The 121,366-nt window shown below is 38.5% G+C and overlaps 13 protein-coding genes, 1 non-coding gene and 2 pseudogenes across 19 annotated transcripts in view; 8 read left to right on the forward strand and 8 right to left on the reverse strand.

Moving 5' to 3' along the window:
• Positions 1–337, forward strand: part of LOC137720103 (protein SUPPRESSOR OF PHYA-105 1-like) — a 5,506-nt gene extending 5,169 nt beyond the window's left edge. For both annotated transcript variants that reach the window (XM_068459115.1, XM_068459116.1), the window contains exon 9: positions 1–337. This exon is cut by the window's left edge and continues 486 nt beyond it. The gene's annotated coding sequence lies outside the window, so the exon portion shown is untranslated.
• Positions 338–789: 452 nt separating this feature from the next.
• On the reverse strand, positions 790–3,185 carry LOC137719666 (uncharacterized). The gene is made up of 2 exons (XM_068458706.1): positions 1,280–3,185; positions 790–1,082 (listed from the first exon to the last, which is right to left on the reverse strand). Exons 1-2 carry the CDS (start codon positions 3,183–3,185, stop codon positions 931–933), a joined length of 2,058 nt encoding a protein of 685 aa, XP_068314807.1. The 3' UTR covers positions 790–930.
• A 16,471-nt stretch (positions 3,186–19,656) lies between these two features.
• Positions 19,657–23,989, forward strand: LOC137720234 (tubulin gamma-1 chain). The gene is made up of 12 exons (XM_068459274.1): positions 19,657–19,863; positions 20,448–20,648; positions 20,757–20,868; positions 21,248–21,648; positions 21,873–21,926; positions 22,008–22,112; positions 22,420–22,494; positions 22,593–22,637; positions 22,785–22,913; positions 23,173–23,277; positions 23,360–23,437; positions 23,625–23,989. The coding sequence occupies exons 1-11, from the start codon at positions 19,735–19,737 to the stop codon at positions 23,426–23,428; spliced, it is 1,425 nt and encodes a 474-aa protein (XP_068315375.1). The 5' UTR covers positions 19,657–19,734; the 3' UTR covers positions 23,429–23,437; positions 23,625–23,989.
• An 8,583-nt stretch (positions 23,990–32,572) lies between these two features.
• Positions 32,573–33,431, forward strand: LOC137719401 (arabinogalactan protein 16-like). The gene is made up of 2 exons (XM_068458441.1): positions 32,573–32,885; positions 33,130–33,431. Exons 1-2 carry the CDS (start codon positions 32,705–32,707, stop codon positions 33,234–33,236), a joined length of 288 nt encoding a protein of 95 aa, XP_068314542.1. The 5' UTR covers positions 32,573–32,704; the 3' UTR covers positions 33,237–33,431.
• Positions 33,432–35,688: 2,257 nt separating this feature from the next.
• On the forward strand, positions 35,689–38,117 carry LOC137721055 (putative transcription elongation factor SPT5 homolog 1). Its single transcript, XM_068460177.1, has one exon. The coding sequence runs from the start codon at positions 35,933–35,935 to the stop codon at positions 37,940–37,942; it is 2,010 nt and encodes a 669-aa protein (XP_068316278.1). The 5' UTR covers positions 35,689–35,932; the 3' UTR covers positions 37,943–38,117.
• A 392-nt stretch (positions 38,118–38,509) lies between these two features.
• LOC137721237 (mitochondrial carrier protein MTM1-like) lies at positions 38,510–42,237 on the reverse strand. 3 transcript variants are annotated; one of them, XM_068460337.1, is made up of 10 exons: positions 41,835–42,237; positions 41,428–41,502; positions 41,135–41,260; positions 40,629–40,688; positions 40,336–40,506; positions 39,937–40,036; positions 39,687–39,778; positions 39,423–39,572; positions 39,189–39,247; positions 38,511–39,072 (listed from the first exon to the last, which is right to left on the reverse strand). In XM_068460337.1, the coding sequence occupies exons 1-10, from the start codon at positions 42,063–42,065 to the stop codon at positions 38,937–38,939; spliced, it is 1,200 nt and encodes a 399-aa protein (XP_068316438.1). In that variant the 5' UTR covers positions 42,066–42,237; the 3' UTR covers positions 38,511–38,936. The 3 variants fall into 3 exon arrangements, with proteins under 3 accessions (XP_068316440.1, XP_068316438.1, XP_068316439.1); XM_068460338.1 differs by having other exon boundaries at positions 38,941–39,072; positions 39,189–39,261; XM_068460339.1 differs by lacking the exon at positions 41,835–42,237 and having other exon boundaries at positions 38,510–39,072; positions 40,629–40,704.
• A 1,495-nt stretch (positions 42,238–43,732) lies between these two features.
• Positions 43,733–45,272, forward strand: LOC137719789 (F-box protein At4g22280-like; annotated as a pseudogene).
• Positions 45,273–52,951: 7,679 nt separating this feature from the next.
• Positions 52,952–54,497, reverse strand: LOC137719419 (ethylene-responsive transcription factor CRF4-like). The gene has a single exon (XM_068458460.1). The coding sequence runs from the start codon at positions 54,030–54,032 to the stop codon at positions 53,184–53,186; it is 849 nt and encodes a 282-aa protein (XP_068314561.1). The 5' UTR covers positions 54,033–54,497; the 3' UTR covers positions 52,952–53,183.
• Positions 54,498–67,415: 12,918 nt separating this feature from the next.
• On the reverse strand, positions 67,416–70,379 carry LOC137720955 (ubiquitin-conjugating enzyme E2-17 kDa). The gene is made up of 4 exons (XM_068460081.1): positions 70,202–70,379; positions 69,232–69,359; positions 68,149–68,253; positions 67,416–67,759 (listed from the first exon to the last, which is right to left on the reverse strand). Exons 1-4 carry the CDS (start codon positions 70,269–70,271, stop codon positions 67,616–67,618), a joined length of 447 nt encoding a protein of 148 aa, XP_068316182.1. The 5' UTR covers positions 70,272–70,379; the 3' UTR covers positions 67,416–67,615.
• Positions 70,380–77,481: 7,102 nt separating this feature from the next.
• LOC137720485 (NDR1/HIN1-like protein 6) lies at positions 77,482–79,553 on the reverse strand. Its single transcript, XM_068459561.1, has 2 exons — positions 78,416–79,553; positions 77,482–77,599 (listed from the first exon to the last, which is right to left on the reverse strand). Exons 1-2 carry the CDS (start codon positions 79,153–79,155, stop codon positions 77,584–77,586), a joined length of 756 nt encoding a protein of 251 aa, XP_068315662.1. The 5' UTR covers positions 79,156–79,553; the 3' UTR covers positions 77,482–77,583.
• Positions 79,554–82,194: 2,641 nt separating this feature from the next.
• TRNAM-CAU (transfer RNA methionine (anticodon CAU)) lies at positions 82,195–82,266 on the forward strand. Its single transcript has one exon. It is a non-coding gene; the product is annotated as a tRNA-Met (tRNA).
• An 89-nt stretch (positions 82,267–82,355) lies between these two features.
• On the reverse strand, positions 82,356–85,863 carry LOC137720484 (putative glucose-6-phosphate 1-epimerase). Its single transcript, XM_068459560.1, has 8 exons — positions 84,933–85,863; positions 84,666–84,740; positions 84,187–84,243; positions 83,930–84,093; positions 83,635–83,769; positions 83,418–83,520; positions 83,005–83,104; positions 82,356–82,778 (listed from the first exon to the last, which is right to left on the reverse strand). Exons 1-8 carry the CDS (start codon positions 85,059–85,061, stop codon positions 82,585–82,587), a joined length of 957 nt encoding a protein of 318 aa, XP_068315661.1. The 5' UTR covers positions 85,062–85,863; the 3' UTR covers positions 82,356–82,584.
• Positions 85,864–87,339: 1,476 nt separating this feature from the next.
• LOC137720309 (common plant regulatory factor 1) lies at positions 87,340–92,536 on the reverse strand. Of its 3 annotated transcripts, none has more exons than XM_068459362.1 (13): positions 92,273–92,536; positions 90,696–90,837; positions 90,542–90,604; positions 90,347–90,442; positions 90,156–90,233; positions 89,691–89,726; positions 89,440–89,600; positions 89,182–89,230; positions 89,010–89,058; positions 88,436–88,677; positions 88,245–88,322; positions 88,025–88,150; positions 87,340–87,920 (listed from the first exon to the last, which is right to left on the reverse strand). In XM_068459362.1, the coding sequence occupies exons 2-13, from the start codon at positions 90,756–90,758 to the stop codon at positions 87,690–87,692; spliced, it is 1,272 nt and encodes a 423-aa protein (XP_068315463.1). In that variant the 5' UTR covers positions 90,759–90,837; positions 92,273–92,536; the 3' UTR covers positions 87,340–87,689. The 3 variants fall into 3 exon arrangements, with proteins under 3 accessions (XP_068315463.1, XP_068315461.1, XP_068315462.1); XM_068459360.1 differs by having other exon boundaries at positions 90,696–90,846; XM_068459361.1 differs by lacking the exon at positions 92,273–92,536 and adding an exon at positions 91,281–92,201 and having other exon boundaries at positions 90,696–90,846.
• An 8,588-nt stretch (positions 92,537–101,124) lies between these two features.
• Positions 101,125–103,220, forward strand: LOC137719790 (GDSL esterase/lipase At4g01130-like; annotated as a pseudogene).
• A 1,004-nt stretch (positions 103,221–104,224) lies between these two features.
• LOC137719791 (uncharacterized) lies at positions 104,225–105,130 on the reverse strand. The gene has a single exon (XM_068458810.1). The coding sequence runs from the start codon at positions 105,128–105,130 to the stop codon at positions 104,225–104,227; it is 906 nt and encodes a 301-aa protein (XP_068314911.1).
• Positions 105,131–108,326: 3,196 nt separating this feature from the next.
• Positions 108,327–110,451, forward strand: LOC137719792 (uncharacterized). Its single transcript, XM_068458811.1, has 2 exons — positions 108,327–108,404; positions 109,042–110,451. The coding sequence occupies exons 1-2, from the start codon at positions 108,327–108,329 to the stop codon at positions 110,449–110,451; spliced, it is 1,488 nt and encodes a 495-aa protein (XP_068314912.1).
• The last annotated feature ends 10,915 nt before the right edge of the window (positions 110,452–121,366 follow it).

Genomic DNA, 121,366 nt, shown 5'->3' on the forward strand with positions numbered 1-121,366 from the left:
CAGACATTCATGTAATCACGGGTACAGCAGCGATGTTTGAGCTGGTCTGCCTCCAAAACTGGAGGTTACTGAAGATCATTGTATATTAACTAAAAGGTTCCTCTGATTTCCCGGAGCGTTACCTGGAGTAGTTAATTATGAAAGTGGACAGAAGTTAGCAAGGGTAGATGAGCGGCGTTATCAAAGAATTTCTCAAGTTATATAGAACCTAATCAACCTGTTAAAGAAATTATTAAATGTACAGATATCAGTCTAAATGCTTGGAACTCTAAATTTTAATAGAAACTGTGCCTCTTCTAAATGCTTTGCAAAGATATATACAATCTCTTTTTTCGCCCCCAGCTGAAATGATTTCTGATTGTCTTTTGGTCTTGCTGTTAAGCGGCAATATCTTGTCAGATATCATCACTGTTGAAGTCTCGCCTGCACTGTGCTCGACGGATGCCCTGAATAGATCATTCCTTTACAGAGTGCAAACCTTCAAGCTACCATGATTGGAAGGGTCTGCCACATTTTATATGTAATGTACTAAAGGTAAGCTCTATATGACTCGAACTCGTAAGTTTGTACCCGACTCTTTGTAAAGATATCGCGAAGGATCTCTGAGTTTCTGCCCATTCATGGTGTATGTATATCTTGTTCTGACTGTGAAATGAAATCCCAATGCTCTTGCAAATCTTGCCCTTTACTTTCAGGACGTAAACAATTTCTTCTTCCTCCGTCTCTCTCCTGGTATAGAGTTCTTTCTGTACATTTGAGTTTTCGTCAGCAGAGATATTTGTTTTCTTGAGCACATTTTACTTCTCGGAGCAAGCTAAACTGTTCCTATCTTGAACAGTGCTTCTCTTATGTTCGTCTGAGAAATCCACAAACTGAAAATTAGATGGAAGCTTTGATAAATTGTTGACACAATGTGTGACATATCAAGGTCTAGGAGAGTTCAGAATCTGAGACATGTCCCGATTTAGTTCTCCGTATTCTTGGACTCATTTCCATCAGCTGGCTTTCTGAACCTAATCTCAGACTAACACTGCGGCCACAAGGGGTCATCTGTGGAGGTCTGGACCTTCCTCTTGGTGTTCCTGTGTAACCGAAAGAAAGATCGCATCAGTTCACATGTGCGTATTAGAATTAATCCTGTTTTCTTATTGACCATAGCATGTCTGTATGCTACACTACTCTCCTTCTCTTATTTTTTCATGATTGTGAATAAGTTGTAGGTGTTTAATTTGTGTCTTAAAAATAACCAGGAACAAATGAGTTGTGTGGTTAGGGCAACCTGATAGTCTGTTGGCTTTCACATCTGATGATTTCTTCAAGAATGGAAGTTTCTTTTTCACGCTATCAGGCGAAGAGAAACTCTTCCTTTCAGGTGTTGATGGGAACGAATCATCTGCAGGGACCACAATTTCATCCCCACAGATTGAAGCTCCGTCACTTCCCGATTCTGAAGTATCCTTCAGGCTTGAAGACGTTCTTTCTCTCTCTGCAATCCTATAAACGAACATTTGGAATGGGATTTGTGATATTGGTGATGGTTCAGAAGTACCCCAAGAAGGAATCTTTTTCAGAAGCCCTGACTCAATCTCACAGTAATCTACCATAGGAACCGGTGGGTCTAGCTGGCTGTTGTAATCAGGATTCATTGCAAGGAACCGTTTGATATAGCGAAGAATCCTGCAAATGGACGAGAAGCTTGGCCGTTGGTATGGATCACTATGCCAACATTTCTTTGTGAGGTTGGTCACATATCTAAGAGAGTAGAATGGGAACAGTGGCCTCTCCCCCGCCCTTATGTTTCGGCTCATCTTGTCCCCTTGGAGATGACTGTCCTCAAAGGGCACTTTCCCTGTCAGAAGCTCAAAGCAAACCATCCCAAAGCTATACACATCGGACTTTTCTGAGTACTTTTTCTCAGTACTTTTTCCTTGTTCTTGCTCTTCCAGAACTTCCGGCGCATACCAGATTAAAGGTAGGCTACCATTCTGATTTGAAGTGTTTTTCTGTGTGGGGCTTTTGACAGAAGTTAAACCGAACCCTGAAACCTTGGCTTGTAAGTAACCTTCTGTGGGGATGCCTCGTGTTTTGACAAGTATATTACTAGGATTTAAATCTCCGTGGTAGATTTTCTTCGAGTGGAGATATTCCATTCCTCTTGCAATTTGAAGCATCAGATCAATAGCAACAGGAAGAGAAAATGGAAGACGTTTTCGCGGGCCACAAATCTCTTTGATGTAGCTGCAGAGGTCTTTACTCATGAGTTCCATAATGAGAAAACACTCTTTCTTTTCCTCATCCGTAAACCCACAAAGGAAGTGCACTATGTTCGGGTGGGAAAGCGATGACAACGAAGAAATCTCTGGCAACAAGGTTTCTACTTCTCCAATTACATGTCTTGAGGCAAAGCTTTCACCCAACCATAGGATCTCCTTATACTGACTTCCACCCCCAAGTCGCCGCCTCACCTGGTAGTCCTTAGACCCTACCAGGATTGAACTAGGTAAGAGCTTCCCATTCAAATTCTGTGTCTCTGATCCGTCTATGCTTTTGAAAAGGAGATCTATGAGGCGTTTCCCGTACTTTGTTGAACCCGAAAGTTTCTTTTCGCGGATTTTATGCTGAAGAGTCCATCTATCTTCTTTGCTTGCTGATTCAAACCTATTGCAGAAGTCTTGAGTAATCAAATACTGCCTCCCAAACCTCCACTTGAAAAGTTTCCAATCTCTGTAGTCTTCTTTGTACTTATCCGCAAACACGGTTTTCTTCCTCTGTATCTCATCCTGATCCCAACCTGAAACTTCTCCAGCAATGTCAATCGCTTCAATGACGATTGGCATGCAGGCAAGTAGGTTATGGATGTGAAACTCAACGCAATCGGAGTTCTGATAGAGAGTGATGGCCTTAGCCCACCAATCCTTGGTTTCCAAGCATTGTCGAATGTAAGCTTCTGCTTCTTTGAATATCCTGTGGAGCTCCCTCAGCGGCTGCTCGAGAACCCTCCATTTCATGTGCTTCTCATCAAACCGAAGATTATGTTTCATCTCCTCCGCAATTGATTCGTACGCTGAGCTGAAGATATCGAGCAGCAGAAGGCACTGCCGCTGATTGATTTGGATGTTGTCTTGGAACACCATTAAGGCCTTTAAACTTCCCAAATCCTCCCCGATCTTTCGAAATTGCTCCATTTCACGATTCGACTGCGAAGATCCTGAAATGGAACCAAACGTATTAAACAAAAAGAAGCAAAAAGAAAACAATGATAATGGTCGAGGTATTATATGACTAACCAGGGAAAAATGGTTCGATCGAATAGGATATGTCAACCACCAAACATGCAAAATGTTTTTTCTTGCACCGCAAGGAACCCCGAAAAATTTTGCTTCTTCAAGAACAACAATGCGAAGAAGGACATCGAAGACGATGAGGGTTTCTGCCAAATCTTGTCGATGAAACAGCAGAGACAAACATACTCATCTAGGTTTTCTCAGCAACCAATCGAATCGAAAGCCGGATTATCCAACTTGAATTATTCTTCCAGCCAAATCCGGCTGATAGTTAAAAGAGAGTACCCAGTACGTGGAATACAGTTAAAATAACTCAAAAAAAGGGGTAAGAAAAATTGTACTCCAGAGCGAAAAGTCGAATCGAGCCTAGCAGATCAGTAAGAAAACAATGAGATTTTCCTGGAAAATTTTGGATTTGGTTAGAACGTGAAGAATTTTGGGAATGTTAAGTGTTGTTTGTGTGCGGTTGTCCTTCCAAGATTTCCCGCCAGCTTCGATGTCTCCGTTTCTCAATTTAGAAAGTGTGTTAACCGTTCTAACTGAATTTCTTTTTAAATATAATAAAATAAATAACGTTAATGTATACTGAATTTAGAGAGTTATTAAGTTCGTTCTAATACAATTATAACTATCAAACCAGACCTTATAAGACGTGATACGTGACCCAAGAAAACTCCAAAACAAAAATACCAAAATAGCATTTCATAATAATAAAGCAATTAAATTCGTAACTAGTTTACTTTTCCAATCGTTTCTAGCCACATGACTGAGTAAATCAGTGGTGAATGACGAAACAAACACAAACAGGAAGGACAATGCATGCACCGTGCGAAAATCATTTCCCAATCTTAAAACCACTTGCTTTGGATTTTTGAAGAGTGAACCTAGTGCTGTCCCTCTTGTTCGGAGGGGATTTGAACCGTGCAAGCCATGGTGGTGTTGAGTTTAGGAGTCTAATGGCTTTTGGTTTCATGGTGTAAAATATGATAACCTATTTTAAAGACATCTTTTACTCTGTTATCCGTTTGTGTTTTTTCCATCCATAAATTTCTTCTTTTTTTTTTCCTAATTGGCTAGTGATGAACTTTTTTTATATTCTTTGCTTTGAATCTCATTAATGACGAGTTAGATACTTCCTCATCTCTAAATGTAAACATATGGTTGTATCTAAAAAGAATATCATACTTATTTGTAGATTGGTTGCTGTCTTCCGTTTTGGTTCATTAAATAAAAAAAATATAAGGTAAATTACATAAAACTACCTCAACTATTGGGCCAGTCATAATAAGTTCATACCCCTTCTTTAAAACATTTCAATGTCATACCTCATCTTATGAATTTATTACAATTTCATACATTCCGTCAGTTTGTCTGTCAATTCTTCCATTAAATAGTGACGCGGCTTGAAATGTGACCCATTCTCTGTTAAAAAATTAATTAAATATTAAAAACTAAAAAATTAAAATCTTTTTTTTTTGCATGGGGGACCCACCACTTATCCTCCTCACCCTTTCTTCCCCATCTAGCCGTGTCCCCCCAACCTCCCTTTAATGCTAAAACCAGAACCCTTTACCGCCCTCTCTTCCTCCATCTCCACCTCCCTCTTATGGCGCTCCTCCCCCTCCCCCCCCCCCTCCTCCTACACACCCATCACCCTCACCAAATTAATCCATGTAACCAATTTAAAACAAAATACCCTAATTCCACCCAAATTCTAACCCTAAATTTCGAATTCGCCTATTTCGGAGAAAGCTTCAGGCTTTGATCAAGGGTTTGTGGGTTTTCGCTTAGGGGACGGGAGACAACTATGCTTGGGTTCTGGGGTCGAAGGAGAGCGGGTTCGATCGAGTTTTTCTGGGTTTTGGTTTGGGGTTTGGAAGAGGAGGCGGGGAGCGACATTGACGTGCCACAAGGGGCCGGGGGGGGGGGGGGGTGGTGGATGACCGTGGAATCAGCGAAATCGATCACCTGCAAAAAAAAATTTGGGTTTTTTTGTTTCAAAGTTTGTTTGTTTCTGGGGAGGGAAGAGAAGAGTGGGGGAGTGGGATGAGTTGCCGGGGAGGGTGGGGGGGGGGGGGGATGTTGGCATGGGTGGGATCTGGGTTTGGGGTGGTTCTAGGTTTGGGGTGGTTCTGGTTTTGGGTTGGGGACGGGAGCGGGGGAAGAAGGGTGAGGGGGATAAGGGGTGGGTCCCCCATGCAAAAAAAAATTTATTAAATGATTTTTTTTTTGTTTTTAATATTTAATTAATTTTTTAATAGAGAGTATGCCCCGTCTCAAGCCACGTCACTATTTAACGGAAGAATTGACAAACAAATTGACGGAATGTATGAAATTGTAACAAATTTGTCAGATGATGTATGACATTGAAATGTTTTAAAGATGGGGTATGAAATGTGATTGGCCCAATAATTGAGATAGTTTTATGTAATTTACCCAAAAATCTATTACAATTAATATTTAAATTTGACAAATTGTGGAGCATTAATCTTTCATGCCAATTTAATGATAATTTTTGTCAAAATTAAGCATGTAAAAACGCACATGAGACCTTTTTAAGGAGTAAATTGGAGAAGTGCTCATATGTCCCTTTTAATAACATGTGTGTCACGTGCTTAATTTTGACGGACATTCTCACAATATTTACCTCAATGACTAAAGCTCCATATTTTATCATATTTTAGATATTAATTTTAGACATAAACTTTAGTTCAGAGACCAAAATTACAATTTGACTATAATTTAACAACCAATTCCCTGTTTGACTCTTATGTTGCTTCACCTACATGCTACAACATATGGCGTGCCTTCTTCATAACACCATATTACGTATTCACTTGTTGCAAGACATATATGTGATATGTGACACAATATTTATGATTTCATGTGCGGAAAACCTATATGGGTAATGTGGTTGGTGTTGACTTGTTTGAGGCCAATGGTTGTGTGGTGGTCATCACTTTGATCATGTGGTAGAAAAGGTTGTGTTACTAGCTCGATAATATCAAGATTTGAATATTAATGGGCAGGATAAGCGTTTAATTTAATTTTATGGTTTTTGTTTAATACAATTGATATTGTACGCCAATCTTTACTAAAGAGATGACGACGGTTTAAACCTCATAACGTAGTGAGTTAAAAAGAAAGATCCTAACCATTAAAATAAATTCACCACGTGCTTCACCAAGTTTGTAACACCAATGCAATCCAATCCTACCTCCTAAAACTATCTAATTCCAATGATCAAACATGACCGTAGTGTAAATAGTAATTCGAGAACGGACTGGTACCACCGACATGAATGATGTGAGGGTGAAGGCACCATCTGTGGCCTATATCTCTTGCTTATTCCACTTGTCTATGCTTCATGAATGGAGTTAGCTACTTTTGTATACAAATTGTATGTTTGCATTTATGTATTGAATGCTCTCTTACATTCGATCACTCAATCGAAGGGAGAAAGATTTCTATTATACGGGTATATCGCTATCATGATATTTTATGTTAAAAAAATAAGACTATCTTGTTGGAGAATAGGATCCCACATCAATCATATGACAAAAATAATCAATTTATGAGAGTTTTTACCTTTAATATCACATAAGTCTTTTATGATAAAACTCAACACCTAGTAATACTAATAGGTAATTAAGTTAGGACAATATCAATGACGACGTTGATAGTAAATCTGCATGAGCCTGCAATGTTTATCACATCTACAAATTTTTGTCTACACATCATTAAATAGTTGATACCACACGAGAAATATGTATTTTTATTGTGTAAGTTGTTCATAATTTATTGGCAGATATCTAGCCATACATGTCTCAAACTCCACACGCTGATCGAATGTGTGGACATTGGAGTCGGAAAATAACTAATGAAACACATCAATGCTTTGCATTGAATGTGCACAACCCTAGTGGCACTGAATCATTGCAGTTATGGTTAGCATTCATTTCAACCACCACTAGTTTCTAACAATTCCAATGCTCAAATTTCAGATTTTCCTTTATGGTACATATCATTAAATATTTCGAAAATCAATGGTTTAAATCTTGTATAAAATTCGTATTATTAAATGGGACATACATTGTAATCAGACCCCTTAAATATGTTACATGTATAAATAACTTTCCGAATAATTGCATAATTGCAGATTATAGTAGACCATCGTTCTAATGGAGAACATTTCTGAATAATTGCAGATTCATAATGACGCACTGGAAGGCCCAACTCCACGAGATATATGGAGAGCACAAGTAGATTGGAAATTATTTTGTTTGTTTGGTAGGAGAATTTATTACACCATAAAAATCATTCCATGATTGAAGTCAATACCAGCTACGATCAGTTGTTAGATTGCTTGGATGAAATTTGTAAAATTTAACTAACCACTGAAAAAGTAAAATTCTCACAACCTACTTTCTAAAGGTCACAAAGTTAAGATTGTAGACATTGAAATTTCAGTAAAACAAATGCTCACCAATGCATTAAAGTTTTGACGTGTCAAGGCATATATGGCATACGCCACGTGTTGTACAAATTGTACACGTGGCGTGTGACTCAACAAAATAGGAAGAAATACCCTTGAAGGACTAAACAAGTTTTTCTTCTCATTTTGGGCAATGACAAGGCAAGTACATTTCAATCCATTGAGGATCAAAACAAGTTTTTCTTCTCATGTTGGGCAATGACAAGGCAAGCACACTTCAATCCATTACGGATCAAAGCAAGTTCTTCTCATTTTGGGCAATGACAAAGCATACACATTTCAAGTTTAAAATAGTGTTAAGTGGGAAATTAGGCCATAAGTTAGACCACTTCAAGTTTAAAATGGTATTAAGTGGGAAATTAGGCCATAAGTTACACCACTTCAATTTCAATATTGCATTAAGTGGGAAATTAGGCCATAAGTTACACCACTTCAATTTCAATATTGCATTAAGTGGGAAAATTAGGCAATGGTGCTTGGAAAGGAAAAAAATATTTTGTGGTGGTGATTCATTCTCAAAGCCTATAAATAGGCTTCTCCATCAAGGTATCAAGCATCAAGGAATTCACAAATACATTTCTCTACTCCCAAATTGGAAGAGAATTCCCCAAATCCTTGAAGCTTTGAAACTCCAAAGCTCTCAAGCATCCAAATTCCCAAGAATTCCGAAGGATCAAGAAAGCTCTCTTCATTCTTCATTAAATCCTCTTTCAAGATCAAGCCCCGACGGCCCTTGAAGAAAGTGTTCATCGTTCATCCTAAGATCAAGCCCCAACGGCCCCTTGGATCAACAGCACAAACAAATCCACACATCCAATCGTTCTTCAAGATTAAGCCCAAAAGCCCTTGAAGATCCGCTCATTCATCAACCTTCAAGATCAAGCCCAAAAGCCCTTGAAGAACTTCCACACAACCATTATTCAAGATCAAGCCCCGACGGCCCTTGAAGAAAGTGTTCATCGTTCATCCTAAGATCAAGCCCCAACGGCCCCTTGGATCAACAGCACAAACAAATCCACACATCTAATCGTTCTTCAAGACTAAGCCCAAAAGCCCTTGAAGATCCGCTCATCCATCAACCTTCAAGATCAAGCCCAAAAGCCCTTGAAGAAATCCACACAACCATTATTCAAGATCAAGCCCCGACGGCCCTTGAAGAAAGTGTTCAACCGTTCATCAATTGTTCATCCTTAGATCAAGCCCCGACGGCCCTTTGGATCAACAACTCATCCACAAACCTACACCCTACGAAGATAGAATCAGAGGACCAAATTAGAGAGAGATCGTAACCCCAAAATCATAAACACAAAAAATATTATTTTGTACACGTTATTCTGGTTTCTTGTTTCAAGGAATCTTTCGTGTTCACAAATTTGGCACGCCCGGTGGGATCATCTCTACCTCTCATCTCTGTCTCCGTTCAAGATATTCAAGCACAATCCATGGCTTCAAACAAAGAACAAGTCATGACTATCGGCACTACCTCCATTGAAAGACAGCTGGTTCAGATGAAGGAAACAATTGCAAGGCTGATAAAGACTGCAGAGGAGAAAAACTTGCAAACCGCCGGACTCATCAACCGTCTGGAGGCACAGCATGGCGTCAAAGTGAAACCAAGCTCTCTTCCAACTAAGAAGACCGAAGAAGGCTTTAACCCAAATGCCTACGAACTCATGTCAAAGGCTAGGCATGACTTTGCTTCCTCTTCAAATCTTGGAAAGAAGGTTTCAAACACCGTCAACGACAAAGATCGTGACCTCACCAAAACTCAAAAGAAGTTGAAGGAGCAGGGTTACGGAGTTGACAACAACCAAAGCACACCTCCAAAATCAATGGCATCAAGCAAGGGACAAGCCGTTCTTGCAACCACCAAGGGAAGAAGCATAAACACTTCCGCCACAAATGGAGCATCCATTGGTGCCACAACCACTCCTCAACATGCTGCTGCAAAGTTGATACCGCCAAGCAAGCAAGAGCAGCACCAAAGGCGCGAGTTGGTCATCAACCTAACCATGCTGGCGGCACCAAAACATGCTATTGAGGCGCACAAGATGACACCCGAAAACGGCCAATGGGGTTCTTCATCAGCACTATGGATGTCTGAAGGAAAGTCGTGTCTATTGGTTGCACAAGTCATGACCATCGGCGTCACCTCTGTTGAAGAACAACTGGCTCAAATGAGCGAAGCAATTGCAAAGCTTACACAGACTGTGGAAGAGAAGGATTTGCAGATCGCCGCACTCATCAACCAACTAGATGCGCAGCTCGACATGAAAGTCGACCCAAATGTTGGTCCATTAAAGAAAGAAGTCGACGAAGAAGAGGAGCCTCCAGTGGAGAAAGTCGAAGAGAAGCTGAAGCTAGACCAAGCAACGGCGTTCATGGAATCTCTCTCTATCCAGCAGCTACAGGAGATGATCGCAAGCACTGTCAAGACACAGTACGAAGGAAGCTCGCATGACTTCGTACTGTACTCAAAGCCTTACTCCAAGAAGATTGATGCTTTGAAGATGCCAAGGGGTTATCAGCCCCCAAAATTCATGCAGTTCGATGGAAAAGGCAACCCGAAGCAACATGTCGCCCATTTCATTGAAACTTGCAACAATGCTGGGACAGAGGGAGACTACCTTGTCAAACAGTTCGTACGTTCGCTGAAAAGTAACGCTTTTGACTGGTACACCGACCTCGAACCCGAGTCTATCAACAGTTGGGACCAGCTAGAAAGGGAATTCCTCAACCGTTTCTACAGCACTCGTCGTACTGTAAGCATGCTAGAGCTGACCAGTACGAAACAGTGGAGAGATGAACCTGTCATCAACTACATAAATAGATGGCGCTCCTTAAGTCTGGATTGTAAAGATCGGCTTTCTGAAACCTCTGCCATTGAGATGTGCGTTCAAGGCATGCAGTGGGGACTACACTACATCCTTCAAGGCATCAAACCACGAACATTTGAGGAGTTAGCCACCCGCGCCCATGATATGGAGTTAAGCATCACCCGTCATGGGAAGAAAGAACAGATCGCTGACTACAAGAATGACAAAGTTTTGGGGCCAAAGGTGGATAAGGCTGCGTGGAAACCCACCAAGGAAGCAATGACGGTCAACACAACTCCAGTCAAAACCCATACACGAGGCAAGGCGATTCAAACCGAAGCTTTTCGTGATCAAGAGATACGTAGACACACTTTGAAGGAGCTTGAGGAGAAGACTTATCCATTCCCCGACTCTGACGTGGTTGCCATGTTGAAAGACTTGCTTGACAAAAAGGTGATCGACCTACCTGAGTGCAAACGGCCGGAAGAGATGAACCGTACTGACAGTCCAAGGTACTGTAAATTCCACCGCTTCATTGGTCATCCGACGGAAAAGTGCTTTGTGCTAAAAGATCTCATCATGAAGTTAGCTCAGAAAGGGATCATCGAGCTAGATCTTAATGATGTGGTGAAGTCAAACCATACCACCGTCACTTCTGGCTCTTTGAACTCAAAATCTTCACCTCAACCGCTGGGGGCATGCTCCAAAACCATGTCAGTCACGTCAAGTGAAGTTGAAGGATGGACTTATGTCACTCCAAAGAAAATGCACAAGAAACATAGGTCTCCTCCACAAGTTCACCAATCGGAAAGGGGGCAAAGCAGCTACCGTCAACCTTCAAAGCTACATGAAAGTGTTGAGGATGAGGAAGTTATGACACAAAGATCGTCCGTTGCCATCACAATGCGCGATTTCTTCCCCAAAGACTTCTTCAATCACTCGGTCAAGACTCCTTGCTATGAAGATTGCAAGGAATGCCTCTCTAAGATCGTTTGACAAATTCAAACACGCTCCTCGTTCGCACGAGCATAAAAAGCGACAACCAACGCTCCTCGTTCGCACGAGCATAAAAGGCGACAACCAATGCTCCTCGTTCGCACGAGCCTAAAAGGCGACAACCAAAAGCTCCTTGTCTGCACGAGTTGAAACTGCAAACGACACCACAAGCTCCTCGTTCGCACGAGCCTAAAAGGTGACACCAAAACGCTCATTGCCTGCACGAGCTGAAACTGCAAACGGCACCAAAACGCTCATTGCCTGCACGAGCTGAAACTGCAAACGGCACCAAACGCTCCTGGCCCGCAAGAGCATAAACTGTGTACGGCAAAATCATCAAAAAAAAAAAAAAAAAAAAAAATCATCACTCATTTTGAACTACGTCATGACTTGATCCCTCCTCAACCAAGGGTACGTAGGCAACTTGAAACTTCAAAACTTCAAGTACAGTCACATCATCAAAAAAAAAAAAAAAAAAAAAAAAAAAAAAAAAAAAAAAGGAAATAACACATCTTGGTGATGTATATGTTTTATCTGTATTTAGCACAATACACTAAATAAGTAAAGCATGTTCATTGATCTCCGAGAAATTACAAGTGCGTACAAAAAAAAAAAACAAAAAAAAAACAAAAGAAAAAAAAAAAAGAAAAAAAAAAAAAAAAAGAAAAAAAAAAGAAAGAGAGATGGAGCTTTCATAAAGGTTGTTCACGTGAAGCCCCACTACTTGGGAAAACTACAGAAGCGGGAGGCATCAAAGAAGAGGCCTCAATACTTGGTGGAACGCTAGATGAGCCAGGAAAAATGTGCCTCTGGAAGAAAGCAGCAAGTCTTTGACGGTCACTTTGAATTCGACCACTGGATTCTTGCAGCTCATCAAACTTCCTCTTCATGCCTGTCGAATAGTTATTTGCAAGCACATGCAAACTTCTATTCTCGTGCTTAAGCTGTTTGATCTCTTGCTTAAGAGTTTCCACCTCCGCCATCAATGATTCCACTTGGCGGGATCGAGCAAGTAGGCGTTGGCCCATGTTGGACACAGAGCCTGCGCACTGAACACTGAGAGTTAGGGACTCTTGAACGGCCAACTCATCGGACCGTTCTGAAAGCAGCCTGCTATCTTTTGGAGTGAGGAAGTTCCTAGCTACTATCGTAGTTGTTGTTGCGTCCTTCATCACAGAATCTTCACCTGTCAAAGGGCCATTAGAAGATAAGAAAGAAGGGCACCATACATTTACCTGACGCGGCGCACTCGGATCACTGCTGAGACTTAAATCTAAGCAAATGTTAGACGGGTTAGCCATTGTCAAAAGGTTAAAAGAGAAAGGTGGATGGAGTAAAATCAGAAAGGGCCGAAGACGATTTTCACAAACTGGCGATCTTCAAAGTGTGCATGTTGGAGGTGATCGATACCTCTATAAAAAGCCAAGGCTACACGACCACCGATTCAAAAAATCGGATTTTCCTGCGTGAAGTTCGGCGACGCTTTCGCGGCTTTTCAGATAACGCGTTCAACTTTGTCAAAAGATCTCTGACAAAGTTGAAAACACGTGAAGGTTATCATCCCAACTACGCGCCTTTGCCAACAAGCGTGGTGACAGAGCCGCACCCGTGACTACTTTTTCGAAGAGGCGCTCGCTCAGAAATCGAAGAGACGCCTGTTAAAAAATCGAAGAGACGTTTGTCGACAAGGGTAAAAGAACATAACCACTACTTGCTATTGGGAAATCCCTATATATGTCGACCTTCATCTTTTATGGCAAGGCAGACCTGCAAAAAAAAAAAATGCCCAACTCTTCCTCACCTCTGAGGGCGCACTCCCAGCAAAGCCTTTCGAAATACTCAATTTTTTCTTCTTCCCCAAAGAAGATACCAGATGCCTGGAGTACAGATGACCCAGGAGGAAACGGTAGATTGAAGCATGTGGAGACAAGCACAACAAATACATGTGCTGATCCATTCGCCGCTTCTTCAAAAGCAAAGGTATCTCATATCATCAAGGTCAAAAGCAAAAGTATCTCATATCATGCCTTCTCCATGTCCTTTCCTTTGTCCTTGTTCTTACTCGCATGGCAAAGTGAAGAAGCAATCAGCCGGCACTTGGAGTCAGTCTTCCGATCTGGAACCAACTGCCTGGAATCTATTCCCTGGTTGCTTACCTAGCGTTGCTCTCGAGTAGTCATCTTCAACGGTTGATACACTTCCAGAAAAGGGACCACTTCTGCAAAGGGGAGCAAGTAAGGCAAGTGAAAATGATACATTAAAGCATGTGGAGACAAGCAACAACTGCATATGCTGAGCTATCCTCTAAACCTCTTCAATACGAATTGGAGAGATTGAACAAAGAAACAGAAAAAAAAGGAGTAAAGCTCAGACCTTCGGGGGAGACCAAAAATATCCTGCTGCCCAGTTCAAGAGTAGCACAAAGGAAAATCAACGATTGGAGGAAACCAGAAAATCTTCCAGTCTAACTCAAGATCAAGCCTCGATGGCCCTTGAAGAAATTTCCTGCTGCCCAATTCAAGAGTAGCACAAAGGAAAATCAACGATTGGAGGAAACCAGAAAATCTTCCAGTCGAACTCAAGATCAAGCCTCGATGGCCCTTGAAGAAATTTCCTGCTGCCCAGTTCAAGAGTAGCACAAAGGAAAATCAACGATTGGAGGAAACCAGAAAATCTTCCAGTCGAACTCAAGATCAAGCCTCGATGGCCCTTGAAGAAATTTCCTGCTGCCCAGTTCAAGAGTAGCACAAAGGAAAATCAACGATTGGAGGAAACCAGAAAATCTTCCAGTCGAACTCAAGATCAAGCCTCGATGGCCCTTGAAGAAATTTCCAGCCCAGTTCAAGACTAAGCTTGTGGAAAATCAACGATTGAAGGAAACCAGAAAATCTTCCAGTCAAACTCAAGATCAAGCCTCAATGGCCCTTGAAGAAATTTCCAGCCCAATTCAAGATCAAGCCTCGACGGCCCTTGGGTTGACATCTACATTAAGGGACTTCAAAACGCATCTTCTACACGTGACAAGCACATGTATACGACGCGCCTTGAAGTGGGGGCATTTGTAGACATCGAAATTTCAGTAAAACAAATGCTCACCAATGCATTAAAGTTTTGATGTGTCAAGGCATACATGGCATACGCCACGTGTTGTACAAATTGTACACGTGGCGTGTGACTCAACAAAATAGGAAGAAATACCCTTGAAGGACTAAACAAGTTTTTCTTCTCATTTTGGGCAATGACAAGGCAAGTACATTTCAATCCATTGAGGATCAAAACAAGTTTTTCTTCTCATGTTGGGCAATGACAAGGCAAGCACACTTCAATCCATTACGGATCAAAGCAAGTTCTTCTCATTTTGGGCAATGACAAAGCATACACATTTCAAGTTTAAAATGGTGTTAAGTGGGAAATTAGGCCATAAGTTAGACCACTTCAAGTTTAAAATGGTATTAAGTGGGAAATTAGGCCATAAGTTACACCACTTCAATTTCAATATTGCATTAAGTGGGAAATTAGGCCATAAGTTACACCACTTCAATTTCAATATTGCATTAAGTGGGAAAATTAGGCAATGGTGCTTGGAAAGGAAAAAAATATTTTGTGGTGGTGATTCATTCTCAAAGCCTATAAATAGGCTTCTCCATCAAGGTATCAAGCATCAAGGAATTCACAAATACATTTCTCTACTCCCAAATTGGAAGAGAATTCCCCAAATCCTTGAAGCTTTGAAACTCCAAAGCTCTCAAGCATCCAAATTCCCAAGAATTCCGAAGGATCAAGAAAGCTCTCTTCATTCTTCATTAAATCCTCTTTCAAGATCAAGCCCCGACGGCCCTTGAAGAAAGTGTTCATCGTTCATCCTAAGATCAAGCCCCAACGGCCCCTTGGATCAACAGCACAAACAAATCCACACATCCAATCGTTCTTCAAGATTAAGCCCAAAAGCCCTTGAAGATCCGCTCATTCATCAACCTTCAAGATCAAGCCCAAAAGCCCTTGAAGAACTTCCACACAACCATTATTCAAGATCAAGCCCCGACGGCCCTTGAAGAAAGTGTTCATCGTTCATCCTAAGATCAAGCCCCAACGGCCCCTTGGATCAACAGCACAAACAAATCCACACATCCAATCGTTCTTCAAGACTAAGCCCAAAAGCCCTTGAAGATCCGCTCATCCATCAACCTTCAAGATCAAGCCCAAAAGCCCTTGAAGAAATCCACACAACCATTATTCAAGATCAAGCCCCGACGGCCCTTGAAGAAAGTGTTCAACCGTTCATCAATTGTTCATCCTTAGATCAAGCCCCGACGGCCCTTTGGATCAACAACTCATCCACAAACCTACACCCTACGAAGATAGAATCAGAGGACCAAATTAGAGAGAGATCGTAACCCCAAAATCATAAACACAAAAAATATTATTTTGTACACGTTATTCTGGTTTCTTGTTTCAAGGAATCTTTCGTGTTCACAAAGATGAATTTCGGGTATTTGAAGGTTCAAACTTAGAACGTGAGTTGAGTTTACAACTTATTATCAGTGAGCTACTTCTCTTATCAAAATTCAAAAGATGTTAAAGTTTGAACCTCTCAAACTTAGGTTAAGTCTTTCATAGTCCAGGCTACCCAGTAGTTCGGCTTTATATCTATTAGATCGAGAAGTAAGGAAAAATAGTATCTCTTTAATTCAATCTTGATTGTTTATTTCTCATACTACTTAGGGCTGGTTTGGTATTGTTGTGCTTTGAAAAAAAGTTGATTCTGCTGTGCTATGAGAATAAGCGACTGTGAAATAAAGCATACCAGCTTTTTTCAGAATCACCTCAGTATCAAACCAGGTCTTAGTAGTCTGGACCATTAAAAAAACATTGCTCAAACTTACAACATCAGTTGAGTTTACAACTTGAAGGCAATGTACTTCATAAACTTAATTTGAACCTTTAATTATCATTTTGAAAGTTCTACTTAGACACGGTATGATTTAATCATTGATGAGTGGAAAGAAGGGTGCAGGTAAAGGCAGTTTTTCCACTCTGTGGGCTGTGGAAAACGCAAAGTTACTCAAAACTTAGAATTCTTGGTGGAAAAAATAAACATCCTAGAAAACGTAATGCATTTGGAGTTTTCTTGGAGAATACAAAAGCGATTAAGTGGAAAATAATTTCTTACCCTATCAAATAATGTTCTCCGAATAAAAAATTCCTCGATGTTTCCTTTTTCTTATGGCACTTGTCTATATTTCCTTTTCCTTATGGCACTTGTCTATATCTTATGTCTCTTTCCCAAAATAAACAATTACCAAATACCTTGTGAGGGGTGACACCTCTCCCACTATTCCTTCCCAATCTTGGTTTTAACTGTCCAACATTTGTATTGGAACCTTGTTTTCTCAGTAATATTGTACTATATATTTCACAGCCTCGACAGTGCTTTGCTTCGTACATACACAGCAAACAATATTATTCCTTTCTCTGGTTTTCACATCAGAATCTCTATAAATAGCTACCACCTCCTCAAGTCCCACAACCCTAACTAACCACGAAACGAAACACAGACGCAAGCAAGCTAACCCTAGCCATGAGTGGAGGAGGCCTGGAATCGGTGGCTAGGGCGCGATCAACGACGGGTGGTGCAGCCAACGGACAACACAAGGGAGAGCACTGCGGATACTTTCAGATGCCTCTGCACTATCCGCGGTACACTAAGTCCGACTATGAGACCATGCCGGAGTGGAAGCTTGACTGCTTGCTTCGAGAGTATGGTCTGCCGATCACTGGGGATGTTCAACAGAAGAGGCAGTTTTCCATAGGAGCGTTCCTGTGGCCTAACTAGATATATATGTACGTTTTATAGTAACAGTAGTATGGGAAATCAATAATGCTAATTATGCTGTGTTTTATGTGTGTTTAATTTTGTTAATTATGTTGGTCCCTATTGCCTTTAGTTATGTGCTGAATGTAAAGGTGAAGGTGTAGTTGTACTTTAATAATTAATCTAGTTAATCTGCGTGATGTTTATTTGCTTGATTCCTTGGTCTGGGTATTTTTGTTTGAGCTATGATATGTAGATTATCATGTTTAACTGAATCTTCAATTTGCAGCAGTATCAATTTACAGCAGTACTAGAGACTTTTTCAACATTAGGTTTCCAGTTTCTGAAGGTAAACTAAACACTATGTGTTAAAGAAATAAAAAACAAAAGAAAGTGAGTTCTGGCTCTTTTAAATATAAGGGCTTATGGAAAAAAGTGGCTTAAATTAGAGTCATGTTGAAGGAAACCCTACTGTCGAGACCTTTTGGTAACTTGCCAGGTGGTTAAATTGGGATAAGTATCGACATATATAAGTTTGGTTTGTTTGAATTTGGACAATTTGCTTCCAAACAAATGATAAGACTAACCAACACAAGCGTGCCACAGATATCTTTCACGACTCTTTACAAAATTGATCTAAAAAGTTTGTGTTTTTTTGCTCAGAGTGTTGTTAAGTTACTATATCATCCCAAAATTAAGCATTCTGCAGAACCACAGAGGTTAACAAATTGGTTTATCACAGATGACGAAACTATATAAGACTATCTCCATTATTAAGCGACTAAAATTTCAACAAATATCTCAACTCTTTTAAACCACAAACCTCATAAAGTGTATATTTTAACTCCAGATATTATATATTTGTTTACTGACATATTTAAATTCTAATTAAAGAATAGCCTTTACCTCTATGAGATATGCATGTTTTGAACTGAAGTAATGATAGGTTGTGTCACGTGTGATTTGGGGGTGATCTTAACATGATTATCACGTGATGAATGTTAAAGAAAGAAAGATAAAGATATATATATATATATATATATATATATCATCGGTTGTATGTAAGAATTTCTCGTGATTTGGAGATAAGGTTTTTCTAAGCATTGTTAGCATCAAATACTTACTTGTTTAGTTGTCAAACAATGATGTAGCAACACCTCGTACTTGTCAATCTACGAAATGAATTAAAAGCATATAGGATTAGTGAATTAGTGGGATCGAAATAATGGTTCTATCCGTTGGAATTGGATCATCTCCGAGGCAATGCCTCGGGATCCTACTGACCAGACAACATAGGTCGTTGGATTTTGATCCAACAGCTACAATATAACTTTTAGAGAGACCCCCCTATTTGTAGCTATTGGATAAAAATCCAACAGCCTATGTTGTCCGGTCAATAGGATCATGAGGCATTGCCTCGGAGAGGATCCAATTCCCTATCCCTTAACCTTAAGCAAATGAAATGCAAAAAGTCAAAACTTGTTGAGTGGTATTAAGCAGAAAAAGTAAGACGAACACTTAAGCTTGAACGCACAGGAACCTACTATATCTTTTGACACAAAGCCCAAAATAAGTGGGCTCATTGCTGATCAGTATCACTGAATTCGATTAGAATTTTATGCCATGCGCATTGTGAATTGCGCGCGTCGCTACATACAACCTATAAATAGTGTGCATATTGGACCTTGATAAAAATTTTGTTGGGAATTTCAACCCGATTGAAGGGAAAAAGAGTGTCCCACACAACAATGTAACCTATCCTCAGCTAAACAATAAAGAAATTACATTCCTTCCTTAACTGAAACATCTTGGAGTAAATTCGAAGGCTCCTCAAACCACATAAACTCTTGAGAACTCCCAATACCCATACGAGCAAGGCGGTGAGCTGTAGAATTACCCTCCCGCTGCATATGGGTAAACCTCAAGTAAGCCATCCCTCTGAGGAAGAAACTAACATCGTTTATTACAAGACCCAAGGATGAGCAATCTTCCCCTTGATCCTTCATTGCCGTGAGCACCAAACTAGAGTCTCTTTCAAAAATAACCTTCCAGCCGAGAAGACAATTATTTTTAACCAATAATATAAGTTAGAAGTCATAAAGTTCAAATTTCGTCAATTACGATTTTTGAATATATAAATAAAAGTAAATAAAAACTTTGGGCTGTTGTACAGGTTATTTTGGGAATTTCAGTTGACCAAAAAACTTGCTACCTGCAACAAAATAAAATTAAAAATGAATTAGCAACAAAAGGCGCGTTGGACCTTGAAGTAGCGATCAGTTGATAACACTCACTTGAGAAACCCTAGTTTTTCCGAGAAAGTGAGGGAAAATGCCTCGAGAGATCATCACGTTGCAGGTGGGACAATGCGGGAACCAGATCGGAATGGAGTTCTGGAAGCAGCTCTGCCTCGAGCACGGAATCAGCAAGGAAGGCATTCTCGAGGACTTTGCCACTCAGGTCCCTCCTCCCACTCCCACTCACTTTCTGACTCTCTACTCTCTTTTCCTCTCTGCGTCTTAACTGCTTGTTTGGTTTCCGAGAAAATACTGCCCTGGCAAAGAAAGAAATGGAATTTTGAGTTGAGAATTTGTTTAATTTCGCCTTAATTGTGTGGGTTTGAATGTGTGCAAGCTCTCAAGGAATTGCTGAGAAAATTATGGTGGAGGGAAAAAAATCAAGTTTCTAATTGTTTAGGACAATTGAAACTCAATTAGGGCGTAAATAATGTTTTCAGAGGTACCGTAAAATGAATGAAGAATCACTATGAAGAATTTCAGTTTAATAGAGATTATATGGTGACGGTATATTGTCCTGACTAAGTCATTGATTTCGATCACTTCGATAATGTAGATTAAGAATTGGTGGGAAATTAATGGTCTTCTTGTCAATTTGGGTAGCAATGAGGAATTATGCATTGGCTATGTGAATTGTGATGGTATAGGCAGTAGGCACTATAGCAACCTTATCAACCGCTAGTCAGAAAAGTCTTGCTCTTGATAAAGATGTCTGTGATTATATTTTGAAAATTTGAAATGCAACAGGGAGGCGACCGGAAAGATGTGTTTTTCTACCAAGCTGATGATCAGCATTATATACCACGAGCTTTGTTGATCGATCTGGAGCCCAGAGTGATTAATGGGATTCAAAACAGCGAATATCGAAATCTCTACAATCATGAAAACATCTTTGTTTCAGATCATGGTGGCGGTGCAGGAAATAATTGGGCCAGTGGATACGATCAGGTTTGTGTGGAAGTTACTTTTGAGTTCCTGTAATGTAATTTCATGGTAACGAAGCTTTATGCTTCAATTGCATATAAATGCACTGAAATTGTTGTGAATACTGATCAGGGGAAGGGTGTTGAAGAGGCTATAATGGACATGATTGATAGAGAAGCGGATGGGAGTGATAGTCTTGAAGGATTTGTTCTATGCCATTCAATTGCTGGAGGAACAGGCTCAGGTTTCTTTGCATTTTTTTTATATCGTACCCGATGTTTTTTTTCGTTTCATGGTTTAATTAACACTTTTTCCCAAATTGGTTCCTACTTAGAGCATTGCTGGGTCAATTATATTAATTATAACATTTGATTGTCCTGCCTTTTTCAAACAAGATATAAAATTTAGGCTGGCGATACATAGCATCCCCTTCACTTAGGAGTGTGAAGAACTATTAATGTAATTAGTTGCTACCCTCAGTATCTCCATGTCCATTGGGGCAACATCTTGCTTCAATGACTCTGGTGTACTTTGCAGTATAATGCTATGGTTTTCTTATTCGCGACTGCTTAAGTACTTTACTTCTTGGGCAATTCTTTATTCCACTAAAATATACGATGCAGGTATGGGTTCCTATCTGTTGGAGACATTGAATGATAGATACAGCAAAAAACTGGTGCAGACATACAGTGTCTTTCCTAACCAGATGGAAACAAGTGATGTGGTGGTCCAGCCGTATAACTCACTTTTGACGCTTAAGCGACTAACGCTTAATGCAGACTGTGTTGTGGTCCTTGACAACACTGCATTGAACAGAATTGCTGTTGAGCGCCTTCATCTAACAAATCCCACCTTTGCCCAAACAAATTCTTTGGTTTCTACTGTAATGTCTGCCAGTACAACCACTCTGAGATATCCAGGGTACATGAACAATGACTTGGTTGGTCTGCTTGCATCGTTAATTCCAACACCAAGATGCCATTTTCTAATGACAGGATATACACCGCTCACAGTTGAGCGCCAGGTAATCAATCGCACCAGCTAGTTTTTCCTACATATATGTCTTTGTGTGTATTTATAGATACATCCAAGAACTTATGTATGTTGGGGCACATGCTTGGGCAAGTTTCTAAATAGAGGGGGAATTGATAGAGAGAAACGTGGGAGATGATCTGGCATCTCATGCTGTCACGAACTTTAAATTTTCATTTTATGCTTCTAAACTAGAAGGATATCTCCTCTTCACAGGCTAATGTGATTCGCAAAACCACCGTACTTGATGTTATGAGAAGACTTCTGCAGGTTAGAATGTTGTCTTTCCTTTGTTTTTCTTTTCCAAAAAAGCAGAAGTAACAATTCTCTGACATTGGTCTCATTTTGCAGACGAAAAATATCATGGTTTCCTCGTATGCTCGAACAAAAGAAGCCAGTCAAGCAAAATACATTTCAATATTAAACATCATCCAAGGAGAAGTGGACCCTACTCAGGTTGTTAAATAGCTATATTAATAGAGCAACATGAAGGGCAATCTTACAGTTCTATATTGATGAAAATAAGCAATACTTATATCATTATCATATTTTACATTCAGAAAGTTGAAATGGAATTGTTGTAAAATGATTATCCTATATATCTGCTTAGTTTTGGCCTATTCTCTTAATACTGTAGTGTTGTCTTGGATTTTTTTGGAAATGAATTCTTTCTGAGTATTGGATGTTCAACACATTGGTCCCTCCTCTAATGTTTTCTTTTGTTTTCAAAGTGGTTTATTTGTTCCTTTTTCTCTGTAATCAGGTTCATGAAAGTTTGCAGAGGATACGTGAAAGAAAGCTTGTTAACTTTATTGAATGGGGACCCGCAAGCATTCAGGTGTTTTTATGCAGTAAAATAAAGTAAATATGAGATGAATCCAATTATTTCAGAACTGTCTGGATATTTAATCTTTCACTTTCTTCTTTTCTGTGTAGGTTGCTTTGTCTAGAAAATCTCCATATGTGCAGACTGCCCATAGGGTGGGGATCTAATTCTTATCATAGCTTCTCTCCATTGTCTGATTTTTATGTTGATCTGATCGACAATTTTGGATTTGGACTCATATGTTTTTATTTAAAGTATGACCTAATTTTGATAATGGTTCTTTGTATGTTTCTTCTTTTTAGGTCAGTGGTCTTATGCTGGCCAGCCATACTAGTATTCGCCACCTCTTCAGTAAGTGTTTGAGCCAGTACTCATTGTTACGGAAGAAGCAAGCCTTTCTTGACAACTATCGGAAGTTCCCAATGTTTGCTGTAAGTTGCCAGCCCAGCAACTGTCATTATTACTTCAGATACGGTTTGCATATTGATCTGCTTCAGCAATATTGTCATGTGCATACTCCATGTAGTTAACTAATTAGCAAAGAAGCATGCCTTTCGTGTTTTTGCCTTCATTTTTTTTTTTAATTTGTTGGCATCATCGGTGATGAATGGAAAACCTTTTCTGGTGTTCCCACTTTATAGATGTCCGTAATTTTGTGTCTGATATAACTATGACATGAAACATGGACAGGAGAATGACCTTTCGGAGTTTGACGAATCAAGAGAAATATTGGAGAGTTTGGTTGATGAATATAAGGCCTGTGAGTCCCCGGATTACATCAAATGGGGAATGGAGGTAATTATCAGGATTTACAAACTTTACCTCGCATTTGCTTTTTATTTTTTAATTTAACCCCCAAATGATTTTCTTCTTCCAGGATCCAGACCAAGTTCTTACAGGAGAAGGTAATGCATCAGGAACAGTCGACCCAAAATTGGCAGTATGAACAAATCAGGTAAGCTACAACTAACATCTCCTGCGACTAAATTCATCTGATGATTTGAGAACACTATCACGTGTGATCTTTCCGATTATTGAGTTTCGAGTCTCTCATTTATTCACCACATATCTGTCTTTTACTTTCCTTTCAAATGAACTAAAAGCTGCCTTTAATGTTCGCTTTTCTTCGTCTGATTACACAGGATTGAAACTGAATGTCGCAAGTTAAGCTACATTTGGAGGGGAGCATTGTGGAATATGAATTACGTTTTGTGTTCGGAGTGAATTGGTTTATAAGATTATAATGTATTATTTTTTGTGGGTGTTTCGTTTTGCTTGGCGTACCCGGAAATGTTGGAAATCCAGGTCACCAATTTGAAGCTGTATCACTAGATTCATCTCCCCCATGATTTTCTACCGTTATCAAGCCGAAAGCACTGTTTGGTGAGTGTAGCTCCATTTACCATTCTATGTACCCTTCCAAGTGGAGAAAATTTGTCATATTACTGATCGTACATGATTACTAGTTTGTCGGTCTTATTTGGTGATTTGAGTGATTGAGTTACGTGATAAGAGAGATACATCATAGTGTATACGCTTCAGTTGTGAGTCTTGGGTTAATTACGATTCGAAATTTTTATCACAAATAGTCATTTATGGTTTGAAAATGACAAATGTCAAAAAAGTCAAAACCCACATCAGCCGTAACAGTAAAAAAGACGGGTGTCTGAAGAATGCAAGCAAACTGACAGTTTTCTTACGAAGTTGGATGTCAAGGACACATTGATGAGTAGAATAATTGATACAAGTTTGCATTGATGAGTTTTGAAACGTAAAAATCAAACTCATGAGTTTGAAACATAAATGACCATACTAATGAGTTGACAAAACATAAAGGACAACTTCTGATAAAAACCCTTACAATTAAAGGAAAATTAATGAAAAGGGTTTGAAAATTTTTAGTTTTAATGATAACGACAAAATAAAGGATAAAATGAATAGTACCAATATTGACTTTTTAGTGTAAAAATGTGGTTTTTCGTTAAAGTGAACAGTATCGTAGATTTTTCGTTAAAACTCCCTACAATTAACTAGTTTTCTAGAAGGTTAAACTTTGTGAGATGATGATGTTTTTGTGTTTTTTTTTTTTTTTTTTCCTTTATAAAATTTTGATGTATTTTATTAGGTCAGATTGTAAGGATTATTACTTAAATCAACATAAAGATAACACATATTGTGCCGTTGACGTACTAAAAAACAAGAAAATAAATTATTATTACCAATACCAACTAACATAAGCAATACTAGGAAACTCAGCATTAGCCCTAGAAAGGCAAGACTCCTCAAGATCAAAAGTAAAATCATTATTAAAACTATAGGTTTCGGCCCAGAAGACAAACATACTCGAAGAGCAAACATAAAATGTTTTTCACACGATGCTACAACCATTAGGGTTATCATCATCGAACATAGAACTAAAATGTTGTCGTTGTTGTAGGATTTGAGGGTGATCAAATCTATCATCTATTTAGGGATGGGCAATGGTTATAGTGGACGGGTAACCGTGGTTATTTATCCATAACATTTTATGTTCATACCCGTATAACAGTTTATCCGTTGGGTAATTGATAAACGGTTATACCCATACCTATAACTGTTTATAAACGGTTAACCATATTCATAACCGTGTACCCATTTAATCATAACCGTTTACCCGTTTTTGAATCTGTTTATCTTTTTTTACCCTCTTACCCATTTTTTTACCCGTCTACATTTTTTTTTTAACAATTTAAAAATTACAAAAGAAAAATTTGTCATAATTTTCGTATTTTGACAATTAAACATAGTTATAGGTACATTTTAATATGCATTTTCCTATTTTAATAATTTAAGTTATCATACAATTCCAATAATTGAAATAATAGTTTACGAGCGATACTTTTCTGCTACAACCAAGCAAGTCTTTAATTATAATAGCGAAGAAGGAGACATGTCCCCGTTTCTAAACATAGTTTTATGCAATAAGTAATTGATCCTAATCCCCCAATATATATATATATATATATATATATATATATATATATGTATGTATATATATATATGCAGAACCCTAGCTATTTTGTATCTTCAACAGATGCAAACGTAAGAAAAGAAGAAAAACATAAAAGAACTAAAGCCAGCACAAAAGAAACATACCTGAAGTCATAATTATCTTTTTCCCTGGGAGACAGATTGAAGGTTGGGCGGCCGTTAATCACTTTGGAGGAGCTAATTATAGCAAGAATATTTATATACACAACTTCTCGCATGTCAATGTTTGTAAAGGATTAATTACGGAAATTTGTTAATTTAATAGATGAGCGGCGGAGATGAGAGAGAGGGCAGCGAAGAAGAAGAAGAGATGAGAGGGGGACGGGGCGTTTGAGACTCAGAGAGATTGAAAATTTAGGATGTTTAATTTTACATATATTAAATTAAATGGGTAGATGGATACCCGTTATAACCACGGGTAATACCCATAACTGATGGATACTTGTTATAACTGAGGGTAATACCCATAACCGTCCATTTAAATTTCACGGATAAACGGTTATGCCTATAATGTCATATCCCGGCCCGAGGCGGATCACTTCCGAGGCCCGCTCCACCACCGTAGCACGATATTGTCCGTTTTGGGCTTACCATTCCCTCACGGTTTTGTTTTTGGGAACTCACGAGCAACTTCCAAGTGGGTCACCCATCATGGGATTGCTCTAGCCATCTTCTCGCTTAATTTCGGAGTTCCTACGGAATCCGAAGCCAGTGAGCTCCCAAAAGGCTTCGTGCTAGGTAGAGATGGGAATATACATATAAGGATAACTCCCATGGGCGATGTGAGATGTAACAATCCACCCCCCTTAGGGGCCCGACGTCCTCGTCGGCACACACGCGGCCAGGGTTAGGCTCTGATACCATATTGTTATATCCCGGCCCGGGACGGATCACTTCCTGGGCCCGCTCCACCACCATAGCACGATATTGTCCGCTTTGGGCTTACCATTCCTTCACGGTTTTGTTTTTGGGAACTCACGAGCAACTTCCCAGTGGGTCACCTATCATGGGATTGCTCTAGCCCCCTTCTCGCTTAACTTCGAAGTTCCTACGGAACCCGAAGCCAGTGAGCTCCCAAAAGGCCTCGTGCTAGGTAGAGATGAGAATATACATATAAGGATCACTCTCCTGGACGATGTGGGATGTAACACATAATCGTTTGTTCGTCTAAACGGTTACCCATAACCGTAACCGTGAACTTTAAATAGGTGGGTAACCGCGGTTACCCAAACTCATGGATATTTTGCCCATCGCTACATCTATTGGATGACCATAGATCATCTGACCCATTGGATGACCACCCATTTGACCCACCAAGTGACCTTTGTAATACCCTGAAAATTTAAATATATGAATATGTGAAAAAAATCGAAAATAAATAGATTTATGGTTATGAAAAATTTAATTGAGGAATTTTAAATTTTGTTACCGGATATTATTATAATTTACGTATTGGTATTATTGAGATTTTATATTATTTTTCGAAAATTTATATTAATTTATTTGAATTGAGTTTTAAATTAAACGAGTTACGAAGTTTGATGTTTGGAAATTAATACTCTAAAATCCGTAGACACTTCGAGGTCACAATTTATATGTTTAAATAGAACTCGATCTCACGAACGCGTAGGCCTAAACCGTTCGTGAAACAAAATTATAACGAAGAAGTTATTAATGTTGAAAGTCAGGGATATTTTTGTAAAGGATGTGCCACTTGTGTGGCTGTGATGGAGAGGAAATGAGAGAAAATGAGGGGGGGTGGACCAATCAAAAGGGGAGAAAAGGAGAGGGGGAGAAAAGGAGAGGGACCAATCATAGGGAGAGAAAATGAGGGAAAGGAAAGAAAGAGAAAATGAGGGGGGGAACTAGGTCTCTTGACTCGTGCGACTTGACCAGCGGAGGCCATGAATTCCGGCGGTTTCCCGATCAATCTCCGGCGATTTGAAGCCTCTCACCACTTGGAAAACATTTCCTATTCTTCCTTCTACTAATTTCATCCAAAAATTGATGGAATTGGCTTGGGTACAGGAAAAACCGCATCGATGGGTGGGATGGTTCCACGAAGGCGATCCACCATTTCTGAAAGTAGTACATCCAACCACCACCACCAATAGGCTCCCCCTTACCTCAAGAATAAAGCCCAAACAAGTTTGGGGGTGGCGGAGCATCAGAGGTGACGGATCGAAGTTGCCAAATTCTAGGGTTTTTGGGGGGTTAGAGGAAAATTGGAGCTTTTCCAAGCCAAATTGGCCTTAGTCATAGGTATAAAATTTGCTCCACTCATTGAGATCTACATTTTTGTAAAATTTGGTGATTTTTGGAGATAGCCAACCGCCACCTGTGGCAGCATGTGGCTAGTGAGCCGATGTCATCTTTTTAAGCTAATTTCGATATTATGAATCCATATTTGATATGCATTTGGTGCGATTCCTTTGTTTGAACCTAGTTAGTGATTGTTAATCACTTGAATGTTTTCAGAAATGAGTTATAAAGTGGAAAGATGAACTACGAAAGGCTTGATCCCACTCAAGGGTATGTAGGCAGTCTAACAGTATTAGATGTAGCCTTAAATGGTCGAGATAAGCTTTTGTTGAGAAATTGAAAAAGGAAAGAAATTTGGTGACTAATTTGAGGTTTCACCTTATTTTTGGTAAATGAATGTTGTTTAAAGTTTTTGTGAGGGATTAAGAAATCGAAGTAAAGAATGGTGATTAATGGTAGTTTAAATAAACAAGAGTTTAGTTTGGGCCTATCACCGATATTATTTTCCTAAATAAATATTTCGGGGTGGGGCGTTACAAATGGTTTTAGGGCAAATGATCATACCCTACAATGTGAGAAATTATTGAATTTGTGGATGTGAATTATGAATTTCCTTGATATTGCATTATTTCATAAGTTCTATGAATAATGAGGAATTTATATGGAAAGTATATAATGTGAATTACAATGAATTGAATTGAATGATAGTAGGAAAATGTTAAAATATTGTATTCATGTTATAGCTTTGAAGATGAGCACTTGATTAAGTCTCGGATTAATCTTGAATTGAGGTTATATTATGATATGCATTATGGAAATGTTGAATGTTAAAATAATTGTGAAATTGTGAAAAGTAGGTGGAAAATTTGCCTCTAAGGGGTTGAGCCATATTACTGGCTTGGCGGCGGACAGGGGTAAAAAGAAGCTACAGTGCTCACATGCAATAAAGATTCAGCGTCTTCCAAAAAATGCCCTAAAGAAAACGATATTTATGTAGGGCTCGAGTAACGATGATGTAATTTGGAGTAAACCATTCTCAAGATAAAAATTTGAAGACCTCCTGCTGACCTCAACGCCAAGCCTTGTTTGATCGCTCAAAGGATCATTATAATTTATACACATTCTTCTCAGTTTTGACCATCGGATCGAGTTAGTTGAAGAAAATAAAATGACAGATAAAAAGGGTATGGAAAGTAAAAATGGGTGTGTAGATAGTACCACCGTAAAATAAATTATAAATTTAAGTCTCGCTATATAAGAATTCAAAAAGAAAAATACGGTGTTGTTAAAATATTAGGGGGGCGTTATTGAAACTTTGTAAAAAGTTATTTTGCACTTTTTTATAGTCATATGTATTTAGAGTGCATAATGACTTTATAGAATGCCAATGATAACTCCAAAAAAGAAAAAAAAATATTAGGCTGGCATTATTGACACACCAAAAAAAATCATTTTGCACTCCACTTAAGTGTTTTTTCTTCTTCTTATATTTGTATTGTGACATCCCACATCGTCCAGGGGAGTGATCCTTAAATGTATATTCACATCCCTACCTAGCACGAGGCCTTTTGGGAGCTCACTGGCTTCGGGTTCCGTAGGAACTCCGAAGTTAAGTGAGAAGGGGGCTTGAGCAATCCCATGATGGGTGACCCACTGGGAAGTTGCTCGTGAGTTCCCAAAAACAAAACTGTGAGGGAATGGTAAGCCCAAAGCGGACAATATCGTGCTACGGTGATGGAGCGGGCCCGGGAAATGGTCCCGCCCGGGCCGAGATGTGACAATTTGGTATCAGAGCTTAACCCTGGTCGCGTGTGTGCCGACGAGGACGTCGGGCCCCTAAGGGGGGTGGATTGTGACATCCCACATCGCCCAGGGGAGTGATCCTTAAATGTATATTCTCATCCCTACCTAGCACGAGGCCTTTTGGGAGCTCACTGGCTTCGGGTTCCGTAGGAACTCCGAAGTTAAGCGAGAAGGGGGCTTGAGCAATCCCATGATGGGTAACCCACTGGGAAGTTGCTCGTGAGTTCCCAAAAACAAAACCGTGAGGGAATGGTAAGCCCAAAGCGGACAATATCGTACTACGGTGGTGGAGCGGGCCCGGGAAGTGGTCCCGCCCGGGCCGAGATGTGACAATTTGGTATCAGAGCTTAACCCTGGTCGCGTGTGTGCCGACGAGGACGTCGGGCCCCTAAGGGGGGTGGATTGTGACATCCCACATCGCCCAGGGGAGTGATCCTTAAATGTATATTCTCATCCCTACCTAGCACGAGGCCTTTTGGGAGCTCACTGGCTTCGGGTTCCGTAGGAACTCCGAAGTTAAGCGAGAAGGGGGCTTGAGCAATCCCATGATGGGTGACCCACTGGGAAGTTGCTCGTGAGTTCCCAAAAACAAAACCGTGAGGGAATGGTAAGCCCAAAGCGGACAATATCGTACTACGGTGGTGGAGCGGGCCCGGGAAGTGGTCCCGCCCGGGCCGAGATGTGACAATTTGGTATCAGAGCTTAACCCTGGTCGCTTGTGTGCTGACGAGGACGTCGGGCCCCTAAGGGGGGTGGATTGTGACATCCCACATCGCCCAAGGGAGTGATCCTTAAATGTATATTCTCATCCCTACCTAGCACGAGGCCTTTTGGGAGCTCACTGGCTTGAGCAATCCCATGATGGGTGACCCACTGGGAAGTTGCTCGTGAGTTCCCAAAAACAAAACTGTGAGGGAATGGTAAGCCCAAAGCGGACAATATCGTGCTACGGTGGTGGAGCGGGCCCGGGAAGTGGTCCCGCCCGGGCCGGGATGTGACATGTATATATTTTGAGCATTGTTCTAAAAGGCGGTCACCTAGTTGCTAGGCAACTGGCAACCATCATGATTAATTCTTAAGCCTTTAAAATATCGGGTAGGACGTCTAAGCATGCCTAGGAGGGGTTAAGCGGGACTAGGCGGGCTAAGTGACTGTTTAGGTTTTTATTCAATGACTCAAGGTCATGACTCACTCTCTCAGACATAAAAAGGAAACTCAAATTCTCTCTACGACTATGTGTGTTCCACTCTACCAATATCCATTCAAGATATCCATGTTTTCAACAAATTGTAATACTTTATAATTTTTATGTTTCATAATATAAGTATTTTTTTTAAAGGTATCAGTAGACACTTATTTATATGTTATATAAATTTAATAACAAAAACTAAAAAATACACGGGTCCCGCCTAGGCGCTAGGCTCATACCCGACCCCGACTACTACTTAACCTAAAAATCCCTGCATAGGCGCTAGGCGGCTAGTGACTGTCTTAATTAATGCCTAGGCGTTTGAAAATTAAGAAAGAGTGCATAAACCTGCTGAGGTGCCCGCCTAGGCACCCACCTAGGCACTTACTTAGACAGAAAATAGATAACTTTCATTTTGAATTTTATTTTTTTAATAGATTGTAAGAGACTTGTTGAATACTTAAATGAACAACACACCTTATAAGCTTGTTCCCAATGTTTTCATTATGTTCCAGTACTTCATAATATATATGTCATTCTATTTTGTAGTTTATCATCAAAATAAATAAATAAATATATATATATATATATATATATATATATATATTAAGTATAAACAAACACGTATTTATATAAAATATAATAGATTTACTTAAATTCACCTAGACGTCCACCTAGGCCCTGCCTAGACGCTAGTCTCCAGTTCGTGGTCTGACTAACGCCTACTGTCTTTTAGAATCTTGACAACTCTTAAATAGTAACATGATCTTAGCTGGTCTCACCTCTCTCTTTCTCTCGAAATTAACCAGAGAAATTATTTGAATTTTGAATTTGAATACCATCCAATTGCATAGAGATGATAGATAAAACAATATAATTCGTCAATAACATAATGAAAACAAAGCTAAAAGCTGTTCTACTACCAACCATTGATTGGTCCGTTGTTGACAGAAACACTAATCACCAGCTTAAAAGGAAAAATAATCATTAAAAAAAAATTATTTAATAATTTGCACACTTGATTTATTTAATACCAAATCAACTGTCACGTAGAATAACGGATCATTTTCCTGGGATCATGAGAATTCCGTAATCGTGAGCGTTCATCGTATATCATACGGTTAATTTTCGTTAGGTATTATTTATATTTAATTTTAAATTTAAAATGATTTCTGACCATACGATATAAGATGAACGATTACGATCATAAGATCTTCAGAAAAAAAATCCGACAAGGATCCTTTTCCGAATAATATAATGTAAACTCCTTTTCATTGACAATTGTCAATACCAGATTCTCCAGGTAATATAATTTTCATTTTCGTAAGATGATCTATTCAGTTCTTCATTCTCCAGAAGAGAGAACGCATGAACAAAGATGTCCTTCCATACGGATCTTCGAAGCGTAAATTCAATATTATTTGCCTCGCTTCCACCATGTTTAAAATATAAATAAAATAATAATATCATTAGACAGTGAGACGAACACGCACGAAAAATTACTCCAAGCTCACATAGTCCTCACCTCTCACACAATTATAGCCGTTTATCCCGTTGTAGGCCCCGCCCGAATTGTAGAATCCGAGACTTGTTTGAATAATATTAATTTCCACCCAAAAACACATGGCCACGTCACCAAATTGACAGTAAAAAGGACAAAAGCAAAAAATATAATAAAAAATAAATGAAAAAGGCCATTACGATACAGGGAGGCCTGCCTTATTCTTCTCTCGCTGGCCTTTCCTCACCGGTCACCACTCTCAACCCAACCCTTTATATAACAACCCTAAACTCTCTCCTTCTCTCTCTCCTCCCTCACATTCTCTCTCTTTCTCTCTCTAAGTTTTGAGTTTTGCTCATTTTTGTCTGTTTTTTTTTCATTCAAATTCTTTGCTTTAAGATTTATTTTTTGTTTAGAGTTTTAATAGGGAAGGAAAAATGGCTCTTTGCTTTGGATTTTCTAAAGCATTTTTTAGAGTTGTTCTAGTCTCTGCAATTGTCTTGTTCGCCCTTCTATCCCCATCTGCTGCTGCCACGCCCAAGCCCTCCGCTGCTGCTGCAACTCCTTCCTCCGCCCCTTCTCCCGCCGCCGCCCCTGCCCCTGGCCCTTCCAGTGATGGTATTTTCCAATTTTTGTTTTCTTAATTCTCATTGTATATTTCTTTGTTTATAATTAGATCTGAATGCCTTTTGTTGATTTTTGTTTTCGAAAATTTTCTCTCTTTTTTTGGCACTTCAGTTTTGTTTTCCTTTTTTGGTTGAGCAACGAGCATTGGGCTTTTTATTTGGGGTAAATTGCACTAAGGATTAAGTTTTTTAAAAATAATGTGATTTTTTTATAATTTTAGTTGTAAATTTGGCAGGAACTTCAATAGACCAAGGGATTGCATATGTGCTGATGCTAGTGGCTCTGGTGCTGACATATCTCATTCATCCTCTGGACGCATCGTCATCCTACAATTTCTTTTGAGTTGGATTCTTTTTAGGTGAATTAGTTAAAAAAAAATATGAGAAAAAATTGGTGGTGATTTTTTCCTTTTGTCCTCTATGATTTATTTGACTCTGTGATTGTTTGTGCATATTTAGAGAAATTGATGAGCGGTAATATTTGAGGTTGATTTAGCTTCTGTTGTATAATTGTTGTCAAATTGTTGTTCCTTTCTTCGTTTCTGTTCCATTCCTTTCTCTTACTACGTTCCCATGGACGCAAACACGTTATGTGACCCGACACACCTGAAATGTGTTACAAACTCATCTTCTCGTTTACTTGCTCGCATACCTTTACGTTTTTCATGCGCGACTAAGATTAAAAGTCGAGAAAATACAAGAAGAGGATCTAGATCCCAACAAGAAACATGTAGTTGTGATACGCTTGAGCCTTGTCAATATCTGATAAACTTGAGTCTTGAGGTACAGAAAGAGAAACAAATACATAAGATGGGGACATTGTCTAGTATATATGCTCTGGGAACTAGCTGACGAGCGTCCATTCCGACCGTCCCTTTTTCAAAATCTTATAGCTCTAATCACATGAATAGGATACCAATTTCCGGTATGCAATAATAACAAGGCTATAAAAACAGGCAGAATAATATGATGTATAAAGAAATAAACCAAACTAGGTTATAGGTGGTTAAGTTGAGACAATATCGGTGATGTTAATGGTGGTCCATGCTTGACCTATAAAATTTATCAGAGCAAGAGTGAAAAAGAAGCCGGTGGCAGTGACGAGCCCCTTCCAGCCTCCAACTCCGAGAGCACAGTTATTGCAGGCAGTCCTTACCGCTGCAATTCTGTGATCAGGTTCATCCTCTTCTTCTTCTTCTTTATCTGAAAAAGATAGAAGAAATAACAGAAAATTTAGAAATGAGAAGGGATCGACCTGGAAGTGTTTGAATGTACCATAACTTACCAATGGCGACAACATGATATAGTCGAATTCATTGCAGTATAAAACAACAAGCATGCCCTGTATAAAACAGAAAGTGAACTTCAAGGCTTTGACACAACGGGTCGCTCGATCGTACTCGTTAAATAGTTATATTAATGTTTATTTCATTTATTTTTAATGTTTATGAAGTCGCGTCAAACATAAGCTCGAGCTCATTTAAAAGATACTTGTAATACCATAGTATTTGGCTTGTCTCATTGAGCCACAAAAAAACAAAAAAAAAATTAAATAAATAAAAAGAATCACTTGGCCAAAACAAAATTTTAATTGAAAATAAATAAGAAACAAAAATAAATAAATTGCTGGACACAAAAAAGAAAAAGAATAAAGTATTTTTTTCGAATCTTATAAAATAAAGGACGAGGATCCTCTCCGCATCCTCTTTGTGGGGATTAAGAGATCAATCAATCGTGTCATTTTATTGTAAATCGTGCAATCAGTTTTCGTTAAGTATTATTTATATTCAATTTTAAATTCAAAATTCAAAATAATTTCTAACCGCATGATGTACGATGAACGAACTCGATTGATTGATTATCCAGATCCCCACAAAGAGGATCCTATTCCTAAAATGAAATCACCAAAAAGCAATACAGACGCATTTCGAAAAACGATCAAATCGTACACTTATGAACTGCTAGGAGAACAAAATATTCCTTGCAGACAAGAGATTTTTCAGTGTAATTGGCATACGAGGTGGTACATCACGTGTCACTATATAAATGGTGGGATATGTATGTTAAAAAGTTAATAACTTAAAAAATAAAAGTTCCCACCACTTACATAAAAATATATGGTGTACCACTCATGTTCCCGTCACAATAAAAAATTTCTCCTTGAAGACGCTACTTCAAGATACTTTAGGTCTAGTTCTAACCGAATTAGATACGGGGGACATGAAGGCATCATTTTTATCCCTCATTGTGGTCCAACGATCAACACTTACATTAGGGTAGTTCTATCCACCCACCAATTTTTATTTTCCACATACCTCTTTCATTTTTTCGATCGTTGGATCAAGTTAAATAGAAAAGATTAAAAATAAAAAATTAATAAGGATGTATGAATATCACTATCCTTCTATTATCCTATGATATTTTAATAAAACAAAATTCCAACTATCCTTCCATTATCCTATGATATTTTAATAAAACAATATTCCAACAAAAACAACTTAACAATTTTTCTTATTAGAATCCAATAAAAAGTTAAAAAAAAAAAAAAGAAAGATGCCAAATAAGAATAAAGAATCACTTTATTTTTGCCAAAAAAACATAAAAGTCCTTAGTATATTAACCGCCTAATGAGAATAAAGAGGGGGAAAAAAAATTTATTGGGCTCTAATTAAATAAAGAGCCTGTTTAGCATATTCTTACAACCGTTTGGGGCCCACAAACAAAAACATAAAATTCGCACGTACAAGTAAGCTTAATTAGCGAAACCCTAACTCATTCGGTGGTATCACATTCACGTAGACTCTCCCGCACCCTGCTGAAATCGATGGCGCGTAGAACAGAGGCGGCGACGGCGGCGATGAGAAGCAAACAATGGAAGAGGAAGAGGAAGAGGAAGAGGGAGCGGATGTCTACGATAAGGTACCCTGTACCCTCGCGCCTCTATATATACGACGCATAAGGCGTGGGGTTTCTTGAGGAATAGCCAAATCACACAAACCCTACGAAGAGCCGAGACGTACGAAACCCTAGACGAAGGCAATGAAGCGCCGCGGAAGAGAAAACTCGTTATACGAACAGGAAGAATATCCAGAAGAGGCCCTTTTTTACGACGAAGACGGAGAAGAGAAGGAGGAGGAGCGACAAGGAGGAGGCTCTGATAGTAAAAGGAGGAGATCGGATCGCAGAGAAGATTTCGCATCGAAGTTTTTGGATATTGAAGCCGAGGTCGATAGCGAAGAGGAAGACTATGAATCTGAGCCCGAGGACGAGGGCTTCATAGCCCAACCTGGCGACGATCCAAACCCGAGTGATGGAGAAGACGATGACGACGTTAGAAGGGCGAAACAAGGTCGGCCGTTGTTCCCGGAGGAATTGGAGTCGGAGGAAGATATTGAAGAATTAGAGAGAAGAGTTCAGGGGCATTTTGATTCTCACCAAATTCAGTTTGATGATGGTGATGATGATGATGAAATTGGGCAGCAAGCTCGGTTGCCTTGCGTAAGTGACCCGAAATTGTGGATGGTCAAATGCGCGATCGGGCACGAGAGAGAGGTTGCTCTCTGCTTGGCGCAGAAGTGCATCAATCAAAAATCAAATCCATCTTATATGATCAGGTCTGCAATTGCTTCTGATAATCTGAAAAACTACATATATGTTGAGGCAGAAAAAGAAGCCCATGTGAGAGAAGCTTGCAAAGGCATGCGCTATGTGTTTGCTGCCCAGAAAATTGTTCTTGTTCCTATTAAGGAGATGGTAGGTGTCGTTTCTATGGACAGAAAACCCTCCGTTGATGTTTCAGTGGATAGTTGGGTGAGGATGAAGAGGGTAAAGACGTATGAAGGGGACCTTGGCAGGGTTGTGGATGTGGATGATGTGAGGAGGAGGGTTACTGTGAAATTGATTCCAAGGATTGATTTTCCAGAACTTGCGAGTAAATTGGAGGGACTAGGCCTACAAAAGAAGAGATTTGTTCCTCCTCCTGCGCGGTTGATGAACGTTGATGAAGCTGAAAGAGTACTGGGGATTCAGGTAAAGGAGACAAGAGATCGGGCGACGGGTGAATACTTTGATAAGATTGGTGACATGAAGTTTAAAGATGGGTTCTTGTATAAGACCGTGGCAATGAGTTCGATCAGCTGGCATAATGTAAATCCTACTTTGGATGAACTTGAAAAATTTAGAAACCCTCCAGGGAATGAGAATGCCGATCGTGGCGATGATATGTTTTCGAACCGAAATAAAGGAGAGTTTATGAAGGGTGATGCAGTTGTGGTGGTGAAGGGAGATCTGATAAATTTGGCGGGGAGGGTTGAGAAGGTTGAGGAAGGGAATGTTCATATGCGACCCGACATGAAAGGCCTTCCAGAAACTCTTGTGATAAACAAGAACAATCTTTGCAAGTACTTTAAAATTGGGAATCATGTGAAGGTTACATCCGGTAGTCAGAAAGGTGCTGCTGGCATGGTTGTGAAGGTTGATCAGCAGCATGGGCTGGTCACCATTATAACTGATAAAACCAAGAAACATGTTTGCGTGTTCGCTGACGATGTTGTGGAGAGTTCTGGTGCTACTGGTGATGATGCTAATGGTGTTTCTAGTTTCTCAAGATTTGGCCATTACAGAACTCCGAGCAAGTTTTCTGGAGGTGGAAGAAGAGGGCCTGATGCTAATGGTTTGGATGCAGGGACTAGGGTGAAAATTCGGCAGGGTGTTTATAAGGGCTACCGCGGTCGTGTTGTAGAGGTCAAAGGACAAAATCTGCTGGTTGAATTAGAGTCCCAAATGAAGATTGTAACAGTTGATCGTCGAAGTTGTGTTTCTCATTCTGACAACTTTGCCGCGGTTGGAACACTGTATCGCTATGGCAATGGCATGAGAGGGGCTGAGACTCCGATGAGAGATTTCAGAGCAACTCCGCTCCATTCGTTCATGACTACTCCGATGAGAGATCCTAATGCAACTCCGCTTCATTCGTATATGACGTCTCCGATGAGAGACCCCAGAGCAACTCCCATCCATGATGGCATGAAGACTCCAATGCTCTTCTGATTTTCAGCTTTTAAGATTTCTAGTTACGTTTGAGTATTAGTTTTTATGTTTTTTGTGAAGCCCCTTGAGACTTTGAGTATTAGTTTGGCATTTTGCTAATGTCAAAACTTTAATATTTGTATTAAGGGAATAAATTTTAAATATCATCCAACTTTATTATAAATTGGAGGGTTCCGGTGACTATTTTGAGTCGAGTCGTTTTCATTTCAAAACACAGAGAAGTGAGTGCAAGTCGTTATCCTTTTCCGAACAGAAAACCCTCATATCATCGTATACCAAATCAATCCTTTTATGTATTTTATAGAAACCCCGATTTATTTTTGTCGAAGGCAACTTATTAGGAGAAGTGAGGTGTTGAAATGACTGAAATAATTCTGAACACAAGTCATGTACAACTTATTCTAGGTTAATTTTGGAAAATTAGTATATAACAAAAATCACTTAAAATTTTAAAATGATTTATAAGTTTATATAACATTGTAAAAAAATTCCAAAAAAAATCATTGAGTAAATAAAGACTGCTGTTTGCGACAAGTATTTGGAATTATATGTTTGCCTGCCTCCATTGCCATCGAGGTTGAATAAAAAAATAAAAAAATATAGATTTCGAACTTTCAACCCAAACTTAAAAGTATGAAAAGAACATCGGTAGGTATTTGCTAATTTTTGTTTCAACGAAGAAAATATGAGCACAGTTATGCTGCAATCAAATAGAGAGTTTCAAATTTCTTGTGAAAAAAAAAAAAAAAAATCAAGAGGAACAATGAAGAGAGGATCTCTTATTCCCCAAAAATTGCTGCTATCTTCTGTCGCTTTTGACCTTTCCCACCACCATGACAATAACATTGCACAGATGAAATCACATAATCAAGTGATTTCGCTCCTTCAAGGCAGCTCCGCCTATGATTAAACGGCAGGTAAGCTTTGTACAAGTATACCAGAATCCCGAAACCAACGAACGCGCAAGTACAATCCATGAATGTGTCAGTTTTGATCATTGAGGTGTCAGATGTCTGTAATATAAAAAATACTTGACGACTTCATATGAGGAGATGACTATGCCAACAGAAGGGCCGGCACGCCCAACACGGGGAACAACTCCCATGAACAACCCCTTCATCCTTCCGTCCCTATTAAACACAAAAAAGCACGAGGCCACGGTTGGTTAAAAGAAAAATGAACATTAATTTAGGGAACTGAAATCATGTGATTGATGGCTTATATTGCGGTTAGAAGTCTCATATACCTCCAAATTTCAAGCAACGTTTTTCTTGTTGTCATCATCAATGCTCTTGCAGGATCCTTCTGCAAAAAGACAACTGTTAAAATTCAAACAGTTCATCTTTTTAATTTTGGGTGCGTTTGAATCTTGTGAATAAGTTCGATAGCACATTTGGGATTGCTTCACTGTTTCTTTCAGTACAATGACAAGAAAGGAAAGGAAACAAAATCACGGTGAAGCTTATTTTAGAAAAATAACCTCTATTTGTCGTCGAGTTTTGGCCACATCAAGTGGACATGTAGCAGCAGCTGCGAGGCTTCCTGCAACAAATCCTGCAGAGAAATTTGCCCCAAGGACACTGGCTGCGCTGGGTTCATCACCCACCAGACCAAGAATTCTTCGCCTGATCTGCACAGAAGGGGCAAATGAATAAGTTGAATCAAGTTGTATACACCTGCTGGTGCAAGGCGTAAAAGAAAATCAGAAGGTAGGTTTTGAATGTTCTTGAAATAAGTGACTCACTGGTTCAAGGGTTGACCAACAGATTGCAGAAAAAGGAACATCACGGGTAAGTTGAGCCCCAAGGCCAGTCCACAAGAGGCGATAGTTTTGAACTGTTACAGAAAGAAAAAAATGAAGGCCATCAATAATCTATTTTAACTAAAAGGTGACCTTATAACTATTCTCAGCGAAATCAGCTGCAAATCCAATTACTTATGACAGATGGAACGGTAGAGAATAAATCAAAACTAGAAGTAGGGAGTTCACATACAGTTTTGAAGGGGGGTTTTGTTCTTGACAGGGTCAATGACCCTATTCAGCGTCCCCCAAACTCCTGGAGGCTTCACACCGGCTTGAGTTTCCCTGAATGCCTACATTTAAAGAAGGGAGAATGAGAAATTTCAATTTTGGGAGAAAAGAAAAGACAAACGTTATCATCCACATAGAGTAGTTCTCCTTACATAATCATCAAGATAATTAGTCAATACATGAATGACAGTTTATCAAGGATTTGGAAAACATGATCTGGTATTTAAGCAAAATATATAGTTAGTCATCTTCTTGTCTGATGCTAATTGTATTTTTATGCCGCAGATTCTCAATAACAATTGTTATAATTTGAGGCCTGCATAAAAGATAAACTAGGGCATCAAATCTACATAAAAGATACCTGCATGCGCGTCCTTGCCAGTTCAACAGGGTAACAAGAAACGCAAGCTAAGGATCGTGCTATTGACCCTGCAACTAATGGCACATATGGTGTCAAACTTGGAGCATTCGTAGTTGTGAAATCTTCCATCCAATTGCGGAAAATGTCATAACAAGGCATGTAGATCCCCACCTGATTGACAAATAGAAAAAGTAAGTACTAGCAACATTACTTCCAGAATAAAGTGCATGGGATCTAACGCTGCAAGGAACCATTTAGATAAAAGAGGTAATCATTGGAAAGAGGAGACTTACAGTTGGCATGGCCAATGCTAAGCTTGCAGTAGTACCTCTCCAGAGTCTCCAAAATCCTTCCTGCACCAATTTATTCCTGTGAAACCCCTCTAATATTATTAAAAAGTTTGCCTACAAACTCAAAGACGATGACCTAAATAAACAGATAGTCCCTTAATGGCGATACATTAGGCACATGGACAAGGCAACGAAAAGTGTCTTAACATGAAATTTACCCAGATACTCTCTATCTATGACTGTATACAATACTTCCAATCTGTCCGCAATTAATGAGAGAGAAAGTGAGTAGCTTTTATTATAAGGTTAATTAAAAAAACATATGCCTGGTTTAACCTATGAAACAAATATTTAAGGTCGACACTTTACATCACAATATGACAGGAGCACTCTATTTGACTGCAAAGGTTATTTAAGGATAGATTGAACTACAAACACAAAGGAAGATAAGTCGCCCCTTTTTGGGAGATGAATATACTATATAAACATAAATGTATGCACCCACTAACCTGGCGTATGACTTTGTACAGCACATCCAGTGTTCCTTTATACTGGTTACACTCTGGAGGGCAGACAGTCTTGGATCCAAGTATTGAGCTTGTGCGTGGCATGGAAGATCTCAAATCTGAAAGCATCTACAGACGATCCCAAAGCCAAAATGTAAGGTGCTTCAGTACAAGGAAATATCCGTACATGAAACCAGCTAGATATGATTCAAGCTTAATGAAAGCAATTAAGAATTGAAGATGAACTCAATAAAAGAGTAGTAAACTAAGTAATCGAAAACCAGTTGTGTACATACCGCGTTTGATTCTGTGCAAGCCACATCACATAGCCCCTGATAAGGAACTCCAGCAGCCTGTGCTTGCAACCTTGTCTGAAGGCAATGCAACAAACAATGCATAACACCAATCAATTGCCATAACACAAACCTCAAGGTTAGAGAGCTTTCTAAACATGAACCTTCACAAATGACTAAAATTTTCAGGCAAACACCAATCGGTTCAAAAGGGTAATTTCTAAACCAATAAAGTTCCCTTTTACTAATTCACAACAGCAAAAATATATGATTTTTTTTCATAAGGGTTCTAAGAAGAATACAGAATCTCAATCACAGCATATGGAAAATGGGACAAATTGTCCAAAAGATGAAGAAATGGACAAATTTAAATACAATGAATCCAAAAAAAGGAAGAGAAACAGCAGAACCTTGGCAACGTCAAGAGGGTTAACGAGAATCGCAGAGACGAATGCGGCGCCGGCGGCGGATAAAGCCCGCTCGCCAAAACCCAAATTGGCGTCGGAAACACGCATCGAATGGAACAGTTTCTGCTGCTCTTTGGCTTCTCTGAACATGGTATCCACGTTTCCTTCGAAATCAACTCTGCTGGCGGCCACCGTGGTCATCCACGAGGGCAGGCCGTGCCTTGAACCCACCATTTCCTCCTCCTCCTGGTCTTTGCCGGTCTGTCCTGCAGAAAGTCTGGAGATTGATTTAATATATGGAAGAGAAAGACTGAAATTTTCATGGGGAGGACGCGAGAGAGTGCGTCATTGCGTATGTGTTCGATACTACGACGTATAATTCGTGGCGTGGAGCAGAGGGCGCCAAACAAATTGGGGCTGCTGTGCTGTGCCTGTGGATGTGGATTCCAATGGGAGAAATTTGAGTGGGCTTTTAGGACTTATTGTATTTGGGTTAAAACCGAGGGCATATTCACTCTTTCGTCTTCAAGTATTGAATAATTGATGTCACTCGTGCTCAAATTTTAATGTAATTGATTAACTATTTAATAGTCAAGTATGATATTATCCCTTTTTAATTTTATATTTGACCGTTAAATGATAAATGTTCGTAACGTAATTGTGTTTCTTTAGTTCCATTATTATTGGAAACCCTCTCTCTAAAGTATTTCCATTTTCTCTAAGGATAATGTTTACTCAATTCATGCTATCTACAGTCAACTTAGTTGATTTTGGGCATTGATTCGTACCTTTGACCACTTTTTTATGCACAAATTCATCTCCAACCAAAAAAAATAAAGCATCTCCAATAAGAATAGCTAAGGGTCCAAAAATGAAAAAAAAAATAGCTACAACTGTCTAATAACCCATCTCCAATCAACAGGCCATGTTTTGAACAAAAGTGCATCGGACTGATAGTACCTAAACTATCCTTATTAAGAACCCAGCTAATTAACCAAACATGTCCTTAATTATCAAAAATCAAAACCCTAACAAGTCCATCTTCTCCATTTGTCTCTGTGTGTAAACCTCTTTCTATCTTCCCCATCCACTTTTCCCTAGTCATCCTAACTTCTGGTACGTATATTTACTTTACAAGTCTTTTATGCTTCCTGTTATGAATCTTTCTAAAGAGTTAAGAGTCCTGAAAATGGAATAAAGAAAATTAGGGAGTTTAAGTACTTCTTTCGGACCCCAAACACCATTGACATTGGTGTATTTGCATTTGTACCGGAGAAACTCTCCTATTAGAGCATCTTCAATGAAGATGTCAAAAGATAAATGTTAAATGTTAATTTGATGGCTAACGTGGCAAGTGTTCATCGATTGTAAAGGTAGATAGAGATTAAAAGAACAGGGTCCATATTTTGTTCTTTTAGCTAGCTGCTAGCTCAACCTCCTAAGGGAAAATCTCTAGTGGGCATTTCTGTTTTACCTCGGCTAATAAGCATGCTATCTGAATGCGATATTTTTCAAGTGCTAGGTATTTTCTGATTTGATATGGACCCGCTTCATATTTCTCATATTGCTGAGCTTTATATTATTGCTCAACTTTAAGCAGCATTGATATATATACATATATGCCATCCTGCATAACAATTTTCTATGGACTTGACTGATGTTACCGTTTGAGTTTGTAATACCTTTCAAACTGAATGTTGTTTGACTTTAATCAAGGTTTCTTGTAATTAATGCAGAAACAACGGATGAAGCGGTTTTATAACAAGAAAAGGAGCATGAAGGGTTTCAGTGGACTCACAAACCTGTGGAAGTGAAGAATGTTCAGAGAATAATGGGCAAGAACCCGATTAGATAAAACCAATTTCGATATTAGAACTTATACAATTTTTTCCTAAAGAACAATGGCAAGAACTCGATTAGATAAAACCTACTTTAAGGTTTGTGGTAGTGATAGCCACGAATGGTAGGCAGCTGTATATGTCCTGCTTTTACAAACCTTTCTTTCTTAATAATTTTGCAGAATAGTTTTCTATGTTGGTTTTACTTCCTTTTTTACATTGTTAGGCCAGTGGTGACGCTTAAATTTGCAACTTGTTCAATATCAATCTTTACTTGATTGTCGTAGCCAAGTTAGAATCCGGCTCCCTGTACTTATATTAGATTAGAATATTGCTCGAATGGTGGAAGCGTTTGATTGATGCATTCTCTCCATCAATTGATTTTTTGTTAGGCGAGTTGCAGTTCATTGAAGCTTATAGGTTGCTTTAGTGAAGCGACCAAAGGTAAAAGAAAAGAACGGAAGATTGATAGATGAGAAATTGCGGGAAAATATTATTAAGGGTGATTGTTGCAGCTTGGTGGACCGAATCAGTGAGTTGCCACATGAAATTATTGTTAGTATACTGTCACTCATGTCACTAAAGGAAGCAGCAGCTACTAGTATTCTTTCTAGGCGATGGCGCAACCATCAGACTATTCAGGGCTTGCTTAGACCTAGACTCTTGCTTCACAAGCTCCGTTGATGATTGGATTCGAATTGCAATGAGTAAGAGAGTTGAAATACTTGAGTTGGATTTTTGTGCATTTGCCCCTGGGTTTCCAAAGAATTATTATAAATTTGGCAAGGAACTATTAGGTCTTGAAATTCCAAATCTAGGTGCTTCCTGTGGCAGATTTGAAGCCCTCAAAGTTCTTCATGTCTACAAGGTTTCTGTGACTGGAGAATTTCTCGAGTACTTGCGGTCTAATTGTCCCGTTCTTGAGCGGTTAACAGCGGGCTACGCTTTCAGTGATTTGGTTGATTTAAGAGTTGTCGGTCCCTCAATTGCCCTTAAACATCCGGCGATACATTCTTGTCATTACCTTAAAAGTATCGAGATTCGTGATGTAAACCTGGTTTCCTTTCATTATAATGGAAAATGGACTATCAATCTTGCTCTGGGTAAAACACCTTCGCTTGTTGAGATATCCGCGTCGCATAGCTGCATTGTTTATGATGTGACACCAGAGCTTCCTTTTACCCAACTTTCTTCCTGTCTTTCTCAACTAGAGATTCTCGAGTTGGATACCAATGGAGTTGATGACTACATTCAGACTCATGCGGCGTTTCCCATAATAACAAATCTCAAGCATTTGAAGTTACTAGTTAATGTACAACATTCAGAGAGTCTTGGTCGTTTAACTTGTTTCATGAAGGCATGTCCGTACTTGCAGAGACTCGTTTTGAAGGTTGAAGAGACTTTTCATTGCCCTTGGGGAGAAGTAGAATTCGAGAGAGCTGCCAAATGCCCCCATAATAACGTCAAGGTCCTAGAAATAGTAGGGTACCACCCTCGTCCTTGCGTCGATCAACATGTCAAGTTCCTAATAGAGAATCTTGTTGAACTGGAGAAATTATCGTCGATCCTGTCGTCCGGCATTGGTGTTGGGATATTAGATTAGTGCGTCACGGAGGAAAACCCGATAAGGAAGCGGAAGCAAGAGACCATGCTATGCAAAACCTTAAACAAAAAGTGCCTTCAACCGTTGAATTTGTATGCAATTGAGATTACAAGCTATATATCAAGACATAACTGTGAGCAAACCAAACAAATGCATTTGAGACTTGGTTAAATTTTTTGTTTTATTTGTTATGTGTATTCAGTTTATTACAATTTGTATTCATCCAAACAAGTATAAAATAACTACTCCAGGATCTGTTTCGATCCCGAGTTCGATTCAAGATGTATAAAAAAAGTTGTAATTATCAAGTCATTCCAAACTATCAAATTTTGATTTAAATTATCAAGGCCAGAAATAGTTGAAAGTATCATACAAGACATTTGATGACTACCAACTCTTACAAGTGGATAGGCACGTGCTATATAAAAAAATATTATATTAAAAAGCGAAAGATATTCGATATCAAGACGTTTCACCAATGATTATTTAGTCTAGTGACACTGCTATGAATTTATATCTCACAAGAATTACACTTGTAAATTAATCAAAATATAAATCTCTAAACTTTTCTTGACTGTATGAGAGACATAAAAACAAAACAAAAAAAGATTAACAATCATCCCCTCCCAAAAAAGACATCAAGAGGGATCTTTGAGAAGGTTAATAGAGCGTCAATTTTTCCTGCTTCTTTGGATACCAAAAATGGAATCATTTTGGTTGAGCTGGTGTACAATAGTTGCCTGGTTTTAAAAGCAGCAATTACAAAAGAAATGCTCGCAGAAACCATAACCAGTTTCACTGCAATTCCAACAACTTTTTGCCACTTCCATGAGATGAGCAGTTTTCTTATGCAGTTAGTGAGAAACCTTGTTCTGTGAACTCCACCTGCAGGTTCATCAGACATTATCTTCAACCTCTCTCTAAAATCCCAATTGAAAGGGACATTATTTTCACTGCCAAAACATGCATTCAGTTTTGTCAGCACATCAAGTTTCCCTCTTCCCTTATATTCTGCCACCTTTGCTACTAGATTTTGCCTGCTTTCTTCCTAACTTTTGAATGCTGCTTGCCTATCCATCTGCTGCCAAGAACTCATTCTCTGCGTATATCGATCCCCAGAAGTGTGAAAAAAACTAAATAAAAGATCATACAACAGTGATATGGTGACAGAGAAATCAAAAACGCCTAAAGCTATGATGCAAATGGAACAACATTGCAGACTTGGGCTTAATCTAGTTGGCTATAGCAATGTGTTTCTACCTTCTGGACCCATGTTCTCCGTAGTTTAAGCAAACTTAATTAGTGTTATAAAAGAGAAATATATAAAATTGGACAATCCACAAAGAAAAACAAAATAATGGTGAGGGGGGCAAGTAACTACCTGTAAAAACACGAATGAGTTCTCAACTTCCTTCACTTGATCTCTAATTGCAATCAATCTGTTCCTCTCCTCAAATGGGGCCTCTGCAATGTCACAGTAACGCCCCTTTTGTGAACAGAAACTACACAACCTGCTATTTACCTAGTTTCATTGCTGCTGAGCCTGCCATGAAATCCCATGCTGTCTTATCTCGATTGAAAAAAACTGCAGGTCTCTCTCTCTTAAAACTCCCTCAAACAAATGAATTTCCCATCAATCAAAAACCCACTAATCTTGTAATTTTCAATGGCCTTTTTTTATTTTTAATCATATTCTGAACTGGCCATGTTCAATTTTATCAGGTTTTCTTTTCTTTTGCCTGTGGTTTGGTATGAAGTAGGGCTCCTCTTCTGCATTAACTTAAATTAAAAGTGTTTCTACACAATCATTTTGTTTGTCACTTTTTCTTTTTTCTTTCCTTTAAAGGGAAGATTTGGTGGCTTTAGCTGTTCATGACCCCCCACACCCTCACTCTCATCACGTTCTTCTCCTACTCCATCTTCTTTTTTAAAAATAAAATTCTCATCATGTTAGTGATGCATGTGATACATGTATATTGCATATTATGACATGCACAACTTGTATACTAGTTTTTGTAAAAATACACATAACTGGTTATGAACTTTTAATAAAACATAAATCATGACGCATCATTAAATGGACACTAAACTTGGTTGCGGCTTATAATCTCTAGGCCATGTTTGGGATAAGAGATTTCCAAATCTCAAGGGATTGATATCAAGTTAGTAAGTAATAGATTAAAAATGTTAGATATGAGGGATTAGAAATACATACCCTTTCATAAGCATTACAACGACATGTGAAAGAGATTGTCAAATCCATGAGCCATTTAGGGCCCATTTGGTAGGCTGGATGGAATTGGGCCTTAGGAATAGGATTGAATTGGCAGACACTTGTAAGACATGATTTGTAACACATGTATAAGGATACGTTAAATAACTCACTCTATTGTGGATTCACAACTCATCTTATCTAGTCCATTCCATCTCATATTTTTACACAACAAACAAAGGACTAGACTCCAGTCCATTTTAATCGATCACAATATATCTCATCCAGCTCATCAAACGGGTCCTTACAAATCTCACATGCATACCTTTATAATACTCATAAAAGACATTTCTAATTGCTCTTATCTAACATTTGTGATACATTTCGTACTAATTTAGCATCAATCTCTTGAGACTTGGAAATTCCTCACCCAAACATAACTTATGTCCTCTGATTTTATTTTTCTTTGAAAATTTAAAACCGGTTCTAATTGTGTTTATTTTCATTATTCTTTGAAAACTATACATCATTAGGCTCCATGTGATTTAATTTAGATCATGTTCACAAGGTTAACATAAATCACAACTGCTTATAATCTGTGGGAGTGACAAATTTGGGGCCAGCCCAAGTGCTCAGAAGGATTTTCTTTCAGTTCACAAAAGTGGGAATGTGCGATGGACCCAAAACTTTGAACACGCACCATCTCACAAATATTTTCAATGAGAACACTAGCAGCATGAAACATCAATGAGTTTTCCTCAGACTTGTTCTGCATATATGCACCATAAAAATCGACAAAGTCAAATACACAAAAAGCTCTTCTGCTTCTGAAATTGGCCATTTTAGTTGGTTATACACCATTGACCATGATGTTACTGTACTGCATCACCATTCACCACTCAACAATGTATATATTGAAGAAATTGAGATTCTACCGTAAAATTAATTGCAATATGAGGAGTATCTCAATCTCTTATAAGCTTGCAAGGTTTCTTCCTTCACCACTGTTCGGCTACACAGTGGCCCAACATGCTCTGGTACCCTAAAAAAGTTGGGGTTGCACCATTAAAACAAATTGGCAGCATGAAGAGCAACTCAATCTCTTATAAGTCATTGCAAAATTTTCTCTTTTACCGATGTGTGACTCTTTTACTTTCTTATCTTCACATATATTAATGAAACAATTTAAAATCATGTATTTACAATGAAATTTTGTTTACGATGTGAGTAGAGGAAAATGCGACCAATTCGACCTTGCACTTCCATAAGACATGGCAAAAAGGCTAAGGCACGTTTTTAGTCCCTGTAGTTTTGAAACCGTTCCAATTTGACGACGTTCATCAACTTCCGTTAACCTAGGTTGACGGATGTCCTTGAATGGAAACATATTAGAAATTACAAACACTAAATACAATGAAATCGAGACTACATGGATGGTAGGGGAACTGGGTGTATACTACAGCGTCTAAAAGCGTGTTTTAGCCTTAGAAACCAAGAACATTGCTCGACTCGTCCTATGTTTCCTCACATACAAATGACGGTTTGTCATATAAGCAAAAACATATTATAAAAACGGATTAAACTGTGATTTATTTATAACGAAAAATACCACGAGAAAGAGCTTTATATTTTTAAGCAAAAAAGTTCATCAATGGCTTCATGGACCCAAAGATCCGATGCAAATCTCTATCCTTGTTCTGGTGGTGGGTTGAATGGGACCACTGATCCCACCTGTTCTTCTGATACATTTGATATGATCTCTGCGTTCCTCTGCAAATGATGTACCTTTTCCTCGGGCTCCCTCTCCCATCATCTACAGATTTTGTGGCCCACTTTAAACCTTAAAAATTATACAGTACTCAAGCATGAAACCCTATGGTTTCATGCTAAGTAAAGTTTAAGGTGTGGGCTGCACATCCCGTTTTATTATATTCACCAACTTTGGGTCCAAAAGAGATTAATACACCTTGTGTTTTAAGGTAATTGGAATAAAGATCTTGTTTTTTCCTGTTTTAGTTTCACCTTTGATGAAATTCTGTCCTCCCTTTGTCTTCCTTTGCTATTTCGGTAGGGGAATGTTCCATGTCCATTTTTGTTTGCATACTTTTAGGCCCTAATCTATTTGCTAATGTTACCTTGAAAATGATTTGAAGCTCTTCATGGTTGTGGACTTGTGAATATGAAAGACAGTATATCTCGACGAATAATTTATAATGTCATGTTACCATATTGTTAAACCAAGATTCTAACTAAATTGTTGATAAGTGAATGCTCATATTGATAGTTTGACTAATTATTAGACAACAAAAACGTTAACAATCTAAAAATGCTAAGATGTGATTCATAAAACGATATTTGATTTGTTTAGATTCAAGATTCATATAAAGAAAACCACAAAGCATATGAATCCACGATTTTGTTCCTTAGGATACCTATTTACATTTTTATTTGCAACCGCATCTGCATGTTTTTTAGTATGAATCAAAGTATTGTATGTACTAGAATCTTTAATTGTTTTGATCGTGATCGTTAAATCTTTGACTGCATATTCAACCGATCGTTACTTGAATTCTGAAAAATTAAAACTTGCACAGTATAAGAAGGACCACATTGACTAGCACTACTAGACTTGTAGCAAGATGAAGGAAGATCTACCAATTTATTACTGTACTATTTGAGTTGAATTTCAAAGAGTTTTAATTATTATTATTTTGGGTTGTTTATTAAATCAACCTACTAGGTTCTGGTTCAGTGTTTTGCTTTAAAGGGTACTATGCCCAGGCACTGTTGCCTCTGCAATGTAGGGTGGACCCTACACCTGCGACATAATATATTGTAGGGAGGCAGAGGCTGGCTGCATTTCCGATAAATGCTAGTGAACGAGATTCTCACAAAAGTATGATCCATTTACGAACTCTCTTCATATATAATATTTTATAATATTAATATGAAAATTAATGTTTAATTGTAAAAAATGACAAAATCTAGAGAGACTCCTACGAGAGAGTTTCATTAGTATTTCTCATAAATTAATTAATTATTTTTTTATATTTCTGTTGATTTTCAATGGTATGATGGAATTCTGTCATGTATTTATTGGAAATGATAAGCTTGTTGAGACTTGAGTCCCAAGCAACTCATTTAAAATCATTCAAAAAAAATAAAATAAAATTCCTACTCAACTGCTATCTTTTACTGGGTTTACCGGACCAAGTAGAGGGAAGTGCGGTCTGGTTTGGATCGTATCATCTTTAGATTGCGGTCAAAGTAATTACCTAATAAAAAGAGTAGAGAAAACCAAGTCCAATTAGTTTTATCATGTTTTCTTTTAGTAATTTAGTTCAATTTCAATACAATTTAATTAGATCCTTCTTTATAGTGTTTCAGTTTTCATTCTGTCATGTGAAATGAAGCACAACAATTATATTCTTCAAAGTTAAAAAGAGAATCGAAGTTAGAAAATTTTGTGTGCGGCAGTCTCATTGCTGATTGTCGTTATAACATGTGTATAGGAAATATGATTTGATGGACGTAGATTGCAACGTTAGAACATGAATAGAATGGTAACACGACACGGGATGAGGAAAATTTATCAGTCATGTTGGAAAGGAAAAGTTTTAGAGGTTACTGCAACATTGTCATGTGGTATTACTGGTCTATAGGTTATATTATGAGTGGAGGATGAAATTTATAGTTTAGAATATTACAAAAGACTATAAGATTAGTTGATGGTCTGATTGTCAAATGCCAAGTAATACTGAGTAACAGTCATCAAGCCTCCAACCCCCTAGTTAAACAAAAGGGTATTTTTCACTAACACTAGCATATGGGCACACACAAAGTGTGTGAGAATTTTTTTTTTTTTTTTTTTTTTTTTTTTTTTTTTTTGAAATAGAAGGAGAGAGTGACAGAGTGATAAAGAATGTGAGAGTGGTAAGTTTTTTTTTTTTTAAATTTGAGATATGTTAGGATTACATGTAGGTGAGGATTTGAAAAAAATAACAGCAAAATTTAGTTGTGTGAAATTACATTTCTGCCTCATATTTCTTATTCATGTTGTGTTTTAATTAGAGGGTTAAACTAGTAATTTCATAAGGTTTTGGTTGACAATGAGTGTTTTATTAATTAGTAGAGATAAGGCTTTTTAGCCAAAACGATTTTTGAGATTGGTATAACTCATCATTTTAGTCCATGAGATTTAAAATCGATAAAAGTAGTCTATTAGATTGTTTACCATCCATTATTTTGATGTTTCGTGAAAAGTCTTCGTTAGATTGAGGATATTTTTATTAGATCAACTCCTCCACTTGAACAAGTGGTTTCTTCAATTTAACAGATATTTTCACAGATAATCAAAATGACTAACGGTGCACTATATCATGAACCACTTATATTAATTGTAAATCTAAGATAATAACGTAAAGAATGTACAGATCTCAAAAATCGTTTTGGATAAAAAGTTTTTAACATAAAAGTTGAGAATTGAGATCTAATGATCATTTTTCTCTGGCAAAAACAGTACAGAGAGCGCTGAGTAGGGGACCCAAATTAAATACATGTTTGCAAGAAGATCTAATCTAGTCACCAGAATTTGAGAGATACGTAGTCTAGTCATTAGTCACAGATGAAGATGGGATTTGCAACTTGCAAGTTGCAAACTGTGGGTCTGAGATTTGACGTGAACTTTGAAACCTCGTGTTCCACGACACACTGCCTGCATTATCAACACAACAGTGGAAAGGTCTTCTCTTAATTTAATGTTTAAATTTACCAGGGAATGCAAATCCGTAGTTTTTGTGCAGCTAGCTTCCTTCAGTTGGCCGGAGATTCAAGAACCGTGCCGGGGATTTCACCAGAAGAAGCAGGCTGACATTGTCTGGGAATTTCTGAAAAAGCAAAGGCCCCTGTATATTTATTTTCACCCTTTCCAAGATTTCTAGTACTAAATCAGTATTAAATAATGGTTAATTTCTAGGTTTTGGTTTTGGAGCAAGAACATTGGTCACACTTCACCATTGATTTTTACAGTCTCTTCGCTCCTTGGTGTTGTCTTCCAGAGACAGACTGAGACAGAGAACCCCATTTGGGTCAATGACTTGAATAACTCTCATATCACTTTTACTCCAAATTGTTGTTGTTTTTAGAACAAATCACACAAGATGTAGATACCCTTGTGTTGAATTTGAGTTATTTTAGGGGTTAAAGTTAAGTATGAGACGAGTTGTAAATTCAAACATTTATGTGATGAGAACTTTGACGTCTTAATTGATAAGTATGAAACGTTTTAATTCAAAATTGTAACAACTTTCGAAATATGAAACAAGTTGTAAACTGTAGATATTTTAAATTTGAAATACCTAAACGCATAACCGTAAGTATGAAACTACTCCTGCGTTTTAATTGTAAAACGTGATACGCCTTAATTGTTAAATGCAATAAGTTTGAAGATAGTTACAGACATTTTTAAATAACGGATTGCAAATTTAAATCAATAAAGAAATTAAGTTAAGCAACTTAATCTTTTGAGTGCTCCCCAACTTGATGAAAAATCAAGATACATACGTCCCAAAATTTACAGTCATAATAATAATAATAATTTAGATTAATTTTATATAAACTAATCACTAAATCACAACCTCCAAACAACTCTTTGGGACTCAAAATCTTTATTCAAAATCAAAAGACCACACTTTTGAAAGTCATCGTTTCAACTCATAAGCATCTTGAAAGTAATCCTCCACGTCATCCCAATTACACGACCGGAAATCAAGCGATAAGTCGGAGAAATCCTCATCTTTCAGAAGCGTTTCGGGTACGACACTCATCTCCTCGAAAAATATCGGCGGTTCAAAACAATCATTCAACCAAAACTCCGTATCAAAAAACCCGAAATTTTGTCTCTCCGAAACTTTCCAGTCGATTTCGGGTTCTCGGCCACTGAGAACAGAGGTCGGCGACCGGACGCTGTGGCCGCACTGCGAGATGAGCGGAGACTGAGAAATTGGGTTGCAGTCCTCTTCCGAGATGTCCGGAATGGCAATTTCGGGAGGCTTGAGGAAATTGGTCAAAGCCAGAGGTCCCTTAAACGCAATAGCAGCCTTATCGTAAGCCATACCGGCCTCCTCCGCCGTCTCGAAAGTTCCGAGCCAGACCCGGATCCCACGTTTTGGGTCTCGGATCTCCGCCGCCCATTTCCCCCACGGCCTCTGCCGTACGCCTCGGTATTTCTTCCCGTTGGGCGAAATTTCGTTACTCTCCTCCGCCGCTCTGCACCTAGAAGGCTTAGTTGGTTTTGAGACGAGCGCCGGAGAAGGAGACGGGTCTTCGATTCTGACCTCGTTGATCACGCGCTTCACGAGGACCCGGTATTTCCGGCCCGGCTCGGCTTCGGCTTCGTCGCTGGAGGAGTCGGTGGCGTTGTCGTCGGTGACGGAAATCCTTACGATTTGGGGGGCTCCGGCAGTAGACTCCCGGAAGCGGGTGGTGAGCTTTTTGACAAGCTTGTTTTTGACCGTGCGACGCTGCGTGTACTGCTTGGCTCGATCCATGGCTGTAGCTTACAGGCTAAACGACAAAATACTGAGATGATGAAATGGTGGGAAGAAGAAGAAGGGAAATTTGGAGTGCAATTGTTAATGGCGGAGGAAAATGAAACGCATTAAGAGAAAGTAAAAGCCTGGAATAAATAAGAGAGTCTTTAGAGAGAGAATTTAGAGAGAGAGAGTGAGGAGGAAGAGCGGAGAGAGAGCAGAGGAGGAGGAGGAGTCAAAATTACCCAGGATCGCGTACTTATAGGAGGATCTTAGCAGTCTCCAACATTTTCGTGTTTTTCCATTAATTATGGTATATTTGTTTGATAAGTATTAAGAATGTTTTTGTCTTACCAGTTCAAATTTAAGATTTGTTTTTGGGGTTATTAAAGTCATGTTGAATTTCCTCCCTAATACGAAGGTTTTCATTCAGAGACCGGAATCCTCTCCGGATCCTCTTTGTAGGATCCGAATGATCAATCAATCGTGTCTGTTCATTATACATCGGCCAATCAGTTTTCGTTAAGTACTATTTATATTCAATTTTAAACAAAAATTTTAAAATAATTTTTAACCGCACGATATACGATGAACGAACACGATTGATTGATCATCCGGATCCCTACAAAGAGGAGAGGATCTTATTCCTTCATTCAGAACTCTTTGTCAAATGCCCAATTTAGGGTTCATTATTTTGGAGTATTTTTTGTTTATAATATTTGTGTAATTTCTTGGATACCGCTGCACATGTTGCAGTGTTACGAATTGAGTGTATAATTAATAACATTACATATCTGTGTGACTGTCATACCAAATAATTTGTGTAATATAACGGATACATAGAATTTGACCAATAAAATCACATTAAACGTGTGAAAATAACAAATATTTTTCTTTGGGAGAACTTGAGATTATTTGAATTGATATCTCTTGGTAAGTATTTTGTGCAACCCATAGTTATTTTTGCTTGGGGACCAAGTTTCTAGTATTCTACTTTCCTTCTATTGTATTAATCAAATCAAACGCCTCAATATTTATTTTTATGAATTTTTATATTTATTTTACAATTAATAAATATTTACAAAGCACTTATATAACGATTTATTTGCCACCCACAATAAGTTACAATAAAACGTATTTCGTGTCAGCTAAACATAATACTTCTCAAATAAAGTGAAAATTAAGTGTCGCACAAAATATTAATTTATCTAGCGGCATATTATTAACTGAAAAAAAAAAAGTCAAATAAATATAATGGGCCTTGTTGGTGCTTGCGCTCCAAGTTACCAGTTCCCAAAAAACAACATATTTGTCTAGTAGCTATCCGATGTCGTCAACCATTACCTTATATATCATTTTTATTTTCTGCCACTCAAATTTTGGATTTTTCTTTTTGGGCTGTTGACTAACCAAAGACCACTATATTTAATGCTGAAATTTATGTATAAGGAAACATACGGGAACATTACATAATTCTAGTAAAAATAGGGAACTGTTTTTAGCAGAGGTCTTCAAGGGAAGGATCCCATTTTAAAAAAATAAGAATATTTTATTTGCACAAATGATATTATCTATATTGATGAGGGAGGGTTTAGCCTCACAATGGGCCTGCAATAATGTGGTTCAAATTTGCCTTGAGAATCGAACCTAAAACCTCTTACTTGTAAGTGAAGAGGAATACCACTAGACCGTAGTCCTAAGTGGCATAAATAAGAATTAGTTGTGAAGTCCACACATCACATCGAGTTATCTATTTTTCAAGTTGCACCTTATAGATCATCCTTACAAAATATTAGCCAAATCGAAAATATTTGTAACATTTAATTGAGTTCAAAGAAATTGACGACTACTTTGTTCTATAAAAAAACAATGAAATTTTCATTGTAATAATTAAATAGGAAAATGGTTCCGGATTGAATTAAATTTTTTTCAAGAATGGTCTACCAATTGAGACTTAGAAAATAGACAATTCGAATCGTTGAAGATCGATTTGGAGTGAGTCTTACAACTAATTACCATTTTCTAAAAAAAAATAGGGATCCCTTCCGAGTATAGTTATTAGCACTCTAAAAATCTCATCATACACTCCTCATAAGTATATTTTTAGGAAAACTAATGAAAAATGCTTGAAAACGTTGAGTTTTAACGATAAAGACAAAATAAAGGGTAAAGTGAATAGTATCAGGATTGACTTTTTAGTGTAAAAATGTGGTTTTTCGTTAAAGTGAACAGTATCGTGGGTTTTTCGTTAAAACTTCCTATTTTTTTCTTTTTAATTATAAAAAAATTTAAAATACAAAATGAGAAATTTTAAACTGCTAAGACCATCTCCAAAAGAGATGTCAAAATGTCCAAATCAGTAATAACAGTAAAAAAAGACAACTGCAATGTTTTCCAACCAAAAAGCCAAATTTGATGTGTCATGATATGGAATAGCAGCTCTCCCCTTGTTGTCAAATTTGACAACAGTTTCAAATATTTTTTTAATTAAATTTTAAATGTTATTTTATTAATTGTTTTTATCAGATTTGCATCTCTCCTCTCTCATTAGAACCTGAGAAGCGCCGGCGGTGTTATGACGGTGCTGATTCCGAGGAACACGACTATTCCGAGGAAGAAAGAGCAGATTTTCTCGATTTATTCGGATAATCAGCTGGGAGTTTTGATTCATGTTTATGAAGGAGAGCGGGCGAGGACGAAGGATAATAATTTGTTGGGGAAATTCGAGCTCACCGGAATCCCTCCTGCTCCCAGAGACGTGCCTCAGATCAATGTCTGTTTGGACATTGATGCGAATGGGATATTGAACGTGTCGGCGGAGGATAAGACGGCGGGGGCTGAGCAAGGAGGAGATAGAGAAGATGGTACAGGATGCGGAGAAGTACAGGGCGGAGGACGAGGAGGTGAAGAAGAAGGTGGAAGCAAAGAATGCGTTGGAGAATTATGCGTACAACATGAGGAACACCGTGAGGAATGATAAATTTGCCGGGAAATTGGATCCGGCGGACAAGGAGAAGATCGAGAAGGCGGTGGACGACGCGATTAATTGGCTGGAGGGGAACCAGTTGGCGAAAGTTGATGAGTTGGAGGACAAGTTGAAGGAGCTGGAGCCTGGAGGGGCTGTGCAATCCTATTAAAAAAATAAAAAGAAAAGAAAATAGTGTAATAAAATAATATTTAATTTGACATACAAAGTAAAGAGCAAAATTTAAAAAAATATCAAAACACCATATAAATCGTCAAATTTAAAATTTATATTTAAAATTTGATATCTCCGAAGAAGACGCTCTAGTAACGATTTCCTAAAAGCATGCAAGACAAATTAGGGAGTATCGTGTATCATATCATGGCTTGGGAATTGGTGGCAAGGAAACCGCAAGGACTTTCTCTTCTCTGCTCTCATTTGTTGCTTTCCAACTTGTCACCATTCATCAATTGCTCACATCACCAAAGTTAACTCCCTCCAATTTCCTTCCTCCCTCTAAAGCAACGAGTGGATTGCTAAGAAATTTCCTTCCACTATAAAAGCAAGTGGTGGTCAACGTCTAAGACTAATTGGTGTAAATTATTTTTTTATTGGTTGAAAGAACATTATTTCTCTCAAATTTGGGTCCAACTTTCATACTAAGTTGAGCACTAGATGACTTGAATTCACGCTGACCACATCATCTAAACCAATTCACGTCATGAAATGCTTGTATTATTCCATACCATGTAGCATGGAATAATATTCCCTAAAATTCTTTTATATTTCATTAGATAGTATGTACCACTTGAATGAAGTGTTAGATGTGCAACAAAAATCTATGAGTCAAAGATTCACGACAGCCTAGAAAATCTCTTTCTTAGGATAACAATTTAAATAGGCTACACCGCCATATGGCGTCTAATGCCATAACAAGCACATATGAGGAAAAAAACGTACACATATCTTTATATTATTGACATAAAATGTCTATGTGACTGTGTACTTAGTGTCATATAAGTTGCTATCGTTTTTTCTTATCTAATTTCATGTATTTCCTTTCAATTTAATTTCAAACTTGAAAGTGTGTACATTTGGGGGTTTTGTTATGTCAGATTTGGAGATAATCCGTCAGAAACACTTCCATTTACATGAAAAGCAGGGGAATGTACAAGTGAAAATGATGTTTAGCTTGGAAGAAGAAAGCTCTGAGTAAAAAAAGTGTGTTTGTGTTCAGCATGTAGCAGAAACCACAAAGTTATTTCATGCAAAATCTTTGGCTTATCTAGAAGCACTTATTTCAAACCATATTCAAATTAAGCTTTTCTGAACAAAGAGTGGAAAAGTTGTCGCACCTAGCTACTTCAAGTTTCAAAACATAAATAAAAACTCTCTTTAGAAAAAGGAATTCAATTTTTTTTTCAAATAACTTAATAGCTAAGTATCCTGCACTTATGCCAGCCAGAGGAATCCAAATTGACAGGACAACATATAAGTCGTTATATTATCTTTGGGTCTTCGGGTTCGGGTCTAGGGCGTCCCTAAGGTGCCGGCGGAGTTTTAAAGTAACATTCTCAAATCTCTAATCCGCCTCTTTTATGGTTAAGAATCTTAGGATTATGATGGGATGGTATAATTTATGGTTAAAAAATAAAATAAAATGAAACTGTCTCATTCCGTTCCACACATAAACATTGCACTAAACAACAGACGGAACTGTAGACATCGAAATTTCAGTAAAACAAATGTTCACCAATGCATTAAAGTTTTGACGTGTCAAGGCATACATGGCATACGCCACGTGTTGTACAAATTGTACACATGGCGTGTGACTCAACAAAATAGGAAGAAATACCCTTGAAGGATTAAACAAGTTTTTCTTCTCATTTTGGGCAATGACAAGGCAAGTACATTTCAATCCATTGAGGATCAAAACAAGTTTTTCTTCTCATGTTGGGCAATGACAAGGCAAGCACACTTCAATCCATTACGGATCAAAGCAAGTTTTTCTCATTTGGGCAATGACAAAGCATACACATTTCAAGTTTAAAATGGTGTTAAGTGGGAAATTAGGCCATAAGTTAGACCACTTCAAGTTTAAAATGGTATTAAGTGGGAAATTAGGCCATAAGTTACACCACTTCAATTTCAATATTGCATTAAGTGGGAAATTAGGCCATAAGTTAGACCACTTCAAGTTTAAAATGGTATTAAGTGGGAAATTAGGCCATAAGTTACACCACTTCAATTTCAATATTGCATTAAGTGGGAAAATTAGGCAATGGTGCTTGGAAAGGAAAAAAATATTTTGTGGTGGTTCTTCATTCTCAAAGCCTATAAATAGGCTTCTCCATCAAGGTATCAAGCATCAAGGAATTCACAAATACATTTCTCTACTCCCAAATTGGAAGAGAATTCCCCAAATCCTTGAAGCTTTGAAACTCCAAAGCTCTCAAGCATCCAAATTCCCAAGAATTCCGAAGGATCAAGAAAGCACTCTTCGTTCTTCGTCAAATCCTCCTTCAAGATCAAGCCCCAACGGCCCTTGAAGAACTCCCACCAACTCAAGATCAAGCCCCGACGGGCCCTTGAAGAAAGTGTTCATCATTCATCATCCGTTCATCCTAAGATCAAGCCCCAACGGCCCTTTGGATCAACAACCTCAACAAACCCATACACCCATTCTTCAAGATCAAGCCCAACGCCCCTTGAAGATCCGTTCAACAACTGTTCATCCAAGATCAAGCCCCGACGGCCCTTGGATCAACAAACAAATCCACACATCTATTCTTCAAGATCAAGCCCAAAAGCCCTTGAAGAAAACCAACTGTTCATTCAAGATCAAGCTTCGACGGCCCTTGAAGAAAACCAACCGTTCTTCAAGATCAAGCCCAAAAGCCCTTGAAGATCCGCTCATCCATCAACATTCAAGATCAAGCCCCGAAGGCCCTTGAAGAAACTTACAATTGTTCATCCAAGATCAAGCCTCGACGGCCCTTGGATCAACAAATCTACATCTTACAGAGATAGAATCAGAGGACCAAATTTGAGAGAGATCGTAACCCCAAAATCATAAACACAAAAAATATTATTTTGTACACGTTTATTCTGGTTTCTTGTTTCAAGGAATCTTTCGTGTTCACAAATTTGGCACGCCCGGTGGGATCATCTCTACCTCTCATCTCTGTCTCCGTTCAAGATATTCAAGCACAGTCCATGACTTCAAACAAAGAACAAGTCATGACTATCGGCACTACCTCCATTGAAAAACAGCTGGTTCAGATGAAGGAAACAATTGCAAGGCTGCTAAAGACTGCAGAGGAGAAAAACTTGCAAACCGCCGGACTCATCAACCGTCTGGAGGCGCAACATGGCGTCAAAGTGAAACCAAGCTCTCTTCCAACTAAGAAGACCGAAGAAGGCTTTAACCCAAATGCCTACGAACTCATGTCAAAGGCTAGGCATGGCTTTGCTTCCTCTTCAAATCTTGGAAAGAAGGTTTCAAACACCGTCAACGACAAAGATCGTGACCTCACAAAACTCAAAAGAAGTTGAAGGAGCATGGTTACGGAGTTGACAACAACCAAAGCACACCTCCAAAATCAATGGCATCAAGCAAGGGACAAGCCGTTCTTGCAACCACCAAGGGAAGAAGCATAAGCACTTCCGCCGCAAATGGAGCATCCATTGGTGCCACAACCACTTCTCAACATGCCGCTGCAAAGTTGGTACTGCTAAGCAAGCAAGAGCAGCATCAAAGGCGCGAGTCGGTCATCCACCTGACCTTGATGGGGGCACCAAAGCATGCTATTGAGGCACACAAGATGACACCCCAAAATGGCCAATGGGGTTCTTCATCAACACTATGGATGTCTGAAGGAAAGTCATGTCTATTGGTTGCACAAGTCATGACCATCGGCGTCACCTCTGTTGAAGAACAACTGGCTCAAATGAGCGAAGCAATTGCAAAGCTTACACAGACTGTGGAAGAGAAGGACTTGCAGATTGCCGCACTTGTCAACCAACTAGATGCGCTGCCCGACGTGAAAGTCGACCCAAATGTTGGCCTATTAAAGAAAGAAGTCGACGAAGAAGAGGAGCCTCCAGTGGAGAAAGTCGAAGAGAAGCTGAAGCTAGACCAAGCAACGGCGTTCATGGAATCTCTCTCTATCCAGCAGCTACAGGAGATGATCGCAAGCACTGTCAAGACACAGTACGAAGGAAGCTCGCATGACTCCGTACTGTACTCAAAGCCTTACTCCAAGAAGATTGATGCTTTGAAGATGCCAAGGGGTTATCAGCCCCCAAAATTCATGCAGTTCGATGGAAAAGGCAACCCGAAGCAACATGTCGCCCATTTCATTGAAACTTGCAACAATGCTGGGACAGAGGGAGACTACCTTGTCAAACAGTTCGTACGTTCGCTGAAAAGTAACGCTTTTGACTGGTACATCGACCTCGAACCCGAGTCTATCAACAGTTGGGACCAGCTAGAAAGGGAATTCCTCAACCGTTTCTACAGCACTCGTCGTACTGTAAGCATGCTAGAGCTGACCAGTACGAAACAGTGGAGAGATGAACCTGTCATCAACTACATAAATAGATGGCGCTCCTTAAGTCTGGATTGTAAAGATCGGCTTTCTGAAACCTCTGCCATTGAGATGTGCGTTCAAGGCATGCAGTGGGGACTACACTACATCCTTCAAGGCATCAAACCACGAACATTTGAGGAGTTAGCCACCCGCGCCCATGATATGGAGTTAAGCATCACCCGTCATGGGAAGAAAGAACAGATCGCCGACTACAAGAATGACAAAGTTTTGGGGCCCAAGGTGGATAAGGCTGCGTGGAAACCCACCAAGGAAGCAATGACGGTCAACACAACTCCAGTCAAAACCCATACACGAGGCAAGGCGATTCAAACTGAAGCTTTTCGTGATCAAGAGATACGTAGACGCACTTTGAAGGAGCTTGAGGAGAAGACTTATCCATTCCCCGACTCTGACGTGGTTGCCATGTTGAAAGACTTGCTTGACAAAAAGGTGATCGACCTACCTGAGTGCAAACGGCCGGAAGAGATGAACCGTACTGACAATCCAAGGTACTGTAAATTCCACCGCTTCATTGGTCATCCGACGGAAAAGTGCTTTGTGCTAAAAGATCTCATCATGAAGTTAGCTCAGAAAGGGATCATCGAGCTAGATCTTAATGATGTGGTGAAGTCAAACTATACCACCGTCACTTCTGGCTCTTTGAACTCAAAATCTTCACCTCAACCGCTGGGGGCATGCTCCAAAACCATGTCAGTCACGTCAAGTGAAGTTGAAGGATGGACTTATGTCACTCCAAAGAAAATGCACAAGAAACATAGGTCTCCTCCACAAGTTCACCAATCGGAAATGGGGCAAAGCAGCTACCGTCAACCTTCAAAGCTACATGAAAGTGTTGAGGATGAGGAAGTTATGACACAAAGATCGTCCGTTGCCATCACAATGCGCGATTTCTTCCCCAAAGACTTCTTCAATCACTCGGTCAAGACTCCTTGCTAAGAAGATTGCAAGGAATGCCTCTCTAAGATCGTTTGACAAATTCAAACACGCTCCTCGTTCGCACGAGCCTAAAAGGCGACAACCAACGCTCCTCGTTCGCACGAGCATAAAAGGCGACAACCAACGCTCCTCGTTCGCACGAGCCTAAAAGCCGACAACCAAAGCTCCTCGTTCGCACGAGCCTAAAAGGTGACAACAAACGCTCCTTGCCTGCACGAGCTGAAACTGCAAACGGCACCAAACGCTCCTTGCCTACACGAGCTGAAACTGCAAACGGCACCAAACGCTCCTGGCCCGCAAGAGCATAAACTGTGTACGGCAAAATCATCAAAAAAAAAAAAAAAAAAAAAAAAAAAAAACCATCACTCATTTGAACTACGTCATGACTTGATCCCTCCTCAACCAAGGGTACGTAGGCAACTTGAAACTTCAAAACTTCAAGTACAGTCACATCATCAAAATAAAAAAAAATAAAAATAAAAAAAAAGGGAAATAACACATCTTGGTGATGTATATGTTTTATCTGTATTTAGCACAATACACTAAATAAAATAAAGCATGTTCATTGATCTCCGAGAAATTACAAGTGCGTACAAAAAAAAAAAAAAAAAAAGAAAAAAAAAAAAAAAGAAAGAGAGATGGAGCTTTCATAAAGGTTGTTCACGTGAAGCCCCACTACTTGGGAAAACTACAGAAGCGGGAGGCATCAAAGAAGAGGCCTCAATACTTGTTGGAACACTAGATGAGCCAGGAAAAAGGTGCCTCTGGAAGAAAGCAGCAAGTCTTTGACGGTCACTTTGAATTCGACCACTGGATTCTTGCAGCTCATCAAGCTTCCTCTTCATGCCCGTCGAATAGTTATTTGCAAGCACATGCAAACTTCTATTCTCGTGCTTAAGCTGTTTGATCTCTTGCTTAAGAGTTTCCACCTCCGCCATCAATGATTCCACTTGGCGGGATCGAGCAAGTAGGCGTTGGCCCATGTTGGACACAGAGCCTGCGCACTGAACACTGAGAGTTAGGGACTCTTGAACGGCCAACTCATCGGACCGTTCTGAAAGCAGCCTACTATCTTTTGGAGTGAAGAAGTTCCTAGCTACTATCGTAGCTGTTGTTGCGTCCTTCATCACAGAATCTTCACCTGTCAAAGGGCCATTAGAAGATAAGAAAGAAGGGCACCATACATTTACCTGACGCGGCGCACTCGGATCACTGCTGAGACTCAAATCTAAACAAATGTTAGACGGGTTAGCCATTGTCAAAAGGTTAAAAGAGAAAGGTGGATGGAGTAAAATCAGAAAGGGCCGAAGACGATTTTCACAAACGAGCGATCTTCAAAGTGTGCATGTTGGAGGTGATCGATACCTCTATAAAAAACCAAGGCGACACGACCACCGATTCAAAAAATCGGATTTTCCTGCGTGAAGTTCGGCGACGCTTTCGCGGCTTTTCAGATAACGCGTTCAACTTTGTCAAAAGATCTCTGACAAAGTTGAAAACACGTGAAGGTTATCATCCCAACTACGCGCCTTTGCCAACAAGCGTGGTGACAGAGCCGCACCCGTGACTACTTTTTCGAAGAGGCGCTCGCTCAGAAATCGAAGAGACGCTTGTTAAAAAATCGAAGAGACGTTTGTCGACAAGGGTAAAAGAACATAACTTGCTATTGGGAAATCCCTATATATGTCGACCTTCATCTTTTATGGCAAGGCAGACCTAAAAAAAAAAATGCCCAACTCTTCCTCACCTCTGAGGGCGCACTCCCAGCAAAGCCTCTCGAAATACTCAATTTTTTTTCTTCTTCCCCAAAGAAGATACCAGATGCCTGGAGTACAGATGAGGCAGGAGGAAACGGTAAATCGAAGCATGTGGAGACAAGCACAACAAATATATGTGCTGATTCATTCGCTGCTTCTTCAAAAGCAAAAGTATCTCATATCATCAAGGGCGAAAGCAAAGGTATCTCATATCATGCTTTTTCCCTGTCTTTTCCTTTGCCCTTGTTCTCACCTGCCAAGACAAGGACAGAGAAAGCAATATGTCGGAACCTCCACTCAAACTTGCGCTGCCACCAAGAAGTGAGGGTCCATTCAAATGCAAGGTTTGCATTCAACTCCTGCATCAGAGGACAAATACTACAAGAGAAGATGCCACACCTGCATAAGGAAATACCACTTCTGCAAAGGGGAGCAAGTAAGGCAAGTAAAAATGATACATCGAAGCATATGGAGACAAGCACAACAAATATATGTGCTGATTCATTCGCTGCTTCTTCAAAAGCAAAGGTATCTCATATCATGCCTTCTCCATGTCCTTTCCTTTGTCCTTGTTCTTACTCGCATGACAAAGTGAAGAAGCAATCAGCCGGCACTTGGAGTCAGTCTTCCGATCTGGAACCAACTGCCTGGAATCTATTCCCTAGTTGCTTACCTAGCGTTGCTCTCGAGTAGTCATCTTCAACGGTTGATACACTTCCAAAGAAGGGACCACTTATGCAAAGGGGAGCAAGTAAGGCAAGTGAAAATGATACATTGAAGCATGTGGAGACAAGCAACAACTGCATATGCTGAGCTATCCTCTAACCCTCTTCAATACGAATTGGAGAGATTGAACAAAGAAACAGGAAAAAAAAGGAGTAAAGCTCAGACCTTCGGAGGAGACCAAAAGAATCCTGCTGCCCAGTTCAAGAGTAGCACAAAGGAAAATCAACGATTGGAGGAAACCAGAAAATCTTTCAGTCGAACTCAAGATCAAGCCTCGATGGCCCTTGAAGAAATTTCCAGCCCAGTTCAAGACTAAGCCTGTGGAAAATCAACGATTGGAGGAAACCAGAAAATCTTCCAGTCGAACTCAAGATCAAGCCTCGATGGCCCTTGAAGAAATTTCCAGCCCAGTTCAAGACTAAGCCTGTGGAAAATCAACGATTGGAGGAAACCAGAAAATCTTCCAGTCGAACTCAAGATCAAGCCTCAATGGCCCTTGAAGAAATTTCCAGCCCAATTCAAGATCAAGCCTCGACAGCCCTTGGGTTGACATCTACATTAAGGGACTTCAAAACGCATCTTCTACACGTGACAAGCACATGTCTACGACGCGCCTTGAAGTGGGGGCATTTGTAGACATCGAAATTTCAGTAAAACAAATGTTCACCAATGCATTAAAGTTTTGACGTGTCAAGGCATACATGGCATACGCCACGTGTTGTACAAATTGTACACATGGCGTGTGACTCAACAAAATAGGAAGAAATACCCTTGAAGGATTAAACAAGTTTTTCTTCTCATTTTGGGCAATGACAAGGCAAGTACATTTCAATCCATTGAGGATCAAAACAAGTTTTTCTTCTCATGTTGGGCAATGACAAGGCAAGCACACTTCAATCCATTACGGATCAAAGCAAGTTTTTCTCATTTGGGCAATGACAAAGCATACACATTTCAAGTTTAAAATGGTGTTAAGTGGGAAATTAGGCCATAAGTTAGACCACTTCAAGTTTAAAATGGTATTAAGTGGGAAATTAGGCCATAAGTTACACCACTTCAATTTCAATATTGCATTAAGTGGGAAATTAGACCATAAGTTAGACCACTTCAAGTTTAAAATGGTATTAAGTGGGAAATTAGGCCATAAGTTACACCACTTCAATTTCAATATTGCATTAAGTGGGAAAATTAGGCAATGGTGCTTGGAAAGGAAAAAAATATTTTGTGGTGGTGATTCATTCTCAAAGCCTATAAATAGGCTTCTCCATCAAGGTATCAAGCATCAAGGAATTCACAAATACATTTCTCTACTCCCAAATTGGAAGAGAATTCCCCAAATCCTTGAAGCTTTGAAACTCCAAAGCTCTCAAGCATCCAAATTCCCAAGAATTCCGAAGGATCAAGAAAGCACTCTTCGTTCTTCGTCAAATCCTCCTTCAAGATCAAGCCCCAACGGCCCTTGAAGAACTCCCACCAACTCAAGATCAAGCCCCGACGGCCCCTTGAAGAAAGTGTTCATCATTCATCATCCGTTCATCCTAAGATCAAGCTCCAACGGCCCTTTGGATCAACAACCTCAACAAACCCATACACCCATTCTTCAAGATCAAGCCCAACGCCCCTTGAAGATCCGTTCAACAACTGTTCATCCAAGATCAAGCCCCGACGGCCCTTGGATCAACAAACAAATCCACACATCTATTCTTCAAGATCAAGCCCAAAAGCCTTTGAAGAAAACCAACTGTTCATTCAAGATCAAGCTTCGACGGCCCTTGAAGAAAACCAACCGTTCTTCAAGATCAAGCCCAAAAGCCCTTGAAGATCCGCTCATCCATCAACATTCAAGATCAAGCCCCGAAGGCCCTTGAAGAAACTTACAATTGTTCATCCAAGATCAAGCCTCGACGGCCCTTGGATCAACAAATCTACATCTTACAGAGATAGAATCAGATGACCAAATTTGAGAGAGATCGTAACCCCAAAATCATAAACACAAAAAATATTATTTTGTACACGTTTATTCTGGTTTCTTGTTTCAAGAAATCTTTCGTGTTCACAGGAACAAGAGTAAGTTGGTCATTTAATCGTTCGGTTCCGTGCTATCATGCACTTACCAAACGTAGAACGGAACAACCGTACCGTTCCATCCTGCGCGTACCAAACATAACACAGAACATTCGTTTCGTCCCATCCCGTCCCATCCCGTCCTATCCCATTCCGTTCCGTTCCGTCCCGTTTGCGTACCAAACGGTACCTATATGGCCTTATGCTAGTGGTACAGTGATGCCGTATACAACTACCGCGAGACTAGCATAGTAGTGCAGGCATTAGGGTTCATGTACCATCATGCATCAAATCCACGCGGGGGAGGTCACAAAATACTTACGTATTCACATATAGACGGTAAATTGAACATGTAACTGCTGATATTTCAAAGTTGTTACGATAAATATCCATTAAACCACCTAAAACATCGTCATGACTTGCCGGGGTGAACATGTAGAACCATTCTTCAATGTCTATTACAAAAGTAGAAACCACGCTTCTTTTATACATAACAAGGAATACAAACCGATGTCCTACATGCCCTCGCGACAAAGCATGCTAGCCCATAGCATACTTCTGGGTCCAGCTCCTTGCGGTTGTCTCGTACTTTGACCGGTCTGTCTTGTACATATGAGCAATTTCCGGCACCAAGGGATCATCTGGGTTTGGGTCCGTCAACAGGGAACAGATGGATAGCAATACCTGAAATAGGAAACAAGAACCTTTCCCACCCACTTAAAAAACTGGCAGATATCAAACAGTGAAAAGGGTGCATAGCAACCGTGTATTAACAAATGACAGCCTTCCACAGTGCACCCACTCTCGAAATGTTTCCTGCAACAATGGAGAGCAGAGCCAGTGGCATATGCTCCTTGATGGAAATCCAGATGAGGCGTACATGGTGAAGATTAAAATTAAGTAATTTGTGAACAAAGCATTTAATCAGACACGCAGCCATCTGGACTTCAGCATGGAAAATATGCAATTTGTGGGGTTATTCATGGTAATCACCAACCCACATGTATCTTGGACTGGAAAAATTGAAACATATGACATTATTAAATCATAACGAGTCACGAAGAGATCAGAACCTTAGATATGGTGAGAGCAGGGCTCCACTGCTCTTTCAAAATGTCAAGGCAGATACTTCCATTGCTGTTGATATTGGGATGAAATACCTTAGTCCTAAAGGCAACCTGCAAAAACAATTTGGTGAAAGAATATTAATAGATTGAATTTCATCTTCAGCCAAAGCATTGGCAACAATTCAAAACATGATATACTATTGACATTTCCCTGAAAAGGGTCAATTTGAGATCTGATGAGCCAGCCAGGTTCAACCGTATCTTCTCAGGCCATTACCAGCCGAACCCCAAGTCATACACGGAACTGAACATGCTGATGCAATGGGAGGTGGCTAAGACATAGGCCTAAGTGTTTGACTTGGCCCATGGCCCTATATATTTAAGGCATCAAGAATGTTTCAACACATACTTTTACTGTTAAGTAGTTTAACAAGACAAATATCATACAAGTCAATGAAAATCCAAGGGAGTAAGAGTTAATTGGACAAAGACTTAATCATCACCACCTACCAAAACAAAAATACAATCCCTTCCCTATCAAAGAGCAACAACTTTGTCGCATGCCAGAATCAAATAGATGGAAAAACTGAAAAGTTGTTGGATGACTAAACTATACCACCGCACGCTAAAACTCCAAACACTATTGAAACACCGCCACCTGATCCAGTGGTTGTTCTCAATGTCACCATGCCTATGTCCTCGTACTGTGTTGTCATCCAAATATCACTAGTTTTTATAAAATTTGGTTCCCTAATCTCATAGACAATGAATTGGGGATTTGGGATTCAATTCAATATAGGACAAACTGATTAAAAAAAATGGGTACTTTCTTAAAATGTTCATACATTTTCAACCTCTTAATTGTAAGTTCCAACCATGGAAGAATCACATTATGCGGTACAATTTCTCTGACACTGTGACTAAAAAACCATAATATTTATTGGATCTCTTGACAATGCATGAACACACCCCAAACCAAAACCAAGGGGATAGGGAAAAGGGGGCATGGGGAAGAAACAACAGTTGGCAATAATGCCATCGCTATGAAGCTAAATTAACAACTTTAACAAGGAAATTAAAATTCCATACCTTAGGTGGTTTGAATGGATAATCAGGTGGGAAATGAATGGTAACTAGAAAGACACCCCCTGCATAAGGACTATCTGGAGGGCCCATTATCGTTGCTTGCCAATGGAACATGTCCTCAGCAACAGGCCCTGACATCGAACACAAGTAACCTCATAATCGTTTCATAGCAAATCATTTTTAAAATGCATATTACATATAAATTTAACACACAAAGTTCAAGCAACTAAATGCATGCCTTCTTCAGCAACTAGAAACTTGTTACTTCCACAGTTCAGTAAATATTAGAAAGAAAAACAAAACCTGTTGAAAAAAGTGTGTATCTTTGATTGAGTCTCAATCAGGCAACAACTCAATAAAAGATCAATGGTGATCAACCATGACAAATTCGCTACCGGGTGCAAATTCCCTCCCCATAACAGTATGAACTTTAATCATTGACACCACTATTCGCATAGCTCAAGTCAAATTTCAGTTAGCACATTACAATTCTGAACATTCATAAGTTTTCAACTTTGTCTATCACAAGATTTTACATATCCGAAATGTCTTCCAACCCTGTGATGAATAAAAGATCCTTTATTTCATTGACACAACAAAACTTCCGAATAACTCAAGTCAATTTCGGTTAGCACACTACAACACTTAAAATTCACTAGCTTTCAAAAATTGTTCAATCGCAAAATTGCATTGGAAGAAAACCAAACAAAAAAATGCCTACCAAAGATCCAACCATGCAATCCAAAACATAATTTTCACAAAACCCAAAATTCTTTCTGCAAAAAGTAACTTAAGCTACAACAAACACAAAACCAAACAAGCCAATTACACACAACCCATATCGGAAAAAGGCTCAAAATTCACAGATCGAGCTTCGAAATCGGCTGAGAACATTAAAAAACGAAAGTAAAGGGTAAAACCACACAGAAAAAAGGTAAATAAGAAGAGGGGTCGAAGAAGAAGGGGATTATACCTGCGCTGCAAGAGGTCGGGGGGTCCTTCTGGAGATCTTTAAGCTCCTTCAAGATCCGTTTGGAAGCCATGGATGGACCTCGCAGATCGTACGGATCTAAGGAAGGAAGGGGGCGTTGCTTTGACAGAGAGGAGAAGAGAGAGAGAAGAGGAAGGAACTTGACAAAGTGTCCAATAATAAGAAGATGATATGCAGGGACGGAATAATAATAATGTATTTTTGTCACTATCTGCCCGATAGATGTGAAAGTAAGGGTGGATTCGGTTTTACCCCGTTCAATTTTTTTTTTGTCAAAATCGAAATCAAACCGAAATTTTGATTTGGTTTGGTTTTGTTCGGTTTAATTTTTTTCAGTTTTTATTCGGTTTGATTTAATTTTGGTTTGATTTTTTTCTACTAGATTTCGGTTTGGTTTGGTTTTTTTATAAACCATTTTTCTTTAATTTGAAAATTGGTCTATGCTCTACAACTTCGCTTACAATTTTTTCATTTCATAGAAATTAGAGAAAGAAAAAAAGAAAGAAGATACAGGGAGGGTCGGGTGGGGAGAAAAGAAAGAAAGAAAACAGAGGGTCGGATGGGGAGAAAAAAATGGAAGAAATAAGAGGATTGGGTGGGAGAAGAAAAAAGACTTGGATTATGGGTTAATGGTTGGCCTAAAGCAAAAGCTTAAAACTTGGGTCTAAACTTAAATTTGGCTTGGAATATAAACACTCAAACATTAAATAAATAAATAAACTTAATTATATTTAATTCAGTTTGGTTTAGTTTTTGAATCATCGAAACCGAAACCAAACCAATAACTTTCGGTTCGGTTCGATTTTCTTACTTCGGTTCGGGTTTTTTCGATTTTGGTTCGGTATTCAGTTCGGGTTTTTTTTTGTTTTCGATTTTTTCAACCCACCCCTAGGAGAGAGAGAGAGAGAGATTCCAAAGAGGTTCTTGCTTTTAATGAATCTTATTGTATGATTCTAAGCCGTTGATTTTAATGACTGTGTTAGATTGTGGATTTTCAACGGCTGTGGATGGCGTTTGGAGGGTACTTGACCACTTGGCCCTGCTTTGAATCTTGGAATGGGTCGGGTCAAGTAGTGAGGATGAGCATCTTCTTAGCCCAAACACAGAGCGGGCTAGAGAGCATCTAATTGATTTTTTGCAGAAATGGTGGGAAACTGATCACCATTTGAAGCAGATTTTATGCTTCAATGATTAAACGGCCTTACTTTTTTAATTGATTTTTTGCAAAAGCGATCTTTATAGAGTAGTTCATAATATGAATAGTTCATATCATGAACACGAAGTTCTATGAATCAGCCACAAATAATTTTGATTAAGAACTCCTACTCATCATTTGAGTAACCAAGTACTATTCTTACCCTAACCATTGTTGGTGTTAGGCACGTCTCCTTATTCGTTCTTCATCTTCTCACTCGTTTTCTTGCTCTTGACTCTCTTGCAACCTCCACAGGTTAGTCATTGTTGCAAGAACTTTCTTTTTAAAAAATCTATGAATTGAGATGAGTAGGGAGGATGGAGGAGGCACATCCGTCAACCTTGTCAATAAATCTCTAATATGGCATAAGTGTGACCCACTTAATTGTTGATAGGGAAGCCGCATCATTGCCAAGTCACTTGTCAAACAGCAATCAGTTACAAGTCTTGTCACATCCATCACCATTATATTTTAAAGATGAATTAGGTAGGTACCAGACAAGTTGAGGTTGTGTTAGAAGAGGGATTTAAGAGTTTTATTTATTTTTAGACACTTGTAAGGGTCTTCACGTTATTTTTTTTGTTGAAAAATGGGGCTAAAAGCAAGCCCAAACAAACCTATTCAATAATAAATCTAGATCAGGACATCCTAAGTCGATCCTCACGAATAAAACTAACTAGACCAGAAGGAGGAGTATCAAAATAAAAATGACCTAAATCTAAATCAAGACTATAGGTTGCTAAATTGTCCGCCATAAAATTCTTTTTTCTGTAGACATGCCGAAGTTCACATTGCCAATATCTTGAAAGCAAATCTCGATGGGGCCAACACAAGGGACCTAAAGGATGATTATTGCCAGCAGCTTGCAACACCAAATGAACTGTGACTGCAGATTCTGATTCCACCAATAATTTATCAATTCGCAATCTCCATGCCAATTGTAAGCCCTAAGTAAAGACCCCATAATTCAACATTGAGAATCTCACCTAAGCCCAAATTGGGGCAAAACCCAGAAATCCATTTACCATCAGAATCTCTCAAAACACCACCTGCTCCAATAGAATTATTACTTCCCTTCTTGCAACCATCAACATTAAGCTTAAACCAACGTGAAGGAGGAACTTCCCAATGGAGCAAAGATTCAATCCTATGAGGTTTATCAATCTTGTGAGTATTTGCCTTCAACCATTCATGAAGATAAGTACAAACAGCAATTGTAGGCTGATCAATCATGGCAAAATTCTGCTAAAAAATAAATTTATTTCGTTGATACCAAATAAACCAACAAGCAATGGAAAAAACTAACCTCCACTCTAAACCACCCCCCCCCCCAATATGAGAGATTTATTGGTGAGATTAAAATGAAGCCAATCATGAAAATCAATGTGGTCTAATTGTGGATTATACATTCCCAACCTTTGCCAAAGTTCTCTTGCCTTAGGACAATCTTTGAAAACATGAGGCATTGATTCAACGCCACAAGTACATCTTTGACACTCAGGGTTTATCATTCATACCCTTTTTCAACCTTTGTTTACTAATGAGAAGCTTATTAAGAAAAAGCAGCCGTAAGAAAGACTGAACTCTTGGAGGAATATGAAGTTTCCAAACGAATTCCCATCGTCAATTAGGAAAACCACTTGAATTAATGGCCAACATACAAGTAGATTGAATAGAAAAATTACCATCACATGTTCCACTCTAGATACACTTATCAGCTAAAGCATCAAAACCAAATGGAATGCTAAGAATTTGTTCGACAATCTCCCTTGGTAAAACAAGTAATAATTGACCAATATCCCAACCATTATTGTAACAATAATGTGGCCTTAAGCATATCATTGGAAAGCAGGCAAGAAGCATGATGAAGCAAAATATCACAATTAGCCCATTTGTCCGTCCAAAACTTTACCATATTGCCATTTCCATTTCGTCATAGTTGCCCTTCATGCAAAAGTTTAGTCCCTTCAAGAATTCATTTCCAAGTACAAGAAAAGCGTACAACAGTTTTATCATTGAGTAATTAACCCATATCACCTTTAACATACTTTCCTTGTAAAAGTTTTGCCCAAAGGCCATTATCCCCCTGCATCAATCTCCAAGAGTTCTTAATTACAAGAAGAGCCAAATTCATCTCTCAGTTTTTCAAACCAAGCCCATCAAGAGACTTCGGAAGGCAAATTTGGCTCCATTTAACCAAGTTAACCTTATTTTTGGATTAAGTGGAGCCCCAGACGAAGTTCTTATTTAACCTATCAAGTTGATCACAAATGGTAACTGGTAATTTCACTGTCTGCATAGCATAAAATGGGATGACGGAGGTGACAGATTGGACAAGTGTGGCCTGACCAGCAAGAGATACTGAATTCAACTTCCAAGCAAAAAATCGAGCTTGAGCTTTTTCTACCAAGCCTTTGCAAATGCTTTTAGTGATGCGAGAATGAATTGTTGGAGAACAATTTAGAAACAATAAAATAACGGAAATACAGAACCGAAATACTTATACTTTATTATTCAAAAATACTTGCAATACAGAATGTAATTACACAATAATTACAAAAAATTAAAATGATACTAAGTTGAATGAATTGAAGGTAGAGGCTAGCGCAAACGCTATGTCCTTTGAATAGTGGAGGAATAAAAGATCATTTTTGATGGAACTGAAGACTCCAGTTATATAGGCTCTTTCATACCTCTTCAAACACCTTTTGAATGTATCTGAAGCTATACAACTCTTTCCAAAGAGTTGTGTCTATTAATCAAAACGTTTTTAATTAATTTAATTAAAAACTTAATTCGAAATTAAAACTAATTGATCAGATTAATTTTAATTCCTTGAGGCCTAAGGCCCTTGTCTTGATTAATTAATATTAATTTATATTAATATTATAGTATAATCATCAAGCCTAGTCCACACAATTAGTAGCCCAAACCTCAATTGTGATATCCCACATCGCCCAGGGGAGCGATCCTTATATGTATATTCTCATCTCTACCTAGCACGAGGCCTTTTGGGAGCTCACTGACTTCGGGTTCCGTAGGAACTCCGAAGTTAAGCGAGAAGGGGGCTAGAGCAATCCCATGATGGGTGACCCACTGAGAAGTTGCTCGTGAGTTCCCAAAAACAAAACCGTGAGGGAATGGTAAGCCCAAAGCGGACAATATCGTGCTACGGTGGTGGAGCGGGCCCAGGATGTGAGAATTTGGTATCAGAGCCTAACCCTGGTCCCGAGTGTGCCGACGAAGACTTCGGGCCCCTAAGGGGGGTGGATTGTGACATCCCACATCGCCCAAAGGAATGATCCTTATATGTATATTCTCATCTCTACCTAGCACGAGGCCTTTTGGGAGCTTACTGGCTTCGGGTTCCGTAGGAACTCCGAAGTTAAGCGAGAAGGGGGCTAGAGTAATCCCATGATGGATGACCCATTGGGAAGTTGCTCGTGAGTTCCCAAAAACAAAACCGTGAAGGAATGGTAAGCCCAAAGCGGACAATATCGTGCTACGGTGGTGGAGCGGGCCCGGGAAATGATCCGCCCCGGGCCGGCATGTGACAATTTGGTATCAAAGCCTAACCCTGGTCGCGAGTGTGCCGACGAGGACGTCGGGCCCCTAAGAGGGGTGGATTGTGACATCTCACATCGCCCAGAGGAGTGATCCTTATATGCATATTCTCATCTCTACCTAGCACAAGGCCTTTTGGGAGCTCACTGGCTTCGGGTTCCGTAGGAACTCCGAAGTTAAGCGAGAAGGGGCTAGAGCAATCCCATGATGGATGACCCACTAAGAAGTTGCTCGTGAGTTCCCAAAAACAAAACCGTGAAGGAATGGTAAGCCCAAATCGGACAATATCGTGCTACGGTGGTGGAGCAGGCCCGGGAAGTGATCCGCCTCGGGCCGGGATGTGACAATTTGGTATCAAAGCCTAACCCTGGTCGCGAGTGTGCCGACGAGGATGTCGGGCCCCTAAGGGGGGTGGATTGTGACATCCCACATCGCCCAGAAGAGTGATCCTTATATGTATATTCCCATCTCTACCTAGCACGAGACCTTTTGGGAGCTCACTGGCTTCGGGTTTCGTAGAAACTCCGAAGTTAAGCGAGAAAGGGGCTAGAGCAATCCCATGATGGGTGACCCACTGGGAAGTTGCTCGTGAGTTCTCAAAAACAAAACCGTGAGGGAATGGTAAGCCCAAAGTGGACAATATCGTGCTACGGTGATGGAGCGGGCCCGGGAAGTGATCCATCCCGGACCGGGATGTGACATCAATCCTCATTCCAAATGATCCAATTTCTAATTACCAAAAATAAGGAATAAGCCTATATAAAGGCTAGTGAAAAACCATTGTTGCCTTATGTGGGACAAGAGGGTCTCAAAACTCCTACATGAATGAGCGGAACTCCCAAATACTTTCCCAAATCATTAGTCAGGGGAGAACCACAAATGCGACTCAGTTCAAGAGCCATTCCACGATTAATATTAGGTGAGCAATAGATTATCGATTTTTCATAGCTTATTTGCTTCCCAGAAGCCAGGAAAAATTTATCAATGCACCCTTTAACGATCTGAGCTTGCTTTTTGGAGGCTTCACAAAATAAAATAATGTCATCTGCAAACATATGATGAGAGACGGCGCAGGTCCTTGTCTTGCAACTTTAACAGCTTTCCAGTTTCCAGAATTAACAGCTTCATTAATCGGATGAGATAATTTTTCATCACAAAGAACAAATTAATAAGGAGAAAGAGGATCACCTTGTCGAACACCTCTTCGTGGGCAGAGGCTATCAGTTTTCTCACCATTTAAAACAATTTGGAAATTCACATCAGTTACGCAATGCATAATTAGCTCCAAAACATTACATTGCTCTTCTTTTTATTTTTTTTATTTTTATTTCCTCAATGGATTCAGGTTTTTATACGGCGCCAGGTCTGGGGAGTGACAAGTCTGCACTCGTGGTGGAAGGGAATGAACCCAAACTTGAAACTAAGGCCAACCCAGATCTGAAACCGACCGAGTCTCAGGGCATGGACGGCGTAGTTGTGGTGCCTCAACCAGTTGCCGCCAACATCAACGTCTTCAAGTTCGGGTCCGTCACGGCTTCTGCCGATAAAGTCACTATCACCAGACACTCTCCGAAGACCTGCAGCCCCAATTTAGCGTGGTATTATAAGCACTCGTCGCCCTTTTGTGAGCTTTGGTTATATTCTGTGTAATTTTCGAAGCTAGGGTTTAGTTTTATTTGTTGGCTCGTTTTAGAGACATGGGGTTTAGGTGCAATCAGTGTTTGTATATTACTGCCACTGTCTTTGTGGTCAATCCATAAGTTGTGTCCCACTTTTACCAAAGTAATAAAAAGATGTCACAACTTATTTTTTTTACAAAAGCGGGAGAGGAGATGTAATGTTACACCTTAATTATACGTAATTATATATATATATATATATATATATATATATTAACAATATTATCTACATTAATGGTGAAAGAGTGGATCAAGCCTGATAATAAACAAACCATAATAATATGGTTCAAATTCGTCTTTGACGAGAGTCAAACAAAAGATCTCTCACTTAAAAGTAAAGAATAATACTATTAGACCGTAGTACTAAATTACATAATTACATTTTTTTAACTTGCAAATAAATACATATGGCAAAATGTTAGGAACCAAATAAGCTTTTATCATATAAAAAGAAAAAAAAATATTAAGCTGATAAATAACTAATTGATTAAACCAAGTGTCCAAACCAGTCACCAAATAAACAAATTAATAAATTAAAATTTCAACCCTCGCTCCTTCTAAACTGATATGTATTCCAAATGCGTTAGAAGGATCCAAAAGCTTAAACTCACACATGTTAGCCTGTGTTTTGGAATTCATATAGATACTGCCCCCATCCATCCAATACTTTATTTTTTATTTTTTTTTTATTTTTTTAACACCCAAGAATATACGTTGTAAAAGGCTCGCTTGTTTATAAATATTAGAAAGATATATAGATTAGGGAGAAATCCATATCCTTTAATCTTCTGGCAACAAATGTCTGCTTGGAAATTGCGATTTGTTGCTTGGAAATTGCAGCATCCAGCTGATGAGCTCACCAAATTGAATTCTCTTGCGCTATCACCCTTTACATATTATGCTTTGTGAGGATCAGATCCATCGTATCAACGAATGTTGATCCTGCGCTCATATCAACAAAATCCCCGAAATTAAAGATCGTGACTATACTTCATGCTCAATTTTGACACAAATCCTATAAACATGAGTACATAAGGAAAAAAAAAAGTGTGCGGAAATCACTTATCAGATGTAATGACATGCACATGTATCAATTGAAAAAAGAATTCTAATAATTTTTAGCAGTCACATTGAAATGTATAGACACCACATCTATATATATACATTTATGAAATTTCTATTTACACCATAGTCAGCAAACAGAGTCACTCGCTTATCTAACTACATATCTTAATTTTTTGAGAATGCTTTTCATAATTCATATACTCCCCAAACACCTATGCCCTCTTCACAATCAGGTTTTATTTGAATATCGTTTAAGGGAGCTTTTTTTTTTTTTTTTTGTACTAAATTTTATATTAGATGATGTGGTAAGTGATGTATTTACGTTCTATCATTTAATAATTTTATGTTACTCCATGGTACTCAGTAGTTGTTAGGTCATGTAATATTACAATGTGTTCTAAAAGATGATCTTCTTAGCGGTATTAAACAAGTTTAAATTCTACTAAAATAAGTGAACCCATCAACCTCGTAGTCAAAAGAAGCATGGAGTACGTTGCATTTTTTGCTCACCACCCACAAGCAGTGATAAATGGTAATGCTTATTACCCAGATCTCGACGAGAAATAAGATGATTACTTTAGGGTAATGAGCAAAAAATAAATATGCTGAATGATAAACTTTTTGCTAAGAAACAAAAATCTAAAACATGAAATCGCATGCAAAATTCAAAATAAATAATTTAAAATTCCGTACCATTTGAACGCATTGATGGTGCACTTGGGCATTTCTCCTGCATCAACAACCTTCAACTTCACGCCACCACACAAGACATTGATCTGCATCGTCCCAACCCTCCACCCTTTGATCACGTACCCAATCCTCGTCTTTCCCTCCACCGCCACCTTTATCTCCTTACTCTTCAGCTGCGCCGCCAGCCTCCGCCCCACCGTCTGATCCACCACTTTGTTCCTCACCCTCATATCCATCTTGAAATTCGTCGTGTTCCGGTGCCTATGCGTGAACCCTTTGAGCAGCTTTGAACCCAGCCCCAACCCCACGTCGTTCTCGTCCCCGAGGGTCGCGTACATCTCGATCCCCTCGCGGTAGAAGATGTCGAGTTTCGGGTTGGGGTTCCTCACCTCGACACTGGTGACAGCCTGGACGTCGAGGTGGGTCCCGTCGGGTTTGGAGACGGGTTCGAATTTGGGGATCTGGAAGGAGAGGAGGTAGAAGGCCGGGAGCCGGGGGTCAAATAGGAGGTAGAAGATGCCGCCGGCGAGGGCGGCGAGGATGACGACGACGAGGAGGAAGGCGCAGAAGACGCAGCAGCATATGCAGTAGCAGCTGCTCCCCCGGCTGGGCTTTGGGCGGAAAGAAGGGGGGATGTTGGGCTTTCGGCCTGGCGGACTGGGTACGGGCCGGCCCGGTTGGTGCGGGTATCCGTATCCTGGAGGTTTCTGGAGAACCGGTTTAATGGGCGGTTGTTGAGCCATTTTGTTGGATTACTCTGTTTCTGTTCTGGGTAAATTTGCAGAAAAAAAACAGAGACCCAAATGGGATTAGATTGAAATTTGTTTGAATAATAAAGAAATTAGTAATTAATATAAAAAATGTGATTGAGTTCAAGAAATTGGATTGATTTGGGTAGTGAAATTAATCGTGCAGAGCAGGAAGAAGGGGTCAGAACATTTTTGAAAAAAAAGGATGGAAATTTGCAATTTCTGGAATTTTAATTCTGATAAATTTGAAATGTGGATTTGAATTTCTGGGAAAAGAAGAAATGGGTAGTGAAATTTGGAGGAAAAAGATGAAGAATGGAGGAAGAAAGGAAGGGGAAGGATTGAATCTCAGGAAATCGGATCACCAAGACAGAGTCGTTCAATTTTTGAGAAGTAGGGGGGAGAGAGAGAGAGAGAGAGAGAGAGAGAGAGAGAGAGAGAGAGAGAGGGAGAGACGGGTGAGCAGTAAGGCTTGGGACGATGGGGACATCCAGTCGGGTCGGGGCGGGGGCAATTTAGGCGCGAGATTCACGCGTGCCGTTTGGATGCTGATATTGGCGGTAGGGATTTTTGGACAAGTTGTTTTTATTGTTTTAGTTATGAAAGAGTTAATTACAAATTTGGTCCTTGAACTTTAGTGGTGGTTTCACTTTTTGCCTTCAATTTTTTCGTCCCAAGTTGATCCACGAATGCTTAAGAATTTTGTTCAACGAGGGCAATAGCGATGACGATTACAAGATTTAATAGGATTAGTGGTGGGTGCTATTCAATTCCATGAGTTTTTTTGGTAGGAACAAACTCATATCCTTAGATATAAGTGTTTACATACTAGCAGCTGGGTGAAATTTTGGTCAAAAGCAAGTTGAACACTGAAATGCTGTTCAAAAATTGTTGTGTGCCATTCTCTCAACTTTTGTAACCGAAGTTTCATTCGGCCTTAGCTAATCACACTTTCAAAATTTAGAAGCCAATATGAGACAGAAAGAAGTTAAAAGACCAAAGTGAAAGAAATAAAAAGTTTAGGGGGCAATTACAAAATTAAACCTTCATGAAATTTTGTTTCGTGAAATGGTTAGATTGGTTGGTTGGGTTATGGTATATGCATGAATGGCCAAAAAGCAGGAAAACTGTAGGTTAGGGCTGGGATAAGATTTAAAAACAGTTTTTTATTTTTCTTTTTCCAGAAAGGGTAATAAATTAAAATACAATTGGTAGGTAATAGTTTTTATAAAACATAAATTAGGAAACTAGGAAGTTGAATGCAAGAGCAACAACTTTTCAGAGAATATAAAGAATATCGTTTTCAAAAACTACCAAACACAAATAGTTGTTTTCAAAATTTAACAGTAATTATTTTATTTTTATTAGAAAAATAGAAAACAATAGAAGTGCTTTGCAGTTTCCTTTAAATTAATACTTGTTTGAAATTGTTTTTAAAATGACTAAAAGCATTTTTAGTCAAAATGTTTTTGAAACCAATCTTTATAAAAATCCAAGTGGATCATGGAAAATCATTTTTAGTTGTTTTAAAAGCACTTCTAAACAAGTCCTCAGTCTAATGCAACCCGAGTAATCAGTAGTGGCACTAAAACAGATTTGAAGTTTTCATATCAAATCATTTGATGGAATCCCGTTAGAATGTACAATCCAAAGTCACTTAGCAAAAGATGGAGATGCCTAAAATCTTTCTTGACTATTAATATAAGGCTTTCATTTTTCGTTGTACTCTTAACATGATGGGTGACCCACTGGGAAGTTGCTCGTGAGTTCCCAAAAACAAAACCGTGAGGGAATGGTAAGCCCAAAGCGGACAATATCGTGCTACGGTGGTGGAGCGGACCCGGGAAGTGATTCGCCCGAGCCGGGATGTGACAATAACAATAAGAAATATATTTAATTTGAAAAAAAATATTCAATAAAAGTTGGAAATATATCCTTTTTTTATAAACAATAGCATTAGTAGGTTAAATTGTTAATTATTAGAGACATTTTAATTCTGCACTCTCCTAAAAAATTGCCTTCAAAGAAACAAAAATTCAGAGTTTCTACAAACTAAAAAATGAAAATGATTATGCAATGGAATAACAATTTTTATTCTAAATACAAATAAAACTTAATATAATAACATGATATAATTTTGATTGAGCTTCTTTTCAACAGTAGAGTCCTCAAAATATATCATATGTTCTTGAAGTATGGTTGTCCTATAAAACAACGCTACATATCAAACGTAAATTCTTTTTACAAAGTTATTGATCATAGCAAACAATGACATGAAAATGAGGTCAAATGTCCGAAATAACCCTAAACACAAGTTATGTGCAAGTATTTTTGATGAAAACTTAACGGTGCTAGGATGAGACGACAAATAAATAATTTCAAAAAGTTAATATGACAAATCGCTTAAAATTTTAGTTCATATGACAAATTGAAAAAATGTAAAATTTCATATGATGTTTAAAAAAAAAGATCCGAAAAATAATAAGTCTCTCAACAACATAGTTGACTAGTGTGTTAATAACTTAATAGCAAAAAAGTTGGTGCTCACATTATATAATATCTTGATTTTTGAATTTGATGGTTGATGAGTCAAATTAAAGTGGCATTTATGCATTAAAGTTGGGCATTTCTTCCCACTAACTTGTATAGCTTTGATTCTTACGTCTCAATGGTGCAAATGATAAGCAATGTCAATGTCAACAACTATACACTAGTGACTCATTTCCCATTCATACCGAAATGTAGTCTAATTAATTCATATATTCTCGTTCACGATGTAAATGGTAGCTCAAATTAAAAGAAATTCTACTTTATCGTCAGATATATATTTATTGCACTCGTTACGTAATTTACTTCTGACTATATCCGAAATAATACACAAGATTTTTCTCAAATTAGACACTTCTAAGCTACACACTTTTTTGTTTTCTTTGCCTTCATATTAGTATTCACTTTCAACGATCATCCAAATTTCATATAAATGATCTTCCCAATTGTATACAAATAACTTATTTAGGACCACTTACCACAACAATCAGAGTGGCGCAGCGGAAGCGTGGTGGGCCCATAACCCACAGGTCCCAGGATCGAAACCTGGCTCTGATATAGAGTGGCTTCCGAATCCCTTTTTTTTTTTTTTTTTTTTTTTTTTTAAATTGGCCCCATTTCATATCTTCATGATTGAAGTTCTCCAAATTATACTTTCCATTTCAACATTTTTTCAATCTATAACAAAACCACGGATGAAATTACAAGGTCTCGGTGCTTCGTTTTAGGATCCTAGTTCGAAGAATCGAACTATAACAAACTACAACAGGTTACAGGACAGACCCCTTCTACGATAATCCGCTAGCAGCCTAGTACAACATAATCTAAAAGCACTTTACCCTATAACATCTGTACTGGTCTTCAAAAACCTCGCTTCTAAAGATCAAGGTGCTCGCTGCAGAAACTCGAAGGCACAACTGAGAGCTGCAGTCGCCCTGTCCATTCCTTGCCTGGCTTCAAAGTTATAGGTTTCTCTATCGCTGCCCCATCCACACAAAGCATCTGCTTGTACTCCTCGTCACCAAAATCAACCATAGATTTCGATTTCTTCTCCCACGGATTCCAAACAACTGTACAAGGGGGAATGAAACGCAAACAGAAAGCCAAATTCAATATCGAGTCAATTTTTGTTCAAGCATGTCAATGCAATATGTTTAGCTAAGCTAATCCCTTTTGCACACAAAAAACTGAGACTTGAGTATACAAGCTCCACACGCCAAAATTTTCAATCTATTTCACTTTCTGTCAAATATGAAAAAGTAATAACAGTGAAATGTCAAACATGTGCCAGCTTACCAACATCTGGTAGTCCTTCCTTTCGGATTACATATGTTCGCTTTTTCTCATGATCAAGGACTGCAACCACATTGGGCGAACTTAGATAAAGTCGACTGACCTGCCAGTAGAAATTTTTTGTACCTATAAGCCAAAGCACTCATACTGCATCGACAATACTTGCAAGAATAGAAAATTTTAGCTAAGATTTAATTCTAACAGATTATAAAGTCGAGACTGATTGAGTTTGGCAGACAAACATAATGAATATACTGTTCTGGGAGGTTGAATTGTATTTCTTCCTCCATGCCACTTACATCACAGTATGAAGAAATGAAATAATAATTTGTTGTGACTTCTGTTGTTTCCGAATCTAGGGTTTCCTACTTTATATGTAAAACCAATTTCACATGTTTCAAATAAAAAGAATTTACCTCAGACTCAAAAGTTATGGCGTCGCCTTGTTCTGTAAAACGTTGTCTTTCACAAAGGTTGTCCAAGTAGTCAAGTGTCTCCAGCCCTTCTATCCTCACCTCACTAGGGACAGAACTCATTTCACGTTAATAAATAAAATCACACGCCAATAACGGAAGCAAACATGCAACAACCAGAAGGCAGATGATTGTGAAATTAACAATAATGGCTATATACCTTATATCAGAAACCGAAAAATAAGTGTGGTAGGCAAAGGAGAAACTAAACGGCTTTCCATTGACATTTCTAACTCTTGATGTCAGGTTCAGATCTCCATTTGTTGCAAGAGACACCCTAAGTCGAAACTCAAAACTGCACAGGAAACAAAGAGACGAGAAGACAATTATCTAGGACTTACATTTTGTTACAAAAATTTAGCATACAAACTTCAATCAATAGGAAATGAGTTGATTGTACCTAAAGTGACAGCTTATTGTAGTTTTATCTAAGAATACAGCATCCAAGCTCATACCTATGGGGCCAACACTTCAGGTCGTCTTCAGACGGTTTTAGTAGTAGATCAATAAAGGATTTTCCATTGGAATCATTTGGTTGATGCATTTCAGGATTATCATCAATTGCCCACACCTTGTTCCTTGCAAAACCATGCTTTTCCAGCAATCCACAGTTCCCAAACTTCAAAAGCATTAAGTAAAAAGCATCGGTTGGAGTTTTCAGATTTTAGTATCTTTGTATAAGGATAATTTATGCAGGAATAATTGACAATACCTGTGGGAAACAAATGGGAATTCCTCCTCGCATCGCTTTTGGGGGCTGGAAGATTGCCTGTGATTGATGAAACGCACGTTAAAAGAATCTTTTATCCATGTCTCCAATCGGTAAGATTTGTTTCGGAACTAATGTCCACATTGTGCCAAATATCAGCTGTGTATTAGGTAACAGGGCATAGCTTTGCATAAAACTTAAAACGCAGTTGAAACCCTGATCCAACTGGAAATCTGATTCAAACACATTCATAAACTATGAACTAGCACAGATTGGATAATCCTAAGGCAGAGTGTACTTGGTCAACCAGTTTTACTTCTACCCCCAGTCTTCGTGACCATTCAACCATATATACAAACATAGAAAACATTCATGCCAGGATAAAAGACGAAATCAAATGCTTTCAACCACAACAGCCACAAAATTGTAAGAAAGAAATAAGTGGAAAGCAAATTTATACAATAGGAAATGAAAAGTTATACCTTGCTGCTAGTGAATAGGAGTTCTTCGCCGTGCTTATTCCTCCATGAAGTGACCTGTCCTCCAAGGAAGCTAACCTATATTATCACAAGAGAACTCATTAATTGCAACGTTTACACACACGCTAATCACCCCACTGATACAGAAACCAAAATGGTATATGAACAGAAGTTTTCACATAAATGAACTAACAATTTAATGACAAATTGTAAATTCAGAGCCTTCAAAAACTTAATCAATGGCGAAAACAAGATATTCTCGAATCTCACCCGTGCCGAAGCCCCTTGCTGGTTCTGAAGCACCACTTGTTCTACCCCATTCCAATCTTTTGTAATCTCAATTGCTGCCCTATGTTGCCATTCTCCTGCTGAATGCTCCATTTTGTGAAAAACAAGCATAATTCTCCCTCTCCCAAGTCCCCCAACTCAGCAAATCCCAGTGACACAACCAAAGATCTAAACTTAAAGAAACACCTAAACTTGTAAAAAAATAGTAATCTTTCGAATTAAAAGAGAAAACCCAACTACCATTACTCCTCAGATCTACAAAATCTCAACTTTTCGACCCCAAACTGCTAATGCCTCTGAAGTGTCATCAAAGCAGCAAAACCCAAATCCAGAAAACCCAAAAAGTGAAATTTGGCAGCTCCGCAGGAAACCTCCAACTTCAACACCCACCTAAAATTCACGCAATCAATTTAATGGAAAATAAAAGGGAAAAATCCAAATTTGCATAGCCTCACTTCTATGGAACTTTGAATTAGAACACACTCATAAAAATGAAAAAGACCAAATTCTCAACTGTAACAAGCCTTTTTCAAAAAACCCATCAAAGGAATGTTGAATACGCTCTAAACTACCTTAGAAGTCTTAAGTTTTTAATTAAAGTCAGAAACTTTCAGGCAGAAGCCATTTTTAACTTGCAAATTAAACAATGCAAACACAGTACCTTGAACAGACATCAAAACTGAGTAAATGTCTAAGTGCAAAAGCAGGCCTTTTTCTAGGAAGCATTCAGTGTTTCCAATTACAATGCGCACACAGTACCTTGAACAAACACCAAAACTGAGTAAACGTCTTAACTGCAAAAGCAACCCTTTTTCCTAGGAAGCATTCAGTGTTTCGAATTTGATATTAATAATACAAACTAATTCTTAAGGGAACTTAATAGAAAAAATTTAAAATAAAAAGAATGAGGTCAGAGATACTATTTTTCAAACTATATTTGTAAATTACATAATAAGTTGATTGATAATTAGATTTTATCTTTAAATAATTAAAAATAGAATTCGATTACCAACCGTCATATCATTAAGTTTACAAAATACGGTATTCTAGCAGTTTTTAAATAATAAGAGAAAAACAAAAGTGCAGTTGGTGGGAGAATGAGAAGGAAGTGAAGGAAAATAATAGGAAATATGTTTGATGATAAGGAGGAAAAAAAAACAGTGTTTTGTTGCAGAGATCTAGGAAAGAGTAGGGACGTGGAGATACAAGAAGTACATGAGAGACTGTACAACCGGTTAATATTTTAAACAATTTTTGTGGGAAATTTTTGAAATCGAGAGACACTATGCACTTTTAAAAATTTGATTTATGAATGAATAAATGTGCCAACTTTGAATGTGAAAAGAAAATCACAAAGTTTTGTTTCCCCCTATATTTGTTGATTTTGTTTATGGCCAATGTTTTGGGTATTAACGAGCAAGATGAATGATTTCTATGAGAGAATAGAAATTGTATGGTTAAGCAATATATTAAACAAGTCGTTATATTATGTTGTCAATTCGTTTATATTTTAAAATAGATTCATTTTTAGTGGTCTGTTGAAGATCTTCATAACAAAAATTTAAGAAGTCTTCGAACAAACACGAGGGGGATATAAATAAGACGTCACTTATGATCAATTTTTTCACAACAGAATCTAAAAGATTACCATATAAGATCCCACATGCGCAGGAAAAACATATACCTCGTATATGAGAGAGAATACAAGCAGAACGCTACTTATGCATACATCGAATGAGTAAACCGTTCTTCAGGAACTATTGATATAATCAAACCGTTTTTCAACCTGAGCTTGAGAGAGATGCTGATAGGGGCCACGGATTCATGTGGAGGTGAACATGCGTGGTTGGTTAATCCGACGTCAAACAAAAGCCGGCGGACAATACATGTATCATAGACATGTGCTTTATAAAGGATAGATTTCAATGTAATTGTAACATCTATCTACTTAAGATGTATTTTATAAGGAAGAAATTATAATGTTATTTTATAAGAAAGAAATTATAGCGTAACCGCAACACCGTTTTGCACTTGTAAAGTTATATACTAAAGATTTCATATTATTCGACCCCAAAAAAAGTAATTTTCATGCTAATACATACACATACTCGTCATAATCCACAAAAAACTAGTTGAATCTCACCTTGGTTACTAGAAATGAGCATGACGATCTTGTTGCCGAGAGAAGTAATTCAACTCATTCACATCCTGATCATGGATGTTTGGAATCCATATTATGCAAGAAGACATTGCTTTTGCAATTCTAATTGAAAAGTGACGCAACCTTTCTAATTTTTCTTGCCCACAACTAGTTGTACACGCGTACACGCCTATCACAGGTCATTCACCCGTGATGGGAAAGATGGAGCCGAATATTTAGACAAATGAATTACAAATAAAACCATACATCGACATTGCAGTGTCACCACATTACCGTTAATTAAGTTTACATCACACCCACACGCATACAATTAAGGAAGGTGGTTCTATACTAAATCTCTACACCCTTCAATGTACATCACCTTTCAGTGGCCATTCCAGCACATCTGAATTCTAGTCTTTCAACTCATAACATTAAATTCAAATACAAAGAAGCCATTAGTTCTTCCATGAGATAACTAACCACACAGTAAAAATTAGAGCCTCAGCTTTCTCCTGCTTCTTGTTAGCGGTAATTTTGGGCTTGTAATATGCCAAAACTACGTAACTAAATAAACTGTGCCAATTACCGGTCGATGATCAGCCAGCAGCGACTGCATCGGCCCTTGGACTCGCATCCAGGAGTTGGTGCAGCTTCGTCCCATTGTTTTTCTCGTAAGCGTCACTGTCTTTCTCAGCATCCCTAGCAATAGAACCTGCGTTATTAACTCTTGACAGTAGGTTCTCGGTACTGAAAGGTTGGACCCTCTTATCATCAATGTTCATGATGATGTCTTCCATTCTTCCTACGCGTGCGTTTTTGAGTTTATCCTAGTATGTGGAAGAAAATGTATGTTAACACAAGAAAAACAGCCGCATAAATTTTCATCAATTTCCGAGTAAAGAAATGATTCTGAAATAGTATGTGGATGTACCAGTAATGTAGTGTTTTCTAGCCTCAGTGTAGCAGAATTCTCGGTTAACCGGTTTATTTCAGATTTAAGTCCCACATTGTCTGCAGATAAGGCCTCGACCTTTCGTGCAAGTTCTTCAGTCTCAGCCTGGAAGGAATAAGCATTAGCATCATATCTTCATTAATAAGAACACTCGCTACAAAAAGAATATTGGAACATTGATCTTCCACAACTTTCATACCTGCTTCCTCAACCTGGATCTTCTAGCAGATTCCCGATTAGATTGTTTCCTCCTTTCCCGTTTTATCTCCCGGTCATTCTGTGAATCATATTCAAGCCACCATAAGCTACATTCGGTGGTGCATAATTTGGATTAAGTATGAGAAACAAAAGCATATCTAACAACTACAATGCAATATACGCAAACCATACATGTATCCAGGTTTCCGGAGGCAAAACTGCACAGGATTGCGGAACAGTGGTAGGACTTGCCTTCGAGTTCAAGATAGGCAAGTTCTTGAGTTCCAACGCTGTGGTCATGCCAGGAGAAACAGCTGGTCCAACCAATTTTCCCGGGATACCAACAGCAGCAAGAGTTACACCCAACACTTCATTAGTAGCTGCACTTGCCTCCTCAGCTGGTCCAGGCTGCATGTCAGTCTTCCCTTCTCCAGCTGTTGGAACAAATATTGAGCACAAATACGTGTCAAAAACAGGTTGTATAGAACTTAAGATTTTGTGTACTGTAAAAAACCAGTGAATCTATCACTGCATCAAAGCAGAGGATCCTGATTTTAAACCTCCAAAACTATAACCTATCAAAGTCTCAATTAAGTGGTGGAGAGATGTTCTCATGCGAGTGAATGTGTTTGGAAGTAAAACAACAACTGGCTCACATCTTAAGACTTTAAGCTTTATGATATAAGAGCGATTTACTAAAAAATACTGATCGCAGGCCCACTCTATTGTTCATCAAGATGTAACAATGGGTCAAGAACATTCATACCAGTGGCTGGTGTTCCCTCACGACTTCTTTTTCTTCTGGTTTGATTTGCCTGGATATATAGTGCAATTTAACTTCTCTATTAACCATCAATATACATAGACGATTCAAATCAAGTGAAAAAAAAAAGAAGGTATAACAGAAACATGCTACAAGCAAAGGAAGAAGTCCTTACTGCAGCAGTATTCCCATCACTTCCATTACTAGAACCTTCAGTCCCAGAACTATTAACATGGTAACAAATACACCAAATTAGCACATAAATAATATATTTATACAAAGAACTAAGAGCCTAGTGGACAAATTTTCCAGATACAAGTGAGCAAAGGGAAAATTCCAGTCCACCAGAGAGTGGACCATATTAGTGCACTAGAAGGAGTATCTAAAAGGTTGAAGAACGAAAGGAAGAACGAAGATAATCTGGTTTACAAACCTCTGGGAGAGACTACGCTCAGCTCCACCTTCGGCATTCATAACATTACCACTTCCTATTGACATTGCAAGCCCATCAAATCCTTTCAACTTTTTCATTAACCCACGGTCTGTATTGCCAGATGACTTTGTTGGTGTTTCCATATTCAAAGGAGTCGCAGCCTGCATTATTGCACCACAATAGAGTTACATTCAAACATAAAAATTAAACCGCTTAACCATGGAGATAGTGTAGGTCAAAACTTCACTTACAGCAGGTGAGGATGGACCCCCTTGACCATGGGATGCCTATATCAAGAAAAACGATTCATTAATAAGTAAGAAACTTCCAGTCTTGTAAATATTACGTTATATCACACAGGTAAAAAGGGGAGGGTGGGGGAAGACACTGGATTGCACAACTTCTTTTGAACGAAAAGGGTGGAAGGAGTTATCAATTATTGATTGAGCGCTATATCTACATAAAGAAATAGGAATACTTATTAATTTCCATTGGAGATCAGCGGCAATTGGAATATCCAGCAAGTACTAGTACAAATACGTGTACATAACAATAGTAATGAAGTGGGGCCAATACAATCAAGCATCCGCTTTCAAAAGGTGTAGCAATAACGTTGGGGAACTTTAAAAATCAATAAATCACTCCAAACTGAAAATCAAACAGAAACTCTGATGAAATGCAGATCTTCACTAAAAATGATGAGAATTTAAACTTACAAGAGGAACTGCCGGATGTGCGTAAACACCTCCATGCGAGTATACTGCATAAGGCGCCCCATAGGGTGGCATCATATGCTGAAAGAATTAACAAGTCAGCAACTTCTCAAACAGTATACTGAAGTTATTCCAGCATGCAATGCAATTGCGAATTTAAATCGAATGAACCACCTTGAAGTAAAAGAAAGTACCTGTGGTGGGGGCCACATATAGGGATGAGGAGGGTGGCCAGAAGCCATAGCTGAGTTGTAATATGGAGGGAGAGCAACTCTCGGACCATAATAAGCCTGAAGGTATAAAACATTAGTGCTAATCAGTTTACATGAAATGGTACAATATAAATCCCAAAAAGTTGTTGGATCAAAACTGCAAAACAAAGTTGTAACCTGCATGGCTGCCCAATCAGGATAGACATGCATATTGGTCTGATTGTTAGGATTTGCCTGATCCTGTCAACGTAAAATGATTGGGAAATACTTAGATACAAGCTCCAACAGTAAACAACTAAGATTAACACGAAAACAATGTATCTCAGCTTACTGCCGGCAGAGGCGAATATGATTTTTCAGATTTAACAGACTTTGCATCATCATCGTTTCCCATGGATAAACACTATGGCTTATTCAAAGATATCGTGAAGAAGTATTGCGAACTTCCTTGATTAGAGCATCACTCCTTTGATCTGTCCAGACTGCACATTGCATAAATAGGTGCCATGAACAACTGTACCCGATAAAAAAATGCTAGGCTTATAAACAAAAGCACAAAAAATGTGGAACCAATATCAACACAACCACAGACATTCATCACAAACTCGAGTTGATAGTCTTATAATTGCAGGAAATTGACGCTAGCTCATGGCATCCTTCATTTCCGTTCATGTACGTTTCCTAGTTTAGCAAATCCACAGTGACCGAAAACAACAACTAGCAAACTCAACAAACAATATTGTACCTATGTATTGCATAGAAAAAAGAAATTAGTGCACATCTCTTCGAGTCAACTTTCTATTGGGAATTCCTAACACAAACCAAAACCGATATGCTCTTTGGAAAACATTAGAACAATGAATCGATTCAGCTCGATAAACAAACTCAATTAACGCTAAAGCAACAACAACAATACCACGTTGCTTCAGATTGCTTGTTCAACACAGGCTAAGTATACAGGTTAGATTAATGCACATATGAAACTGTTCCTATCCTATCCGCCAAATCGAAAACACACCGATCGAAACCAGAGGAATCGGAATCTCCGGTAAATCTAAAAGACTGATTGAAGACAGTGCTGATTACATCACACTAGAACAACAATTGAGACTTAAAATATTTACCAAATTTTGTAGTAGCGATTAGCTGCTTGCTTATGTGAGTGTTCATCAACTAATTAAAAAATTAGCAAGAATACAAATACATCCATGCCTGTTTTCTCTTTTGATAAATTAATTACAATATTCTCACAAATATCTTTCACCGAAACAAAACGGGGATCAAGTTAATCAGAACATACAAAATTAGGAAATTAAAAATTAAATAAAATCTGGGGGGTAAAATGGTATTTCCACCAAATCACGTCATAGCAGGATAATGATACATTGCATCACCAAATCCATCAAAGCAATTAACCCTGCGATTAAATGACAGATACGCCCTTCACAGGCAAAAACATTTTTCTTAGAAATCGTCTTATAATTTTGTATTTGTATCAGATGATTTGATTAGTTCTAATCTAACACGAATTATTATACTTTGGAATCCTAATTTCTTCTCTATTTTTGTACAGTTGGACAGAAAACAGTGAACCGAGAAAATTTCTAAATCAAATCATAAAATTCCAGCATAAACAAACAGAATTCTTCAGATCAATGAAAACTCAAAAGATTCCACTCTAATCCTCTGTTTGGTTGTTAGGAAAATCTCAAGCTGCCGGAAAATAATTTAAAAGACGTATACTTTGAATTCCTTAATCTTCCTAAACATTTTCTCACCGTAATTCCGTTCAAGTAACAACGAGATTAAGCTCTTTCCCCTTACTTTATCCCTTTTCTCAGCAACCAAACAGAGGCTGAGACACAACACAAACGAAAAAAATCAACCGGAACTCAAAATTAAACGTACCTAAAACTCTCAATCCGAATCTTCACCTCCAGACGTCCGAAACCAAAGCTAAAAAGAAAAAAAAAAAAAACTGCAGAATTTGCTTCAAAATTCGTCAAAGCTTCAACTGTCTTCAATGGCGGCCCGGGTTTCACATCCCCTGCATTTTATTTCTCTCTCTAAAAATTTCGATATAAAGAACTTGTTTTATATTTGCACAGGTATACAATTTAGAGAGAGAGAGAGAGAGAGAGATAGAGAGATGTAGTTATGCAGGAGAAGAACAAGAGGGAGAGGAGGAGGAAGAAGAAGAAGAGCGCCAAGGCAACGGCCACGTCACGAAACACGTGTCGTATGAGAAGGAGATCGTAGACGGTACACCGTATATACGAGGTGGTGTGGAGGTTGTTGAGCTGGCCCGTCGATATTCGCGCTGGCCATCTTTATTTATTCCAGCGTGACCTTGTCCGTACACGTGTTTAGGGGCCATTCATCTACGCGTCCCGGGTTCCGGGTCCACCCTAGTCCACCCATCTTGTGGCTGACGTGGTCCTTGTCCACTTCATTAATTAATTACCCGAATTACAAATAAATCAATTAATAATTTGAGATTTCTCAGGTTTGGTTTTCCGTCGATTGTGAATTTAATATCAAATTTTAGGTTTTATTAAAAATATATTATTGTATTAAAACTCCGTGAAAGATGCTTTAATCTTTCACTGCAAAATTGAAGGATGTAGTTTGAAATTAACTCAAACTTGTACATTACATGGTTTTAGCAGAGTCGTCTATGAGACTTTGAGGTATGTGCTAAATTTATAAAAGGGGTCATTTTTAATATAGTTTTAAATTTTAAAAAGGTATGACAATGTATTGATATTATAAAATATTCACTTAAATCAAAATAAAATCATTTAGTACTACGGTCTAGTGGTATTCTTCTTCACTTGTAAATGAGAGGTTTTATATTCAATTATAGTCAAAGACGAATTTGAGCCGTATTATTATTAATCGATAGTGAGGCTTAGCTTACTCTTCCACCCTCTTTGCGTAGATAATATCGTTTGTTCAAAAAAAAAAAATCAAAACTATTTAGCATTCACTGATTGCATGTTTACAAGTGTCATCAATGATAAGTAAAAAGAGTTACAAACATAACCTTCACTAAATAATCAAAAGCAATTTTATCTTAAACAATCAAACATAAAAAAATTAAAAATAAAAAATAAAAAAAATCAGACCTCTAACTTTAAAGTTCACTTCTATGACATTGTTATGATATAAAATTAAGATATTGTCGCTTTTCAGGATGTTATTATTGACACTCAAAATATCTCATTTTACTCCAAGTTCTTATAAAAAGTGCACATTGGGGTTTAAAGGGCTAACAAAAGCAATTCTTTAAATATAGAACATTATTACATGATGTTAGATGACAAAAATTTAAGGGCTCCTTCAAATTTAGAATCATGTGCGACTGCACCTTTCACTCCCCATGAACGCCCCCTCTAGGTTTTGGAGCCTTTAGACTATCTCTAAATGAGATATCAAATTTTAAGTGAAATATCATGTAATCAAATTTGAATATAAGAATAAACTCTAACTAATATATCAATCCTACGTGGATTGACATATGAATTTTCAGATGTCAAATTTGACATATAAAAAAAGGTAATGTCAAGTAATTTTTTAACTATTTTATTATGTGAGTCTCAATAACGTACCAATTATAAATCTTAAAAATTTATTTTAATTGATTTCTTTTTAAAAATTGGTCATACAAATATCAATTATAACAAAAACCAAAAAAAAAAACATATGGATCGGAGGAAGAGAAAATTTGACATTATCACGTCAGCCACAAACTAACATTTGACATTTATTTTTTGACATTTCCATTGGAAATGCTCTTAAGCTGAGGAAACCTCCATTTTTTTTTATTTAAAAAATGGGGATTCATTGTGGAATCCACACCACTTCAAACTTCAACGATCCATATCGTCTATTTTTTAAGTTGTATAGATCATCCTTACAAAATATTAACTAAATCGAAAATATGTGAAGCATTTAATTGAGTTCAAAGAAATTGACGAACATTTTGTTATGAGAAATATTGAAATTTCATCGTGACAATTCAATTGTAGCAATGTCCCTCAACTTTAACCAAATTAGAACAATGGTCTCTTAACTAAAAATTCATTAACATTAGTCCTTCAACTTATGAAAACGTGCAGCTATAGGCATTTTCGCCAACTCTGTTAGAACTTCTGTTAAAATGAGTCATGTGTCATACACGTGAGGCTAAATCAGGAGGCAAATATGGAAAATCAAATAAAAAAAGCTTGTATGAATGGTCCATCAACTTTAATCCAGCTGGAGAAATTGTCTCTCAACTTTAACTCAATTGGAGCACTGGTCCTTCAACTTTAATCCAATTGTAGCAAGGGTCCTTCCAACATAACTCATTTTGACGAAAAGGACCATAACTGCACGTTTTGATGAGTTGAGAGACCAATGGTAATTGATTTTTAGTCAAAAGATCGTTGCTCCTATTTGATTAAAGTTAAGAGACTATTGCTACATTTTACTCTTAAATAGGCAGATAGTTTCGGATTGAATTGAATTTTGCAGGAATGATCAATGAATTGAAACTTACAAAATAAACGGTTTAGATCGTTGAAATTCAATGAAAAGGGTGTCGCATAAATAAATCCTATTTTAAAATTTAAAGGGCCTGTAGACAAATTTTTTATTGTTAAAAAATGTTTTTTTAAAATGTGCTTTGGAATCCACGACCAGCCAGTTAGCCAGTAATGGACGGCATGAATGGGGGGGTCTTTCATCTTTGAGCCACGCGTGAACAAGATTGTGAGATAACCAGATTAAGATTATGTGTGTCGATAAAGTAAAGTCTAACGATCTAATTTTTCCTTTTAAAATTTTGATTCGGCAAGATATTTAACCCGGGGCGCAGCATGTTTTTCAAAAGCCATGACGTCAAGGTCCAAGCTGTGTGCCACATACCATTTAGCTTTTGCACACATACCATTTGTTGCACTTGCACACGTTAGCTTTTGATTATTTTCTTTTGGTCTTGATAGCTTTTCATAATTTAATAATTTGTTTGCACAATTCCCTATATTTGATTGCTTCTTATTTGATAACGTTGATCCTCTATTATAATTTATATAAACACCAAAAATCCATGGTTTTATTGGTCATTCTATTCGTTTTATTAACGATTTTGAACAAGATGTTCACGTATATTTTTCTTTAAAAAAGCAGATTAGTTGGTGCTTTCATCATTGTAATCCAGTATTTCAGAGTTTAAAAGACTTATTGAGGCATTTTAACCTCTTCTTGATCACTTGTTATGATTCATAAGCGCCAAAAGCTGAAACGAAGACATATCATATAGAATATAGGCCTGAAATTCGTTCTTAGCTACTAAATTACTCCGTGATGGTTGGATGTTCACGTGTTTAACTTTCACCGTCTTTGGGATGCAAAAGCTAATTGACGAAACGCTATTGTAATGGATGATTTGGAATTGCTATTTGCTGGGTAGGAAACACTTGCTGATATGCTTTTTATTAGAAATACGTTTAAATTTTTTATTAAAATGTTGAAGAGTTTCTTGAACGAGGTTATTAAGTGCTTTTTTGGGCGTGGAAAGTTTATTTACTTATATATGTCAAACATAGTTTAAAGCAATTTTGTTTAAACAAACGATATTATTTACATTAAGAAAAAACTTAGTCTCATAATAATCTAGCAATAATGTTGTTCAAATTCGTTTTTGCAAGAATAAAAAATTATTTTAACTTCTTTGACGTATTTAGTTTTAGGGTAAATTATATGTTTAGTACCTTGTGGTTTGCTCATTCGGACATGCATGTGCCTGTACTTCAAAATTTGATTAATCTAAAGTGTAAGTATTAGTTTACTCGTTAATGAGTGTAATTCATGACGTGGCACAACGAGGTCCACCTTTTTTATTTTGTCTTTTGTACTTTGAAGAGTATTACTTAAAAGATATTTACCCAAAACCAATTTACCTTTCACGGTATATGCGTTGTAACAAACAAGTTAGGGCAAGAACTTTGAAGTGAAGGTGTGAAAATACCTTTCAAATAAAGGCAACCTTAAACCCAGCACAATGACCAATTGGCTGCTACTAGTTGTATTTTCTCCATTGAATGTTGAAAAGAATCTCAAGTTCAAATTCATCTTTCCCCTGATCAAAAGAAAAAATTTACGATGATCAATGGTTAAATGAGTTTCTATTAAGTTGAAATGTTGTAGATATTATTCATGCTTGAATATTATTTCTAGTTACTCATATGTTGGATAAAAACCTTAATACGACAAGCTAAGTATAGTATTTTTCATAACGGGTAAAAACAACATTACATCAAGTGCGACTAAAATACAAACATATCAGATTTTTGTGAAGGATGCGTAAATGATATGACAAGGCACCCAAGCCCCATACATTCACAATGTAAACACTTTGACTTCGACTGCCAAGGATGTCCCAGGGTCTAGATGGCAAAACCAAAAAGGAAGCGAAGGGCAATTCAGGTAATCCGAGGTGGAAGCAATCACCCCTCATCGTTCACTGAGTCCGACGCGGAGTCCACTCCTTTGTCTGACGCGTCCTGCCATTTTGACTCGAATCTCACCCAGTCGCCACCGCACTCCGCCCGCCTTCCACCACATCTCCATCTTCAACACTTTACGCACACATCCCACTCCCACCTCACGATCACGCCACGTGTACGCCGCACGGTTCAGTCGCCATCCCAGATACATTAGAAAACGAAACTCATATCTTCGGTTAAATCTCGTGTGGGCCCCACTCTGACTCAACCGCAATAGACGGTCTACATCGATCTAATCGGACGCACAGGCGCCAGCCACCGCACCGAAGAGAGAGATAGAGAAGGAGATAGAACGGAACCGTCAAAGTGCCAACGAGGCCTTTCCCGCCTTTGCCCAAAAAGAGAATAAACAAACGGTTACGCATCGATCTCAACACGTGGTTCTGGCTGGGCCCTACCCGCTACCGCACATGTCTGTGTTTGTGGTCCAGCCGGCTGACGTGTTCCACGTATATTGACTCGGTTGGATGTGGGGTCCCGGCGAGCATCGATTGCGTAGTCAGCTCTATATCATCTCGTCGGTACTTTCTAGAGATCTTGAAATGGCCCACGTGTCACCACTTACGTCCACGCGGGTGCTACGTTCTACTGTACCCATCCCTACCTACACAGTTTTTGAGGAATCTTATAAATCTTCATATTCTAACCGTTGATCTATATTATGCGATCACTTTTCGTTATTTATATTTAATTATAAATAAAAAATTTAAAATAATTTCTGATTGTACGATGTACAGTAAACAATTAAAATGTTAAGAGTCCTAAAATCCTCATAATTTAGATTTGGATGGAATCCAAATCCTACATTTTACTCCACAAATTGAGCCACAAAAGGAAAAAAATGGCAAGAAATCAAGGGTTGCCTAATTATGAATTATTTTTAGGGTTCTATAGGACGAAAGGTTTATAGAATACGAGTCCCTAAGCTATAAATGAAAATTTGGTTAGTTGAATTCTACTGTTTTTTTTTTTTTTAATTTTTTTTTAAACATACTATATTATTTATATTATGTGTGGACGAGTAAGTCAGCTTAATAATATGATTCAAATTTTTCTTCAATGATTATCAAATTTAAGATTTTTTATTTATAAATGAAAAGAAATATACTATTAAACTATAGTACTAAGTAACAGGCTGATACTAATTATTAAGTTAACTCTAGAAAAACAAAATAAGTCAGGTTAAAAGTAAGAAAATGTTCGTTTAAAGGGAAAAACTCAAATTTTCAGTTGTTCGTCTATTCCATATGATACCACTTTTACATTCTTCTTTATGTACTTGTTGTCACACCAAGAGTTTTTCGTTTCGCACTCCAACCATCGATTATGTCGACTAACCTCCTTCTATTAATTTATTGAACCTTGAAAGCTACAGGGAAAAATAATGCTGGTGTTCTCTCATGGAAGGACTTATTGCTACTCCTATTTACTTTTAATAGATTTTTGTTGTTTGAATATCATAACTGGAATGGTTTATTATCTTTATCATTTAATTAAAGATCACAAAAATCACATTTCTATTGCTATAACTAAGAGTGGTACTTACCTCACAGAAGCAGATAATTAAGGCACAACAACCTAAAAGGCGAACAGGATTAGTCCACGAATGACTATTAGTAATTAGTATTAGAGAACCATCGCTTATGGAGACTATCTGCAAAAAAATATTTAATTTAACGATTGTTTAATCATCTATACATGATCAATGGTTTTGATCACGAATAGTATCTTCATTGTTTATTTACTTTATGCATGTAAATGATTAAAAGATCTTCAAATTGAATAATTTTTTTTCAGATAAAATTTTTAAATAATTATAAAAAAAATAAACGATTCTAATTATGATATTCGAATAATAAAAATTTGTTAATCATAAATAGAGGGTAAATAAATCCCGCATAAAAAGGACATCAGCACCATCCAAAAAACCAAAGCGCACGGGAGAAAGAAAAGTTAATAGATGGGAGGAGAAGAAATTAAAAAAAAAAAGTATAAAATATTAAAAAGTGAAAATAATTCAAAATTGTTTATTTCTTGTTTTTCAAATTTAATCTTCATTTTATTTTCCCGTTCGTATACTTTTTATCTACACCTTAGTTGCTTCATAAATTTTTTATCAAACAAGCTTTAAATATTTGTGAGTTAAGTGCCGGCAGGTTTTGTTCAATTCGACTACAAAATTAAATCTCTCCCGAAAGGCTACTTAAGTTGTAATACCAAGTGGGTGAGAAATGTTTGATAGTATGTTGAGAATACGGCTTTATACCCAAAGCATCATAATATAAATTGAAGTATTCAACTATTTTTATTATAACATGTGTTACATTGAATCGGATTTTCGGTACACTAAAATTATCGCTAGATAGTGTCGCGAAAGAGTCAGAATAGAAACGTCATGCAAAAGGTTGGCCGTTGATCAGTAGGCTGGATGAACGGCGATGCGATTATTGCGGTGGACTAGGAAAAGGACACGTGATTGGAGGGTAGCCTCTTTTATTAAAATTTTAATGGCGTGGTGAATCAGCGTAGACAATGAGATATTTTTCGGTATGATCGGTATACAGAGTAGTATATCACGTGTCATTATACAAATATTGTAATATATGTTCTAAAAAATTAATAATTTAAAAAGTAAAATTTTTCACCACTTCTATTAAAACACGTGATATACCACTTGTATATCCGTTACAATTAAAAATTTCTTGTGAACAATAAAAAGCATCCTTACCGACAAGGTGACGTGTTCTTAAGACACATGGTTAGCAAAGCCACGTTGGTGGGCCCCAACTGACGTGGACCATAAGAAAAGGGTTTCAGATCCGATCTAATTTATTTATTTTGGACAAAATCTAATTTCTTTATTTTATTTCTAATGTTTTATTCTTTCGCTGCGGTCAAAGGCCCAATCACAACAACGAAACAACGCAAGGCCAGCAGGGTGAAAATTACAAAAGCCAAAATCCACCCAATTTGGCCCAATAATTCCTTATACACATGGGTGTGAAGTGATCTTGAGTTTCTGGATTGTACATATTTATTCGTATTTCGCTATATTTAAATTAGGAAATTATTATTAGCATTTCAAAATTTTTATTTTATACTTTTATTTTTTTTTTTCTTCTAATTATGGAAAGTTTGGAGTACCAAATAAGATTTTTGGAGTGCTAATAACAATTTTCTTAAATTATTATCTAAACTACTTATTAACAATCAATTTAATTGTTCTTCTCTTCCGTTTTGGTGAAAGCCCTTATCTCTCAGTCATCGCGGTGTGAGTGATCTCCATTCCGGTAATTTCTCTACAGTCGCCGGCCTTAATTGTGGCTAGCGTCGTTAGTAGTTCCCTCATTTTGTTTTGTTTTCTTCTACTTTGCGCTTCAAAATCTGGCTTGGGCTCAGTTTTGTTTCAGGGTTTCTATTTGTATTGTGCTTATCTTGTAATTAGGCCTCTTCTTGTAATAAAATTTACTTTGGCACACAAAAAAAAAAAAAAAAAAAAAAACTAATGAAAATGACTTGAAAACTTTGAGTTTTAATCAAATGACAAAAAAAAAAGTTATAAGTGAATAGTAGCAGGAGTGACTTTTTAGAGTAAAAATGTCATTTTGGTTAAAAATGAACAATAATGAAAATGTTTCATTAAAATTAAAAAAAAAAAAGCTAACTATTTACAAAACTTAAGCACGTACAAGGTTTTATAAAGTTTAAGCACATACAACGTTTTATAAAGCTTAAGCACATACAACGTTTTATAATGCTTATTTCATCGTTTCATATTACACGTTTGCATGAAAATAATCAAGATTAACATTTTAACGAATCACTTTAAACGCTTCAATGAAATTGGCGGGTTACCATTCCTTGTCTCTAAAATGTGATTAGACTTCAAAGCTAAACAAAAATAATTGACATGAATACAACAGTCATCAAAAGAATTCTCAATCAAATAAGTCAGAGTATTAAAGATTTGAAACATACCTAGCAGAATTATGCAACAAATTATATGACCGAATTGACAGAATATGTTTTATTTTAACGGAAAAATGAGATTCGAACTTGGAAAATAATTGTCAATCAAAATATATATGTCAATTGTGGGCAACAACGTAACTATGTGAGGGTGGGACAATTCACAGCATGACCGAAACAAGGTGATGGTGAAGTCTCATGCGTGTGAACTTTCTGTAATTATGTGCCTCGCCTTTTATAATCGTGTGGATGCTAATGGTGGCAACTTTGAGTTGTTTAGATCATTCTAAATGTGAATTTGAGGCGATTTTCAATTTCAGGGACTCGAACTTGGATATAGATGGGTCTTAGGCAACGTTTCCGGCGCAATCTGGACTTTATGGCATGACCTATTTCAAGTGACCTGTTGGTCGGGCTACGGATGCGAGGCTTATTGTTGATTTTCTAGGTAACTTACTCAATCTTCTGTTTGGTTCCATTTTTCTTGTGCTTTTCCACTACTTTTGCAGCCAAACAGAGACTTTGGTTATTAGGAATAGGAGGTCAGATTTCATGCATGTTTATTGCTTGTATTTGTTCAGCAATTTTGTCATTTGGCTCGATATTTTCCTAATCCTGTAACATACGGGAGGCCCTCCATTTGACAGGTCAATTACACCACAAGACAAAGACTCCAAAACTGGACAGAGTTTGGACTAATCACTAGTCATTTTCTTGCCCAATTTTCCTTTGTATCACTAATTATGTCAAGAATGATGTTGATGTTAAGGCATGTAATGGAAAATATCTAAATCATCATAGGTGAAGTTAGACCTATCTTTTTTATACAACCGATGGTCAAAACTACTCTAATTTACGTAAAGAAGATTTGAATTGGGAGCACACATGTGAACACACTGCTCTGACCAACTGACCTAACTCATATATGCATGTCTCCACACTAAGTTAAACCTTAGAATGTACATTGTGCAGAACTTTTAGAGCAATATTTAATAGATATGTCGAGCCACAATGTGCTTGTTGCTAAGAAAATGACGCCACGTGATATCGATAACCCCAAGATGTGTATTAGTGTCGAACACAAAATTACTAAACGGCAGATATGAGATCTGATTTTATGCTTTGTGGCATTAAACTTTGGCAGCCGAAGCTCTAGGGTCGCCATGTATAAGCCCATATCTGAAATCAATTGGACCTGACTACAAGCATGGGGCAAACTATGCAACATTGGCATCCACTGTGCTTTTGCCAAACGTTTCCTTATTTGTCACTGGAATCCAAGTTGAAGAGTTTCACCAGTCCTCGGATCAACAAGGTGAGCATATACATATGAGTACAATGTCTTGACCAAATTGTTTTAATTTACGTTCGTATGCCGGTTTTTGTTGGTTCTGAATACTTCGATTGTTGTTGCTTAGAACTGATAAGATTTCCTTCCCTGGTTGTTATTGGGAAATCACTCTACACCTTATACATTGGCCGAAACGATTTCACGTCCAATTTGGGAGCCATTGGTGTGGTATCTTCCTCAAGTGGTCTTACAAATTGCTTGCACCATCAAGGTGAGCTATTACTTGATTCTATACTGTTTGTTGGTCAAATGAGCTTTGGGCTTGATCATCAATGGGATAAAAGCTTTCTTTTACCAGTTGCATAAAACGAGCATCTCACATTCATGGTCACGTACTACTTGTATGTTATAAAAAAATGAGGCATGTTGTTTCATGCAATGGGTGCATTAGTTTTTTCTCCTTAGAGGAGAGGAGAAGCATTCCTCAGTCACTATTGCTTGCAACATTTGAGAAGCAAAAATAATGTTTACGGTTATATAAAAATGTTCACTTGCTAGACTGTTTGGTAGTATAAAGACTTTTCTTTTTACCAGATTGTTAATTAGAATTTTTGTCAAAATATGTGATCTAGGTCACAATGTTGCAACACAAATATTTGTTGGAGAATAATACATACAGTTACCGTTATAATATTAAAGAACTATGACATTTGCACATTGCTTATATTGGTTTTCAAAATCTATAGGAACTACATGGATTAGGAGGGCGTGCATTTCTGGTGCTTAATCTGGCACCAGTAGGTTGTTATCCATCATCTCTGGTGGGGCTTCCTCCTTCTGAACTTGATGCATTTGGATGCTCAATTGCTTACAGCAATGCAGTTGTGGACCACAATAACATGTTGAAGGAGGCACTTGGCCAAACTAGAGGCTTCCTTCCAAATGCTTCCCTCATATATGCAGACACTTCTCTGTTTTGCTAGAGCTCTTTAGACATCCCACATCTCATGGTATAGCTCCCAATCAAGGTTTTCTATTCAACTAGGCTTTATATCTTTAGAGAAATGTTTCTTTTTTTTGTTTTGACAAACTTATATTGACAGGCAAATACTTATGTTGTCAGACTATGAATCTGGATCATACACTCAAAACGAATCAAACTAATATATGGTGCACAATCAATCTGACAACTTATTGTCACGCAGTACAACAAGAGGACATTTCCTAATAAAGTTACAGCAAAACACAAACTTACTAATCATTACCATAGAATAGATCAATGGTCTTAACACAAAGGTGATCAATGGGAGCCCTGTGACTGCAACAGCTTGTAGTGACCCTTACAACTATGTGAGCTGGGATGGAGTCCATGTCTTATTCTTGAAACGCTATGTGGAATCTTCGTTTTTATATTTCAGGAATCACTAGTCATGATGGAGATAGGCTATAAAACTATATGCTAAACCCAGGTCACTTTCTCTTTAAATAACCAAAATTATTCCATGCTGATGGATCGGTTGTTGGCTAATGTAGATTATGTTAGAGTAATCATATTCTTACGCATTAATGTAGAACTTTTACAGTTTCAAATGCTGCAAACTGCAAATCATTTTATGCTAAAAGAACCTTTTAAATTTTGTCCTCTACGTTTTATCTGTTGAATGTTATAGGCACAAAAGCCAAGCTGCCGTCCCTTCTGAAAACACTTAGCCAAGTAAACATGCATGCATTTTTTTTACAACTGAACTTAAAAAAGTACTTACCAAATTGTTTAGAACTTAGAAAACTATTTGGCAGCAAAGTAAAACCATGACGCCTCTCGTGTGTAGTCTGAGAAGAGATAAGAGACTGAGGAGGATATACAACTGGTTACAAGATAGATTATCTTCTGAGGTAGAGATGCGGTAACGACATTGGCACGACATTACAAACTTGAGAATACTTTTCTGTCATCATTCTAAAGTTCATAAATAAATTTACTTCACTATCACAAGTTTGTATGGAAAGAGAAGGCGTACACAAGGGAAAGAACTAGAAATAAAATTTGAGTCAAGGAACATCTTCATGTTCAAGGTAGGGTTGAGTTCTAGTCATGGATGCAGAAGGCATTCTACTTCTCCCAACCCAAAATGTATCGAACGCCACATCTTTTTCAGACTGCTTCTCCATAGATTTAAGTTTCCTCCATGTCTGCAACTTGAATATGACTATCATTACCAACCCCAAAAATGCTAGCCCAAACACAATTCCAATCACAAACAGTTTCTGGTGCCTCTTTTTCTTCCCCCCTGGCGGGCGCTCTGGTGCTGGTGCTGGTGGGGATGGAACAACAACAGTGAAATGCCCTAGACCACGCGTAATGCACTCATTTTCACTAGTCATATTTGAGATCTCAAAGCTCCCCCCGTCACCAAATTGGACACATTTTCGTGTCATATTTTCCCCTTCCGCAACATCAATGTGAGGAAACCGGATTGTGATGGGGTCACCCTCGGTAGTGAAAGTGAGCTTCTGGTTGCCAATTGCTGTTGCATTTGGAGAATCATAAGCCATGAATCCAACAACAGGAGCAACCAATGTATAATTTGACACTTCGTAGTAAAGTGAAGACCAATTGCCTAAATTTTCAAACACTATAGCTAACCTTCTGCCAGAAGGTATTGGTATAACCCTTGGTGGGATATAAAATGAACTGAAATTTGCACCTCTACTCCAAAACTTTGCAGTAAGGATCCTAACAAATGAAGCTTCCATGCCGGAAAAATTAGCCGGGAGAGAAATGTTGTACAGCGTGCCGGTGTGAGGGTTACTTAGGCTTGCATTTGCATAATCACGGAGGAAATTAGTCAAGGACAAAGGATCATAGCCATTCGAGGCTTGCGTGCATGACCGCAATGGCAATGACAAATAAAATAAGATCATCAGCCAGATTATGCACCGGTTGAAGAACTCCATCAATCAATGCAACCCTGAGAGTCTCGTGATTTTATTGTTAAATTCTTCTTGAATTGCAATCACATATATCCATCTGTATTCCACATCCATTAAAGCTCCTATTATACAAACCTCCCACAATTCATAACGAATAAAGAATCTGAAAAAAAATCCTACAAACTCAAAGGCAATAAACAATTTGCATGGTGCAATGAAAGAGGTGTCGGCAGAATATGCCCAAGAAATGAAGAGATATGTTAATATTGTTGGCTTAGGTTTTGAGAAGGTAAACCAAAATCACATCACCAAAGTAATATTCTGCAAAATGAAAGCCTGCTGCATGAGTCTAAATTCTTCAAAATCGTCCTCGTTTTGTCTCGATGTTCTTGGAGTTTTTCCTAGGAAATAGAGGGCAGGCATTTGGGATGTATTGGAGAGGTTGAGGGAGAAGAAATGGGGGGAGTGGAACATATGGAATTTAGAAGAGTTCTGGCTGTTGTTTGTGTAATTTATTCTATGAATATGGAAAGCCATGCTAGTTGGGGCACCAAATAAGAAGGGGTCCAATTTATGAGTTGTTTAAGGTGTTATTTTACTATTACAATTGTTAATTGTTAATTTTTGTTTTTTGTTTTTGTTTTTGTTTTTGTTTTTTTTGAATTCCTAGTTGGTTGAACTAGCTGATGAAGGAAAGGGAGGAGTGGCTTGGTTGCTTGTGCTAGCAAATGCTTTGGAGGTTTATAGTTCCACAAGAGAAGACAGAAGCTCCGGACCCTCTAAAGTGTACAATTAAGCATTATTTTAGGCAACTGATTTGGAACCCTCTTCGTTCAATGAAACTCAAAAGTTCTTTAAGGATAAAAAGGGAAAAGACACAAAAGGAAGGACAAGCAAAAAACATATCACGTGGAGGAGTGAGACAAAGACACAAAATAAATATACAATAAGGGGACGTTTGTTGCGCCGGACTATCTCGGACTGGATTAGCTTCAAGGACTAAGCTGGACTGGCTTAGACTAGACTAAACTGGACTAACTTAGTGAAGCGTTTGGTGCAGTATTGGACTAAAAAACTGGATAATAACAAATTCTAATATTATATTATTTAATATATAAATTATTAATATTTTATTATGATCTTATCTTTTTCTTCATCTTTTCCTACCATTTCCATCCCACTCTTTTCCTCTTCTCTCATCGTCCCACCCTCTCCCTCTTTTTTTCATCTTAGACCTCTCAATTCATGTCTCTTTCTCATTCCTGGTCAAACTCCTTATTGATTCCAGTCTCTATTTCTCTATCCTCCCTCCCTTTCTAGCTATGCGTTGTTCAAATGGGACCTCACGGCTCCAATTTTCCCGACGAGTTTCAGGTTTCCCGATGTGTTTTCCGGCCAACCCTCGTTAAATTGGATGAAGTTAGCATCACCAAAAAATTCATCACCATCCCTGGACCAAGATCTTAGCTCTGAATGCTCGAATCTGTCATGGATTTGAAGAAGCCCAAACAGGCCGAGACTTCCAGGCCATTTTACAGCCACATTCGACCACATTTTGGCCTCGATTCAGGTAAAATCGTAATCTTGTCACTTCCAACTTCAATTTGGTATATTTTATATGAAAGTTGGTTGTGAAATAGATCTGAAAGAGAGTCGGAAAGTTAATGATTGATCTAGGTGACCGGAGATGATGAGGAGTCTATCGGGAGTCGTCGTTGAGCATGACGAGGACGAGAAAGAGAGGATAGTCTTAGCTAGTCCCATGGTTATTGGAGGGTCTCGCTAAGACCCCTTAGTGAAGGGTTTTGTCCATGCTAGGCCCCTTTAGTCTCATTAATGTTAGTCCCAGCATGGAACAAACACAGTATTGGACTAATAACTAGTCCAGTCCAGTCCAGTCCAGTCCAACTTAGTGAGGGCAAACAAACGCCCCCTAAGTTCATATGATAGGTAAGTCCTTCTCCATGGCCCCATGGATGAGTCATAGGGTATACATTTTAATTATGCAGTGAGAAACAAAAATGTAGTCCCTCGATTTCATATTTCGTAGTGCATACAGCTGCATATAGCTTTCTTTTCTCCTTTTCTCCACAATAATTTTTATAATTTTATGTAGGAAGATTAATATTGTTTTATACACATATACAATGACATCTGTCCTTGATTTAAGAAGGGTGTTTGTTGATGATACGTTGTATGTAATTGAGTTGACCTTTGTAGTGGTTTGGTTCAAATGTCTTATCCTATTTTTAAAATTAATGAATAGGTAAAGATTCCAATATCCAACTATAACTATGAAAGTTACTCAGTGTTACGGTGCGGTTACATTTTCTTTATTTGTAAGTGAGATTTTAAATTTGAATCTCGTGAATGACAAATTTGATACCAAATTAGGTTGCTATTGTGTAACTTAGCTAAACTTCATCTTCCTTTGACAAAAAAAAAAAAAAAAGAACTCTCCCCTTCATTTGTGTAAATATATCGTTGTATTGTATCGAACCATAATAATAAATTAATTAATAAATAGGGCAACGATAAGATTTATTCAGTCGAAAATAAACTATATTACAATTTGTTATAGAATAAAGTTTTTTTTTTTTTTTTTTTTGTTTTTTTGTTTTTTGTTTCCAATATTATTGCCGAAAGAATTGGCTTTGTCATCTGTTAATAACAAGAGATTTTTCCAACTACCGAATATTCAATTGGTACTTGGACATCGATATATTTTCAAGTGCAAAACAACATGTTTGTCAAAGCTCAAAACAAAATAACCTCTCATTTACTATCTCCAAATCCGATAAACCAACTTCTCTCCTCGGTGAGAGCTTTCTCTCCTCTGTGAGAGTCCGCCTGAGTGCGAGTCCTTTCTCCCCGGAGTGATTCCGTGGTGTGATTCGGTTTCCCGGTGATCAGACCATCCTTAAGTCCTCAGATCTGACGGTTTTGAACCCGTTTCTGTGATCTGCAGAGCCTTTACTCCCCTTGAACCTCTCTGTACGCCATCAACCTTGTTTTCCTCTCACGACACCCATCATAAATCGTAAGAGCAGAGGATCCACACGGCTTCGAGATTCTGGCGGACGCCGATCGGCATGGCGTCGTAGGTTGATCTGACGGCTGAGATCCAGGGAAGCTCTCGCACCTTTGAGCTCCGGTGTGCACGTACCTGGAAACATCCTCTTCTCCAAACACCTCTGCAGATCATCCAGCACAGCGAACGATGGCGGATGCGTCGAGCAAAAGAGCAAAGCGTCATCTAAGTTCTGACCGAGGGATACTTCTGCATCTCTTCACTCCGGTGTGAGAGTGATTGACTCTCGCGAGTTCCGCATCTAGGCGTGTGGCTACAGGTGAGTCTCGATCGTGTGTTTTGTACTGTGCAGGTCAAGATCTTGGGGTTTGGGTAACTGAGGCTCTGAAAGCAGGATGGCGTGGGGTGACAGGGCCTAGGGTGACGAAAAGGATTTGGGGCTTTTCAAATTGGTGTGTTGTTCTCCACGAGGGTTGCAGTGGCTGTGGTGTTGATCTGATTGGGGGTGTTATCTCTGTCAATTTGGTTTTGTGGAATCTGTGAGCTTGGGGGTTTCTACTATTATGGTTCGTTTTGGGGGGGGTGGTGGACTCCGTCAACTGGAAGGTAGTAGAATGGGTGAGGTAAGGGATTAGGGTGAAGGGAAGGGGGTGGGGTTTCTCAAACTAGGGTGAATATCTCTTCGAGGGGGAATGGGGTGGGGTGGTTTGTCTCTAATTAGTGTGTCTCTCTCCGAGAAGTAATGGGGTGGGTAAATTGAATCGGGTTGAGGGGTTTTAATTCTGTCAGTCGGGGTTTGAGGGGGCAGGATCAGTGGATGGAAAGTCTTGGTGACAGGGAGGAGAAGAAAGAAATCAGTTAGTATTCGGGGTGCTTATCTGTGTGTTTCTGAGTTTGTGTCCAGCAAGTCAAGCATTCTTCATCGTCTCAGGCTGGCCGTGTGGGGCAGTGCTGTTCCTTTGTGATGGCGAAAAATGGAGTGGATGAACTGGTGATTCAATTGAACCAAACACTGGATTTATCAACCATGGAGCAGGGAGTTAAGCTGGTTGGGAAAGTCCTAACGCCAAAACCATTGAACAAGTGGGGAGTCAGGAATATTCTCAGAGCGGCGTGGAAAGAATTGGGTGAGGTGGAAATAAAATGGGTAAGGGAGAATGTCTTTATTATTTCGGTCAAAGATGAAAATGTAGCCTCAAAAATCCTTGAGCAAGTTCCCTGGGCAGTAATGAAAAAGGTGTTCTCTGTCGTGAAATGGCCTCCGGAGCTCGCTTTGGAGGAGCTGGAGCTGGATGCTGTTCCATTTTGGGTTCAAATAAGGGGAATTCCGCTGGGCTTAGCCTCTGTCGAGAACGTGCAGCGTGTAACCAAAGAGGCTGGGAAATTTATAGCTATGGAGGATCCCGGACACGCTCGTGGATTTGTGCGAATCAGAATTTTAGTTGATATGGAGAAGCCATTATTTAAGGGATGCTGGATTCGAAGGGACTCAAATAAGGAAACCTGGGTGGAATTCCGGTATGAACGGCTTCAAGATTTTTGCTACAGGTGTGGACGGATCGGGCATATCAATACAGAATGTTCCGTTGAGATGTCTGGAGATGGGGAGGTGGCGTATGGAGAGTGGATGAAGGCACAGCCGGTAAGGGAGGTGGCGATAGCGAAGAAAGTGGAGTATGTGGGCAGGGGGGAACGCCGGCAGGCTGGGGCGGTGCGCGGACCAGGCATCACGGCTGCACAGAATCAAAGTAGTTTACGGAATTTGCAGGCTCAAGGAATGGAGTGCAATCAAACCATGGAGTCAGGGGGAGCATCACAGAGTCGTGGCACAGGTCAAAAAAAATGGCGTAGAAGAATGCGGGGGGTGGCAGAGGATACGTCTTCCTGCTCAGAAATGGAGAGCATTAAAACAGTGGGTGAAGGAAGGTCGGGCGAGGTCCAGGGGGGCAATAACTTTCTGTCCGCCCAGGATGATGAACCATTATGGGGTAGTAAAAGAAGTGGGGATGCACAGGATAATATGCTAACTCAAGCTCCACAGAAGAAATTCAAGGGCCCGGATACGGAAGAGAATTACCAAGGAAGGGTGGTAGAAACAGGGAGGAGGTTAAATTGCAAGGAAGGAGATCTATTGGGGGAACAAATAGTCCATACGACGGGTGAAGATAAGGAAGAAAAAAGTGAGAAGCATAGAGGACATGAAGTAATGGAAGGGGAGTCGGATATTGTTAAAGGAAGGCTGGTGACAAAGAAGGCGGGCAAGTTGGCTCGGGGCGGTGGCGGCTGGCCTTCAACAGCCGCAGGCCAGCCATGAGTTATATATTCTGGAACTGTCGTGGGCTAGGGTCGGCAACGACAGTCAGGGCTCTCCATGGGCTTATTTTCAAAAAAAGACCCTCTATGATCTTTTTATCAGAGACTAAAATGAAAGATCATAGAATTTTAGGTGTGAGGAGGCGATTGGGTTACTTACATGGCTTTGATGTTTCGCCAATTGGAATGGCTGGAGGATTGAGTTTATGGTGGGAGGACAATCTGGAGGTTAATATTATCTTTTCGTCCAAGCATATTATTGATGCTGTGATGAGAATTAAAGGGCAAACGCAATGGAGTCGGATTACGGGTGTGTACGGAACGTCGTATAGAGTGGAGAAAAATCTGTTTTGGGAATGGATGGTTAACCATTTTACTCCCACAGATATACCTTGGATTTGTGGCGGGGATTTCAATGAATTCCTGTGGGATTATGAGAAGTCTGGAGAAGTTGAGGTCTTGTACAACAGACCAAGATTCTTAGAAGAGTTTTTGTCTTCCTCTCAGTTGATGGACTTGGGGTTCAATGGACCAACATTCACGTGGAGAGGGCTGAGAAAAGGGGATTGGGTGGAGGAGCGATTAGACAGGGTCATGGCGAATGAAAAGTGGCAGCAACTCTGGCCGAACTCCCATGTTATGCATGAAACGGTTTTAGCCTCGGATCACTGCCCAATTGTTCTTAGTTCTATATCTGATAGGCAGAAAGGAAGAAAGATGTTCAGGTTTGAGGCGTTTTGGGTCTCGGAGGAAGAGTGCAAGAAAATGGTGGAAATGTGCTGGGACCGGCGGCATCATGGTAGCCCTGTGAATAGGTGGGTGAGATCTTTAAACGAATGTCGATATCGTTTGAGCAGGTGGAATCGTACCAAATTTAAGGGGAGGGGAAGCAGGATCCATGATCTTCTTTCACAGTTAGATTCACTCCAGCGAGACTGGGGTCCAAACTATGAAATGATAAGGGAGATATCTCGGCAGATTGATGAGTTAAGACTCCAAGAGGAGAGTTATTGGTGCCAGCGATCGAGGGTAAAATGGTTGAGGGAGGGGGATGCAAACACCCAGTTTTTTCACTCTTCAACCCTTCAGAGGCGTAGGAGAAATAAGATTGTGAAGCTTAGGGCGGAAAATGGAAACTGGGTGGAAAATCCGTCTCAGGTACGCCATTTAGTGGATAATCATTTCTCTTCAGTTTTTAGCTCGGCAGGGGATCGTAATTGGGGGTCGCTGCTAGATTGCATTAATCCCTCGGTCTCGACAGAAATGAATGAGGCGCTAACTGCACCGGTTACGGAGGAGGAGATAAAGGAGGCTGCTGGGAATATGGGAGGTCTTAAGGCTCCCGGCCCCGATGGTTTCCAGGGGATCTTCTATCAGACATACTGGGAGATTGTGAAGGAAGATGTTTCGGCTCTGGTCAGAGAGTTGCTTCAGGACGTCGAGGGTTCGAGATTGATAAATCAGACTAACATAGTTCTGATTCCCAAAGTCCCTAATCCGGAATTTGTGTCGCAGTTCAGGCCTATCAGCCTTTGTAACTATTCGTACAAAATACTGTCAAAGATTCTTGCTAACCGGTTGAAGGTATTATTGCCTGAAATCATATCTCCATCTCAGAATGCTTTTGTGGCGGGTAGACAAATTCAGGATTGCATTGGCATAGCCCATGAGATGTTTCATTATCTGAAGGGAAGGAAAGTCAGGAACAGATTTGAAATGGGGATTAAACTGGATATGCAGAAGGCGTATGATAGGGTTGAATGGGACTTTTTGGATGCGGTAATGGAAAGAATGGGGTTCAGTAGTAGTTGGAGATCGCTAATTATTGGATGTATTTCGTCGGTGAGTTTCGCTGTTCTTCTAAATGGGCAGGCTGGTGAGTCTTTTGCTCCCTCGCGGGGTCTCCGTCAGGGGGATCCTCTTTCTCCTTATTTATTTATTTTGGTGGGGGAAGTTCTTTCAAAACTGATTCAGGGTGCGGTGGACCAAGGTAGATTGGAGGGTGTTAAGATTGGTGGATCCGGACCCGTAATTTCTCACCTTTTCTTTGCGGATGATACCCTTCTGTTTCTACGGGCAGATGTGAAAAACTGCAGGAATTTGAAACATATGCTGGACAAATTTTGTGTGGCGTCTGGGCAGAAGGTTAATTTGGAGAAATCCAGTGTTTTCTTTGGGGCAAATGTTCCGAAAGTGAATGCAGATCAGATGGGGAATGCCCTGGGTATGACGGTGGTTAGCAATCCGGGGACTTATTTGGGGGTCCCTGCTATTTGGGGTCGGTCGAAAAAGCGTGGGCTTGCTTATGTGAAAGGAAGAGTAATGGAAAAACTTCAAGGGTGGAAACAAAGTACTCTATCCCGTGCCGGTAAAGAGGTTTTAATTAAGGCTGTTATCCAAGCTATTCCGGCGTACCCAATGTGCATTTTCAAATTCCCTGCCGTCGTTTGTCAGGAATTGGATGCGTTAGTGGCTGGATTTTGGTGGGGTTGCAAGGAAGGAGCCCAAAAGATTCATTGGGTCTCTAAAGAGGTTTTGGGTTTGCCAAAAGACTTGGGTGGTTTAGGCTTCAGAAACTTTATGGAATTTAATGATGCTCTGCTTGCTAAACAATGTTGGCGTTTAATCACGGAACCGGACTCGCTGTGGGCTAGGGTGATGAAAGCCCGGTATTTTCCCCATTGCTCGATATGGGATGCGAAGAAAGGTGGTCAGGCTTCTTGGGCATGGACCAGCCTCATCTGTGGCAGGGACGTGATCAAGGAGGGTTCCCATTGGCAGATTTTGGGCGGTCAGGAGGTGAGGGTGTGGCAGGATAGGTGGCTTCCTTCATTGCCCCTTGGTCATCCGGTGCCGGTTGGCCAGGTTGCGGTTACTCCCAGTTTAAGGGTCAGTGCGCTTATCTGTCCGGAGTTGGGGCGGTGGAATCTTAGCTTTTTACAACCTTTCATATCGGGGGAGGCTTTGAAGGCTATTGAGGAGACACCTTTGGGGGATCTAAGTCGCAATGATAGGCTTATCTGGGATGTGAGTAAGAACGGTACTTATTCGGTCAAGTCGGGTTATAGATGGCTGCAAGGTAGATCACTGGCTAGGAGGGACAAGCGTCGGCCTTCTGTTCGTGGGGTTCCCAAGGCGTTTTGGAAGGGGATTTGGAAGCTGGAGGTGCCCCCCAAGTTGCGACATTTCATGTGGCTTACGATGCATAATTGTCTTCCTACTCGGGAAGCCTTGTACCGACGACGGTCCTCTCTGAACTCTACGTGTCCTATTTGCTGCTGCCATGATGAAACCATTGAGCACATTTTCCTTGCTTGCTCTTGGGTTGAGCCAATTTGGTTTGGTGGGGCTTTGGGGTATAAACTGGATCGTCTTTCTCTCCCGTCTTGGCTGGAATGGATTCAGAAGGTATTCTCTTCGACTTTATGCAACTTTGGAGATACAACGTGGAGACAATCGTATATTGTTTGTACCTGTTGGTGTATTTGGAAAGCTCGTTGTGATTTTGTCTTCAAAGGGATGTCTGTTAACCCTTTAAAAGTATTGGCTGATGTTTCTGCGGCTATGAGCTCGTTTCTTGGTGCTAAGGCAATGGCTGGGGTTAGGGGAAGGGGTGACGGGAGAAGGGGTACCCAGGTGGCGCGGTGGTGTGCTCCGGCCTCTCCTTTTGTGAAGATTAATGTGGATGCTAGTTGGTCCAAGGTCTCAAAGATGGGATTTGTGGGTTTGATTGCGCGGGACATGGAAAGAAAATTCGTGGCTGCAGCGCGGTATGCTATATCTGCTCCTTCTGCTGCTGCAGCGGAGGCTTATGCGTTGCTGTACGGGTGCCAACTTGGTGACGAGTTGGGAGTAAGGTATGTAATTCTTGAGTCGGACTCCCTTGAAGCGATTAATTGTTTATCTAGTTCGCTGTCTAGGGGTAGTTGGGAGGCATTCCCGGTGCTGGCTCGGGTTAAACAATTGGGGGGGAAGTTCTTTGATTGTCGATGGTCTTGGGTGCCCCGTTCTGCAAATGGCGTGGCTCACAAGATTGCATCGAGTGGTTTTACGGAGATGAGTGATGTCGTTTGGGTCGTTAGGCCCCCATCTTCGTTGGTCTTTGTATTGAATAATGACGGACTACCTTGTCCTCATTAACTTGAGTTGGTGGTGCCAGGGGTGACACCTCTACTTGGTGGAGGGGTCTTTGTGGTTTTCCCATTGTCGCTGCCTGTTTATTGTATGTATGTTTGCCTCTCTGTAGGCCTTTTATGATATGGTTTTTGGTGTTCAAAAAAAAAACAAAAAAAAAAAACAAAATAACCTCGTTTCATGTGCCTCTCAAAACAAAATAATCCACGTTTGAGTCCTCTTTACAGAAAAAGGATCCGGTCTTTACACGAAAGGGATCCTCATTGGATCTTTTTTTTTAGGAATCTCGGAAATTCTGTAATTGGGATTGGGATCGTTCATCATACATAGTGCGATCAATTTTTGTTAGGTATTATTTATATTTAATTTTAAATTTTAAATTTTGAAATAATTTCTGACCGCACGATGTACGATAAACGATTTCGATCACGGGATCTCTGGGATCCCTAGGTGGATCATTTTCCCTCTTTACATGTTATAATAGAGAGTTTTTTTTCAATATGTTTAGAACACGAGGTGGTACACCACGTGTCACTATTAATAACTTAAAAAATAAAATTTCCTTCCACTTATATAGTAACACGTGATTTATCGCCTGTATTCTAGGCACAATAAAAAATTTCTTGTTATAATATAAATAGAGAAAAATATATATTTTTTATATCCCTTCACTGGTTTTATGACACATAATTTAGCCACTTGAATTCCTTCTACTTTGAAAAATCTCTCATTAATACAGCATTGAAGGGAGATGTTAGGGAACGTTAAGAGGCGCTTGTGAATTAGAAGTGATTGGCGCATATTAAAGTTTAGTTTTTCGACTTAGAAAGTCTTTATGTAATATCGCTTCGATGTCTCTTTAACAACACATACTTTCCAATTTGGAAATTTTATTAGAATTTATATAACCTCATTTTATACTCAACTTAATTTTAAATGTGAATTGTCTTTTTAGTGCTATTATATAATTATCATCAAGTACCAGATAAAATTAACAAAAAAACTAAAATTTATCAATAAACTCACATTCAATAATCAAACCATGCAATCTTTCTTCTAGGTTCTAATTTGGCTAAAACCCAAAGATTTTTTCATAGAGAAAAACAAACTCTTTTTGACAGATGGATAGTAATTTCAAAGTTTCTGATCCTTCAAATTTTTCTTGCTAAAAGGAAACAACCATCACTCGGGGAGAAAATTGAAATCAGATAACCAAATTAGGTAATTGGACTTGGAAAAATCTCGTCAAACAATAAACCTGCCCAGAGCCCCAGGGGCAAATGAAACCCACACCATAACCCAATTCAGTTTTCTCACAATGTAAAGATAGAGTTGAGTGTAAATTGAGTTATATTAGTTCAAATAAAATTTTCGTTTCTGATTTTGTAAATATTTTCTAAAGTTTTCTACTTGCGTGTCGTACTTATGTGATACCTAAATACCATTTGAGTATTACAACCTAGTGATATTCCTCTTTACTTGTAAGTGAGAGATCTTAGGTTCGATTCTTGCCAAAAGTGAATTTGAATCACATTATTCTTAGCCCATTGTGAGGCTAAGCCCATGTAACAACCTATCCTTAATTTTATGACTTTATTAATTTAAATGTGTGAAGTGACAAAAATGCCCCTAGAGGCGAGGATTTTAACTTTTGTTGACCACCGTATGAGGAGACATACGAAACATTCTTTTACATATTTGTGTTGTACTCGACTATACGAACGTGTAGGCGCAAGCGGAATCGAAATCGGAGTTATGGTTAAAATTTTACGGAACTAAAAACGTGAAGGGTATTTCGATAATTTCACATCTATAACTCATATATTTCATACATTTATACCATCCATTCCTAGTCATTTTGTGATATTTTTGAGTTAAACTAGTTGCATTTTACCCTTTTTTGTGTTAATGTGCAGCTAATCGTATTTTGGAGCTCAGTTGAGGACAAATAAGGAAAAATGGTGCTAAAAGTGGAGAATTGAATAAGGATGCTGATGTAGACAAAAAATTAAAAGTGGAAATTGAATATGGTGATGAATATGGCTCTTTATAAGACCAATAACAGTAAAAAAACGTGGGAATTAAATGCCAAATTATTGGGATGTATTGGCAATCTGCAATAGCCTCTTCAACCTTATAAAACTGAGAATTTCGGCCACTTTTACACAAGCTTCCCCTTGGGGACGCCCATAGCTCTCTCACTTCTCTTTCTTTGGCCTTTCTTCCAGAAATAAAGCCTTATTTCCCTTCACCATCCGCTACCACCGAAGAAACCATGTAGCTGCGCTGTTCTTGGAGAAGTTTAACATTAGAATTGCTTCAAGGGGGTTTTTTCTATGAACTTTAATTTCACTCATGTTGTTCTTGATATTTATATATTTTGTAATCATGTTGTGTAATTAAGTTCATAGTTGGGGAATTCGATGTAGCCTTGCATACCTACTCTACGTTATTAAGTTAAAGTATTCAAATTACCAATCTGTATTCTTGTTTCATTCACTGATTTTATAGTTTAATTAGTTTGTTAATCTTAATGTTTGATCACCATTAGGACTGCTTATGAATTATTTGATCAAAGTTATAGTACACATCATGCTTAATCTTGGTAGACATGTGAATGAATGAAGAAACTACTATGCATACATCCTGCCATGTGATTTCTTTGGTTCTTTGAAGTTTTCTTGTTCTTAATGGATTCTTATTTGGTAATCTAAGTTGAACATCACAACTAGGTTGAAGATTAGGAGTACTTGATCACAACCACATATCAAATGGATGATCATAAATAAGTAAAACGAACCCTAGTTGCAGATTGGAGAGTTGAATGCGTTTTGACTTAAATTTCATGGAATTGGCTTGTAATGGTGAAATCGTTATCCCTAGTTCCGTTCCCATCGTTTTTGAATCAATCCATCATTCATCTTTATCTTGTATTGCATTTTATGTTACTTTAGATTCCAAAACAAAAATCTAAATTCAGTTTTCATTTTCATTGTTAATGAGGGTTCATATAAAGCTAGTAATTTGTAGAGTTCTAATCAGTCCCTGTGGTTCGACACCCTTACTTGTGCCATTATACTATCCTTATATTTTCACTTGAAGGAAACACAACAACGTTGTGAGATATTTTTCTGTTTCTTGTTTTGTGAGCCAGTGGGGCTCACTCTCTACTCTTTTCCCCTTTCTCATGCCTTCCAAATCTCTAGGGTCACTCTCTTCCTCTCTAACTCAATTCACTCTATCTTTATCTCTCTCGCTTCACACTACCCCTCTCCGCTCTCTTTCTCTACTTTGTAACCTTCCTTTCTCTATAAAGCAGTGAACTCCGTTGATGCATAAATGAAAACAAACCACCGTCGGTACCATGATCTCTGCTTTCCGAGTAGGAGTAAGCCTCGGGAACCCCCACTTTCTTCCTTTTTCGTCATTTAGTATCAAATTTAAGTGTTGTATGTGATTTTGGACTAGTTTAATGGTAGGAAAAACCTCGGAAAGTTTTACCCAGTTTTCCGGTGAAGGATCCGATGGCTTTCAAGCCAACTCCAGCCACGGTAGGACCTCATGTAGGTATATTTCTCTTTTTTTTACTTCCAGCTTTAGAACCATATATTATGCGTTGATTTTGGTTGAGTTTTGAAGCTAATCGGAGCCTCGGAAGTTTCCCAGCCAAATCCCCAGTTTTCCGGTCGTTGCAGCAACAACCAAAAAAGAAAAAAAAGAAAAAGAAAAAAGAAAAAGGCCTAAACCGGATCTGAGAATCGGCCCAAACCCATGACCCGGATCCATTTAAGAATTAGAATTAATATTTCGTTAACCTTCCAGTTAACTTTAACAGAATATTCTGTTTGAGAATATAATATTCTGTTAAAGTTAACTGTTGACTGCTAGTTGACTTTTTTGATATTTTCTCGTAAACCCTCATACGCTAATTTCGACACCCCAAGTCCGATTTTGACATCCATTTTGTGAAATTCCGAAGTTTTAACGTAGTTGACCGGCTTGACATCTCGGTTGACTTTTTAGGAATGATTGTTGACTTTTTGTTGACTTTTTTCTAAAAATGCCTGGGACCCTTTCTAGCGTATTTCAACGTCTTGGTTCCAAATCCAAAATTCGTTTTCCCAAATTTAATCGTTTTTATTAAATTTTATTAATCGGTCCCAATATTATGCTTAGGTGCGATTACTATTAGAGAATCCGGCTTTCCTAGTTCGAATGAATGTGCCTCGCAAGTATCTGTGAGTATGTCTTTTCTTTATATAGTATTTACACTTTTTGAGTTTCCATATATATATATATAATTATTAATGAATTTTCTACGTGATATCATAATTAAATTAACGTTTATAAGAAATGTTGTATTATTGAGATATATGAAATTATGCTAAATCCTACAAGATGCACAAGTAGGCAAACTATTATGAGATTTCATTTACAACCATGATTGATATTTTATGAAATAGTATTATGTTGACTAGAATTGCCGATTTACCGTTGTATGATCATATTTACGTTATTTGCTCAACGTGTGCTACATTGGTGTTAGTACTAGACCAGGCCAGTGCCAGTCTTTTACGTGTATGTTCACATCGCACCGTACGCTCACTTTGGATCCATTATAGGTGCCAATCTTGTCCTAGATTGCTATAGGCAATTAGGACTCGTATGTGATGCGCATATCGCCAGTCTTCACATGATTGTAGTACTAGAGCATAAATCATTATTACACCCAGTCTATTCAAGTCAAAAGATCTCTGCATGAACTCATGTGTCAGCATATGTCGATGAGCACTCGATATGATATGTTTGTTTATTCGAGATATTGTGATTATCGGATGTTGAGTTTTTATTTACGAAATATTATGAAGTATTGCATTCTCAATGATATTACCGTTTACGATAAGTATTTTCATACTATACGTAGTGTGCTATGTTTGGAAACTATACTTGCTTTAAAGCGAGAGGTTATTACGTTTTGAAAAGATTGTACAAAGCTTTATTTTTAGGTCTACTCACCCTTATTTTTTGCCCCTTCAGGTTTTAGTAGTAGAACTTTTGTGTCAACAAGGATTCTTGGCAAATCTTGGTATTGGAGATTAACTTCGATGGTACAATTCTCATTCTACTTTTACTGTACTTTACTTATACTCTGACATCACGTGTAAAATAGGTTCATTTCCGCTCACAAGCGCACTCTTGCATTTAGGCACTTCTAGGTTTAAATTTACTCACATTTTTCACATCACTAAACTTTATGGCTTCGTCACCCTTCTGGTGTCGGCCGGTACAACTCGATTTAGAATCCAGATGAATATTCTGGGTCGGAGTGTATCAACCCACTCTTTCCCCTTAATGTAAATAATAACGTATTTAAAAAAAAAAAAATCATTCGAGTAAGAGTTGCTGGCTAACCAATGATCCAATTTTGAGCATAAACAAATCTGATTAATTCATAGTGACAAACAAAAACATGAAATTATACTATTTTCTTGGGGAAAATGTGCTCATTGCCAGCAATGCAATCTTTTTTATTAATTTTATTTTTGTTCAACGAGGTCATTAATCATAATTTGGTCGTCCTATTTTTTATTTATTTTTTGAACAACGATATTATCTACATTAAGATAGGAAGGTAGGCTAAGTTTTACATTGGGTTAGCAATCTACACTAAGTAGAGAAGGTAAGTTAAGCCTTACAATGGATTAGCAATAATGTGGTTCAAATTCGTCTTTAACGATAATCGAACCTAAGACCTCTCACTTATAAGTGAAGATGAATATTACTAAACTATAGTATTAAGTCATTAATTTGGTCGTGCTTGCATATGATTTAAAATTGTTGCTTCTGTTCTGTAGTTAAGACATATTTTTGAGGTGGGTCACTGACTCAATTGGGTCTGTGTCGTGGTTCATTAACAGCCCAAGCCTCTCAAAGAAGCCCTTACTTTCGTGAATTGGGTTGGTCTTACAGAAACAAAAACCTATACAATCATTTGGAGCAAATAGTTTATTTATTTATTTTTTAATTTTTCTTTCATTCTAAAAATGGACCTGTTGGTAGCTAGCCATGGAAATATACTTTTTCGGGAGTCGAGAAGACTTACGGAAGCATTTCAGCTTTCTTCTGACCACCGTCGTTTGATTCACCAGTTTTAGGAATCGAATCCAAGATGTACTATGTGGATTATGGGTCTGGAATTTATTTGGAGCAAATAGTTGACACTCCAAGAGATTTTCCTACTGGACATTTAAGTTACAAATTTAATAAGAATCGTTAGATCATTACACCTAATGGGTTCTAATAGCTCTTGTTCTGATTTTAACTTAAATATGCACTTTTGATATGCTCTATAGAACACACTACTCTTCTTTCTCACACATATTCAACATTCTCTTAAAGCTTCGCTCACCCGAGCACCTGGATTGTATGCATGGTTTGTGCAAGACCCCGGTAGAAGTATATAAATAGTGTATCATCATTACAGTGGAGATACATTGTATTGACATGTTCACAACCTAGGTGTCTAGATGAACATTTCTATATTCTCTTATACTAATCGTTTTTTAACACAAGATTTAACTTAATTATTTCAATTGAATTGAATAATAGTTCAACTTTCTAGAGTGAACTAGTATGATTAAACCGAGTAACATTTATATAACATTAATCATGACCTAACCTCTTTAGTATTTAGACTATCTTTCAAGTATGTGTATCTTGGCAAATTCAAAATATCCCTTATGATTAGGGTAAAATTATAGTTTGCACCCTTAAATTTGGGT

Source organism: Pyrus communis, chromosome 16, assembly GCF_963583255.1.
Source record: "Pyrus communis chromosome 16, drPyrComm1.1, whole genome shotgun sequence".
Lineage (NCBI taxonomy): Eukaryota > Viridiplantae > Streptophyta > Magnoliopsida > Rosales > Rosaceae > Pyrus > Pyrus communis.

Bases quoted from the DNA above. Each gene is read 5' to 3' on its own strand.
- LOC137720955 (XM_068460081.1), bottom strand. From the start codon at position 70,271: ATGGCTTCCAAACGGATCTTGAAGGAGCTTAAAGATCTCCAGAAGGAC. The intron at 69,360-70,201 runs GTATAATCCCCT...GTTCGATGTCAG, and splicing joins CCCGACCTCTTGCAGCGCAG to GGCCTGTTGCTGAGGACATG. The intron at 68,254-69,231 runs GTATGGAATTTT...TTGTTTTTGCAG, and splicing joins ATCCATTCAAACCACCTAAG to GTTGCCTTTAGGACTAAGGT.
- LOC137719401 (XM_068458441.1), top strand. From the start codon at position 32,705: ATGGCTCTTTGCTTTGGATTTTCTAAAGCATTTTTTAGAGTTGTTCTA. The intron at 32,886-33,129 runs GTATTTTCCAAT...TAAATTTGGCAG, and splicing joins CCCTGGCCCTTCCAGTGATG to GAACTTCAATAGACCAAGGG.
- LOC137719792 (XM_068458811.1), top strand. From the start codon at position 108,327: ATGGCGGATGCGTCGAGCAAAAGAGCAAAGCGTCATCTAAGTTCTGAC. The intron at 108,405-109,041 runs GTGTGAGAGTGA...GTTTGTGTCCAG, and splicing joins TTCTGCATCTCTTCACTCCG to CAAGTCAAGCATTCTTCATC.
- LOC137720234 (XM_068459274.1), top strand. From the start codon at position 19,735: ATGCCTCGAGAGATCATCACGTTGCAGGTGGGACAATGCGGGAACCAG. The intron at 21,927-22,007 runs GTTAGAATGTTG...CTCATTTTGCAG, and splicing joins TTATGAGAAGACTTCTGCAG to ACGAAAAATATCATGGTTTC. The intron at 22,638-22,784 runs GTGGGGATCTAA...TCTTCTTTTTAG, and splicing joins ATGTGCAGACTGCCCATAGG to GTCAGTGGTCTTATGCTGGC.
- LOC137719791 (XM_068458810.1), bottom strand. From the start codon at position 105,130: ATGGAGTTCTTCAACCGGTGCATAATCTGGCTGATGATCTTATTTTAT.
- LOC137721237 (XM_068460337.1), bottom strand. From the start codon at position 42,065: ATGGTGGGTTCAAGGCACGGCCTGCCCTCGTGGATGACCACGGTGGCC. The intron at 41,261-41,427 runs GTATGTACACAA...GATCGTCTGTAG, and splicing joins CTTGCACAGAATCAAACGCG to ATGCTTTCAGATTTGAGATC. The intron at 39,573-39,686 runs GTGAGTCACTTA...CCTTCTGTGCAG, and splicing joins GTTGGTCAACCCTTGAACCA to ATCAGGCGAAGAATTCTTGG.
- LOC137721055 (XM_068460177.1), top strand. From the start codon at position 35,933: ATGAAGCGCCGCGGAAGAGAAAACTCGTTATACGAACAGGAAGAATAT.
- LOC137719666 (XM_068458706.1), bottom strand. From the start codon at position 3,185: ATGGAGCAATTTCGAAAGATCGGGGAGGATTTGGGAAGTTTAAAGGCC. The intron at 1,083-1,279 runs GTTGCCCTAACC...TCGGTTACACAG, and splicing joins GAAAGCCAACAGACTATCAG to GAACACCAAGAGGAAGGTCC.
- LOC137720484 (XM_068459560.1), bottom strand. From the start codon at position 85,061: ATGCTTGTTTTTCACAAAATGGAGCATTCAGCAGGAGAATGGCAACAT. The intron at 83,770-83,929 runs GTATGAGCTTGG...TTTCCTGTGCAG, and splicing joins CTGAAGTGTTGGCCCCATAG to TTTTGAGTTTCGACTTAGGG. The intron at 83,521-83,634 runs GTATATAGCCAT...TTCTGTCCCTAG, and splicing joins TTTTCGGTTTCTGATATAAG to TGAGGTGAGGATAGAAGGGC.
- LOC137720485 (XM_068459561.1), bottom strand. From the start codon at position 79,155: ATGGCTCAACAACCGCCCATTAAACCGGTTCTCCAGAAACCTCCAGGA.
- LOC137719419 (XM_068458460.1), bottom strand. From the start codon at position 54,032: ATGGATCGAGCCAAGCAGTACACGCAGCGTCGCACGGTCAAAAACAAG.
- LOC137720309 (XM_068459362.1), bottom strand. From the start codon at position 90,758: ATGGGAAACGATGATGATGCAAAGTCTGTTAAATCTGAAAAATCATAT. The intron at 89,601-89,690 runs GTAAGTGAAGTT...GCAATAATGCAG, and splicing joins GGGGTCCATCCTCACCTGCT to GCTGCGACTCCTTTGAATAT. The intron at 87,921-88,024 runs GTACATCCACAT...TCCACATACTAG, and splicing joins TAGAAAACACTACATTACTG to GATAAACTCAAAAACGCACG.